This window comes from Eurosta solidaginis, chromosome 2 (genome assembly GCF_040869045.1).
Source record: "Eurosta solidaginis isolate ZX-2024a chromosome 2, ASM4086904v1, whole genome shotgun sequence".
Lineage (NCBI taxonomy): Eukaryota > Metazoa > Arthropoda > Insecta > Diptera > Tephritidae > Eurosta > Eurosta solidaginis.
The window spans coordinates 270,568,465-270,712,643 of NC_090320.1; the positions used below are offsets into that span (position 1 = coordinate 270,568,465).

At 38.8% G+C, this 144,179-nt stretch overlaps 5 protein-coding genes across 7 annotated transcripts in view; 3 read left to right on the forward strand and 2 right to left on the reverse strand.

Annotated features, from left to right (window-relative positions):
* The first annotated feature begins 1,483 nt into the window (after nt 1-1,483).
* Uro (Urate oxidase) lies at nt 1,484-10,896 on the forward strand. The gene is made up of 3 exons (XM_067767990.1): nt 1,484-1,875; nt 5,434-5,748; nt 10,271-10,896. The coding sequence occupies exons 1-3, from the start codon at nt 1,653-1,655 to the stop codon at nt 10,753-10,755; spliced, it is 1,023 nt and encodes a 340-aa protein (XP_067624091.1). The 5' UTR covers nt 1,484-1,652; the 3' UTR covers nt 10,756-10,896.
* Nucleotides 10,897-14,372: 3,476 nt separating this feature from the next.
* Nucleotides 14,373-70,681, reverse strand: fs(1)M3 (female sterile (1) M3). The gene is made up of 10 exons (XM_067767991.1): nt 70,573-70,681; nt 70,295-70,464; nt 69,879-70,208; nt 66,451-66,716; nt 66,070-66,202; nt 65,493-65,994; nt 27,049-27,432; nt 26,512-26,985; nt 24,759-25,012; nt 14,373-17,728 (listed from the first exon to the last, which is right to left on the reverse strand). Exons 2-10 carry the CDS (start codon nt 70,337-70,339, stop codon nt 14,519-14,521), a joined length of 5,598 nt encoding a protein of 1,865 aa, XP_067624092.1. The 5' UTR covers nt 70,340-70,464; nt 70,573-70,681; the 3' UTR covers nt 14,373-14,518.
* Nucleotides 70,682-78,662: 7,981 nt separating this feature from the next.
* LOC137242771 (uricase-like) lies at nt 78,663-105,276 on the reverse strand. Of its 2 annotated transcripts, none has more exons than XM_067770025.1 (3): nt 93,533-93,832; nt 79,377-79,664; nt 78,663-79,312 (listed from the first exon to the last, which is right to left on the reverse strand). In XM_067770025.1, the coding sequence occupies exons 1-3, from the start codon at nt 93,741-93,743 to the stop codon at nt 78,840-78,842; spliced, it is 972 nt and encodes a 323-aa protein (XP_067626126.1). In that variant the 5' UTR covers nt 93,744-93,832; the 3' UTR covers nt 78,663-78,839. The 2 variants fall into 2 exon arrangements, with proteins under 2 accessions (XP_067626126.1, XP_067626125.1); XM_067770024.1 differs by lacking the exons at nt 78,663-79,312; nt 93,533-93,832 and adding exons at nt 100,634-101,418; nt 104,906-105,276 and having other exon boundaries at nt 79,527-79,664.
* Nucleotides 105,277-122,536: 17,260 nt separating this feature from the next.
* Nucleotides 122,537-125,946, forward strand: Brd7-9 (Bromodomain containing 7/9). The gene is made up of 5 exons (XM_067770026.1): nt 122,537-122,730; nt 122,800-123,524; nt 123,675-124,761; nt 124,834-125,457; nt 125,517-125,946. The coding sequence occupies exons 1-5, from the start codon at nt 122,673-122,675 to the stop codon at nt 125,777-125,779; spliced, it is 2,757 nt and encodes a 918-aa protein (XP_067626127.1). The 5' UTR covers nt 122,537-122,672; the 3' UTR covers nt 125,780-125,946.
* A 17,712-nt stretch (nt 125,947-143,658) lies between these two features.
* Nucleotides 143,659-144,179, forward strand: part of LOC137240961 (H/ACA ribonucleoprotein complex non-core subunit NAF1) — a 3,180-nt gene continuing 2,659 nt past the window's right edge. The window contains exons 1-2 of one of the 2 annotated variants that reach the window (XM_067767992.1): nt 143,659-143,885; nt 143,943-144,179. The exon at nt 143,943-144,179 is cut by the window's right edge and continues 396 nt beyond it. In XM_067767992.1, coding sequence (XP_067624093.1) covers nt 143,798-143,885; nt 143,943-144,179 — 325 coding nt within the window. In that variant the 5' untranslated portion in view covers nt 143,659-143,797. The remainder of the gene's footprint in view (nt 143,886-143,942) is intronic. The other variant, XM_067767993.1, reaches the window with a different exon arrangement.

A 144,179-nucleotide genomic window follows, 5' to 3' on the forward strand; every position in this document is an offset into this window, starting at 1 on the left:
ATCATTGCTAATATGTATACCGCCTCTAGTTTTTCATATCTGCCCAATGACTGTCCCACGTCGACAACACGCCCCTTAACTTTTTGTGGTCTATCCTTACTGTTACAGCCACAACAACATGTTGAAGAATCTCAGTTTGATGGTATAGCACCAAGACGCTTGTCCACAGGCGTTAACTGAGCGGCGTAGTCTCTTTCGCACAACAAATTTAAGTTCGCTTACTTGCTTACTTGCTGTTTACGGATGGCTGATGTCAAACCCAAATGGTGTTAAAGGTTCAGGGTGATATTGAGGGTTAGGATACAGACAACCTAAAATAGTGGTGGATCTGTAAATCAGTGAGGTGGCTGTGAACATTCAGAGAGTGAAACGCTGAACCGTTGGCTGCTGGACGGTTAATGGTCAATGGTGGATGATTGGTCGGTGCGTGGTGGAACGAAGAGGTGGCAAAATTGACAACACTACCATCAAGAATTCAGTGTCGCCACTGCCGTTAATAAACTGGTGTCTGACACACAAACATCAGTGACTAATTAGCTCAAGTAACGCCACAACCTCCATACTGCCTAAAATTCGCTTGTGGTCATTGTGTTTACTCACGTTGTTGTTATCACTACAAAAAAATACGTCAACACCCTGGTTTACGCCGACCGGCAACAGCAAGGCAGATGAGACGCTGAGTAACTTTTCATGGCGGAAATACACTCCGAGTGCTTTCAAAACTATGGCCGATGGGCCATCCCGATTAGAAAAACTCATTTCTCACAGAACAACTTTTGGTGTTGCTTCTCCCGATACTCGAACCCAGGACCGTAGCTGTGGTAGGCCGCAGTGGTGATAGAAGTCAAAAACCGGAGAGGTATATAGAGGGAAGATGTATGATTTGTGGTACAGCCTTACTTTATCGAAACCGAAATGGGTATACTTTAATATAAGTTATGATTAAATATTTGAGAAGTTTAAGCGCTCGCGATAATCTGCTGAACGAAATGCATGCAAGGGATCACTTGTATTTTGCCCCCTTTCTTGTATTTCAGTAGTAGTGAGTGTAGTGGTTACTACTAGAGGTCTGTATAGTTACTTTTGAAAAGCGCATCACAGTTTTCTTCCCATTTCTACATACAAGGCTACTTTAGTAGACGTCACAAGACGCGATGCCCTGCGATAGACGATAGAAGGAAATATGTAGATTTGAACTTGCGGCTAGTGGTGGAAGATAATCTTAGCTACCAAAAACATTCGTGCTTTGCTTATTGAAAGCTGTGCGAGTATTGTTTCTTCGTTTTTTATCTCCGTGCATTTAACTACAGCCATTAGCTAATACCTAACTCTTCCCTTATCGCTATCAGATTAATACATCTAAAGAAACATACTCGTATATATGTAACTAGGTAATAATGAAGAATTATACATTTAAATTCCCTCTTCTATATCTCTTGAATACATAAAATGGCGAACTTATATAAACCAGCATGAAAAGCATCTATGAAACTAGTCAAAGTCAGACTATATACCAAACTGATTCCGTCAAAGAAGTCGCTTCCTAAACACCAATCAACTTATTTTGTTAACGCCAAAGCAAAAATTGATTGCACAAATCAAAAACTATACAAATCAAGATCTCAAGTGTGTCCCAATAAAGGCAATCAAAAATGTTTGCCCGACCATTACAAGGCGCCGTTGCGGAAACCCACGGAAAACACTCAGCAACACCGATCAACACATCATCTGGTCAATATGAAATCGCCGATTACGGTTATGGCAAAGATTGTGTTAAAATCTTACATGTAAAGAGGAATGGGCCAGTGCACTCGATAATCGAACTTGAAGTTGGTACACATTTGAAATTGTACAGTCAAAAGGATTATTATAAAGGTTAGTTTCGAGGCATGAGCTCGAGAGTGTGCACTAACGTAAGAAGTAAAGTGAAATAGAGTGAGAAATGTTTGAAAATATGGTGAATTGTAATGAGGATAACTTAAATTTACGAGATACTTTTTCTCATCAGCTGTCTGATCAGAATTTGTTTGTTGTTGCAGTCCTAATAGAAATGAATTAATCTGTGACCGTGGCTTCTCAGTGACAGCGATTTTTATCTGTGATTGTGACTGAAGTGTGATTGAGTAACAAAAATGTTGTTGATGTAGCGATAAGGACACTCCCCGAAGCCCTTGGGGAGTGTTATCGAGTTGATGGTCCTTTGCCGGATGCAGATCCGGTACGTTCCGGTACCAAGCCCGACCATCTCGGGAACGATTTGTTATGACCACATGCGACATTCTAGGCCATACCGCCCTCCCACCCCCTAAACCCATGAGGAGTTCGGGGTCGCCACAACCTCGGCTGTTAATGAAACAAGATTCGCCACGGATAGGTGAGGTTGACAATTGGGTTTGGAGAAGCTATATATTGCACTGGAAGCCTGAAAAGGTTGCGCTACACAACCCCTTGAATCTGGTATTTTAGTCGCCTCTTACGACAGGTATACCTACCGCGGGTATATTCTAACCACCTTAGTCGCTGGGGGTGAGTAACAAAGTGATCTCAATCATCGTAGAGAATCACAATCACAGCTATCCCCACAGCGGACATTTAGCTGCAACAATATGAATCATGAAATCGTGTTTTGTGATTTGTAACTTGACACATATCGCTTTGTAGCCGCCGTCGTCTATGTTATCAGACCTTTTAGGACTAAATGAAAAATAAATGTAAAGCGTGATAACCTCCGAAGAGATTTTAGGTCGAGCTTCTCTTCCAATTTGCGTCGTGCTCCTTTTTTAATTTTCCCTACGAATTGGTGGGATGGGACCTATTTGTTTTTATGCCGACTCCGAACGGCATCTGCAAGGCAGATGAGTTTTGACCGAGAAGCTTTTCATGGCAGAAATACACTCGGAGTTCTTGCCAAACACTGCCGAGGGGCGACCCCGCTTAGAAAATTTTCTTCTGATTGAAAAAACTTGTTTCTAAAATTTTGATGTTGCTTTGCCCGTGGCGTGAACCCAGGATCTTCGGTGTGGTAGGCGGAGCACGCTACCATCACACCACGGCGGCTGCCTTTTAGGACTGTGATTACCATTATTGAGTAATATAACATTTACACTTGCCTCAAATGCGTACTTCCAAATGAGTAATTTGAAAGCGTTTACATTGGCCCCGTTCGCATCTCGCTTAATATTCCCTACAAGACTCGAGCGAGAGGGCACCAATCCATAGCAAAAAAATATACTGAGATAACTGATTAAACAATATTGCGATAAAAAAAGAAAAAGTATCACAAATACAAAGCAGTTTTTGATAAAACTGTCATTTTGGCTTAAAAAAAAATAGCGTATCCTATTTCCGCTATTTATAACTCTGGTACAACACTAAGATCATGATAAGTTGTTTAACCATTCGCGTTTTTGTCGGGGTTCTTTTAGTAAACAAAATGTAAAAAGAGTGTGTGGATTGCTTTTGCAGGCCGAATGCGTTGAAATGCGTTCAAATGAGTCATTTCGAAAATGCGATTTGTATGAGAAAATGGGTCGCATTTGGAATTTTTCGCCCAAAATTACGCATTTCGTGCAGTGTGAGTGTCATATAAGTTTGACTGTGGACGAGACGTAGATACTGTCATAGTCAGTTAGTCCTTAGTTACCTTTTTTAAGCTGTCGCTGGGATTTATGTACTTCCTTTCAGTTGCTGTTGAAATATCACAATCGAGCAAAAAATATTCAAAAAGATGTATACCAATTTCAAAAATCAAGACTTGCTCGATATGCCTGCGATAAGGTTAAATCCGAGCTTTGGGCACATATATGATCTGCTATTTTTTAAATTTTCTGCTAAGTCAGGTGCATTTTTGCTGATAAGCTTTTCATGGCAGTAATATACTTATAGGGCCGACACATAAGACTTTCTATGCAGAATCGTGTGCTGACAGATAAGTAGATTGCATGTATTTGCATGGGAATCGACAAATAGTATATGCATGCTGCATCAAAAATCTTTTGTGTTCGGGCCTTCAGAAGGCTTGTCAAACAAATGCCGATGGCCTACTCGCTTAGAGTAACTTGTCTAATGTATTGTTTTATGTTACTTGTCCCGCGACTTCAACCTGGGCCCTTCGTTAGGGTAGGCCAGCACACTACCACTGCGCCACATCGGCTCTACCTATCACATTTTTTCTAACTTCCACTTTTATTACCCTGTCGTAAATTAAATCATCCCGTCAGCTCTTTCTTTTTCTCCCTTTCCTTTTCCCTATCCCTCAAAATCTACTTAAATCTCTTCATAACTATGTCACTATCTTCTTATCTCCTTTCACATTCTACCTCTTTCACGGGATTCTGAACATACGTTAAACTTCTCTATTCAAAGTTATTACTTGAAATCGCGGGGACATAGTTATAAATTTTCAATATGTCATCTTCATTTAAGCCTTTTTACACTTAAGGCAATACTACCCAATTTCACAAGGGTCAACAATATGTTCTACAAGCTAAATGAGCCTCAATATAGAGCTATGAATACGCAGCGAAGGTTTATTATTCGGCTACCACTTGAGCTGCAAACTGTAATTTAATTTTTCATAATAATGAGTGCTTGACATAGGAGCGAGTAAAGGAAGTAATTTCCACAGCTGAACTCATCGATTCTTCAGGGAAAATCATAAAAAAAGTTCAAGGGAATAAGCGAACAGTAGTCGTTGTCTATGCGTTGGAAAAACTAAACATAAGCTCCGATTTTTTAGTAATAAAAATTCTTCAATGTCTGTAAATTTCAACGAGAGTCAGACCTAAGTACCGAAAGCCAATCATGGTCATATACAGATATGAGATTATATGGCTACGGGAGAGCTAAACGGTATCAAACTTGACCTACAATCCACGACACCAATTATATAACGCAAGTTATTGATCTCCAGACTAGAAAAACACTCCCAGAAAGTTGTGAAGATATGAATCCGGTGCGCTTTGATATTAGGACCTTCTGGTACAAGCCCGACTGATCGGGAACAATTAAATGAGACTACACTGAAATGACAGCCCTTGGTAGAACCGGCCGCTATGGGAAGCGGGCCTCTTTGCTAAAACAACAGCATTAACATCGCGAACGAACGACTTTTTGGGCTCCGTCGAACCATCGAGTCGTTTCACTATGATTAGTTGTTGTTCCAAGTCAGCCATCGGCATGCACGTCACTAGCTTTTACAGTTCATAGAGCCTATTGGGGCACCTCAATTTCGTAAATGATTTTGGTTCATATAGGACGAGAGAATGGGTCCTCAGATATTAATTAAGGAATATCTGTTTGGACGGCATAACACCCACTAAGCGCAATGGTGTAGGAAATCTAATATATGTCTCCAATCTCATGAACGGCAATGTCTCAGATCAGTTAATGATTGACATTTACTTATATTTGCAATATAATACATATTTTTAGGTGATAACTCGGACATCGTCGCTACAGATTCCCAAAAGAACACCGTCTATTTGTTAGCAAAGAAACATGGTGTGGAAAATGCGGAAAAATTTGCTCTACTACTCGGTAATCACTTTCTCAATAAATACTCTCATGTTGCGGAAGCGCACATACACGTCGAAGAATATCCATGGCAACGTATTGCCCAAGAAGATAGCGGCACTTGTGATCAGCATTACACAGCAATTGATAGTCGTCATCGTCATCGTCATAATCATGCCTTCATTTTTACGCCTACTGCACTACGTTACTGTGATGTTGTGCTAAGACGAACTGGTGAGTACTTCACCGCACAATTTAAATCAGTGTTGTCACTCTACCACTATAGTGGTAGATCTACCACTATTTAGGCTAAAATCCGGATCTACCACTCCTACCACTTTTTTTAAAAATCTACCACTTTTTTATTTGCCTGCATTTGACTATGTTCTATGCTCACAATGACCTAAAATTAAAGTTTTTTAGTATGTTGAAAATTAAACGTAAAGCACACTCTGTATAAATTTTTCAAATTTTCACCAAAGAAATGTGTGATTTTTATAATACTTACTTACCTTCGAAAGAACTTATACAATTTTATGTAAAATTTAACTTTATTGATGGGAAATTCGTGCCGAAAACTTTGTAATAATATGATTTTTCGACTGCTGAGTGGAATATCGCCGTATCTCTGCCACCGTTTCGAAAATGCTCTATCCCAGAAAATTTTGGAATAACGGCCTACTTCAGAACTTGTTTCAAAAACGCTCTATCTCAGCTTAGATTTAATAAATTTGTGACGTAAACTGGGACGTTTATAAAAACATTTTGGGCGTTCTTCAATCGAGTTCTGAGATAGGTCGTTTTCAAAAGAAAAACTGAAATATGGTAGGTAGGTAGGTTGAACTGGCCGGTCCATGAGGACCTCACATAGACTGATTGAGTCCGTAGTGTTACCAGAAGTTTGTTTTAACGACCAAACTGAAAAACCTTATCAAAAACCAGGACCTATGTTATAAAATAACTCCGTCCTCTTGGCAAATACTAGAAGCTTCCTAGGACTTAAGCCACTTGCTGCTTCTAGATCTGACAGCTGTATCACTCCTAATAGCTGGAGTCTTAGCCTGGCAAGTGCAGGGCACGAGCACAGAACGTGCTCGATCGTTTCCTCCTCCAACTCGCACTTCCTACACCTGCTATCACTGACCAAGCCTAATTTAAAGGCATGTGACGCCAGAAGGCAGTGTCCAGTCAGAATACCCGTCATGAGTCTACAGTCCTCTCTTTTTAATGATAGAAGCAACTGTGTTAGTCTAAGGTTGTAAGACCTACACATAATCTTCGACACTTTACAGCCCCGCGCTTGAACCCACGCCTTTCCTGCTTGGTCGATCATGTGCACCTCTCGCCTTCGCTTAATCTCGCCCAATCTAATTGGGACGTCTACGGAGCAAGCTTCAAGGGATGCGCCCTTTTTAGCTAATTCGTCCGCTTTTTCATTCCCATCTATTCCCATATGCCCTGGGACCCAATATAGATGTATGCTTCTCCCTGTCCCGATTCTCTCCAGAGACTGCTTACACTCTAACACGCATTTAGATGCTGTGCTATGCGAGATTATTGCCTTAATTGCTGCTTGACTGTCAATATAAAAGTTAACACGGTTGCAGCTTAAGCTATTCTCTTCCAGGGTTTCTACTGCTTTGGTTACGGCTAATATTTCCGCTTGGAAAACGCTACAGTAATCCGGCAGCCTGTAGGATCTGCTTAATTCCGGATCAGCGCAGTATACCGCAGACCCAACTCCTTCCACTATTTTGGAACCATCGGTGTACACATGTATCGCCTCGTCCGCCATTTGCGCACCCTTGCGCCAACCGTCCACCTCTATTGTGGCCTTAAGATCTCCCTCAAAGTGCAGGTAGGGAATCATGTAGTCTGTTCGTCTTGTGACTGAGGACGCTATACTACTATGACCATATGGTCGGCGCTCAAGCTGCCCCAAAGCATCGAGCCTGGTTGCGGTCGTTAACGCTTTGTTCTTTGCTACCAGGTCTACAGGTGGAATGTGCAGAATGGCATACAGTGCAGCCGTCGGGGTTGTTTTCAGGGCTCCCGTAATGCAAAGCATCGATAGTCTGCATACCCCCTCTAATTTTTTGAGGTATGTTGTTTTTTGTGTGGCTTTCCACCAAACAAGAACTCCATAGTATAGAATAGGGCTTACAATCGCTGTAAAAACCCAATGAGAAAGAGAGGGCGATAGGCCACACGTACACCCCAGCATTCTTTTACATGCATAGAGTGCCGTTGAGGCCTTCTTGACCCTCTCCTCCACGTTGAGCTTCCATGACAGCTTACTGTCTAGGATGATTCCTAGATATTTTGTGCAAGGTTTCTCCTGTAAGATAACGCTCCTAACTTAGGCCTGGTCCAATTTGGGACCTTGTACCTCTTTGTAAACAAGACCATATCCGTCTTCTCCGCATTGACTTTCAGCCCGACATTAGATGCCCAGGTATGAATATCCCGAAGCGCCCGATCCATCAAAGAACTAATCGTTGGAAGGCATTTTCCACTTATGACAATTGCAACGTCATCTGCGTAGGCCGTAAGTTTTACGGGTCCCTCATCGAATTGCCTGAGCAGTTGGTTGATGACCAGTGTCCACAGCAGAGGTGATAGCACCCCTCCCTGCGGCGTGCCCCTGTCCACTGATTTCGTGGCCTCGTACAATCCCCATTGTGATGTAATCTTTCTGCAATTTAACATGCAGCCGATCCATCTGATTAAGGCAGGATGTACTTTAATGTAATTAAGACCATCCATAATCGCCCATTTTGCAACATTATTGAAAGCCCCGGCAATGTCCAAGAAGACTCCTAGAGCATACTCCTTATATTCCAGGGATTTCTCTATGCTTATTACCACCCTATGCAATGCGGTGTCTACCGACTTGCCTTTGGTGTACGCATGCTGTGTTGTGGAGAGCAGCTTTTCATCCACGTTGGACTTTATGTACACATCTATCAGCCTCTCAAAGGTTTTGAGCAGAAATGATGTTAAGCTAATGGGTCTATAGTCTTTGGGATACACGTGACCGATCTTCCCCGCCTTTGGTAGAAAAGCTACACGAACAGTTCTCCAAGAGTGCGGTACATGATTCAGTCTTATGCACCCATCGAATATTATTTTAAGCCATTCCACGACCGCCCTACTTGAGACTTGTAGCATGGCCGAGAATATACCATCTGGGCCCGGCGATTTAAACTTAGAAAACGTCTTCACTGCCCACTCGATCTTGGTATCGGTCACCAAGCCCGGCACCACTAGCTCCGTGATCGAAGTGTGAGTGATGTCTGCTGGTTCTTCTAAACCGTCTCCCGATGGGAAATGTGTATCGAGAAGCACCTCAAGGGATTCCTCACTATCACGTGACCATTCCCCGTTCTCTTTCTTTATTAGTCCCTGGACTATGTTTCCCTTTGCTAGGACTTTTTTCAACCGTGCTGTTTCACTGGAGCACTCTATGTCCGTGCAGAAACTTTTCCATGAGTTTCTCTTCGCCCTGGTAATTTCACGCTTGTAGATCCTCAGTAGATCCCTGTACTCGTCCCGACACGCTTCGCTTTCCGCGGTCTTTGCGAGTTTAAACATTTATTTTACCTGTCTTCTTAGAAGACTCAGCTCATTGCTCCACCATGGCGGCTTTGCTTTTCCTCTGAATCTTCTTAGAGGGCAAGCTTTATTATACGCAGTCATAAGCGTCCTTGTTAGGAATTCATTCGACTCCTCCAGTTCCTCTACATTAGCAACCTCTTTGGGTTGTCCCAGTTTCGTTTCTACATGTTTCTGGAATTTAGTCCAATTCGTTGCCCTAGGGTTTCTAAAGGTTCCTCCCTTCTCTACCCTCTTTAGTGGGATGCTGAAGCTTATATACGCATGGTCGGAGAAGGATGGTCTATCGAGAACCATCCAATCATACCTTGATATATCACGCTCGGAGCTCAATGTAATATCCAGAACATTGCTGGATGTTGGACCAATGTATGTAGGAACATTTCCCCTGTTGGCTATCTGCAAATTGGTTTGCAGGATGTAACAAAATAGAGATTCGCCTCTCTCGTTCGTATCTGCTCCTCCCCACGCATTGTGGTGCGCATTTGCATCTGCGCCTATGACCAACCGCCCTTTGCACCCTTCCTCCTGTACCAGCCTTTTATGGTGATTTGAAAAACATTCTCAGATAGGGCGTTCTCGAACTGGCAGCCGAGATACGAGCGATATTCCACTCAGCCGTCGATTGCAGTATCCGATGGATGCCTTCGTTCTTGGTCAGTAGTTCGCATTTGATTATCAATTTCAGCTGTTAAGGTTTTTGTAGTAAAAAAATTTTCAAACTTTTAAGACTAGTTCTTTGATACTTATTCAAATAGTTTATTAAAAAAACGCCTAAAAACTACCGACTACGAACTTCAGAATTAAAAACTAGGTGAGAGTCCCATTATTATTTAATTATATTTTTTTATTTGATATGATCTAAAGCCTAAACAGTATACACATAACCTTCATACAGATGTTTATATGTATGTTGTTAATGCACTTGAAGTTGTTATGTTCGTTTTAATGGTTGAAAAATAATAATTTGAAAAAAATTAGTTTTAATGTTTTTGAAAATTCTACCAATATTTTTAGGAGATCTACCACCCTTTTTTTGAAAATCTACCACTAAAAAGGTTTTAGAAGTGACAACACTGATTTAAATACTTGAAAAGATTCTCTCTCTCTGTCTCAATCTCTCTCCCCCTCTTCACTGTAGATCCTAAGCAAACTGTCATAAGCGGCATCAAAGGTCTGCGCGTACTCAAAACCACACAGTCTTCATTCGTTAATTTCGTCAAAGATGAATTTCGTTCTTTACCCGATCAGTACGATCGTCTCTTTAGCACTATTGTTGATTGTTCCTGGGAGTATTCCGACATTAATGGTGTGAAATTTTGTCAAACTTGGAATAAAGTAAAAAACATTATTATAAGAAATTTTGCTGGTGATCCAGATGTCGGCGTTTCTTCGGTGTCCGTACAAAATACGCTTTATCTCTCGGAGAAGGAAGTACTCGATGTTGTACCGCAAATTTCTGTGATATCAATGACTTTCCCGAACAAGCATTATTTCAATTTTGACACGAAGCCATTCCAAAGTGTTGCACCTGGAGATAATAATGAAGTGTTCATACCAGTCGATAAACCGCATGGCACAATCTATGCGAAATTGGCTAGAAAGGATTTAAAAAGTCATTTATGAAGTGGATGGTATACGAAAATGAAATTTGTTTTGAAATTAGCTAATCAAAATAGTAAAAATTACAAATTTACAAAAATTACAAGTTTTCTCTCGACTTAAAATAAAGAATTTTGAAATTCGATTTCAAATTAGTGGCTCGTTCGAATTGTTTCCATGATTATTTTCGCCGAGTTTTCTGTTTATTCAGAAAATTTAACACAGAATATCCCATACATAAATGACCCCGAAATAGTTTCGCGATGATCCTGAAAACAGTCCCGAAAAAATATGAAAATGAGCCCGAAGACATTCCGACTGACACGCAGATAGTCTCAGAACTGTCCCGAAGTAGTACTAAAATTAAGCTTAAAGGAATCCAAAAACAGTCTCGAAACGGCCCACAAATGATCTTCCAGAAAAACTTCCCGAACTAATTGCGAAATTATCCAAATATAATCCCTAAATGGTCACAGTCACGAAGTAGTCTAAAACTGATGCCGATCACAATTTCGAAATTATCTTGGAGGCTGTGGCGCCACCCGCCTTAAAAATAATTAGATCTCTATTTGTATAACTCATAAGAAGCAAGTAAGGAAGGCTAAGTTCGGGTGTAACCGAACATTACATACTCAGTTGAGAGCTATGGAGACAAAATAAGGAAAATCACCATGTAGGAAAATGAACCTAGGGTAACCCTGGAATGTGTTTGTATGACATGGGTATCAAATGAAAGGTGTTATTAAGTATTTTAAAAGGGACTGGGCCTTAGTTCTATGGGTGGACGCCTTTTCGAGATATCGTCATTAAGGTGGGCCAGGGGTGGTAATGAGTATTTTAAAACGGAATGGGCTTTAGTTCTATAGGTGAACGCCTTTTCGAGAAATCGCCATAAAGGTGGACCAGGGGTGACTCTAGAATATGTTTGTACGATATGGGTATCAAATGAAAGGTTAGTTAGTTAGGGGTCCTTAGTTTCATAGGTGGACGCCGTTTCGAGATTTCGCCATAAAGGTGGACCAAGGGCAACTCTAGAATGTTTGTACGATATGGATATCAAACGAAAGGTGTTACTGAGCATTTTAAGAGGGAGTGGGCATTTGGTCTATAGGTGGACGCCTTTTCGAGATATCGCCATTAGGGTGGGCCAGGGTGACTCTAGAATGTGTTTGTACGATATGGATATCAAATTAAAGGTATTAATGAGGGGTTTAAAAACGAGTGGCCCTTAGATGTATATGTGAAGGCGTTTTCGCGATATCGACCAAAATGTGGACCAGGGTGATCCAGAAAATCATCTGTCGGGTACTGATAATTTATTTATATATGCAATACCACGAACAGTATTCCTGCCAAGATTCCAAGGGCTGTTGATTGCGCCTTGTAGAACTTTTTCATTTTCTTCTACTTAATATGGTAGTTGTCACACCCATTTTACAAAGTTTTTTCTAAAGTTATATTTTGCGTCAGTAAACCAATCCAATTACCATGTTTAATCCCTTTTTTCGTATTTGGTATATAATTATGGCATTTTTTTCTTTTTTCGTAAATTTCGATATCGAAAAAGTGGGCGTGGTCATAGTCGGATTTCGGCCATTTTTTACACCAATACAAAGTGAGTTCAGATAAGTACGTGAAGTGAGTTTAGTAAAGATATATCGTTTTTGCTCAAGTTATCGTGTTAACGGCCGAGCGGAAGGACAGACGGTCGACTGTGTATAAACACTGGGCGTGGCTTCAACCGATTTCGCCCTTTTTCACAGAGAACAGTTATCGTCCTAGAAGCTAAGCCTCTACCAAATTTCACAAGGATTGATAAATTTTTGTTCGACTTATGGCATTAAAAGTATCCTAGACAAATTAAATTAAAAAGGGCGGAGCCACGCCCATTTTGAAATTTTATTTTATTTTTGTATTTTGTTGCACCATATCATTGCTGGAGTTGAATGTTGACATAATTTACTTATATACTGTAAAGATATTAACTTTTCTTTTAAAATTTGAATTTAAAAAAAAAATTTTTTTAAAAAGTGGGCGTGGTCGTTCTCCGATTTTGCCAATTTTTATTAAGCGGGCATATAGTAATAAGAGTAACGTTTCTGCCAAATTTCATCATGATATCTTCAACGACTGCCAAATTACAGCTTGCAAAACTTTTAAATTACCTTCTTGTACAAGTGGGCGGTGCCACGCCCATTGTCCAAAATCTTACTAATTTTCTATTTTGCGTCATAACTTCAACTCATCTGCCAAGTTTCATCGCTTTATCCGCCTTTGGCAATGAATTATCGCATTTTTTCGGTTTTTCGAAATTTTCGATATCGAAAAAGTGGGCGTGGTTATTGTCCGATATCGTTCTTTTTAAATAGCGATCTGATATGAGTGCTCAGGAAGCCATATACCACATTTCATTAAGATACCTCAAAATTTACTCAAGTTATCGTGTTAACGGGCAGACGGACGGACGGACGGACGGACGGACATGGCTCAATCAAATTGTCTTCGATACTGATGATTTTGATATATGGAAGTCTATATCTATCTCGATTCCTTTATACCTGTACAACCAACCGTTATCCAATCAAAGTTAATATACTCTGTGAGCTCTGCTCAACTGAGTATAAAAACACTTGGCGCGATTTACTTCCTAGGAGATTTAGGCCACGTTTCCCTACCAATTTGCGTTGTGCTCCTTTTTAATTTTTCCTACAAATTAGCGGAATGGGACCTACGAGTTGTATGCCGCCTCCGAACGGCAGCTGTAAGTCAGATGAAATTTCACTCAGAAGCTTTTCATGCCAACTACTGCCGTGGGCGGATAGAAAACTATTTTTTTCTTATGATTTATTTTTTCTAAATGTTTGTGTTGTTTTGTCCGGGACTTCAACCCAGGACCTTCGGTGTTGTAGGCGGAGCACTCTATCGCCACACCACTACGGCAGCACATACATATAACCCATAGATATACTTAAAATTAAAGGACGAGGTCAATATGATCATAACACTTATTTTTCTAAAAAAAAAACTTAGTAGAGCCAACGATCTTCATCCCTTAGCGCCGATGTACTACCAATTTATGTTACTTTGTGCGCAGTCGTGGACATTGGAATGAAAGTCAGATTAATAGAGGTGTATAGCCAAAATTATTCTCCTTTTGATTCCTAAGATAATATTGCAGAGAAGGCAGAACTAACTGAGGAAATGACCGCGCACAAAATTTGAATATCTGGAAAAAACACAGAAAGCATGTATCGAATACACTAACAATCTCACTCCGATAGCAGGAAAAAGTGAATAACCCTGTGGCATTCCTTGATGTTGTCAAAGAGCCTCAGTCAACGAACAGAGAAAGAAACTGTTGAGCTTTATTTAGCGGTACACCCTTGTTAAACAATTGAGCGGCAATCGACTTTTTTCAGCTCGATTTAATCGATTTTTTTTGAGAATCGAATCGAAAAAATCGATCCAGCTCTACTTAGTGACAGGAATTTTAATTACATAGTGATGTAATATATTCGATATTATTCGCCAACATACAATCGGCATTTTAGCACCATAATGTAGCTTTTCAAAACTAAAACTCTTATTGCATTATAAATTTAAAATTAAATTTATTTTTCAAGAAAAAATCCACGCCTGAATACGGTTTTCCACTCTGATATATTTACAAAATTTTAACAAATTTTTGCCAAATACACTTAACTAATGTTTTAAGATCTCCTTTTTCCCCTAATCTTACCAAATTTTAGATAGACAGAAAAAAAAACTATTTTGCATACATACTTATTCACCCTTGCGTATACGGACTCACCACACTGCAACGCTGCGTCTCAGCACCACCACCACACAGTAAAAGCAATAAATATTTACCATACGTTTGCATTAATTCCATATTTAACGGCACAGCCAAATCAATATTTGGAAAATAACCTACACTACTTTGCTTCCAACCCTCTACGTAGGCATAACGATACAAATAGAAATAGTCTTGCTGCTGTTCGCTCAAAACCAATAAAAATAATTCACCATCATGCATGGTAAAAGCATGTAATTTATCGATTAATGTTGGTAATTCAATAATTTGCAAAAGTTTATAAGAATTATGCGACGCATCAGTACTAAAATCATAAACATGTAAGTGGTGACATTTGTGACAGCTCAAAAGCAGCTGATAATGTTGTGGTGCTACAGCCACTAACTCCATAACATCATAAGCGCCATCAATCACTTGTGCAAGTTTAAATTGCTGCGTAGTCACATTGAAATGATAAATAGTGAGAGCTGGTTGATTGTTCACTACAGCATAACTTAAGAGAGCTGTCATATTATCGATTTTAAATAAATTCATTGTTTTGCCAAAGCCAAATTGTAACGTTTGCCATTCTCTTATATTATTATTCTCATCAATGATACGCATAACGCGTACTTCATTACGTTGACGCGCCTCATCTATGGCATGCAGTAATAGGAATGTGTAATTGCTAGCGGCTGTAAACAAAGTCAAACTTTCGATATATTTTTTCATGCCAAAAACTTTTGTAACTCTACGTCCATTAACAGTGATTTTACTTTTAACTTTTTTTTTGCCTTGCTCACCGCAAAAATTTTGTACTTTCACTGATAACACGCCAGCGCGTGCTGTGAGTAAATTCGTGGTAAGTTTTGTTATGAAAAGGCGTCTATTATTTTCAGCAGTTTGCAGTTGCAATACGCGTTTTTCACACATTGAAATTCGTTCAAGTTCATAGAGATAAGTGTCGCGCACACTTTCGTTGGCATATTGCATAAGAATTTCGATATTTAAATCATAATCTAAATATAGCAAATGCGGTGTGCTCCTATTTTCTGTGTTGAGTAAAGTTGACAGCTCTTCTATGGCAGCAGTTAGCTGTGCGCTGTATGTTGTGACGTTTGTTTCGTTTCTTATTTCGTCGTGCTTCTGTTCACCCATTGCACGTTCTTTCTCATCACCTTCACTCATACCAGTAACCAGCACTAAACCCCTTACAAATGTACCCTCATCTATGGTGAGATTATCGAAATGATAATTTTCGATAGTGAAAATACTTTGCTTGTACATCTCTTGCAAATTGTGGCCATTCAAATTTAGCACCGCAGCAGGACCATTGAATATGAGCTTACCATCAACTACTTTTTTCTCACCCACCATTTGAAGGTGTGTACACTTTTTTAATATCAAATTATCGATCGATATACCATTTATCGTTTGCAGTAAAGTGTCATTACCAAGCAACAAATTTTCGAACATCAAAAATCCTTGCACTACTTGCGGCTCGCCATCTAGACGTATCCGTTTTGTTAGTAGATCATTGAGACGCAATTCGTTAATATCCACGATGTGTAAATCCTTATTCACCACTAAGCTATGCATGGTAACCGGTGGCATTGGCGCTTTCGAGGTGAAATAAATCGGCGTTGTTGGCATGCCATTAACTGAACCTTGCACAAACATTTCTGCAATAAAGGGTGGTATTTTAAAACATAGCACACCCTCAATAGGTAGACCGCTTGAACGCCGATACAAAATTGCATGGAAGCGTTCCACATCGATTCCATTCAAAATTGTAATCTTTAAGGGGCCCTCCACCACAGCACGTCGCAAGCGCAGCGGTTTGTAAAATAATTTTCGAGCATTGATTATCTGCGCCTCTGTGCTGCTCTTCAGCAAACAATCGCGTGCTATAAAGCTCACGTCCACATCCGCCGGAAATTTAGTTCTTGTACGCATACGTTGAATTACCGGTTGCGTCATTTGTACATTACCCGTTATCACTTGATCTGCATTACGGCGTACAGCATGTTGATAGAGATATTGTAGTTGTTCGTATTGTTTTGTCTCACCTGCCGACGTCGCATTCCATGCAGCATTACTTAACACTACCAAGTTACGCCAGCGTTTTTGCTTGAGCTCATCTAGCTGCTCCCCCAGTTTCTCGAAACGAAAATCGCTCATAAAATTACCACTCAAATTACCAAGTATGGTTAACTTCGGTATGATGAAATCACCGCCTAAAGTTATTTCTTCACTGCGTGTATCGATAAATGTATTTGTATGTATATCGTTAATAATTTCAACGTCCAGATTTGTCAGACTCAAACTGCCGAAGGTGTAATTGCCTGTGATTTGTTGTGCTTTCGATTTTAACAATAAATTATCGAATACTTCATTTAGATTCGCATTATTCACCGCAGCTGTATTTAAGTCATTCGTGATCGTTAGACCCCGCAGAAAACTCACACAACCATCGATTAAAGCATTCTCATTTAAGCGCACCAAATTTTCTACATAATCATTCCACTTTATATCATTTATAGTATCAACTTGTAAATTATCTACGAATTCTACATTCCCTTTTACAAGCAGATCCTTATGTAATATGAGCTGTTCATTTTCTAACATTAATCTATCGAAAATGGTATTAATAGGTATACCATTAATTTTATTAATAACTATGTTATGTGCGCGAGTGTGATGGGGCAGTATTAGATTGCTGAAATGATGATCTTGCTTCGACTTCACGCGCTCACCATTCAAATAAGTTGTATTCAAACTTTTTTCGATATTTGCATTACCGATAACTATCAATTTATCAAAAGACTTTTCACCAAAGAAGCTAAACGCACTTTCGAGTTGCGTTTTACAAACTAACTCATTTGTATGTAAGTCATTTAGTTGGGCGCTCTTTAAATGTTCCACAGTTAAGAGAGCTTCGAAAGTTTTTGCACCCGTTATATTTGCTGTGTCTCCAAAACGCACTGCGTCCTTGGAAAACTTTTGCAATTTTGATTTGTAATCTCTACAAATAATATCACCATCTATTTTAGCCTGCATGAATATGAGTATCAATGGTTTGCCCATAGCTGTTTGACCTGTGGTGAGTAAGTGTTGCATGGTAGTGTGATTGTTTAAAAAGCTTGTCGTTAGTTGTGGTGCGGTGACTTTCGCCATGCCAAATTTTACTGGGTTCCGTATAATCTGTAAAAAAGAAAAAAAAATATACTATCAGTCACTTGCAGATCAGCCAAAACTCTCTTCAGTGGCTTTAGCATTGCGCTCATTTTAAAATTTCACCTCTTTCGTCGCATGGGGAAATAAAATAACAACAAATAAATTCCTAAAGTACCTGAAAAACGCAAACCACTTAGTGTAGGATTATTTCTTAAGCGTCTATTTCTCGCTATAGTTTTCTACAAAACATGCGCTTGCTAGCAAGCGTTAAAAACTGCAACCAGGAACGGTGTCTTGGGGCAGCTTGAGCGCCGACCATACGGTCATGGTAGTATAGCGTCATCAATCACAAGACGAACAGACTACCTGATTCCCTATCTGCGCTTCGAGAGCGATCTTAAGGCCACAATAGAAGTGGACGGTTGGCGCAAGGGTGCTCAAATAGCGGACGAGGCGATACATGTGTACACAGATGGTTCCAAAGTAGTGGAAGGAGTAAGGTCTGAGGTATACTGTGCTGATCCGGAAATAAACAGATCCTCCAGTCTGCTGGATTACTGTAGCGTTTTCCAAGCGTAGCCGTAACCAAAGCAGTAGAAACCCTGGAAGAGAATAGCTTAAGCTGCAACTGTGTTAACTTTTATATTGACAGTCAAGCAGCAATTAAGGCAATAATCTCGCATAGCACAGCATCTAAACGCGTGTTAGAGGGTAATCAGTCCCTGCGGAGAATTGGGTGCATTGATCATAAAAAAACTTTCGTTTACTTCGCCCTTGTTCTAGCATTAACTGCAGATGTCGAAAACGGCCCTTAGAGTACGCTTACACAGTCACCGATTTTGATCGCCCGATGCCGATCGTAATCGTCCGATAAAAATAAACACATGTATTTATATGAGCGTGTGTACATTTCAACCGATCGCCGAATTGTTGTCGGCGGTTGTGGTTTTTCACTACCGATAAATTCGCGCGTGTTCAATTTTATCGTCCGATAAATCGCGTGTATTTACTGTGAAAAATAAATGATTTGTGCGATGGACTGAAAAATTAATTAATTGACTGTAAAACAGGCGCCATTTATGGGATAAGCACATAAAAGCATAAACGCAAGCCTTGTTTTGCGAAAAAGTCTTCTAGTTAATTTCAAAAAAGTTGTCAAAACTTGCATGAGTTCCATCCTTTCATTTCGACCTTGAATTATAAAGATAGCTTGTAGTTCTGAAAGTGTACCTAAAATGTTAAATTTTTAAAAACATATGTAAAATTTTTTTACTTTCAGGTGTCTGCCATTCAACTCTTATTAGATGGAAACACAGCAAAAAACCTAGAGAGAATATTTTCAAGAGCACTGTGCATGCAATTTAATGCGGAAGGGTTAGGTGGAAAGAAAAGGCTTAGAAACTATAATAAAATATACAACGTTGTCTTAGGTAAGAATCGCAACTTTCTTTACAACTTTATTTAAGTATTATATTCACTGATATCCCAAACCTATTTCAAATAAAAATATTTCAATAAAAAATAATAAAACCCGTAGGGCCCAGTCTTGACGTATTTACTTTTTATGTCCGATTCGGTCAGCACTTCCAAAAAATGATGAACCATTTTTTTAATTTTATGTAAAATTGCATTAAAACCATAAGTCAAAAAAATACATACCGGTTGAATCGTGAGTTCTGAAAATTACAATTGAACATGAAGTGTAAATTTCTGAACATGAATTGTAATTTTCTGAATTTAAACTGAAAAAGGTGTAGTTGTTTGTATACTTTACTTATGACCTTTAACAAACTTGCTTGGTGTTCATGTTACTCGCAAATAAACAAACTTCAATTTGCTACCACCTAGCTAGCACCTTCAGTAAAAAAACAGAAAATCAAAGACAGTATCTGACCCGTTTTACCCTTAAAATTATAATAGGGTCAGTAACCAAGCCCTATCGTCGCATATGCTCACATATCGAAAACTATTTTAACCATTTATAGTAAATATGAAATTATAAGACGATTTATAAAACGCTTGAGGCATTCAGAAGCAAAGGAGTGTACGTGCCTTTTCCACCAAAAATTAGTTAAGTGCACAATTGTTGCAAAACAATTTCATTTGTTGGCAAAAATATAGACATTAATTCTTTGGTAAAAGGCTAGTTGAGGGGTCGACTGCTAATACGCTACCAAAACTATAGAGAGAGGTGTCAAAAGACGCGTATTAATCTCGAGAACAAGGCGGAAAAGAAAAATTGTATCTCTGTCCGGAGATATTTTCAGTTGAAGTTGGCGATTTTCATGTGGTTGTTGTTGTGTTCGTACCCACAAAAAAAATTGTGGGTTACCACACACCCGGACTTGGCATGGCGTAGCCCAGGGTTATTTTTTATAAGCGCGGTCAAAGGCCGCCAACGCAGAAAGCTATTCTGCGCAAAAATACTATGGATCCCACCCCCGGTTTCGGAGGTACCCGCGGGTCTTTTTTCGGTTTTTCGTTAATATCTTTTGAACGAGCTCAAATTTTTATTTTCCGCCTCGGATTATTAATACTGATGTCAAGACGCGTCGTTTGACACCTCTCGATATTTTTGGTAGCGTATTAGCAGTCGACCCCTCAACTAGACTATTACCAATTCTTTTCTTGTTGCAACAACTATTCACTGAAAGAATAATACTTAGCTTAAGTACTAAACAGACTTAAATACAGAAACTTTTAACCTATTTTGTCGAAATTGCAAAAACAGACACACCCGTTTGCAATTGACCGACTCAGTTACGGATTTCATGAGTACACATAGTCTCTGCCGATCCAACACCGTCTTCGGGAACCATGGTATTTCTAGGTGAGACACCCTTTTGTGTGCAAATTAAAGTGTCAAACTAAATCGCTGCCGAATATACACTGAATATTGACAAAAACACAAACCTATGAAGGTATCAGCTTTTGTCCATAATTTTTTGATCTACAAAATATTGCGAAGATATGCAAATATTCTTAATAACGAAGGATAGGTACAAAATTTTCATGCAAATGAAAACAATGTCAAAAAGTAATGATAACAAAGCGCGGCACTACGTTATTGCGCTAATGCTATTGGTAGTGCCAGTGGTGCTATGTAGGTCCCCCATACATGTTCAATATGTTTTGTATGGCAATTAGAAAAACTTCTTTCCACCTTGACTGGGCATCGAGCCCGCGGGATTCATGTTGCAATCCATATACTGTTATGCCATCACTGCGATTGTTTATAGGTCGTTTTCCTACATGTTTATATTTGTGTTTCTCGCCAGTTTTCGAGATTGCAATCTTGTATGTAATCTTCCACTCAGATGTCGGAATAGATATTGAACAAATAAACCGAATTTGCTAAATCTATAATTTATATATTAAAAATTTTTATATTTATTTCAGTTGCAGTTCGCCATCATTCTCCTAATGCAGAAAGGGAATTAAGGCTTGCAATTCAAGCAGCAAAAAACGGCACTTTAGACATGCTTGGAGCAACAAACAAAAAGTTAAGAATATAGATTTAAACGAATAAGCACTATATGTAAATATATGTATATAAAAATAGTTTTAAGTAAATGAAGTTATATTAAATTATCAAATGAATTGCGATACATATTTTTTGTTAACTTCGAAAATGAATTTATGTTTCTGATTTTCAATTTTGACGTTTAACCCAAAGAACAAAAATAAAAAAATGAAGAAAAAGAAATGAAATTTAAGGAATATAAATTTTTTGTGCATATATGTGTATAAAAATAGTTTTAAGTAAATGAAATAATAATAATTTATCAAATGAATTGTGATAGTTATTTTTTATTAACTTCCAAAATGCATTTATGTTTTTATCTTAAGTTTCGTCATTTTAAACAAAAAAAACCACAAAAATATATGAAATAAAGAAAAATTTTATTAAATTTAAGCGAAAATAAACTTTGTGTACATATATGTATAAAAATAGTTTTAAGTAAATGAAATTATAATAATTTATGAAATGAATTGTGATAGTTACTCTTATTAGCTTCGAAAAAGCGTTTATGTATTTTAAAGTTCGTCGTTTTACACAAAGAAAAAACAAAAAATATATATGAAATAAAGAAAAAATTAATTAAATTTTATCGAAAGAAACTTTTTGTGCATAAATGTTTAAAAATAGTTGTAAGCAAATGAATTTATATTAATTTATTAATTAATTATTATTATATCTTTTTATGAGTATGCCCCAAAAAGTATGCAAAAAGGAAGAATAAATGGAATTATATCTAACTCGATAGGATCTTTATATAAATATGTTTATAAAAACATAGTTTTAAGAAAATATAAGTTTAATGAACTTTCAAATGGTTGAACAATGAATATTATGTTTGAATATCTTTGTAAATGCATTTGGGTTTTATAATTCCATATTTAGGATTTTGACATAAAATATAAAGAGTCGCATAATTGTATGCAAAATAAAGGAAACAAATAAAAAAGCTAACATTTAAATGTAATATATGTCCATATGCAATAGAAAAAGCAAAAATAACATATTTATTTGTTTAATTGCCATTCTGAATGAGTTTGTGATATTGTTTTTAGTTTCAATAATTACAAGTCATGAGGAGAAAAACCTTAGCCAAATAAAAGTTATCAGTTAGTTATGTCGATAATAAATATTTGTTATTTACAATTTTAAATAACTGTATGACTGAATTTCTGATGTTAATTTTTAATTGAAGCATTTTATACAAATTACTTATAACAATATACACATACATGTAAATGAAGAGGGGCAATACAACTTTTATATTTTATACTACGAATATTCTTGTATTATTTAGCGTGAATAAAAAAACTAATATGATTTTTTTTTATAAATTTTATGTTTTATTTTGGGTGGCTTCTTCTCTAGCGATGGTTTTAAAAGTACTCTTCCATAACTACTCCCAAGTACTTTCTTAAACATCTCCTGTAGGTACTCCATTAAGTAATCCATTGAGGGTGGTTTAGCGAGTACTCTTTTGCTAGTATTCCAAGGAGTAATGTTTTGAGAGCAGTTTCGCAAGTAATCTTTTGTAGGTACTTCATGGAGTAATATTTCAGGAGCAGTTTAGAGAGTACTATTTCGCAGGTACTCCATAGAGTAGTTTTTCTGGAGTACTTTGGAATATGATCCTCTGTGGGTGCTCCATGGAGTACTACATTGAAAGTATTTTGGAATGTACTCTCACGTATATACTCTATGGAATACTCACAAACAAAGCGAGAGTGGGATCACCTACTCCTCTCCTAGGACATCGCAATGTTAATTGGAGCACATTTTTTGTATGAATACAGATTAGATTTGGAGCAGTCCTATACTCCCAAGGGAGTATTCCTTACATTATTTATAGAGTACTCGCGTTTTTTGAAGGGTAACCTTAGGATAAAGGGAAATTATGCGAAATCAATCCTTTCTCATCACACGTAGAGGGATTATGTAATGAGCTATCTGCAGAATTAAACCCGTTATAATTAAGCTTCTCTTCGTCATTGCTAACCGGGAAAATTTTTGTAACTTAAGAGAGCTTCAAACCGATGCGATTGTTATAGGCCGAAAACTCGATATTATTTCTTCAAAGCACTTAGGCATATTTGTCCAATGTAAATTCAGTCGCAGCGTCAATAGAAAATCAAAGGGAGAGGGGAAATGCATATTTATATTGGGGTGGAGATCACTTCTCCACAAATTTCAAAATTATATCATTATGTCATTTTATAAAAGTTGAAATTTCGTCAGAGCATACTTCCAACTGAAGCAGGATCGTTGGTCTATTATAAAACTTGAGTCATGGCGGCTTTAACAGATATCGTTCAAAAATTTTGCAGAAAATATACCTTTCTTTCGTAATTTTATAAAGACTGATTTTCATATATGGTCTTCGTCACGATATAAGAAGCCACTAGCCTCATTGCCAGACACTTTCCATCGTGGCTTTGTTTAGCCAGACACTTTTAATTCTTCTAAACTTCAAAGAACATCGAAGTAATTTTAAACTGAAATTCGAATACAGAATATTTAAAAAAAACTTTTGAAATTTTGTTTGCCGTAAAAAACTTTCAGCTTTCATTTCATGAAAAAGTACAGTTTTGCATTACAAAAAGTGTCTGGCTGGGCAAAGCCACTATGTAAAGTGTTTGGCAATAAGGCTAGTGGCTTCTTATATCGTGACGAAGACCATATATGAAAATCAGTCTTTATAAAATGACGAAAGAAAGGTCTATTTTCTGCAAAAATTTTTAACGATATCTGTTAAAGCCACCATGACTCAAGTTTTATAATAGACCAACGATCCTGCTTCAGTTGGAAGTATGCACTGACGAAATTTCAACTTTTATAAAATGACAAAGGTCTGGCCGTCACGGGCTCTTAGACTATTATTTGTTCTACGTGAGGACGAACATACTTCGTCCATTCCGAGCAACTTTTTCACCCCCCCCAAACAACACGTATGTATATTGATCGAAAGTTATCGAAATTCATATATGTACATAAATTAAAAACTAAAGTCTTATGGTATCTATATTTTGTAATGAACATCAAAAATTATTCGGATTTAAATAGGTTGGAAGTTATCATATGCAATATTTCAAACAAAACGGGAATTAAAATAGTTCTGATTTTGAAAAAAGTTTCAGTAAATAAAAGAATTAGAATTTTTCGAATAAATCGATATTGAAAAATACTAGAACTTGTAAGACCTATGAACTTTTAAGAATTTCGAAAATAATTCGAGCTTCAAACAAAAAGATTTCTAAAAAAGCAATTGATCTTTCAAAGAGTCTGATAATCCAAAAGATATTAAATTGTCAGACTCGTTCGAATACCGAAAATAATTCGAGCTTCCGAAAACCAATTTAAAAAAGTTTGCAAATTTTCTACTACTCTTTTGCGAAAAAAATTTAAACATTGATTTACGACATATAATTTCGAAATAAGACATATTCCAAAACGGCTATAGTTTCCAAAAAAAACTTTGTTTTTCAAATAGTGAAGACGCTAATTAACAAAAAAAAAACAAATATTTTATTACTTTTTTACCTGTGGGGTATTTTTCAATAGGTATTTCTCCTTCAACATTGACTCCGAAAATGGCAATCCACTAACGTTGACCGCAGTTCTCGAAATATTATCACGCTTCAACTTATTCACCGTCAAGGAACCGTTAATAATAACTTTGCCCGTATAAAATTGTTGAAATTGCGCATCCGACTCGTCTATATCACGCTTCACTTTTGGTTTGTAGTCCACTAATAGATCACCGGAAATACTCATGTGCTGAATTTCGACAGCACCTACAAAGAAATGATGAAAACATGCTTGGTTTAAGAACTTTATTTTCTTTATTTGCGCTCATTACATATAAGATTTTGGAACTTGTTCGAAAACAGTCAAATTTATTAAAAAAAAATCTATTTCGAAAATGTTGCAAGTTTTCTTCCTCTATTGTGAAACAAAAGTAAAATGGACATTTCCGAATAGTATACTCGTTTAAAATGTAGGGCTCAAATCAAAAACAATTATGAATTCGAAATTAATTTGTCCTCGGAAGATATCCCAAAACGATATATGATTTTGGAACGAAAATATTCGAACTTTAAAATAACTTTTTCGAAAATAAATTAAGCTCCCAAAACAGTTTTTCTTTCGAAAAAATTGGTAGCTACTCCTAAATATGTAGAACTTCAAAACGAATTGCATGGTTTGCGCCAATGTGATCAAAACGAAATTAAAAATGAAGATTTCCGAATTCGCAGCACTTTATTTTTAGCTTCAAAAATAGTTATTTCGATAAAAACTTTTATATTCAATAATACAATTTCAAAAATAAAAAGGGTATTGAAAATAATACCCCAAAAAATTTTGAAGTTTTGTATATTATCCCACATCTTGGTGAACAAAAGGAAAATTAAAATGTCAATTTTCGAATATTCGTACGACATATGTACACTTATAATTTCGAAAATAACATTTATACCAAAAATTATTCTACTTTAAAAAATGTCTCTCTCTGGCACATTTAATGCCAAAATGAGACAAAATTCAACAACGCCTTTTTTTAAATTAGTTCATTTTGAAATGATTCCACTTTCGAAATAAAACCGTGAAGGCTGGATTTTCGAAGATAATAACGGCAGCCGCCATGGTGTGGTGGTAGTGTGCTCCACCTTTCACACCGCAGATCCCTGGTACAAGTCCCGGGCAAAGCAACATCAAAAATTTAGAAACAGGTTTTTTCAATTAGAAAACAGTTTTTCTAATCGGGGCTTGGCAAACACTCCGAGTGTATTTCTCCCATGAAAAACTTCTCCGTGAAAACTCATTTGCGTTGCAGATGCCGTTCGGAGTCGTTGTAAAAACATGTAGATCCCGTCCGACCAAGTTGTAGGAAAAATTAAGAGCACGACGCAAATTGGAAGAGCAGCTCGACCTTCAATTTGTTCGCAGAATACCACGCTTTGTATTTATTAATTTTTTTTATAAACAATTTTAAAATTACTCGAATTTTGAGTCGTTGTGATCAAAACGACAGCGAAAATTTGAAGTTTGCAACTTTCAAAAAGATCAGTACAGATAAAAAATTCAAAATTTTGAATGTATTCGGGTTTCAAGAGTTTAGAACTTCGAAAAAAAATCGAATTTCGAAAAATTTGGTAGTTGCTTGCATGTAGATAAGAATTTAAAGAATTCAATACCTATTCGAATTTCGAAAATTGTTTCGAAATTTTTGGGAAAAACGAGAAATAAAGAAAATTGTATTTTAAATATTACAATTTCTTCAAAATAAACTCACCTTTAATGATATCATCTCTCCCACTAAAAGCTATATCCTCTGTGAAATTTAAACCATTCACCAAATCCGCTTGCATATCCTTCACGGTTACAGATGAAATCAATAACTTCGTATGCACCACTTGTGGTGTCTTCAAATTGAAAAGCTCTGTAACAACTAAATTGTTGAGTAGCGTTGTGTGAAGTTTATTCACTTTTATATCGCCTTGCATTATTAGTCGACCTTTGAGCTTACTATCACGATTACGTAAAAATAACGAATCCAAAAATGTCGATACGGAAACATTATTGATGAGCTCTACATTCAGATCACGCACCACAAACGAAGTGACGTTAGTTGTGTTCACGCTTTGTTCGGCGAGGAGACTAGAATGGCGAGTAAGAAGCTGGGGAGTACTTAAGACTTTTGTGCGTATTCTAGAGTGGACGGTGAGGATTGGTTCGTGAGAGCTAGAGGTGTTTTCGAAATGGAAACCTGTGGGTGGGAGAATGTGAAAAATGAGGCCAACGTCTATAAAAAATTCAAACTTTGAATTACCTCCGAGCAGTGTGCCATTGTATAAGAGGTTACCAACTTGCAAATGCTGGATTTTTGCAACGCGCGGCACAGTCAATATGAAACCTCTGGTCTGTCCAACCCTACGCGTTATACGTGCACTACGTTGCGGTGCACGCAATTCCCTTATACGTTCCATTAATTGTATTGGGCTTTGCAATACTCTACCGGAGATCCTTACAATACCAACATTTCCTGCATTTAAGCATATTGGATTTGTAGAGTTCAATTCGTGTATTTTAGGTCGCATGATGGCCGCCACGTTTCGGAAGGTATCCATAGCAGATCTGCGTTGAAGCAGCAAGCTTTTAAACTGACGTATGGTACTTTCGAAGAGGTGACGATGTTGTTGTAATGCACTCAAATCTAGTGAAATGTAAAAGAGGAAATAATAGTAATACGTAAATTAGGGTGGGTCAAATTTATTGTTGAAAAGGCACATCCAGTTTCTGAATCTATGGGTCATACTAAGTAATATTGCACATGTGACCACAGGTCTGAAATGAATTTCGAACCTCCCAAATTTTGTTACAAAATATTTTGTTTAGAAATTTTTATACTCAGTTGAGCAGAGCTCACAGAGTATATTAACTTTGATTGGATAACGGTTGGTTGTACAGGTATAAAGGAATCGAGATAGATATAGACTTCTATATATCAAAATCATCAGTATCGAAAAAAAATTTGATTGAGCCATGTCCGTCCGTCCGCCCGTCTGTCCGTTAACACGATAACTTGAGTCAATTTTGAGCTATCTTGATGAAATTTGGTAGGTAGATTCCTGGGCACTGATCTCAGATCGCTATTTAAAATGAACGATATCGGACTATAACCACGCCCACTTTTTCGATATCGAAAATTTCGAAACACCAAAAAAATGCGATAATTCATTGCCAAAGGCGGTTAAAGTGATGAAACTTGGTAGATGGGTTGACGTTATGACGCAGAATAGAAAATTAGTAAAATTTTTTACAAGAAGGTAATTTAAAAGTTTTGCAAGCTGTAATTTGGCAATCGTTGAAGATATCATGATGAAATTTGGCAGGAACGTTACTACTATTACTATATATGCGCTAAATAAAAATTAGCAAAATTGGATGAAGAACACGCCCACTTTTTAAAAAAAATTTTTTTTTAATTCAAATTTTAACAAAAAATTTAATATCTTTACTGTATATAAGTAAATTAAGTCCAAATTCAACTCCAGTAATGATATGATGCAACAAAATACAAAAATAAAAGAAAATTTCAAAATGGGCGTGGCTCCGCCCATTTTCATTTAGTTTGTCTAGAATACTTTTAATGCCATAAGTCGAACAAAAATGTACCAATCCTTCTCAAATTTGGTAGGGGCATAGATTCTATGACGGTAACTGTTCTCTGTGAAAATGGGCAAAATCGGTGGAAGCCACGCCCAGTTTTTATACACAGTCCACCGTCTGTCCTTCCGCTCGGCCGTTAACACAATAACTTGAGCAAAAACCGATATATCTTTACTAAACTTAGCCCACGTACTTATCTGAACTCACTTTATCTTGGTATAAAAAATGGCCGAAATCCGACCATAACCACGCCCACCTTATCGATATCGAAAATTACGAAAAATGAAAAAAATGCCATAATTCTATACCAAATACGAAAAAAGGGATGAAACATGGTAACTGGATTGGTTTATTGACGCAAAATATAACTTTGGAAAAAACTTTGTAAAACGGGTGTGACACCTACCATATTAAGTAGAAGAAAATGAAAAAGTTTTACAAGGCGAAATCAAGAGCCCTTGGAATCTTGGCAGGAATACTGTTAGTGGTATTGCATATATAAATAAATTAGCAGTACCAGACAGATGATTTTCTGGATCACCTGGTCCACATTTTGGTCGATATCGCGAGAACGCCTTCACATATACATCTAAGGGCCACTCGCTTTTAAAACCCTCATTAATACCTTTAATTTGATATCCATATCGTACAAACACATTCTAGAGTCACCCCTGGCCCACCCTAATGGCGATATCTCGAAAAGGCGTCCACCTATAGACCTAATGCCCACTCCCTCTTAAAATGCTCTGTAACACCTTTATTTTGATACCCATATCATACAAACATTCTAGAGTCACCCCTGGCCCACCCTAATGGCGATATCTCGAAAAGGCGTCCACCTATAGACCTAATGTCCACTTCCTCTTAAAATGCTCAGTAACACCTTTCGTTTGATGCCCATATCGTACAAACATTCTAGAGTCACCCCTGGCCCACCCTAATGGCGATATCTCGAAAAGGCGTCCACCTATAGACCTAATGCCCACTCCCTCTTAAAATTCTCAGTAACACCTTTCGTTTGATACCCATATCGTACAAACATTCTAGAGTCACCCCTGGCGCACCCTAATGGCGATCTCGAAAAGGCGTCCACCTATAGACCTAATGCCCACTCCCTCTTAAAATGCTCAGTAACACCTTTCGTTTGATACCCATATCGTACAAACATTCTAGAGTCACCCTTGGTCCACCTTTATGGCGATATCTCGAAAAGGCATCCACCTATAGAACTAAGGATTACTCCCTTTTAAAATACTCATTACCACCTTTCATTTGATACCCATATCGTACAAACACCATCTAGAGTCACCCTGGCCCACCCTAATGGCGATATCTCGAAAAGGCGTCGACCTATAGACCTAATGCCCACTCCCTCTTAAAATTCTCAGTAACATCTTTCGTTTGATACCCATATCGTACAAACATTCTAGAGTCACCCTTGGTCCACCTTTATGGCGATATCTCGAAAAGGTCTCCACCTATAGAACTAAGGATTACTCCCTTATAAAATACTCATTACCACCTTTCATTTGATAACCATATCGTACAAACACATTCTAGAGTCACCCCTGGCCCACCCTAATGGCGATATCTCGAAAAGGCGTCCACCTATAGACCTAATGCCCACTCCCTCTTAAAATGCTCAGTAACACCTTTCGTTTGATACCCATATCGTACAAACATTCTAGAGTCACCCCTGGCCCACCCTAATGGCGATATCTCGAAAAGGCGTCCACCTATAGACCTAATGCCCACTCCCTCTTAAAATGCTCAGTAACACCTTTCGTTTGATACCCATATCGTACAAACACATTCTAGAGTCACCCCTGGCCCACCCTAATGACGATATCTCGAAAAGGCGTCCACCTATAGACCTCATGCCCACTCCCTCTTAAAATGCTCAGTAACACCTTTCGTTTGATACCCATATCGTACAAACATTCTAGAGTCACCCTTGATCCACCTTTATGGCTATATCTCGAAAAGGCGTCCACCTATAGAACTAAGGATTACTCCCTTTTAAAATACTCATTACCATCTTTCATTTGATACCCATATCATACAAACACATTCTAGAGTCACCCCTGGCCCACCCTAATGGCGACATTTCGAAAAGGCGTCCACCTATAGACCTAATGCCCACTCCCTCTTAAAATGCTCAGTAACACTTTTCGTTTGATACCCATATCGTACAAACATTCTAGAGTCACCCCTGGCCCACCCTAATGGCGATATCTCGAAAAGGCGTCCACCTATAGACCTAATGCCCACTCCCTTTTAAAATGCTCAGTAACACCTTTCATTTGATTCCCATATCGTACAAACACATTCTAGAGACACCCCTGGTCCACCTTTATGGCGATATCTCGAAACGGCGTCCACCTATGGAACTAAGGATCACTCCTTTTCAAAATACTCATTAACAGCTTTCATTTGATACCCATATCGTACAAACATGTTCTAGAGTCACCCCTGGTCCACCTTTATGGCGATTTCTCGAAAAGGCGTTCACCTATAGAACTAAAGCCCATACCCTTTTAAAATACTCATTACCACCTTTCATTTGACACCCATATCGTACAAACACATTCTAGAGTCACCCCTGGTCTACCTTAATGGCGATATCTCGAAAAGGCGTCCACCGATTGACCTAACGCCCACTCCCTCTTAAAATGCTCAGTAACACCTTTCATTTGATACCCATATCGTACAAACAAATTCTAGAGTCAGCCCTGGTCCACCTTTATGGCGATATCCCTAAATGGCGTCCATCCATAGAACTATGGCCTACTCTCTCTTAAAATACTCTTTAATACCTTCCATTTGATACACATGTCATACAACCACATTCCAGGGTCACCCTAGATTCATTTTCCTACATGGTGATTTTCCTTATTTTGTCTCCATAGCTCTCAACTGAGTATGTAATGTTCGGTTACACCCGAACTTAGCCTTCCTTACTTGTTATTATTATTTTTGTTAGAAAATATTTTGGGCTATTTAAAAATTGAATTTGCAATATGGAAAAGTAAAATATTCGTCGATTTTTGAACAAATTCGTCGATTTGCCCCAAAAAGAAGCGATAAAATGCGAAAAATAGTAGGAAAGCGCCCTATAGCGACGAATATTTTACTTATCCATATAGTGAAAAATATGAATATGAAGTTCTGACTTTTCTCCTTGTATAACAGCTGGTATACTAAATTTCTCATAAAAAGAATTCAGCCCTTCAAATAAGGGAAAAGAGCGGACCACGACCACGTTTTTACTTTTTTAATTTGCTGAACGCGTTAGAAAAAAAATAAAATTTCGAAATGTAGAGTTTTGAATTTTGTGATGATACGTATGAATAAAATGATTTTACAACAAGTACGGATCACCTCGGACGAGGCCTTGTGCGTGGCGAAGCGTGCATGCTAGTATTAGCCAGGTCTAAGCTCGCCGGATTGGGGTGGTTCTTGCTTGCCACTAATGTACAAGCTTTTACCCATTTCACAAAAAAATTCATGCACATATGTATTAACTTGAACCAGAAAATCCAAAAAAAAAATCTTTAACCCCAAAAAAACTCCCCAGTATTAACGGGCAGACGGACATAAAGAAAGTTTGGAAATACACCAACCTAACCGCAGAAGCAATAAAAACGCTTCTCTTCTCTCCTCCTTCCCAACTATTGAGAGATAACTTGCAACAAGAAAAAAAAAAATCCCACAACCCAACAATAACCATAACGCACGAAAGATATTACCTCACATTCCTTTTTATAAATAACAAGTAAGGAAGGCTAAGTTCGGGTGTAACCGAACATAACATACTCAGTTGAGAGCTATGGAGGCAAAATAAGGAAAATCAATCTGGGGTAACCCTGGAATGTGGTTGTATAACATGTGTATCAAATGAAAGGTATTAAAGAGTATTTTAAGAGAGAGTAGGCCATAGTTCTATGGATGAACGCCATTTAGGGATATCGCCATAAAGGTGGACCAGGGCTGACTCTAGAATTTGTTTGTACGATATGGGTATCAAATGAAAGGTGTTACTGAGCATTTTAAGAGGGAGTGAGCCTTAGGTCTATCGGTGGACGCCTTTTCGAGATGTCCCTATTAAGGTGGACCAGGGGTGATTCTATAATGTGTTTGTACGATATGGGTATCAAATGAAAGGTGGTAATGAGCATTTTAAAAGGGAATGGGCTTTAGTTCTATATGTGAACGCCTTTTCGAGAAATCGCCATAAAGGTGGACCAGGGGTGACTCTAGAATATGTTTGTACGATATGGGTATCAAATGAAAGCTGTTAATGAGTATTTTGAAAAGGAGTGATCCTTAGTTCCATAGGTTGACGCCGTTTCGAGATAACGCCATAAAGGTGGACCAGGGGTGTCTCTAGAATGTGTTTGTACGATATGGGAATCAAATGAAAGGTGTTACTGAGCATTTTAAGAGGGAGTGGGCATTAGGTCTATAGGTGGACGCCTTTTCGAGATATCGCCATTAGGGTGGGCCAGGGGTGACTCTAGAATGTTTGTACGGTATGGGTATCAAACGAAAGGTGTTACTGAGCATTTTAAGAGGGAGTGGGCATGAGGTCTATAGGTGGACGCCTTTTCGAGATATCGTCATTAGGGTGGGCCAGGGGTGACTCTAGAATGTGTTTGTACGATATGTGCATCAAACGAAAGGTGTTACTGAGCATTTTAAGAGGGAGTGGGCATTAGGTCTATAGGTGGACGCCCTTTCGAGATATCGCCATTAGGGTGGGCCAGGGGTGACTCTAGAATGTTTGTACGATATGGGTATCAAACGAAAGGTGTTACTGAGCATTTTAAGAGGGAGTGGGCATTAGGTCTATAGGTGGACGCCTTTTCGAGATATCGCCATTAGGGTGGGCCAGGGGTGACTCTAGAATGTGTTTGTACGATATGGGTATCAAATGAAAGGTGGTAAGGAATATTTTAAAAGGGAGTAATCCTTAGTTCTATAGGTGGACGCCTTTTCGAGATATCGCCATAAAGGTGGACCAAGGGTAACTCTAGAATGTTTGTACGATATGGGTATCAAACGAAAGGTGTTACTGAGCATTTTAAGAGGGAGTGGGCATTAGGTCTATAGGTGGACGCCTTTTCGAGATATCGCCATTAGGGTGGGCCAGGGTGACTCTAGAATGTGTTTGTACGATATGGGTATCAAATGAAAGGTTGTAATGAGTATTTTAAAAGGGAGTAATCCTTAGTTCTATAGGTGGACGCCTTTTCGAGATATCGCCATAAAGGTGGACCAAGGGTAACTCTAGAATGTTTGTACGATATGGGTATCAAACGAAAGGTGTTACTTAGCATTTTAAGAGGGAGTGGGCATTAGGTCTATAGGTGGACGCCTTTTCGAGATATCGCCATTAGGGTGGGCCAGGGTGACTCTAGAATGTGTTTGTACGATATGGGTATCAAATGAAAGGTGGTAATGAGTATTTTAAAAGGGAGTAATCCTTAGTTCTATAGGTGGACGCCTTTTCGAGATATCGCCATTAGGGTGGGCCAGGTGTGACTCTAGAATGTTTGTACGATATGGGTATCAAACGAAAGGTGTTACTGAGCATTTTAAGAGGGAGTGGGCATTAGGTCTATAGGTGGACGCCTTTTTGAGATATCGCCATTAGGGTGGGACAGGGGTGACTCTAGAATGTTTGTACGATATGGGTATCAAACGAAAGGTGTTACTGAGCATTTTAAGAGGGAGTGGACATTAGGTCTATAGGTGGACGCCTTTTCGAGATATCGCCATTAGGGTGGGCCAGGGGTGACTCTAGAATGTTTGTACGATATGGGTATCAAACGAAAGGTGTTACTGAGCATTTTAAGAGGGAGTGGACATTAGGTCTATAGGTGGACGCCTTTTCGAGATATCGCCATTAGGGTGGGCCAGGGTGACTCTAGAATGTGTTTGTACGATATGGGTATCAAATGAAAGGTGGTAATGAGTATTTTAAAAGGGAGTAATCCTTAGTTCTATAGGTGGACGCCTTTTCGAAATATCGCCATTAGGGTGGGCCAGGTGTGACTCTAGAATGTTTGTACGATATGGGTATCAAACGAAAGGTGTTACTGAGCATTTTAAGAGGGAGTGGGCATTAGGTCTATAGGTGGACGCCTTTTCGAGATATCGCCATTAGGGTGGGCCAGGGGTGACTCCAGAATGTTTGTACGATATGGGTATCAAACGAAAGGTGTTACTGAGCATTTTAAGAGGGAGTGGACACTAGGTCTATAGGTGGACGCCTTTTCGAGATATCGCCATTAGGGTGGGCCAGGGGTGACTCTAGAATGTTTTTACGATATGGGTATCAAACGAAAGGTGTTACTGAGCATTTTAAGAGGGAGTGGGCATTAGGTCTATAGGTGGACGCCATTTCGAGATATCGCCATTATGGTGGGACAGGGGTGACTCTGGTATGTGTTTGTACGATATGGATATCAAATTAAAGGTATTAATGAGGGTTTTAAAAGCGAGTGGCCCTTAGATGTATATGTGAAGGCGTTCTCGCGATATCGACCAAAATGTGGACCAGGTGATCCAGAAAATCATCTGTCGGGTACTGCTAATTTATTTATATATGCAATACCACTAACAGTATTCCTGCCAAGATTCCAAGGGCTCTTGATTTCGCCTTGTAGAACTTTTTCATTTTCTTCTACTTAATATGGTAGGTGTCACACCCATTTTACAAAGTTTTTTCCAAAGTTATATTTTGCATCAATAAACCAATCCAGTTACCATGTTTCATCCCTTTTTTCGTATTTGGTATAGAATTATGGCATTTTTTTCATTTTTCGTAATTTTCGATATCGATAAAGTGGGCGTGGTTATGGTCAGATTTCGCCCATTTTTTGTACCAAGAAAAAGTGAGTTCAGGTAAGTGCGTGGGCTAAGTTTAGTAAAGATATATCGGATTTTGCTCAAGTTATTGTGTTAACGGCCGAGCGGAAGGACAGACGGTGGACTGTGTATAAAAACTGGGCGTGGCTTCCACCGATTTCGCCCATTTTCACAGAGGACAGTTACCGTCATAGAATCTATGCTCCTACCAAATTTGAGAAGGATTGGTAAATTTTTGTTCGACTTATGGCAATAAAAGTATTCTAGACAAACTAAATGAAAATGGGCGGAGCCATGCCCATTTTGAAATTTTCTTTTATTTTTGTATTTTATTGCATCATATCATTACTGGAGTTGAATTTTGATATAATTTACTTATATACTGTAAAGATATTAAATTTTTTGTTAAAATTTGAATTTTAAAAATTTTTTTTTTAAAAAGTGGGCGTGTTCTTCATCCAATTTTGCTAATTTTTATTTAGCACATATAGAGTAATAGTAGTAACGTTCCTGCCAAATTTCATCATGATATCTTCAACGACTGCCAAATTACAGCTTGCAAAACTTTTAAATTACCTTCTTGTAAAAGTGGGCGGTGCCACGCCCATTGTCCAAAATCTTACTAATTTTCTATTCTGCGTCATAGGGTCAACCCATCTACCAAGTTTCGTCGCTTTATCTGTCTTTTGTAATGAATTATCGCACTTTTCCGGTTTTTCGAAATTTTCGATATCGAAAAAGTGGGCGTGGTTAAAGTCCGATATCGTTCATTTTAAATAGCGATCTGAGATGAGTGCTCAGGAACCTACATACCAAATTTCATCAATATACCTCAAAATTTACTCAAGTTATCGTGTTAACGGACGGACGGACGGACGGACGGACGGACGGACGGACATGGCTCAATCAAATTTTTTTTCGATCCTGATTATTTTGATATATGGAAGTCTATATCTATCTCGATTCCTTTATATATATACAACCAACCGTTATCCAATCAAACTTAATATACTCTGTGAGCTCTGCTCAACTGAGTATAAAAATTTAGCACCGATTCATGATAAATCTATTACATGTTTATTCATTCATTAATATAGAGTTTAATCTTATTTTGCAAATAATTCATAAACTAGCTTTAAATTGCATAGCTTTAAATTTCAGTTTAATCTATATCATACAATTAAATTGCCTTTATTCACTTTATTGATTAGAAGATTAAAGAAGAAATTCGAAATAAAAAAAAAAACAAAACGTTCCAATTTTATCGCAAAATGAATATATAATTTGCGTTTAAGAACATCCCTAATGCTAAACATTCTACAAATTCAACAACCTTCTATTTATTTTCTAATTTGATTGATATGTACGAATTACCCGTAACATACATTTATAAGGGCAATGACGAGGTTAACACCCCGATTCTGAGCGTTTCCATTAAATTAGTACCCAGAACATTATGCAACCGAATATCGTTACCAGTTCTTTTATCCGCGGTTCTGGCCCAAGTGGTAACGCTGTCATCACCGAAAAACTCAACAGTGTCTGTGGAGAAATTCGAAAGGTAGTTTTCTTCGCTTTCACGGTTGCCACTTTGGTCCATTTGGACCAAAAGTGGTCCCTTCCAACCCCATTTGGTCCGCTGGTCCCTTTTCTTCAATTTTGGTCCTTTTTAGGCAGCAGCCACGATTGGTACTTTTCTTTCTTTTTCACTCAAGTAAAAATTCACAATATTGCCCAAAAATTCGCCACACTTTCGGTAGCCCCCATACAATTTTGAATTTACTTCAATGGAACTCTCACCATAAAAAATGTACCAGAACAATAACATTTCACCTAGGATATAATTTATGCCAGGCATTAAAAAGAAAAGTGTTGGCAAACACATTGTCGTTAATTGTTGATGAAATAACCGACTAATAAAAAAAAACTCTTGTTTTATAATAATATTAATAACGGCTAGATATTTCGATCGGTTGTACAACACTATGTAAAATATATGAAAATGAAAATTGCTTCTCGCCTAGCATAGCTTATAGCGAGCACTCTGCCGTGAGCCTAACACTTTCAAAACTTATACAAAGAAATTCTATGCACTACTTCTCGTTTGGCACTTTCATATTTAAATCTTTCTCACCCAGCTCAATGAGTTCAAGGAATTCTAGGAATATTGTGGTGTAAAGCCACGCAAGGTAATTGAAAACTAAGTATCTTGGCACAAGAAATATTTTAACTCGAAGACAGAATGAAGCAAATGCAAAAGAGATTTGATTTCGGAAAAAATGTTTTGTATAAAATTATTCCCGTAGGTGCTAGCAGAACCCCTGAGGCCTAGGATCAAAACTCACACTTACTGAATCGAGGCTCTGATATGAAGTTTAAACGTTAAGGGAAAAACTAAGCATCTATAAAAATAGCACTAACAAAATTGCCTAGTTTCATTTATGATTTACTGAGTTTTCCACATACATACATAGTTCGGCAACACTAGAACGCAAATTTTGAACCGTTTCTTACTAAAACCTAACTGCACTATACATTTTATTCCATTGCAATCAACAACATAATGCTAGAACCAAGAGCTTTGTGACCAAAACTAGGTTCACAACGTTTGGTTGGTGGAAGACAAGGACTTATCCTATGTCAAAATATAGGACCATTTTTGGTTGCATGCATATATATTTGTTTGTTCAGCTTGAATTAAAGGAAAGTCTTCACTATGTTTAGTAAAATTTTATATGGAAACATCCTACAATTTTGTATTTTATACTAATAAAATAAAACAAAAATTTGGTCCTTTTTTTCGATGAATTATGGTCCCAAATGAAAACATGGTGTGGCAACCGTGTTCGCTTTACCGAAAATGTCTCACTTGTAGATACGAGGTTAACGAATAAACGGGACCATGTGTATATGCATATTATGCATGATAAGTTTCTACATATGTATGTAGGTATATTGTAATTTATTCTGTGAAAGTACATAATATAAACAAATATGTATAGCAAGAGGCAACCCTTTTTCACTATTATATTTACTTATTTGCGCTTAAAACTCTTTATTTTTCAGTTTTGCCTTTTTCTAAACAACAACTTTTGTGTGGTTATTTCGATGTAACCACCTACTTTTGTGGGTAAACAATTATCCGGCTACTTTCGCGGGTAGAATACCAAAAGGGTTTAAAAGTTGCCACATGATTTCGTTACCGTGGTGAAGAATGTTACCACACTAGAATCGGGGAGTATAAGGACAAATTCAAACAAAAGGATTCTAATTAGAATCTAAGCATTTTAATAAGGTTAATTAAAATTTTACAGTGGCAACCACAATAACTCTCAAGTAAAGCATAAATATGAAAATTATGTAAACCTGAAAGAGAGTAACAGCTCCGACACATAAGCAGTTTTTCATATAGATGAGTTTAACAGATGCTTATGCATTATGAGTAGATTGCAGTATTTTTATGGAGAATGGTATAATGAGCGACACCAGCGCCATCTGATATTGAAAAGTAGCCAACTCCCCATATTTTTCCAAGCAAATCATAAGAAGAAGAATTTGACATTTGCTTTGGCTAAGGGTGTTGGCACACTCTGCAAGTGAAATTATTTTTCCCACTGGTTGGTAAATTTTCTAACATTTTTCACAATTAAAAACTGCAATATAACAATCGAATATGACACAAAATATGTTAGCAAGTATTTTTGTTGTATAGGGAGAATGTTTACAACAGTGCTTCGCGAAATTTTGTATGTGAATTGGCAAGGCGTAATAAACTTCAATTGCCAAGTCTGAAGTTCCTTCATATTTACAAACGCAACATCTTGGTTGATTGTGGCGATGTTATTGGAATGCATAAGCTTGTGTTAAACGCATCTATATGAAAAATGTGATTGTGTCACCGCCTTAACATGATCACTCCAAAAATGTGCGCAAATATGCATTCCGTTTACACGTTACTTTCCTTCTCACTAAGAAATTGCATAACATACATATATGTATATTAGGCGGGTCGATTTAAAAATCGCTCATTGATCTGTGAAAATCGTATTCTAGGGATCAAAATAAGAAACTTTGCCGAAGGAACCATACCTCTAAAACGAATTCTGATGTCCCCCAATTTGGGTCGAACTTTTGGGTAGGGGCATATTTTGAAAAATCCCACTTTGACCCATTTAGAGTGCTCCAATCGAGTCCAAATGTATGACCGACCTCCACTAACTTTGGAGGCCCGACCCACCGATGCCAGTGGCACACCCCCTGGAACCCCTCTGGTGGTTCACCATACAAACATTTCAAAAAATCGCCGGTTTTGCACTTTACATGAAAAAATCAGCTAAATGGCTCTGTGGTAATAAGGCCAATTGACCTTATGGCCGTTGACCTTATGTCACCACACCATCACATTAATGCATTGTCATCGAGCCTTGACAGGTGTGCAAAGTTGCAAATCAAACTTATCGCCATTCAAAGTGGTGATAAGGCCAATTAACCTTATGACCGTTGACCTTATGTCACCACACCATCACATTAATGCATTGTCATCGGTCCTTGATACGTATGCAAAGTTTCAAATTAATCAGACTTCTAGAAACCGGTGAAAATTAAGCTCAAAGATTCCGTTACATACAGGCCAAGCTAATAAAAGCGTGCTAAAAATGAATTTAACTTAGTAATAGAAAAGAAATTTAAAAAAATTATTAGAAATTAGCGTTTTTACAACCCTTTTAAAACCAAGGCATCACTGTGATGCATTTGCATGTCGTAAACATAGTTCTGTGGGTTTTTATTCTACCGTTTTAAAAAATGAAGGTATCACTGTGACACAATTGCAGATCGTAAAATTGCTTGTGTTGTTTTTTTAAGCCACCACAAGACACAGCAGGTAGAATTGAAATTACCATTTCATTCTTATTACCTCGTCTCGTAGACCATATATAACGCAACAGTTACGTGAATGCATTAAGTCGTTGTGAAGAACTCAAAGTGTGAAGTGCTAATTTCAAATAAAAAAATATTTCAAAAAATTATAAAAAGTGAAGTGACCATTCCAAATCAAAAAGTTTACAATGAATCCGCCATCCTCTACACCGCAAGATGAAGCAACTACATCAACAACTATCGAAAACCCAATGAGTCATATACCCAAGCATGATGTTACTGTTTTTGGTGTGTCTACTGATTTAACTGATCTTAATTTACCAACCCATCTGGATATCTGGAGATATTATTTTTACTTAAGCGAACGTGCTAAAACAGAACAAAAAAAGTTTTCCCATAAATCATTCACTATTCAAGTACAAGATAAGTTGATTGGAACTTGGGAAAAACTTGGTATGGAAATAATGCTGAAAAAAAGTGTATTTAATAAATTGAATAAATTGCTTGACAAGTATCAAGAGCAAATCAAGAGAAGAAACGATAGACAAAATTGATGAGAAGTATCATACTAGGATGGTAAAAGAACCTCATCCTGTTATTTTGAGAGAACCCAATTCTGAATTGATTGATTATGTAAGACTGGAACATCATGCTTGGGTATATGACTCATTGGGTTTTCGATAGTTGTTGATGTAGTTGCTTCATCTTGCGATGTAGAGGATGGCGGATTCATTGTAAACTTTTTGATTTGGAATGGTCACTTCACTTATTATTTTTTTTAAAATATTTTTTTATTTGAAATTAGCACTTCACACTTTGAGTTCTTCACAACGACTTAATGCATTCACAAAAACTGTTGCGTTATATATGGTCTACGAGACGAGGTAATAAGAATGAAATGGTAATTTCAATTCTACCTGCTGTGTCTTGTGGTGGCTTAAAAAAAACAACACAAGCAATTTTACGATCTGCAATTGTGTCACAGTGATACCTTCATTTTTTAAAACGGTAGAATAAAAAACCCACACAACTATGTTACGACATGCAAATGCATCACAGTAATGCATTGGTTTTAAAAGGGTTGTAAAAACGCTAATTTCTAATATTTTTTTTTTAATTTCTTTTCTATTACTAAGTTAAATTACTTTTTACACGCTTTTATTAGCTTGATCTGTATGTAACGGAATCTTTGAGCTTAATTTTCACCGGTTTCTAGAAGTCTGATTAATTTGAAACTTTTCATACGTATCAAGGACCGATGACAATGCATTAATGTGACATAAGGTCAACGGCCATAAGGTCAATTGGCCTTATCACCACTTTGAATGGCGATAAGTTTGATTGCAACTTTGCACACCTATCAAGGCTCGATGACAATGCATTAATGTGATGGTGTGGTGACATAAGGTTAACGGCCATAAGGTCAATTGGCCTTAATACCACATAGCCATTTAGCTGATTTTTTCATGTAAAGTGCAAAACCGGCGATTTTTTGAAATGTTTGTATGGTGAACCCCCAGGGGGGTTCCAGGGGGTGTGCCACTGGCATCGGTGGGTCTGGCCTCCAAAGTTAGTGGGGGTCAGTCATACATTTGGACTCGATTGGAGCACTCTAAATGGGTCAAAGTGGAATTTTTCAAAATTTGCCTCTACCCAAAAGTTCGACCCGAATTGGGGGACATTATAATTCGTTTTAGAGGTATGGTTCCTTTGGCAAAGTTTCTTATTTTGATCTCTAGAATATGATTTTCACAGAGCAATGGGCGATTTTTTTGCCTCCCCACAAATAGACCCGGCCTAATGTATATATATGTATATACATATACGTTCTGAGGTTATAAATTATAAAAGAAACAATTTTAGAGCACTTACATATATCCTAAGCTGTAGACATTGGTGCTTTATCGGTAACCGTATCGGTAACCTTATAACAGCTGATTCGACCAACATTGTGGGAATCAATGCAATCGATTATTGGTGCCGCTAAGATCGTAACCGTATCGTAGCCAACCAATTGGTTTTTGGTTTACCGTCGTAACGATAAACAGCTGATTACGTTAGTGATACGACTATAGCGATACGACATACGGCACCAATGAATCCCGCTTTACTCCAACGTTGTCAGCAGGCGCCCGTGAGTTGAGTTGGTAGCTGAAAATTTAAGTAATTTTTCCCCCTCTCTCTCTCTCTCTCTACATTACGATCCTAATTGGAATCTCAGTTCCGTGTTGGTATACTATGTATATATGTATAGGAAGTTGCATCCCTGCAAAAATTATTGGATTACGTGTTCCATTTTCTTCATCTTGGAGTACTCTAATAATACTCCTTTGCAATGCATTTGCGGACCACCATCAGCCGATCATTGCTCGCTTTTTAGCGACCGTGATCATGACACGATAACGATCGAACAGAGTTGCCAAAAGTAAAATATTGCATACAAATAACTGATAATAAAAATTTACTATATCAACTGATAAAATGCAACCGCGCACTGGTTTTATGTATATATACTATAGTATAGAGAAATATTAGTTTCTTTATTTCAGGCATGCTTAACCAACGAAACGATATCATTTCGTTACGATAATCAACGTTAATAAACGAAACGAAGTCATTTCGTTTCGTTTATTAACGTTAAGATCGTCAAATTAACGAAGTGATTTCGTTTCGTTTTCTGCCATATCAAAACGAAATCAAATCGTTTATGTTGATTATTAATTTCAAACTATGCTGGCAAAGCTGATTGATGGCGGAGTCATTAAAGGTGAAAGCATTAGCCAGGCTGATCGCAACTTTTCTCATGAATTTTGACAGTACGAACATTTCTCAGAGTATTTTTGACATTACCACCAACGAATTACACAAACAAATTACATGGAGTTTGTGTGTGTATGTGCGCTCGTTGTTGCCACCTTACGGCTTCACCATGGCTATAGCATTGCCAGCACAATTCAAACATAAAGTATCACGTTTTTGTTAACATTTTTAACGTTAACGAAAGCTTTTCGTTTCGGTTAAAAACGAGATACAATTTATCTTGATAATTTCTTTATCGATAATATTTCGAAGTGTTTCAACGGAAACGGTGGAAATTTTTTGATAAACGATTAGCTTAACGTTAAGGTGCATCCCTGCTTTATTTACGCAAATGCTAAACAAGTAAGGAAGGTTAAGTTCGGGTGTAACCGAACATTACATACTCAGTTGAGAGCTATGGTAACAACATAAAGGAAAATAACCATGTAGGAAAATGAACCGAGGGAAACCCTGGAATGTGTTTGTATGACATGTGTATCAAATGAAAGGCATCAAAAAGTATTTTATGAGGGAGTGGGCCATAGTTCTATAGGTGGACGCCATTTAGGGATATAGCCATAAAGGTGGATCAGGGTTGACTCTAGAATGCGTTTGTACGATATGGGTATCAAATGAAAGGTGTTAATGAGTATTTTAAAATGGAGTAATCATTAGTTCCATAGGTGGACGCCGTTTCGAGATATCGCCACAAAGGTGGACCAGGGGTGACCCTAGAATTTGTTTGTACAATATGGGCATCAAACGAATGGTGTAAATGAGTATTTTAAAAGGGAGTGGGCCTTAGTTCTATAGGTGGTTGCCGTTTCGAAATATCCCCATAAAGGTGGACCAGGGGTGACTCTAGAATGTGTTTGTACGATATGGGTATCAAATTAAAGGTATTAATGAGGGTTTTAACAGGAAGTGGTGGTTGTTTTATAGGTGGTCGCCTTTTCGAGATATCGCCATAAAGGTGGACCAGGGGTGACTCTAGAATGCATTTGTACGATATGGGTATCAAATGAAAGGTGTTAATGAGTATTTTAAAAGGGAGTAATCATTAGTTCCATAGGCGGACGCCGTTTAGAGATATCGCCATAAAGGTGGACCAGGGGTGACCCTAGAATTTTTTTGTACAATATGGGTATCAAAATGAGGTGCTAATGAGTATTTTAAAAGGGAGTAATCCTTAGTTCCATAGGTGGACGCCGTTTTGGGATATCGCCATAAAGGTGGACCAGGGATGACCCTAGAATTTGTTTGTACAATATGGGCATCAAACGAAAGGTGTTAATGAGTATTTTAAAAGGGAGTGGGCCTTAGTTCTATAGGTGGACGCCGTTTCGAAATATCGCCATAAAGGTGGACCAGGGGTGACTCTAGAATGTGTTTGTACGATATGGGTATCAAATTAAAGGTATTAATGAGGGTTTTCAAAGATAGTGGTGGTTGTTGTATAGGTGGTCGCATTTTCGAGATATCGCCATAAAGCTGGACCAGGGGTGACCCTAGAATTTGTTTGTACAATATGGGTATCAAAAGAAAGGTGTTAATGAGTATTTTAAAAGGGAGTAATCCTTAGTTCCATAGGTGGACCCCCTTTCGAGATATCGCCATAAAGGTGGAGCAGGGGTGACCCTAGAATTTGTTTGTACAATATGGGTATCAAAAGAAAGGTGTTAATGAGTTTTTTAAAAGGGAGTAATCCTTAGTTCCATAGGTGGACGCCGTTTCGAGATATCGCCATAAAGGTTGGCCAGGGGTGACTCTAGAATTCGTTTGTGCAATATGGGTATCAAACGAAAGGAGTTAATGAGTATTTTAAAAGGGAGTGGGCCTTAGTTCTATAGGTGGACGGCTTTTCGAGGTATCGCAATAAAGGTGGACCAGTGGTGACTCTAGAATTTGTTTATACGATATGGGTATCAAATGAAAGGTGTTAATGAGTATTTTTAATAGGGAGTGAGCCTTCGTTCTATAGGTGTTCGCCTTTTCGAGATATCGCCATAAAGGTGGACCAGTGGTGACTTTAGAATATGTTTGTACGATATGGGTATCAAATGAAAGGTGTTAATGAGTATTTTAAAAGGTCGCGGGGCTTAGTTCCATAGGTGGACGCCTTTTCGAGATATCGCCATAAAGGTGGACCAGGGGTGACTCTAGAATGAGTTTGTACGATATGGGTATCAAATTAAAGGTATTAATGAGAGTTTTAAAATGTGAAGGCGTTTTCCAGATATCGACCAAAATGTGGACAATGGTGACCCAGAACATCATCTGTTGGATACCGCTAATTTATTTATATATGTAATACCTGCCAAGATTTTAAAGGTTTTTTATTTCGCCCTGCAGAACTTTTTCATTTTCTTCTACTTAATATGGTAGGTTTCACAACCATTTTATAAAATTTTTTCTAAAGTTATATTTCGCGTCAATAAAACAATCCAATTACCTTACCATGTTTCATCCCTTTTTTCGTATTTGGTATAGAATTATGGCATTTTTTTCATTTTTCGTAATTTTCGATATCGAAAAAGTGGGCGTGGTCATAGTCGGATTTCGTTCATTTTTTATACCAAGATAAAGTGAGTTCAAGTAAGCACGTGAACTAAGTTCATTAAAGATACATATGTCAATTTTTGCTCAAATTATCGTGTTAACGGCCATGCGGAAGGACAGACGGACGACTGTGTATAAAAACTGGGCGTGGCATCAACCGATTTCGCCCATTTTCACAGAAAACAGTTAACGTCATAAAATCTATGCCCCTACCAAATTTCAAAAGGATTGGTTAATTTTTGTTCGACTTATGGCGTTAAAAGTATCCTAGACAAATTAAATGAAAAAGGGCGGAGCCACGCCCATTTTGAAATTTTCTTTTATTTTTGTATTTTGTTGCACCATATCATTACTGGAGTTGAATGTTGACATAATTTACTTATATACTGTAAAGATATTAAATTTTTTGTTAAAATTTTACTTAAAAAAAATTTTTTTTTTAAAAGTGGGCGTGGTCCTTCTCAGATTTTGCTAATTTTTATTAAGCGTACATATAGTAACAGGAGTAACGTTCCTGCCTAATTTCACCATGATATCTTCAACGACTGCCAAATTACAGCTTGCAAAAGTTTTAAATTACCTTCTTTTAAAAGTGAGCGTTGCCACGCCCATTGTCCAAAATTTTACAAATTTTCTATTCTGCGTCATAAGTTCAACTCATCTACCAAGTTTCGTCGCTTTATCTGTCTTTTGAAATGAATTATCGCACTTTTTCGGTTTTTAGAAATTTTCGGTAGCGAAAAAGTGGGCGTGGTTATAGTCCGATATCGTTCATTTTAAATAGTGATCTGAGATGAGTGCTCAGGAACCTACATACCAAATTTCATCAAGATACCTCAAAATTTACTCAAGTTATCGTGTTAACGGACGGACGGACGGACGGACGGACGGACGGACGGACATGGCTAAATCAAATTTTTTTTCGATCCTGATTATTTTGATATATGCAAGTCTATATCTATCTCGATTCCTTTATATATGTACAACCAACCGTTATCCAATCAAACTTAATATACTCTGTGAGCTCTGCTCAACTGAGTATAATAACATAAGAATTGTCGTAGTATAAAATATAAAAGTCGAACACATAATTATTTCGACTACATAGTAAAATAAATTTAAGATAAATATTGTTAGAATATAGTACAAACATAAATAAATTAAAAAAAAAAAAAATTAAAAATATGGGTAAATTCATTCATAAATTGAACTTTTAACTAAATAGAAACAGAGCATAAGCTAGATATTTCACTCTTCTTTATACCATACATACGTTTTGAGGTATTCGTTGAAATTGCGCAACCTGGGTACTTTTATTTGATCGCTTATAACTTACGTAGTTTTACATCGATTTTCTTCGATGATAGCTTATCTTTTTTCTAATTAAACAGAGCTTTACGTAAATAAAAAACATTTGGAAAAAAAGTTGTGGTTTTGGAATGCTGCCCTCGCAAAAAGTAATTTTTTTCATATTTTTTCATAAAAAAAAAACAAAGATATGAAATGATAAGCTAATATCTCGAAAACTATCTCGTTGAGCAAAAAACAATGTATGATACATTTATAGCAAATTTTATCGTCTTTCCGATTCTGTAAACTTGTTTGCAATTGCTTGACCCTTTCGTGCGATATACGTAATGAAATGGAGCCATGTTTTGGTTTTTTCGAATAACGGTAAATTGCAAATATCTCAAAAATGATACCATAGAATCAAAAATGAACTCGATTTTCGAAGTCAGGGGGTGGTTTTACATACGAATTTCATAACGGCGTTTCTGGTAAAGAGAAAAAGTTGAAATTCGTGGTCCAGTGTTATTGGTGCCGCTAAGGTCGTAACCGTATCGTAGCCAACCCATTGGTTTTTGGTTTACCGTCATAACGATAAACAGCTGATTACGTTAGGGATACGACTATAGCGATACGACATACGGCACCAATGACTCCGGCTTTAAGCTGGAGACATTGGTGCTTTATCGGTAACCGTATCGGTAACCTTATAACAGCTGATTTGACCAACCTTATGAGAATCAATGCAATCGATTATTGGTGCCGCTAAGGTCGTAACCGTATCGTAGCCAACCAAATGGGTTTTGGTTTACCGTCGTAACGATAAACAGCTGATTACGTTAGGGATACGGATACAGCGATACGACATACGGCACCAATGACTCCGGCTTTACTCCAACGTTGTCAGCAGGCGCCCGTGAGTTGAGTTGGTAACTGAAAATTTAAGTAATTTTTCCCTCTCTCTCTCTCTCTACATTACGATTCTAATTGGAATCTCAGTTCCGTGTTGGTATACTATGTATATATGTTTAGGAAGTTGCATCCCTGCAAAAATTATTGGATTACGTGTTCCATTTTCTTCATGTTGGAGTACTCTAATAATACTCCTTTGCAATGCATTTGCGGACCACCATCAGCCGATCATTGCTCGCTTTTTAACGACCGTGATCATGACACGATAACGATCGAACAGAGTTGCCAAAAGTAAAATATTGCATACAAATAACTGATAATAAAACTTTATTATATCAACTGATAAAATGCAACCGCGCACTGGTTTTATGTATACATACTATAGTATAGAGAAATATTAGTTTCTTTATTCACGCAAATGATAAATAACATAAGAATTGTCGTAGTATAAAATATAAAAGTTGTATTGCCCCTCTTCATTTACTTTCATTTTAAATTAAATTCATAATTCTTTCCGACACAATTCCTCTTTAGTACTTTGGCATATGATCCTCTGTGGGTGCTCCATGGAGTACTACAGTGAAAGTACTTTCGAAAGTACTCTCACGTATGTACTCTATAGAATACTCACAAACAAAGCGAGAGTGGGATCACCTACTCCTCTCCTAGGAGATCGCAATGTTAATTGGAGCACATTTTTTTATGAATACAGATTAGTTTTGGAACACTCCTATACTCCTAAAGGAGTATTCCTTAAACTATTTATGGAGTACTCGCGTTTTTGAAGGGATATTATAAGGAAATAAGAGGCAATTTGTCCAATTTAACCCTTGGGAAAAAACATTTTTTTTCTGAAATTTTAATTTGCTTTTAAATCAAAAATCTTCTTGAGGTTATTTAAATAAAATTGAAACCAATGCAACTTTACTTTTTCTTAGCTGAACTGAATTGTGAGCTGGCATTTTATTTTACTAGCAGATCATAATAATCTTTATATATCATTTTCAAATTATTTATCTTTCGCTTAGTATTCCTTCTTCTATAGTAAAATAATTTCTTCTCTCTAGTTTTAACTTAGTTTTGTAGTCGCGACTTCTCTTTTCAAACGTTTTTATTTGAATGAACTAATGACGCGTTTCTTAACTAGTGTCGACATAGGCTTATCGAAATTCCGATACTTTGCGATACTTTTACATTAGGGCTAGTACACAAGGTTAAGGGTCAGATACACTATGCGACATGGCAATATAATCATACACGGTTAGTCTACTGTACATAAGACGTAACTGTGTTCTGTAATATACTACAGTTTATAATTGCTTTACATATGTAAGTAATACATTAAAATTTACATACAACGTATGTATGTACAATACACATTAGCCTGTAGAAAAATATTTGCAATTCATTTTCTTCTAAAATAACTTGAATGCAATTTTAAAAGTTTTAATTGATTATAAGTAGGTTCGCTTAAACTTTAAGTAATTTGAATATGTATATATAGCTGGCTTTAGGTCCGTGTTTTATAATTTAAAAATTAAAAAATACCCTTTGATTCTTCTTTTAAATCGATATATTTCGATTGCTCAACGGCAATCATCTTCAGGATTGTAGCAACTAACAAAAATAATAAAAATAACAATAAACAAATTTTGCATTTTACATTTCACATAAATACATACTTTTATTAACACGTCTGCTTTGTCCGACGTGGAGTATGGTACTGTTTTTTAGTGAGCAGGTGTTTGTAGATATGTGCGCTGTGATCTACGTCGCTCTTATAGTTCAGTCGTGTGTTAGTCGGAATATTAATAATGTGTAACATTTCTAGTGTGAAGCGTTTGTTATAGTGTTGTTCCTGTTGCAGTATTTTAGTCTCATCAAAGTTTGGTGTGTGGCCGCTGTCTGCACAGTGGGCCATGAGTGCTGTTTTTTGATTATTAACTTGATGGCAAAATTTAAAATCAGACTTATGCTGTGAAATTCTCGTTTTGAGTTTGGACTTTGTAGTACCTATATATATATTATTGCACGTTTCATCGCTATTGCCTTTACATGGTATCTTGTAAACTACATCATTTTTTTCCATTATTGGTATTTTCGATTTTGTTTTGTTAAATATGTTTTTTAAAGTGTTCGTAGGTTTATGCGCAATTTTTGTAGTTTCTTTATCATAGCAGTCAGATTTTGCTAAACGTTCTGATAGCTGCGGTACATAAGCCACCGACTTGAAAATAATGGGTTTATCGGGACGAATTATAAACTTTAATTCAAAACATCCGAAAACAATGATTATGAATACAGCAAAGGGCTGTATACGGAAAATGTTGCAGACTTCAGATGAAGTATACCACAAAGAAGTTAAAAAAGAAATTTTCACATTACTAAGAAACAATGATTTTCCGAAAAAAACCATAAAAACTTTATTAAGAAAAACCAAAAATTTAAATAGACCAAAAACTCCCGATAAACCCATTATTTTCAAGTCGGTGGCTTATGTACCGCAGCTATCAGAACGTTTAGCAAAATCTGACTGCTATGATAAAGAAACTACAAAAATTGCGCATAAACCTACGAACAATTTAAAAAACATATTTAACAAAACAAAATCGAAAATACCAATAATGGAAAAAATAATGTAGTTTACAAGATACCATGTAAAGGCAATAGCGATGAAACGTGCAATAATATATATATAGGTACTACAAAGTCCAAACTCAAAACGAGAATTTCACAGCATAAGTCTGATTTTAAATTTTGCCATCAAGTTAATAATCAAAAAACAGCACTCATGGCCCACTGTGCAGACAGCGGCCACACACCAAACTTTGATGAGACTAAAATACTGCAACAGGAACAACACTATAACAAACGCTTCACACTAGAAATGTTACACATTATTAATATTCCGACTAACACACGACTGAACTATAAGAGCGACGTACATAGATCACAGCGCACATATCTACAAACACCTGCTCACTAAAAAACAGTACCATACTCCACGTCGGACAAAGCAGACGTGTTAGTAAAAGTATGTATTTATGTGAAATGTAAAATGCAAAATTTGTTTATTGTTATTTTTATTATTTTTGTTAGTTGCTACAATCCTGAAGATGATTGCCGTTGAGCAATCGAAATATATCGATTTAAAAGAAGAATCAAAGGGTATTTTTTAATTTTTAAATTATAAAACACGGACCTAAAGCCAGCTATATATACATATTTAAAGATAAAAGGTCGCCAAAAAATTCATAATTTAAGTAATTTGATTTTTCTTTGTAATGCAATTATATTTATGACAATCTAGTTCGGAAAACTATTTTTAATAAATTGCAAAGTATTTCTATTTTTATGTTTCATAGAATTCACATTAAAATAGAATTGTAATTCCCTCACAAAACTTTCTTTATTATTTCGGTATAGTTTTCCTTCTTTGCCTTTAGTAAACTCATCTTCCTACAGTTTTAAGTTAGTTTATAATTGTTGCAGGTATGTAAGCAATACATTAAAATTTACATACAAACGTATGTATGTACCTTACACATTAACATGTGGATATATTCAACAAAAAAATATTTGTAATTCCATTTTCTTTTCTATCACTTAAAGGCAATTTTAAAACAGTTTCACTAGATTACAAGTAGCCTTCCATAAAATTTAATTAATTTTATATGGTTTTAATCCAAATAAATTTTTTTTTCTTTGGAGTTTTCGTTTCGTAGATTTCCCTCATTCTAGGGAATTTTAGTTTAGCTTTAAGTGACTAGGGTTTAAAACTAATTTCTCCCTATCTATAATTAACTTTAAAAAAATTTCACGTAGCCACATGGCTTTGGCTGCCTGTGCTGAAACTGATAATTAAAGGAATCTGCTGGTCCTTCTGCTGTGGGTCCCCAAACTCATCCGGATCCGCCGGTCTTGCTTTTCTTATGCACGCAGGATGGATTTATGATAACTTACTTACTTAATTGGCGCTTAACCGTCTAAACGGTTATGGCCGTCCAACAAGGCGCGCCAGTCGCTCCTTCGCTCCGCCAACCGGCGCCAATTGGTCACACCAAGGGAGTTTAAATCGTTTTCCACCTGGTCCTTCCAACGGAGTGGGGGCCGCCCTCTACCTCTGCTTCCATAGTCGGGTTCCGATGGAACACTTTCTTGGCCGGAGCATCATCTTTGATTCGCATAACATGGCCTAGCCAGCGCAGCGGCCGCGTTTTAATTCGCTGGACTATGTTGATGTCTGCGTATAGCTCGTACAGCTCATCATTAAATCTTCTTCGGTACTCGCCATCGCCAACGCGTAGAGGTCCATACATCTTTCGAAGAACTTTTCTCTCGAACACTCCCAAAGCCGATTCATCTGCTGTTGTCATGGTCCATGCTTCTGCCCCATATAGCAGGACGGGTACGATAAGTGACTTGTAGAGGATGATTTTCGTTCGCCGAGAGGACTTTACTTTTCAATTGCCTACCTAGTCCAAAGTAGCATTTATTGGCAAGATTGATTCTTCGCTGGATTTCAGTGCTGATGTTGTTGCTAGTGTGGATGCTGGTTCCCAAATAAACGAAGTTGTTGCCAAGGCGCATATGCGCTGACTCTTTGCTCGATGACAGCAGGTACTTCGTTTTGTCCTCATTCACCATCAAACCCATCTTTACCGCTTCTTTTTCCAGTTTGGAGTAAGCAGAACTAACAGCGCGGGTGTCTAGGCCGATGATATCAATGGCGTCAGCATATGCCAGTAATTGCACGCTTTTATAGTATATTGTTCCAGTGCGGTTAAGTTCTGCAGCTAGTATAATTTTCTCCAGCATCAAATTAAAGAAATCGCAAGAGGGGGGGTCACCCTGTCTGAAACCTCGTTTAGTTTCGAACCGCTCGGAGAGGTTCTTCCCAATTCTGACTGAGCTGATATTGTTACTCAACTTCATTTTGCACAGCCACATAAGTTTTGCGGGGAAACCACATTCAGACATAGCGGCATATAGGCAGCTCCTTTTCGTGCTGTCGAAGGCGGCTTTAAAGTCGCCGAAAAGGTGATGTGTGTCGATTCTTTTTTCACGGGTTTTTTCCAAGATTTGGCGCATTGTGAAAATCTGGTCGATGGTAGATTCACCAGGTCTGAAGCCGCACTGATAAAGTCCAATCAGCCGGTTCACGGTGGGCTTCAATCTTTCGCACAATACACTTGAAAGGCCCTTATATGCGATATTAAGAAGGCTGATTCCACGATAGTTGGTGCATTTTGCAGTATCCCCCTTCTTGTGGACTGGGCAAAGAACACTTAGATTCCAACCGTCGGGCTTGCACTCTTCAGCCCATATTTTGCTAAGAAGCTGCTGCATGCGCCTTACCAACTCCTCGCCGCCGTACTTGAATAGCTCCGCAGGCAATCCATCAGCGCCCACGTCCTTGTTGTTTTTCAATATGGTTATTGCTATTCTAACTTCGTCATAATCGGGCGGGGGGACATATATTCCATCATCATCGATTGCGGGATCGGGTTCTTCCTCTCTGCACGGTGAATTGCTGTCTCCATTTAGGAGAACAGAGAAGTGTTCCCTCCATAATCTAAGAACTCTCTGAACATCAGTTACAAGGTCGCCGTTTTCTTTCCTACAGGAGTTTGCCCCGGTCTTAAAACCTTCCATCTATCGCCGTATTTTTTGGTAAAATTTTCGGGCGTTATTCCTGGTGGCTAGCAGCTCAAGCTCCTCGCACTCACGCCTTTCTGCTTCTGCTTTTTTCTTCGTGAAAAGGCGTCTCGCTTCCCTTTTCAACTCACGATAGCGTTCACACACTCCTCTTGTCGCACTCGTTTTTAACGTAGCCCTGTAGGCAGCGTCTTTTCTTTCAGTTGCAACGCGGCATTCTTCATCGTACCAGTTATGTTTTCGTGGTCGCCGGTAATCAATTTTTTCCTCGGCGGCAGTACGAAGTGCTTTGGAAATATGCTTCCACTGCTCCTGTATTCCCTCAGGATGAGTTATGCTCTCAGAGAGCAGGTGTGAGAGTAGAGTTGCGAAATCATTGACAGTCTGTTGTGATTGAAGCTTTTCGACGTCTAGCTTTCCTTGTGTTTTTTGTTCCTTGGTATTTTTGCTGCAACGAGATAATGGTCCGAGTCGATGTTGGGTCCTCGGATCGTGCGCATATCTAAAACACTGGAGGCATGTCGCCCGTCTATCACAACGTGATCGATCTATTTACGAGTATTTCGATCAGGAGACAGCTATGTAGCTTGATGTATGTTTTTATGCATCAACCTCGTGCTGGATATGACCATGTTTCGAGCACCGGCAAAGTCAATCAGCCTCAGTCCGTTAGGAGACGTTTCATTGTGTAGGTTGAACTTTCCGACTGTAGGGCCAAAAACACCTTCTTTGCCCACCCTGGCGTTAAAGTCACCAAGCACGACTTTTATATCGTGACGGGGGCATCGCTCGTATGTGCATTCTAATTGTTCATAAAAAGTGTCTTTCACCTCATCGTCTTTCTCCTCTGTCGGCGCATGGGCGCAGATGAATGATATATTAAAAAAGTTTGCTTTTATTCGGATAGCGGCGAGTGGTTCGTCCACAGGTGTGAACGCCAGAACTTGGCGACAAAATCTCTCTCCCACCACGAAACCGACGCCGAAACTGCGCTTATTCGTATGGCCACTCCAATAGATATCACAATTTTTGATCTTCTTTCTTCCTTGCTTCGTCCAACGCATTTTTTTGATGGCGGTGATGTCAGATTTTGCTTTGACGAGGACATCAACCAGCCGGGCATCTGCACCAATCCCATTCAGGAAGCGGACGTTCCGGGTCCATGCCCTCAATTCATTATCCTTCAAATGTTTTCCATGGTCGCCATCAATAGAGAGTGTATTTATCCGAGGTTTGTTGTTATATTTCGTTGGAGTATGGTTTTACGTGACCGCTCCTAAGCCCAGCGCACAACCCGCTCGGCGGGGGTGAACATATTACTTGGCACGTTTATATTGCGAGCCGCTTACTCCAAGACAGACGCCCGCTTGTAGCCGCACCTAGAGGCGTACAGACGCTGCCGATGAGATCTCCCCCGGCTAACCCTTAAACCGATTATGTCAGAGTGGCCTAGCCAGGTTGTCGCCTTCTCACATTAGCTCACCCAGAGGTGAGCTAAACATCCGTTTAGCGGCTACCCACAGGATACTTGGCCGCAAGCGACCGGCAGTAGTGAGCTGCTTGAACCGCATGCAAAAGGTTTATGATTATTAATTTTAAATATTATTATTTATTATTGATCGCGGTTATATTTATTGATATAACTTGAACCGCATTTTTTTATATCGGTGACCATGCCCCACTTTAAAACGATTTAAAAGCACACCTTTACTCTTGAAAATCTCCAGCCAGAAAGAAAGAGCAAATTTCAGCGGAAATCGATCTTTACCTCCTCTTTCTCTATTCTCATTTTCGTAAGCCCATCGTGCCCGCAGTTAGACCAATTGCCACAGGTGTTGCCACTGAGATAATTTCTTTTAATTTTAACCCTAGTAGGAATTTGTGAAACCAAATGTTACCAAATGTTGCCAATTGTTGTCCTCAAAGAAATTAACTACCAGGCCATTCTATGTGAGCACAACTTACTACTATTACGATCAACAGACTTTAGGAATCAAAGACGCGCTCACAATTTCGAGGCGATATCCATTTTTTGGAGGCTAACTTAGGAAAACGGAGATAGTACTTTTTATACTTAAGCCTCAATCTCCTCAAAAAAGTTAGTTTGGTGCAATACCTAGAAAAAAAGTTGATTTTGTCGCATAGTGTAATAATAATAATAATCAGGGACGTAAGTGTTATATGCGAAATGAATAAAAGAGCTTATGTAACCATTTATAATGATGTAATGAGATATTGGTTGCGAAAATCAGTTATAAAGAGAACTATTTCATTAAGGTCACGATCACCAATAAATATGACTTAAAACCTATTTTGGTTACAAACAACCATTATAACCACCAAATTTTGATTGGGGCTGTGTATGCTGTTTTTAGAAATTTATTAGTTCTTTTTAGCTTTTTTCAAAATTTTAGAAAATCTAGATAAACAGTTTAATGTAGATTCAATTTTAAGAGCATGGAATGAATTTGGAATAGATTTAAAAAAAAACAAAAATTTCGACTTCCGGTTACCTACTGTAACAAAAAAAAAAAACTTTTATTTACTATAATGGTCATAATGAATTTCGGTTGTTGTAATGGTCATTTTGAACCAAACAAAAACTTTTCTTACGAAAAAAAATAGTCACGGTGCCGGTGAACTTTTGGTTAAGGTGACGGTTGTAGTTAAAGGGCCAATTAAGGTTCCTTAACTCTAACGCCATAGTCGTAACCATACCCATATCCATAAACATCTCCATTGTAATCGATTAATGGTGCCATAACCTTAAACAGCTGGCATTTTCATAAAAAGGAGGAAAACGCAAAAAATTACAAACATATTCCACAAAAAATAAGTCTCTTAGTCAAAACGTATCCAAAACAATAAATAAAATATACAAAAAGTTAATAAATTCACCAACTCAAACATTTTTTGGTCATGGATATGGCAAAAACCAAAAACCAATTGGTTGGCTATAGTATGGTTACAACTTTAGCGTTATGGTATGGCACCATTAATCGATTACATTGATTTCCATAACGTTGGTTCCATCAGCTGTTTTATTTTGTCATGGATAATTCACCATTAATTGGCCTTAAGGGTGCATTACGACTACGGTGGAAATCATAGTAATGGGAAACGTAACGCTAACTCTTACAGGTGCCATTAGTTTTGCGTCTCTGACAAATATAATAAAAAAGTCACGGTACCGGTGATGCTTATGGTTAAGGTGACGGTTATAGTTATGGCTGCATTACTGCTATGGTAGGAATTATAGTAATGGGAAACGTAACGCTAACTGTTAAGGGTGCCATTAAGTTTTCAGTTAATATCTACTCTTGGGTATAGTAATAAATATAGCTTAAAAAACTAAAATAACGCCGTATCACAGAGGTTCGTGTCTCCGATATTAAGCACAACTTGTTTAGTTGCGAGTTATTTAACCACAACCGCGAATCTTCAATAATTGCCGCTAGATGGGTCTAACTCTCCTTTGCGTGCACGGTTCCCACACCATGTTTTCATTTGGAACCAAAATTGATCAAAAAAAGGACCAATTCTAAAAGAAATGGACCAATTTTTGTATTCTTTAATTGGCTTCGGTAATTCTGAAACAAAGTGTTTCTATCGGAACCCGCCTAGGGTATAGGGCGGCCCCCACTCCGTTGGAAGGACCAGGTGGAAAACGATTTAAACTCCCTTGGTGTGACCGGTTGGCAGAGATAAGGAGCGACTGGCGCGCCTTGTTGGATGGGCATAATCGTTAAGCGCCAATTAGGTAAGTAAGTAATTCACAAATGTGTCGAATTCGTTGTAAAATCTTTAATTTCAAGTTGTGGTAAATATCACACAATGTCCCACACACTTTCATTTTAACAAAAAGCCTTATATAAATATATGTTTTAACGAAAAGCTTTAGTGGAAAACCCGTGCCACAAGCCAAAGTAGTTCTGTTTTATTTACATAAAAATCTTATTTTTAAACTAAATTTCTCCAAAGCTCGGTTGTTTAATTATACTCAGTTGAGCAGAGCTCACAGAGTATATTAAGTTTGATTGGATAACCGTTGGTTGTACAGGTATAAAGGAATCGAGATAGATATAGACTTCCATATATCAAAATCATCAGGATCGAAAAAAAATTTGATTGAGCCATGTCCGTCCGTCCGTCCGTCCGTCTGTCTGTCCGTTAACACGATAACTTGAGTAAATTTTGAGGTATCTTGATGAAATTTGGTATGTAGGTTCCTGAACACTCATCTCAGATCGCTATTTAAAATGAACTATATCGGAATATAACAACGCCCACTTTTTCGATATCGAAAATTTCGAAAAACCGAAAAAGTGCAATAATTCATTACCAAAGAGAGATAAAGCGATGAGACTTGGTAGGTGAGTTGAACTTATGACGAAGAATAGAAAATTAGTAAAATTTTTGACAATGGGCGTGGCACCGCCCACTTTTAAAAGAAGCTAATTTAAAAATTTTGCAAGATGTAATTTGGCAGTCCTTGAACATATCATAATGAAATTTGGCAGGAACGTTACTCCTATTACTATATGTACGCTTAATAAAAATTAGCAAAATCGGAGAAGGATCACGTCCACTTTTAAAAAAAAAATTTTTTTAAAGTAAAATTTTAACAAAAAATTCAATATCTTTACAGTATATAAGTAAATTATGTCAACATTCAACTCTAGTAATGATATGGTGCAACAAAATACAAAAAATAAAGAAAATTTCAAAATGGGCGTAGCTCCGCCCTTTTTCATTTAGTTTGTCTAGGATACTTTTAATGCCATAAGTCGAACAAACTTTTCCCAATCCTTTTGAAATTTGGTAGGGGCATAGATTTTATGACGTTAACTGTTTCCTGTGAAAATGGACGAAATCGGTTGAAGCCCCGCCCAGTTTTTATACACAGTCGACCGTCTGTCCTTCCGCATGGCCGTTAACACGATAACTTGAGCAAAAATCGACATATCTTTACTGAACTTAGTTCACGTACTTATCTGAACTCACTTTATCTTGGTATAAAAAATGAACTAAATCCGACTATGACCACGCCCACTTTTTCGGTATCGAAAATTACGAAAAATGAAAAAAATTTCATAATTCTATACCAAATACGAAAAAAGGGATGAAACATGGTAATTGGATTGGTTTATTGACGCGAAATATAACTTCAGAAAAAACTTTGTAAAATGGTTGTGACACCTACCATATTGAGTAGAAGAAAATGAAAAAGTTCTGCAGGGCGAAATAAAACACCCTTGAAATCTTGGCAGGTATTACATATATAAATAAATTAGCGGTATCCAACAGATGATGTTCTGGGTCACCCTGGTCCACATTTTGGTCGATATCTGGAAAACGAATTCACATATACAACTACCAGCACTCCCTTTTAAAACTCTCATTAATACCTTTAATTTGATACCAATATCGTACAAACACATTCTAGAGTGACCCCTGGTCCCCCTCTATGCGATATCTCGAAAAGGCGTCCACCTATAGAAATAAGCCCCACACCCTTTTAAAATACTCATTAACACCTTTCATTTGATACCCATATCGTACAAACATATTCTAGAGTCACCCCTGTTCCACCTTTATGGCGATATCTCGAAAAGGCGACCACCTATAGAACGAAGGCCCACTCCCTTTTAAAAATACTCATTAACACCTTTCATTTGATACCCATATCGTACAAACAAAGTCTAGAGTCACCCCTGGTCCACCTTTATGGCGATATCTCGAAAAGGCGACCACCTATACAACTACCACCACTCCCTTTTAAAACCCTCATTAATACCTTTAATTTGATACCCATATCGTACAAACACATTCTAGAGTTACCCCTGGTCCACTTTATGGCGATATTTCGAAACGGCGTCCACCAATAGAACTAAGGCCCACTCCCTTTTAAAATACTCATTAACACCTTTCATTTGATACCCATATTGTACAAACGCATTCTACAACTACCACCACTCCCTTTTAAAACCCTCATTAATACCTTTAGTTTGATACCCATATCGTACAAAGAAATTCTAGGGTCACCCCTGGTCCACCTTTATGGCGATATCTCGAAACGGCGTCCACCTATGGAACTAAGGATCACTCCCTTTTAAAATACTCATTAACACCTTTCTTTTGATACCCATATTGTACAAACAAATTCTAGGGTCACCCCTGGTCCACCTTTATGGCGATATCTCGAAACGGCGTCCACCTATGGAACTAAGGATTACGCCCTTTTAAAATACTCATTAACACCTTTCATTTGATACCCATATCGTACAAACGCATTCTAGAGTCAACCCTGATCCACCTTTATGGCGATATCCCTAAATGGCGTCCACCTATAGAACTATGGCCCACTCCCTCATAAAATACTCTTTAATGCCTTTCATTTGATACACATGTCATACAAACACATTCCAGGGTTTCCCTCGGTTGATTTTCCTACATGGTTATTTTCCCTTAAACGACCCATACATGACACAAAAGCCATGCGCAAATAGTATAAAACGACGGAATTTGTACAAATGAAAATTTTGACATACACGGCTCAAAAACACTGCGCAATATTCATTTTTAATGTAGCGCAACAAATGAAAGATGTGTTTTAATTGTGTAAAAAAGGCACTAATTTTATAAAAAAAAATACTATTTTTTTTTCCACAGTGCTGGTAATTTACAGTATAAGTCGAAAAACTTGCACCAGAAGCGTTTATTTTCCATTGTATTAATAATATTGTAACGAATGTTAGTAGCACTGAGCAATGCTATCGTCTCTAAGCCGATGCTAACCAGCGACGTGAATGCACATCAATAATTCAATCATTATGTATCTACATAAACGAATAAATAATTGCGTCTACACATATGTACGTATACGAACATCGGAGCGGCAATGCACAAATACATGCATATATCTTATCTGAGTTGTCACAAGAGAGAGCAATAATTTGTGCACGTAGTTGTGGCTGGCGATTTTGTAGCCGAAACTAACTAGTAACTTCTGGAAATAGAAAAGCCTAGATGTATGCAGCGTAAACTATAAAAGTGGCGCAAGCGAGTAAGAAGTAATTCAGTTTGATTTGAGTTGTCAAGCAGTTCGATTAGGAGGATATCTAGCGAGCAATAGCAGTATTATTTTGAAAGTCAGTTTCATTTAAGATATCAGTTTGGTTATTAAGCCAGCTAATTGCAAAGTATAAGTGTTATTGTGAAGTACTTTAATAAAGGCCATTTTTCCATTATTCAATATTGGAGTTATTTATTCAACAGTTTAGTGATACGAACTTAGCAGAGGATTGCAAATAAGAGGATTTGCAGCAACTTCGTTACAATTGGTGTCAGAAGAGGAATTGTTGAATAAATTCCAAAGGACAACAAGGACATGGCAAAGTTCAGTGAATTAAAGATCCAGCAACTAAAGAAGGAGTTGGAGACCCGTGGATTGAATACAAGCGGCGTTAAACTTGAACTTCAGGCACGGCTACGAGAGGCAATGGAAGCAGAAGGAATTGATGTGGAAGAGCATGTCTTTCATCTTGATGGCGAGGAGACAACAAAAATTGAAGAGAAAAACGAAACATCGCAAACGGTTACCAGCACAGACTTGAACGTGATATTGGCTCCAATATCTGCACAAACGTCGACAGTAACATCGAAAATTGAAGCACAAGAAACGCGAATGTCAGAAATGTCGACACAGATTACATCCAAGATGGAAACGCAATTGGAAGAACAGAAGACATATATGGCATCCCAACTGGAATCGCAGGAGACACGCATAACATCAAAGATGGAAGAACAGAAGACATATATGGCATCCCAACTGGAATCGCAGGAGACACGCATAACATCAAAGATGGAAGAACAAGAAGAGCGCTTATCATTACAGGTGGCACAAATGTCTTCACAGTTAGAAGCACAGGAAGCAAGGGTAACATCAAAGCTGGAAGCGCAGGATGCAATAATCGCTCAATTTCAGGCAGAAGTCGATGATTTGAAGGGTCGTATGGAGCAGTTACAATTAAATCGTCCAGCAGTTTCAGCGAGTAATCCAAAGGTAAAAACACCATCCTTTGACGGTTCTGTTCCTTTCCAGGTCTTTAAGCTACAGTTTGAGAAGACCGCAGCAGTGAACAACTGGAATGTGGAAGATAAAGTTGCCGCGCTCTTCGTAGCATTGAAAGGACCAGCTGCCGAAATCTTATAGACTATTCCAGAGTACGAACGGAACAGTTATGACGCATTGATGGCTGCTGTAGAACGGCGATACGGAAGCGAACACAGGAAACAGATATTCCAAATAGAATTGCAAAACCGCTACCAAAAAGCTAACGAGACTTTGCAGGAGTTTGCTTCTGACATTGAAAGATTGGCTCATCTTGCAAATGCGGATGCACCCGTGGAATACACGGAAAGAGTGAAGATTCAGAGCTTTATAAATGGCATACGGGACGTCGAAACGAAGCGAGCCACATACGCGAACCCAAAGCAAACATTTTCTGAAACGGTATCCCATGCATTGACTCAGGAAACGGCGTCATTATTGAGTAAACCAGCATACAAAGCTCATCGTGTAGAAGTAGAAAGGCCAGAGTGGGTAGACACAATTTTGGAAGCACTGAAGGGATCTCAACAGAAGGATGCCAGAGTTATTAAATGTTTTAAGTGCGGCAACCCAGGTCACATTGCACGTCATTGCGATCTTGGTCCTAATAGTTCCAACAATGTGGGTGGCCGTAAACGCAAAGCTGGCGGAAATGAGCAAGAGCGTGTCGAATGTAAAGAACGAAAACTTGCCCCGGCTATTGAATGTCCCGTGATATCTGTGTCGCAAATGGGAAGGAAATCAAGCAGTCTTACCGTCAGAGGGAATGTGGATGGTAAAGAACGTGTACTGACTGTAGATACGGGCGCATCTCATTCCTTGATCCGATCTGACTTGGTCAACAGGAGAGTAAAACCGTTACCTGGAGCAAAGTTGCGTACAGTCACTGGCGAGTATAACCAAGTTCAGGGAGAAGTGATATGTGAAGTATTGATTGGGAAGGTCATGGTTCTACACAAATTTGTTGTGGCGGAGATTGTTGATGAAGTTATATTGGGAGTGGATTTCTTGGTTGACCATGACATCAAGATCGATATGCAGAGAAGGGTGATGCGTTATGAGAACCAAGATGTGCCACTTAACTTTAGTTTGGAAAAAGGGTTCAGCAGTAATCGGGTACTGGTGGAGAAGACTCGACGAAGGTCACGAAATTCAAAGGTAAAGGTTGATGGAACAAATGGGCCAAACAAAGCAAAGCCGAAGGTACCTGTGAGCGAAACACTGGCATTGAAAAGCCCTAACGGACGTACTAAAACGAAGAAAGAATGCAAGGGTGGTTTCAAGCCAAGGCACACTACTGTTGTGAAGCGTCGGAACGATACTGATTATGCAAAGCAAATCCGTCCAGCGCAAGCTCTGCGAAGTAGTTCTTCATTGGCCGAGCAACAGAGTGCGAGGGAACGATCCAGAATAATGAGTAGTAAGATGAAACACAGGTACGACAAGGAAAATAATTCGCAAGGTTTCCGGGAGGGAAATTTGGTACTGTTATACAACCCTCACCGGCGGAAAGGTGTTCCATCCAAATTTCGGTGCAGTTGGGAAGGCCCGTACAAGGTTGTGAAGAAGATAAGTGATATCATCTACCGCATACAAGCAATTGGGAAATCACGAAATAGAAGAGTGGTACATTTGGCGATGCTAGCAGCGTTTAGATTGAGAGATTTGTCTGATCGGGACGATCAGACTTAGGTGGAGGGCAGTGTAACGAACGTTAGTAGCACTGAGCAATGCTATCGTCTCTAAGCCGATGCTAACCAGCGACGTGAATGCACATCAATAATTCAATCATTATGTATCTACATAAACGAATAAATAATTGCGTCTACACATATGTACGTATACGAACATCGGAGCGGCAATGCACAAATACATGCATATATCTTATCTGAGTTGTCACAAGAGAGAGCAATAATTTGTGCACGTAGTTGTGGCTGGCGATTTGTAGCCGAAACTAACTAGTAACTTCTGGAAAAAGAAAAGCCTAGATGTATGCAGCGTAAACTATAAAAGTGGCGCAAGCGAGTAAGAAGTAATTCAGTTTGATTTGAGTTGTCAAGCAGTTCGATTAGGACGATATCTAGCGAGCAATAGCAGTATTATTTTGAAAGTCAGTTTCATTTAAGATATCAGTTTGGTTATTAAGCCAGCTAATTGCAAAGTATAAGTGTTAATGTGAAGTACTTTAATAAAGGCCATTTTTCCATTATTCAATATTGGAGTTATTTATTCAACAGTTTAGTGATACGAACTTAGCAGAGGATTGCAAATAAGAGGATTTGCAACAACTTCGTTACAATATATATTTTTTAGTTGCAAGACCAGCTCAACTCATTGCAGCACTGCGCAAAATTCATTTTTCCACTAGCGTAACAAATGAAACATGTGTTCTAATTGTATAAAAAATTATTATGTATTATTGAATTTATGTGAATTCCTGTTACAAGCTAGAGATGGTCCTTACGCCTTCGATATTAACATTTTTAAGCAACAATTACTGATGTTATATTATCAGAAGCCACAGGTAAACTGTATAACATTCACCACACACGAAGAAAAAAGCATGTGCAATATTTGCAGACATGCGTAAATATCAAAATCGTTTTGATTTTAGCGCAGTTTTCTGCGCAAATAGCGCAACCAGTGCACACACCGGGCAAATCCTTGTGCAAATTGGTAATTGGCACAAGGATACTTGAGCCGTGTAATTGGCGTATTATATTGTCACCATAGCTCTCAACTGAGTATGTAATGTTCGGTTACACACAAACTTACCTTCCTTACTTGTTTTATCATATAATCAGTCCTAAATGTAAACAAAAAAGATTGTTTCCAATAGCTGAGTGTTCCAATTTTTTTTTAATTCTTTAGTCTTCCGTTGCCAATGTATCCTCACCCTTGAATTTTCCCATCTATGGCCTAGATTCAGTAAGTGCGAGTTTTAAAGTTTTCCATATAATTTGTGTTCGAGCAAAATGTACATTTCCCACGTATATTGAATCTAGCCACAGTTCTCAGATTAGCCATTGAGAAGTCTTAAAAGTGTCAACTGTGTAGTATTGGAATTTTTATCACATTTGCCTAGGTACGAGAAATTAGTTAACAATGTTTTTATAAGGTTTCTGTGGTTCTGCTCTCCAACGCGAATAATTTGGTACTAAGCGTTTATATCAGGTCTACGTTGAGCATTTGTTAAGTTATAGCTTTCAAAAATTATTTCTGCCTGACTTCCAATAAAAATATTCCTTGGGTTAATATGCTTAGTATTCTAAGTTATGTACACTGAAATTTTTTAAATATCCAATATTTTGATATTATCATTGTACCTAAAATTACTCAAAATGTGATTTATATTGGTATAATATCGACAGACAAACTTTGTCTGATTGAACTCTTTAGCGCAGGCCGGAAATATATATAAACTTTTAATGCTGTGACTGATATTGAATATCAGAACCGCTATTAACTTCCAGACACAAAGATAGAAAATATAATATATATCTACCCACCAAAACAAGATTTTCTGGTTGGCCGCTTCTTTCATCAACAATTAACGAAAATTGGTTTGCTTCAAGATCCAACACTTTTCTAAACTATCTGCTAGGTGAATTGTCATTTTTGACATTTTAATGACAGCAGTTTTTTCGTAAAATATCCATTGAGGAAAATTCAAAATTATGTAAAGGTTAATGAAGATGTTGAATATTGTTTATGCAATTTTTACCTCGGTGTAAAAATAGTACCAAAATCTTGATTGGCTGTAAAAGGACCAAAATTGAAAAAAATGAACCAGCGGACCAAATAGGGTTGGAAAGGACCAAAGTGGCAACCGTGTTTGAGTGCCTAGCCTAGAGAATTACAAACAAATACATACAAGTGAAGCTAATATAAGCGTGTTAAAAACACCAAACGACAACTGATCAAACGAACATAACTGTTTGCGAAAATAGCGTTCATATCGCCAGCGGATAGACACACTTCGGCATCCCATTAATTTTAATACAAATCAACCAACGAAAACTGACCTTCTATTCCAGTATCATTCAATGCCAAAGGTGCTGCCATTGCCAACTTCTGCCCATCCATAGTTTCTATTTCGATTATACGCAATAAAGTTTGAAATGTACGCCGATAATTGAGTAGCACAAATGACTCGCCATGTTGGCTCACATGCGCTATTATCTCTTTAACATCATTTTCATTGGCAGTAAAGCTAGCATAACAATCCATTCGTCCATTTGGATAAACGTACACCGACCTTTGATATGCGCCAACCAAAAAGTATCCGCCTGCAATGAAACGGTCAAAGGTTAATTCCTTAGCGTTGAATTGTCGATAGACCGAAAATTGTGCTTCGTCGCGTTTCATTAGATACGAATTGCATTTTTGTTGTTGTGATGTACAGCCCAGCAAATAGTTGCGCCCGCGATATGTGAATGCGTGTATGGTGCGTACAGGTATTGTAAAGGTTTGACGATTTCTTAGATGTAAATCGTTGGCATCTACTTCGAAAACGGTGATGATGGTCTAAGTGAGGAATGCAGGAAGTTATCGAATTTTGATTCGTATTTCTTTTTCCAGATTTTTTTTTGATGTACTTACCCTGCTCTGATGTTTTATCAAACGTCCACTTAACAAATATTTCGGTTTCGTACCAATGACATCCAAAAAATGTATAGCCGGTATTGTAAGATCTTCGACTGAGTCGAAAAATGTATTGGCCCACTCATAAGTACTGAAGTTTAATTAAAAAATTTAAAATTTTATTATTTTTTTTATTATTTATTGTCCTTCCGGTGTTGCCAACGGGAACAAATGCATGCAGCAAATGCTGGGTAATGTCGAAGACACCCAACAAAGCATTTCTATCCACATCCAAATTTCGTAGCGGAGGAAGGTGAGAGCTCCACTGAGTTGGATATGTCATGGTGTTCCTGATTGGCATCAGTTATCGCTGCTACAGCAACAACATCTTCAACTTACCGTAATTTCGATTGTAATTTTGTATAATTCTCTGCCGTTATAAGTATTACGCGATCTTCAGCAGAATTGCACAGGAATAGTTTATGAAATCTGCCATATATTGTTAATTGCTGTATTGGTTCGAACTTAGTTATGGTATCCAAGGTAACACGTCCTAAGCTTGCTGATTCAGCATTTTGTGCCAATACAATTGTTGGCAATTGATAAATTTCTAAAAAATCTTCCAAGGCAATGACTAAAAGCATATAATTACGCCAGGATATAACCTTAAATGAATGAAGAAATTTATTTAAGAAAAATATATATGTATGTATACTAGGGTGGGTCGATTTATTAACCGATATCGCGCCATCGATTTATCGATAGGATTTGAGCTCAGGAAAAAAATTTCCACTACGCATACCCAAAAAAATAATTGCGAGCCTGCGAAATTTAATTTTTTTTTTACCTTTTTTTGACTTTGATTTTTAAGGTTCTTTTCATGACCTACTAAAAAATTTTTTATATATATACCCTCTCCTATCCAAAAATGTCCCCTAAAACGTTATCGATAACATTTTTTGAAAAAAAAATATTTTACAAGGTTTAGCGGTATCAACCCGAGTTGTCGTGATACTGAGAGTGCCGACTCTAGAGTAATTTAAATAACTGAAAAATAACGTTGGTAAAACTATTTAACATCTTCGTGTCTCGCTCTCTGAATATGGAGCTCCAAATCAAAACGCAAGAATTACAATCGAACAGGTTCGAGAAAAAGTGAGAGGATATAATCAAAAAATTTAATGTTCTTGGCTAGACCAATTATTTGTATACTTTTTAGTTGCTATCTTGAAGATATTGGAAGGGAGAACATGACATTATCAAAATCCGAAAAAAAATTATGCGCACTTATTGCGTTTTGATATAGAACTCCTTATATCGACTGCTGAGTATAATAGCACACCCTATATCGTCTAGCGTTTCCATAACGACCTATCCTAGCAAACTCTCGAGAACAACAGTATATCGTAACTTGTTTGACGAACGTCCAACCTAAGAGATTGTTTCCAAATAGCTTTACCCCACCATAAATTCAATTCATTTTATTCTGTGATAGGGTGTTTTTGAATCCAATTTCAAGATAAGCGTTTACAGGAAAGTCCAAGATAGATCGTAAAAAAATTATATAGTATGATCTGTATTTGAAAGAATACAAAAAAAATTTTAAATATACCTATCCATTTAATATACAGCAGCGCACAGAAAAATAACAGTGATAATTTTTGAAAAATTTTGTCAAAACAAAATCTATCTTAAAATCAAATTTATCTTAAAATCAGTAGGCCGATATAACAACAAAAATTGCAAAATCTATTTGTTTTTGTATAGTTTCGGGAAAACTTCCCCGATATGTGCAACTTAAACTATGCCAACCAATATTTAAAACGTTTTTGAACAAATTCTAAAAAGTATAACGAAGTTCGTACTTTTATTTATTTTATTTCAAATTTTTTTTTTTTGGGAATGCAGTTTTTTGCCTCCGAGGGGAACTCGGCCGAGCTTTCTTTCAATTTGCGTCGTGCTTTAGTTTTTTACATATATCTGAGACACCCTTCGAAAAAAAAATTTGTCAAAACTCAATGCGGATTTTTAAGAGACCAATAAGTTGTTATTTTGTTAAGCGCCGTAATCACATCATAAGAAAACGCTCAAGGAAAATTTTGTATTGGTAGCAGCCAGATAATTTTGACACATCCTTAATATCTCTTTCTCTGGTTGTCAGATGCCGAAACACACAATTTGTTAAAGTCAGCATATTAGAATGGAGAAAGCACTTAATTAAAGAGTATACATCTAACAACTAACACTACTTACTAGTAAAGTGTTAATACAATTAAAAATTACTCACTGATTCTCGTTGGGGAACTCTCTGAGAACCTATAAAAGCAATTGGTCGCTTAATGCATAGCCGACCCGAAACTAGGGCTCCCCTGTGCATGTTTGCTAAAATATCTTTAGAAAAAGATAGCAGAAAGTGAATGAGTTTTCTTGAGAGGTGGATACTACTTAACAAAATAAATTATTCTTGATCATTTTTGAGCGATTTTTTTTTATGGAATTTTTCATTTCTTGCGTTGTGGATACGACGCTTTACATGCCAACCTAATAAAACCGCACTGCGTTTTTTTAGCGCACGCAAACAACAGGCATTTTTTGCCCGAACCGAAATAAGTATGCGTTGCGATAATGTAAAGCATGTATGCAAACATCAAATCTAATAGCGTTTTCTTTACTGAAATAAATTGTTGCCTAAGTAAATGGTAAAGCCTTAATAGAGTTACTCCTACCCCAGAAAATTTTGAACATTTATAGTGCATGCAACGAACATAAATGGCTACACCGTGTATTAGCTGATTTTCACAAACGCGCTGTCAATGATAACACAAATTTATTACCAATTATTTCCTTCATTTCAATTTTCTTTCCTAAAAATTTGTGAAGTTACGAAAATAAATTGTCACGATCAACTAGTTTAGCAGAGTTGCACTGCCACACCGCCATTCTTTGTAGCATAAAAGTGAAACGCTTTTGCGTTGCGAGCAGGCAACTATTTCCACAAAAGAATGAAATAACCCGTAAGGGCGTTACCTGCTTTTTAGAATAGAACAAAATATATTTACAACCATTGCGCGGGGTACAAAAAGCGTAACGTTTTTGCCAGAAAAGAAAACGCTTTAAATGTCACGCAAAACAAAAATTGGAAATCGAGTTAGGTTTTCACGCAGCAAATTGAATTTTGGTTGCTCTCAAACAAATTGTATGTGCATGAGACATTTTTGAGAGAAAATGACTTGCGTGCGTTTATATTAGGTAATTCTTTACTTTAGCTCACAACTGCTAAAACTCGACCAAAAATATCGGGAGAGGTGTCAAAAGACGCGTTTTGATCCCAGGACCACGAATTCGAAAGCGGAAATTCAAAATTTTATTTCTGTCAAAAGATATTTCCAAAAACCGAAAAATGGCCCAGAGCGCTCCGAAACCGGGGGTGGGATCCATAGTATTTCTGCGAAAAAATATTATGGATCCCACCCCCGGTTTCGGAGCACTCCGGGGTCATTTTTCGGTTTTTTGGAAATATTTTTTGACAGAAACACAATTTTTAATTTCCGCTTTCGGATTCGTGGTCCTGGGATCAAAACTCGTTTTTTTTGACGAGTTTTAGCAGTTGTGAGCTAAAGTAAAGAATTACCTATTTGATAATTAAATTTATTGGGCTACAAAACTGCATACTCAAAAAAATCAGAAAAACGTTTGCATAGTTTTAGTCACAAACTTCATGGACATGTTTTTCTTAAACTGACGAATTAACGAAATTTGATAAAAATCGACGCTGCTACTTTTCGGTTCACTGCTGTATATTTACTTTTTTGTTCGTATTTTTTTACCTTTGCCGCTATAGCATCCTGTTGCTTTACACTTCCCGCCAGCACGCCAATCAACGACAATCGTTTCTCTTCCCCGCTCACTATCAATTCATACAATTCATCGCCATGTAATATAAAAATTTGTTGTTTTACTATTTCTTGCATTATATGTAAATTTCGTTCAATTTTTATATTCATATCCATAAATGGTAGACGAAATTGCAAAACATTTGATTGTGGTTTTGTGGGAACAGAAGTTAAATTGGATTTATTACATTTGGATGGTGTGGGTGGATTTGCGGGTGCAAAGGGTATTATGTCAGCAGCATTGAACCGCACTTCACCGGAGCACTAATGATAAAAATGGATAATATAATATGCATTTTTATACCATATTCGATTTTTAAGTGCACGATATGATATTTATATTTACTTACCACTTGAAATAAGATCACAAATATAAAGATTAAGTAAAATTTCATTTCTTTGTATTCTCTTAATATTTAGTTAATATTTAATGTTTTTTTTTTTTTTCTTAAATTTTTCATTTAATCTTTATGAAAGTTTCTTTGTTAACGAATGTGGGATGCGTGGAATTTCTGAAGAGCTAACGGACAACGCAAAAACCAAAATATGCAGGACGAGGACAAAATAGGAATTAAGAGGCAAAATAGGAAGAGAAATGAAATGGAGATATAACAGAAATTAATAAAACCTTATGAACGAATAAGTGGATTGCCTCAATTTAAATTAAATTATTTCAAAATCCCAAAAAACTATTTTTGAAAGTATGTTTATTAAAATGTATGCACAGATAACTCAAGTATAATAAATAGTAATAGCAAATAAAAAAGTATACATAAAGGGCTTGGCAACCTTGCCATATCCATATCCATATAAAACAGCTGATCCAACTAACCTCATGGAAATCAACAGGGTCGGATTAACAAGTAGGGAAAATAGGCAGTTGTCTGGGGCCCCCGATTTTAGGGGGCTCCCGAAAAATGAAAGACTTCTAAAATTTTCTTACAAACATAAAATTCTAGAGAGTGAAAGGAAATTATAATCAGAACCGAAAATAATTTTTACTCAAATAAATAAAACTCAATTGACCGCATTCAAAAGGCGACGACCGACGAACTAGACAAGGTACCTAAAGAGAACATTTCAGACTAATTTGACAAACTGTATTAGCGTATTAGCGTGCAAAGAAGTGTATCGAAGTAAAAGGAGAGTATATTTGAATAATAAAGAAGAATTATCTCAAAATGTACACTGGTTGTTTTTTATTTGGAAAAATGTTGGTTATTTTTCGAACAGAGAAGCCTTCAACTCTATTTTGACTGCTATGCGTTCAGTGAGTAAGTCATTGCAAAGTGAAAAAGCAGATTTGCAAACGTGTGCTTTCTTGTACGGATCGTTAGAAGAGAGGTTACTTTCGCACCGTGAAAAGTTCAATGATTTCAAGGAAAAAAACAAAACAAGTAAGGAAGGTTAAGTTCGGGTGTAACCGAACATTACATACTCAGTTGAGAGCTATGGTGACAACATAAGGGAAAATAACCATGTAGGAAAATGAACCGATAGTTCTATAGGTGGACGCCATTTAGGGATATAGCCATAAAGGTGGATCAGGGTTGACTCTAGAATGCGTTTGTACGATATGGGTATCAAATTAAAGGTATTAATGGGGGTTTTAAAAGGGAGTGGTGGTTGTTGTATTAATGAGGGTTTTAAAAGGGAGTGGTGGTTGTTGTATACGTGGTCGCCTTTTCGAGATATCGCCATAAAGGTGGACCAGGGGTGACTCTAGAATGCGAAAGGTGTTAATGAGTATTTTAAAAGGGAGTAATTCTTAGTTCCATAGGTGGACGCCGTTTCGAGATATCGCCATAAAGGTGGACCAGGGGTGACCCTAGAATTTGTTTGTTCAATATGGATATCAAAAGAAAGGTGTTAATAAGTATTTTAAAAGGGAGTAATCCTTAGTCCCATAGGTGGACGCCGTTTCGAGATATCGCCATAAAGGTGGACCAGGGGTGACCCTAGAACTTGTTTGTACAATATGGGCATCAAACGAAAGGTGTTAATGAGTATTTTAAAAGAGAGTGGGCCTTAGTTCTATAGGTGGACGCCGTTTTGAAATATCGCTATAAAGGTGGACCAGGGGTGACTCTAGAATGTGTTTGTACGATATGGGTATCAAATTAAAGGTATTAATGAGGGTTTTAAAAGGGAGTGGTGGTTGTTGTATAGGTGGTCGCATTTTCGAAATATCGCCATAAAGGTGGACCAGGGTGACTCTAGAATTTGTTTGTACAATATGGGTATCAAAAGAAAGGTGTTAATGGGTATTTTAAAAGGGAGTAATCCTTAGTTCCCTAGGTGGACGCCGTTTCGAGATATCGCTATAAAGGTGGGCCAGGAGTGACTCTAGAATTCGTTTGTGCAATATGGGTATCAAAAGAAAGGTGTTAATGAGTATTTTAAAAGGGAGTGGGCCTTAGTTTCATAGGTGGACGCCTTTTCGAGATATCGCCATAAAGGTGGACCAGGGGTGACTCTAGAATGAGTTTGTACGATATGGGTATCAAGAGAAAGGTATTAATGTGAGTTTTAAAAGGGAGTGGTGGCAGTTGTATATGTGAAGGCATTTTCCAGATATCGACCAAAATGTGGACCTGGGTGACCCAGAACATCATCTGTTGGATACCGCTAATTTATTTATATATGTAATACCCTCCCAGATTTTAAGGGTTTTTTATTTCGCCCTGTAGAACTTTTTCATTTTCTTCTACTTAATATGGTAGGTGTCACAACCATTTTATAAAATTTTTTCTAAAGTTATATTTCGCTTCAATAAAACAATCCAATTACCATACCATGTTTCATCCCTTTTTTCGTATTTGGTATAGAATTATGGCATTTTTTTCATTTTTCGTTATTTTCGATATCGAAAAAGTGGGCGTGGTCATAGTCGGATTTCGTTCATTTTTCATACCAAGATAAAGTGAGTTAAAGTAAGCACGTGAACTAAGTTCATTAAAGATATGTCGATTTTTGCTCAAGTTATCGTGTTAACGGCCATGACGGACGACTGTGTATAAAAACTGGGCGTGGCATCAACCGATTTCGCCCATTTTCACAGAAAAGAGTTATCGTCATAAAATCTATGCCCCTACCAAATTTCAAAAGGATTGGTTAATTTTTGTTCGACTTATGGCGTTAAAAGTATCCTAGGCAAATTAAAAATTAAATGAAAAAGGGCGGAGCCACACCCATTTTGAAATTTTCTTTTATTTCTGTATTTTGTTGCACTATATCATTACTGGAGTTGAATGTTGACATAATTTACTTATATATTGTAAAGATATTACATTTTTTGTTAAAATTTTACTTTAAAAAAAAATTTTTTTTTAAGTGGGCGTGGTCCTTCTCCGATTTTGCTAATTTTTATTAAGCGTACATATAGTAATAGGAGTAACGTTCCTGCCAAATTTCATCATGATATCTTCAACGACTGCCAAATTACAACTTGCAAAATTTTATATTACCTTATTTTAAAAGTGGGTGGTGCCACGCCCATTGTCCAAAATTTTACTAATTTTCTATTCTGCGTCATAAGTTCAACTCATCTACCAAGTTTCTTCGCTTTATCTCTCTCTTGTAATGAATTATCGCAATTTTTAATTTTTCGGTTTTTCGAAATTTTCGAAATCGAAAAAGTGGGCGTGGTTATAGTCCGATATCGTTCATTTTAAATAGCGATCTGAGATGAGTGCTCAGGAACCTACGTACCAAATTTCATCAAGATACCTCAAAATTTACTCAAGTTATCGTGTTAACGGACGGACGGACGGACGGACATGGCTCAATCAAATTCTTTTTCGATCCTGATTATTTTGATATATGGAAGTCTATATCTATCTCGATTCCTTTATATATGTACAACCAACCGTTATCCAATCAAACGTAATATACTCTGTGAGCTCTGCTCAACTGAGTATAACAATTATTAACTTGTATAGGTTATACAGAAATCGTAAAATAATCTCGTCGTAGAAAAAGACAACCTAATGACGGAAATGCTCCAGAAGTATAATTTTCGCTTCGCGATGTTTTTAGGACAATAGGTTTCCGCGAAATCATCGACAATCTTCACAGTGAAAGTATATGCAAGTTCAGAGAGAATTGCATTTCTCATCAACTTTTCTCCAAGTGATGGAGACCTCCACGAAGCTATAAATAACTTAGTTAGTTTTTTATTCTAGATATTTGTAAGAATTTTTCATTGGAATGAAACAATTTCAAAGTTACGTGAACTCCAGATACACTGATGCAAAAAAAACTCATAGTCATTTGTATAAGATTCTAATGGAAGACCAATTAACCGATGAATTTCCTAACACAGAAATAGCTCTTCGGATTTTTTTAACATTAATGATCACAAATTGTTCTGCCGAACGGTCCTTCTCGCAATTAAAAAGAATCAAAACTGCTGAAAGAGCTACAACGCGACAAGAGCGACTCGAGATGTTATATATACTTTACATTGAGTCAGATTTATTGAACAAAATCGATATAGATGAATTTGCCGAAAACAAATGTAGAAAACGACATGTTTAAAATGTAGGTATATTATTTTTATTGATATTATTACATTGTGACAATAAAATTTTTAATCGAAAAAAGAAAGGGAACGTGAAAAAAGGGCCCCAAATTGACGGTTGCCTAGGACCCCGTTGAGGGTTAATCCGGCCATGGAAATCAATATAATTGGTCAATGGTGCTATACCCAAACGCCCTATCCATTACCATACCAAGTCCAATCAATTAGTTTTTGGTTATTCATCTTAATATATATAAATTTCGTGTCACGTTGTTTGTCCGCGATGGACTCCTAAGCTACTTAACCGATTTCAATCAAATTTGCAGTGTGCAATGCACACCGTATGCAGTTTGATCCAACTTGGAGATAGGATAGTAGCGTTCCTGTGAAGCTTTTTTCCGCGAAGTGGACCAGGGACCGATCTATCCGAACAAATTCTATTCACGGTTCGAATTGCCTAAAACTTGGTATATAAGTAGCCCTTTGTCTAGATTAGTATTTACGATATTTTTTTGCGGGAAGAGGACTAGGGACCGATCTTTTCGAACAAATTATATTCTTGGTTCGGGCATATATGTAGCACTTTGCCTAAATTAGTATTTATGACACATTTTTATTAGCCCCGGGCTCGAGGTTTCTGAGGGGCGCGCGATTTAGAGGTACTATGATATTTTTTTTAATTCAGGAGAGTCTTTAGTTGTTCCATGTGCAATTTTTAAACCGAATTTCAAAAGCAACGAATATCTGCATTTCGTTTTAATATTATAGTGAAGTGTGAAAAATAAAAATCTATATATATAAAAAGAAAAGCTAAAATGTGTGTTAGGTGGTCGCCGGTGTTTGAAGAGATGCGTCGGTCGATTTTTTTTTAAACTTTCACATAAGTTGCGTAAACCTCACGCGGTGGTTACTACATAGGTTTGGTTGCGATCGACTTACAGGGTCTCGAGATATAGGCCGAAACGTGGGCCAGTGAATGCCTAGACAGTGTTTATACAATATGGATATCAAATGAAAGCTGTTGATGAGTGCTTTAGTACAGAGTACTTTATTATCCAGAGACGGACTGGGACTGGGATTAGGACTAGGATTGGGACTGAGACTCGGAGTGGGACTGTGACTGGAATAAAATACACACACCCTCTGGGACAAGCAATAAGGGATGCAGAAGAATGAGAAGAAATTGAGAGAAGAGAAAAGAGAGAAGGAGATTGAGAAAGAGATAGAATGAGACGAAGATGGAGATAGATGAAGCGAAAAAGACGGAGGGAGGAGTGAATAAAAGGATTAGGAAAAAGTGAAGATGGGGAAGGGCAGAGTTAGACGGATAAAGCAGAAATGTATGCAGATAGACCAAATTTAGGGCAGAACAACGTCTGCCAGGTCTTCTAGTAATATATAAATATTTGTGTTGGAAAAATTTAATAATTTTGTTGTTATATCGGCCTACTGATTTGTAAGATCGCGGGTTCGAATCGAGCTCAAGGCCTAACAATAATTTTTTATCATTATTATTGTTATGATAAATTTTTTCTTAATTGAAAAAATTTTTAAATTAGAATAGAAGAAAGAAAAAATTTGGACAACTGCCAAAACCGCTGTGATGGCTTAATGGTTATAGCAGCGGCGCCTAAACGTTGCCGATGAAGGAATTTAGCAGTTCCCGAAATGGATCTATACAACGAGCTTTGGCAGTTGTCAAAATTTTTTCTTTCTTCTATTCTAATTTAAAAAAATTTTCCATTAAGAAAAAATTTATCATAACAATAATAATGATAAAAAATTGTTGTTAGGCCTTGAGCGCGATTCGAACCCGCGATCTTTAATAATTTTGTTTGTCATATTTTACTTTTGTTCCGGAATTTTTTTTTTCACGGGGGCCGGCGTGGTGTGGTGCTAACGTGCTCCGCCTACCATACCGAAGATCCTGGGTTCAATCCCCAAGCAAAGCAATTTCGAACAAAGAAAAAAAAAATAATTTTTCTAAGCGGGGTCGGCAGTGATTTCGCAAGAAGTCCGAATGTATTTTTGACTAGAAAGGCTTCTCAGTGACAATTCCTCTGTCTTGCACATGCCGTTCGGAGTCGGCATAAAGCATGTAGGTCCCGTCCCGCCAATTTAAAAAAAATTAAGATGAGCACGACGCAAATTGGAAGAGAAGACCGGCCTAAAACCTCTCCGAAGGCTATCGCGCCTTGATTTTATTTATTTTTACTACTAATATTCTGCATTTTTATATTTTTTATGAAAATATCACATTTTTTAAGTTAAGGCACCAATAACTGATGCCAATTTTATATGGGTAAGTAAAAATATGGTTATGACTATGTCAACTTTAACTCGGGCTTTATGTATGGGGTATTCCATCCCATTTCGACCAATTTTGAACCCGACCCCTTTAGAATTGGCTGAAAGTTTTTCTTCTTTTTCTAGCTTACGAAAGACGTTTTTCAGAATTTTTTCATCCAACTCAAAAAAAGTTATGAATTTTTAAAGAAACACCGTTTTTGTTTTCAAAACGCTATAACTTTTTCAAAAATTGACCGTTTGGGATCTTTTTTTTTGTAAATTTGTTTTTAAATGTACTTTTCGGAAAAAATACAAAAAGATTTCTAAAGTTTTTTTTTAATTTTTCAGTTTTTCGAGATTTTTCGAATTTCGCCATTTTTTTTTTCTCATAAAAAACTCCAATCAATTCTGCAATCATCCCACTAATCCCGGAGTGGGCCGATTTTTTTTTAATATTAATTTTATTTATATAACAAAAAAATGTAAGAAAATGATTTTTAATAAATAAATAAAGAAAATAAATTCATAATTTGTTACATTATTTTTAGAAAACTTACATGTTTACTGTGTCAGTCATTAATCCTGGTTATTTTAATCGTAGATTACCATAATATATAAAGAAAAGAATACTTAAAAATCATTTTCTTACATTTTTTGTTATATAAATAAAATTGATAAAAAAAATTTTTATTTTTGATTTATTTATTTTTTTTCAATTAAATAAAAAAAAATATGAAAAAAAATCGGCCCACTCCGGGATTAGTGGGGATGATTGCAGAATTGATTGAAGTTTTTTATGAGAAAAAAAAAAATGGCGAAATTCGAAAAATCTCGAAAAACTGAAAAATTAAAAAAAAAACTTAAAAATTTTTTTGGATTTTTTCCGAAAAGTACATTTAAAAAATAAAATTTAAAAAAAAAAGATCCCAAACGGTCAATTTTTGAAAAAGTTATAGCATTTTGAAAACAAAAACGGTGTTTTTTTAAAAATTCATAACTTTTTTTGAGTTGGATGAAAAAATTAGAAAAAAATCTGAAAAACGTATTTCGTAAGCTAGAAAAAGAAGAAAAACTTTCAGCCAATTCTAAAGCGGTCGGGTTCAAAAATGGTCAAAATGGGATGGAATACCCCGTATATATGCGGCTTTTTACTTCAAGTATTCACACTAGAAAAAATAGATGTCTCAAAACCTCCAAAGTTGGCGTAGCATTTTTTCAGAACTTTTCAAAAACTATAAACAAACAAAGATTGATCGTCTTGCATTAGTTCCTTGCAATATTTGCAGGCAGAAATCCATGCAATTGAAGTTTGCGGTAGAAACATGAAGGTAATGAACATAGTATCAGCGAAACTCATTGATCTAAGCGAAGACAGCCTACGGCACACCGCAATCTACGCTATCCCCTAAGTTTGTATCCGATAACCAGATCTCTCACTTCAGTGAGCTGGAGGATGAAACGCCGGCTCACATCCCTTGCGAATGTACCTCTCTAGCAGGGCAGAGACCCTTCCATCTAGGTGGCGTGACACTTAATCCCTTTTTGTGATATAGAGTAAAAAGCCTAAAGGTACTTAAATCCATTAATGGCCTCCACATGCAGAAAGACTCTTAAAGATGAAGGTCGAGCTGCACCGAGGCCTAATAATAATAATAATAATCATGGTAGCGTGCTCCGCCTATAATGGCAATAATTTTGAAACAAGTTTTTTTAATTAGAAACAAGTTTTTCTTATCGGGCTCGCTCCTCGAAAGTGATTCGGCAAACACTCCCAGTGTATTTCTTCTCAGTGAAAATTGATATGACTTACAGATGCCGTTCGGAGTCTGCATAAAACATGGATCCTGGCGGGACATTTGTAGAGAAAATTAAAAGGAGCACGACGCAAATTGGAAGATGAACTCGCCTTTAATCGCCTCGGGCGCCAAGTATTTATTTTTTTGAAATAATAATAAATTAAATTTTGTGTTTTCTAAGTACATTTGCCCTTTTCTCAAATTCATAGTGGGGGAAGTAGTAAATATTGGGAATCGTTTATTTCTCCTCTTTCACCACGTAATAATTCCTTCACGAACTCATTGCATTTATTTCGCCAAACGATCCAATTGTGCATATCCAATACCCAATGGTACATCCGATGGATTAGCAATAATAACATTAGCCTTTGGCTCAATCGGTGGAAAACGTGAAAAATCATATGGAAAATGTCTATAATTGGGAAAACTTATAGCTACACTACAAATCTCCGGTAATGCATCGAGCACAGCGCGCTCTGCCGTATAGGCCGCACACTGTACACTCGTAGTAGTAACACCATCCTTGGGATCTCCGCCAAAAGAGGCTAATATGAAGTCGCGCACCTTCAGCCAATGTGTCGTAAAGTCAATACAATCAACTTTAGCATACTGCCAACGCGCTTGTACGTCCGTACATAAGATGCGATCTGGCATATCACCTTCAGTAAATAAACTACCCTTAACATAACCAACAAATGGAGCACGTGCCGTCTTAACAATGCGCAATCCGGAGAAAGTACCAATTAACAGTGGTGGAGCATCTAATGGAATAAAAAAAAAATTTAATAAGTCAAAAGTCAAAAGTCACTTTGAAAATGAACTGACCTCTCCGTCTCACCACCTCACAGGTATGTGTTCCATTTGTATTTCGCATGAATGCATGATTATGTCGTTTGCCTGCATAGTGAGAACCCTCACGCTCTTGCTCTCCAAAACGATCCCATGCCAACATCTCTACAATAACATTTGATTCGTCAACTATATCGTATTTTTCTAAAAAATGTTCGGTTAGTGTGAGCGCGAATTCCTCTGGCGTACGCAAACCATATTTCTGAGCATGCACATAGATGGTAGTCTCTTGTACGTCACTACCGATTATGTCCGAGTTGTCGGCTTGCAAAGAAAAAAATAAATAAAATTATGTAAAATAGTTCAAGTTGAGAAGTCTTGATGATTTGTCTGTGGTGCGATCCCAGGAGCTGTGAGGGGCAGGGTGTTCTTAATACAAGGCGTGATAACCTCCGAAGAGATTTTAGGCTGAGCTTCTATTCTAATGTGCGTTTTTTTCTTACAAATTGACGGAACGGGAACTACTTCTTGTACGCCGACTCCGAACGGCATCTACAAGGGAGATGAGTTTTCACTGAGAAGCTTTTCGTGACAGAAATACACTCGGAGTTTTTTCCATATCACTGCCGAGGGGCGGCCCCGGTTGGAAAAACTTTTTCTAGTTGGAAAAACTTGTTTCTAAATTGTTGATGCTGATTTGCCTGGGAATTGAACCAGGGATCTTCGACGTGCTAGGCGGAGCACGCTACCACCACACCACGGTGGCCGCAGGGTGTTATTAGACTCTAGAAATAGGGTAGACCGTATTCTGCTCATAATTAGCGACTCTTATATTAAAATAAAAACGAACTATAATAATCGAGTATCCGTTCAAGTTGGAAACCGACGAACACTGTCTTAGACATATATGCTATCAGAAAGTATTGGAAAGTTGGTGAACTCGAATTTAGGGAATTTTAATTTCACTCAGGTAGGCAATGGTTCCAAATGACTTCTTTATTATTATTATTACTATATTAAACGAGCCGGACTCGTGCGCATCTTGCGCAACCAATATAAAAGTCTCTTATCAAATATCAACAGAAATCAGATGTTCTATCAATCAATTAAAACATACAGCTTGCGCTGCCATCTGGCGTATGGGAGCAACTACCGGTAATGCAGGGCAAATATTCACAATATTGCCACAGTACAAATACATGTCTTTGTGTGCTCACAATCGTTTATTTTTAACAAATTATTTTTATAAAATACTAGCAGACCCGTCAGACGTTGTTCAGTCCTAAATTTGGTCTATCTGCATACATTTTAATAAGCTTTTTCTCTCTAACTCTGCCCTCCACTCCTCACTTCTTCCTAATCATTTTATACTCCTCCCTCCGTCTTTTTCGCTTCATCTATCTCTATTTTCGTCTCACTATATCTCATTCTCAGTCTCCTTATCCTTCCCTCTTTTCTCTTCTCTCAAGCTTTTCCCATTCTTCTTCATCCCTTATTGCCAGTCCCAGAGGGTGGTACGTATTTTGTTCCAGTCCCATTCCGAGTTCCAGTCCCACTCCGAGTCTCAGTCCTAATCTCATTCCCAGCCGGTCTCTGGTATACTTCCCCGAAAAAAGGATCGTAAATACTAATATAGGCGAATTTATATACCAAATTTCAGGCAAATCGAATAGAACGTATGTAAATACATAGGTATGTGGGTATGATCAATTCATGCTTTTTTCGGCTTCGCAGGCATATTTATCAGTTTTGCCAGGTTGATGCGACTTAATCGAATATCACAATGAAAATTACTTAAAAGCTCTCAGCAACAGCTTTCATTTGATATCCAAAATACACACACATTCTAGGGGTATCCGGGTCCACGTTTTGGCCTATATCTCGAGACCCTAGTCACCCAGTGGTATAAATTACTCTGTACTAAAGCACACATCAACAGCCATAATGTAAAAACACATCCTAGTGTTACCCTGGTCCCCGTTTTGGCCTATATCTCGAGATCCTAGTCACCTATAGGTATGAAAACTACCCTGCACTAAAGCACTCATCAACAGCTTCAATTTGATGCCCATAATGTAAAAACACATCCTAGTGTTACCCTGATCCACGTTTTGGCTATATCTCAAAACCCTAGTCACAAACAGATATGAAAATTACCCTGTACTAAAGCACTCATCAACAGCTTTCATTTGTTATCCTTCTTGTATAAACACTTTCTAGGGGTATCCGGATCCACGTTTTGGTCTCAATCTCGAGACCCTAGTCACCAATAGGTATGAATATCACCCTGTACTAAAGCACTCATCAACAGCTTTCATTTGTTATCAATATTCAATAAACACATTCTACGGGTACCCGGGCCCACATTTTGGCCTATATCTCGAGACCCTAGTCACCCACGGGTACGAAAAATACCCCGTATCAAGTAATCGTAAACAGCTTCCATATGATGCCCACATTGTACAAACATATCCCAGGATTACCCAGGTCCACGTTGTGATCTCAAGACCCTATCCAGTACGGGATAAAAAGTATCCTATGTCTGTCTCCTGGTTCTAAGCTACCCCTCCACCAATTTTCAGCCAAATCTGTTCATCCGTTCTTGAGTTATAAATAGTGTAACTAACACCACTTTCTTTTATATATATACATACATATATATGTATGTACATCACATTAGAAACTTAAAAAATAACAGTATTTCTCCACTATTTAATGGATGTTATTATACAATCTACAAACTTCAATCACTCTATCTTTAAAAAAAAAAGCGCATGAAAATCCGTTTCGTAGTTTTAAAGGTTTAAGCATTCAAAGGGACATGGGTCAGAAAAAGCGACTTTGTTTTATATATATACATCACATTAGAAACTTTAAAGATAACAGCATTTCACCACTATTTAATGGACGTTATTAAACATATAAACCTTCCTCTTCAATCACTCTATCTACTAAAAAAAAGCGCATCAAAATCCGTTGCGTAGTTTTAACGGTTTGAGCATTCAAAGGGACATAGGGACAGAAAAAGCGACTCTGTTTTATATTACGTAGTGATAGTGATACATGCAAAAATACCAAAAAATAAAACTTTTTTGAGGAATTTTAAGGAAATGTTTAATATTTTTAACGAAAGATTATTTTTCAATAGATGTATGCATTCTTAACCATTTATGTTGCATAAACAATTAACAATTTATGTTGCATGAATATGTGTGTACATACATACCTATGTCAATCTGATATGAAAATACATACATATGTACATTCATACATGCCTATAAACCTACGCCCGAAGTTAAATAACGCCGCGAATGCTATATGTACGTATGTGTCGCATCATGCCTCACACAAATGCAATTAGCGCGCACAGTTAACACCGAACAATCACACACACGAATTTTTTGGTAAAAATGTCACTTTTGTTTAAACAATTTGGCTGATATAAGAAAGGAATCAATTATTTTTTGATGCAGAACGAAGGTAAATATTTCAAAGTTTTACTGAAAAGTAGAATTTTTCAAATCCATCCTTCCGTTTATGAGTTAAAGCTGTGTAAACAAAAATTTTATGATTTTTTACTACATTTTGGCAATTTGCCACGCCCCTATAATATATACCTTCAAATGATCTTAACTGTACCATCTCACGTAGGTAAGCTTTCAAATGTAAAAAACCGTTTGAAAATCTGAGCATTCTGTGTGAAGTTATGTGCATACATGGTATTTAGTGACTTTATTTTATAAGATTTATAGATAGATATATAGATAGCTAAACAAAAGCGCTACGACCAAAATTGCCCACATCTCGCTAATAGCCCGAATCTCCATCTTTACAACCAAAACTTTATTTATATACTAGCCTTTACCCGCGGCCCCGTCCGCGAGGAGAAAATAAAATATATGTGCTATTCACGTTAGCCTGCTGATCAAGTTATATGTTTAAAAATTATTTTTGTCTAATGTATTTTATTTTTGTAATTTAATAAACAAAAAAAAGAACTAAATGAGAAGATAAGCTGAAAGGCACGCTTTCATGAATAGTACAATACAGTTTTTTCGAATTAAAAAATATATTTTGTTTTTAAATTAAATTAACTGATATGAAAGGGGTGAAAGAATTACTACTCATAGAATAAAGATGTGAAACTACAATTAGCTAAAACTAAAGAGAATTTTTTAGATGAAAATAGTGTTGCTTTTTCGAGTTTTAGTTGATTAAAATATTACAAAAAGTGTAATTATAGTTATAACAGTTCCTTACACTATTATAGAACGAAAAAGCTGTGTTAGATTGAAGATAAAACATACCGAATTTTAATTACGAATATTTAGCAGCAAATCCACGGCCATAAAAGCTCATAATTTAAAAAGGCAAATGTGCTGAACTACCGGTTGCGAAGAGACCTAAATTGATTCCCGAAGGATTCCAAGATGATACTAAAATTCCAGGACAGATCCCGAAAATCATCCAGAAATTAACCAGGAGGGGTCCCAAAATGATTGAGAAATAGTCCCGAAAAAGTCAAGAAATGGCCCCGACGGGATCCCGGATGGATCCCAAAAACCATACTGAAATGATGTCGGAAAATACTCCAAATGATCCCGAAATAGCCCCGAAAAAGTCCCGAAATGATCCCGACGGGATCCCGGACGGATCCCGAAAACTATCCAGAAATGATGCCGGAAAGGTCCTCAAAAGAACCCCCAATATTCCCGAAATGACCCTGACAGGATCCCGGACGGATACCGCAGACTATCCAGAAATGATGCCGAAAGGGTCCCCATTTGAGCCCGTATCAGTCGAGAAAAAGTCCCGAAGTGACCCCGACGGGATCCCGAAAACAATCTAGAGATGACGCCGGAAGGTACCCCAAAATGATCCCGAAATAGTACCGAAATGACCCCTACGGGATCCCGAACGGATCGCGAAAACTATCCAGAAATGATGCCGAAAAGGTCCCCAAATGATCCCCTAATATTCCCGAAATTACCCTGCTGGGATCCCGAACGGATCCGGAAAACCATTCAGAAATGATGCCGAAAGGGTCTCGAAATGATCCCGAATTAGTTGAGAAAAAGTCCCGAAATGACCCCGACGTGATCCCGGACGCATCCCGAAAACCATGTAGAAATGATGCCGAAAAATACCCCAAATGATGCCGAAAAAGTCCCGAAATGACCCCGACGGGATCCCGAAAACCATCCAGAAATGATGCCGGAAGGTACCTCAAATGATCCGGAAAAAGTCCAAAAATGACACCGACGGGTCCCGGACGAATCCCGAAAACCATCCAGAAATGATGCCGGAAGGGGCCCCAAATGATACCGAAAAAGTCGCGAAATTACCCCGACGGTATCCCCAAAACCACCCAGAAATGATGTCGGAAGGGACCCCAAAAAATCCCCCGAAAAAATGACCCCGACGGGATCCTGGACGGATCCCGAAACCATGCAGAAATGATGCCGGTAGGTACCACAAATGATCCCGAAAAAGTCCCAAAATGACCCCGACGGGATCCCGATCGAATCCCGAAAACCATCCAGAAATGATGCCGGAAGGGAACCCAAATGATCTCGAAGAAGTCCTGAAATTACCCCGACGGTATCCCCAAAACCACCCAGAAATGATGCCGGAAGGGACCCCAAAAAATCCCGAAATTACCCCGTCGGGATCCCGAGCGGATCCCCAAAACTATCCAGAAATGATGCCGGAAAGGTCTTCAAATGATCCCCTAATAGTCTCGAAATCACCCTGACGGAATCCCGGACGGTTCCCGCAAACCATCCAGAAATGATGCCGAAAGGGTCCCCAAATTATCTCGTGTTAGCCGAGAAAATGTCCCGAAATCACCCCGACGGGATCCCGGACGAATCCCTAAAACAATCCAGAAATAATGCCGAAAGGATCCCAAATGATCCCGTATTAGTCGAGAAAAAGTCGCGAAATGACCCCGACGGGATCCCGGACGAATACCGAAAACCATCCAGATAGGATGCCGAAAAGGTCCTCAAATGATCCCCTAATAGTCCCGAAATTACCCTCACGGGATCCCGACGGCTCCCGAAAACCATCCAGAAATGATGCCGGAAGGGACCCCAAATGATCCCGAAAAAGTCCCGAAATGATCGCGACGGGATCCCGGACGGATACCAAAAACCATCCAGATGTGCTCCCGGTAGGTACCCCAAATGATCCGAAAATAGTCCCGAATTTACCCCGTCGAGAGCCCCGACGGATCCAGGAAACTATGCAGAAATGATGCCGGAGAGGTCCACAAATGAACCCCCAAGAGTCCCGAAATGATCCCTCGCGGTTCCCGGACGGATCCCGAAAACCATCCAGTAACGATGCCGAAAGGGTCCCCAAATAATCCCGTATTAGTAGAGAAAAAGTCCCGAAATGACCAAAACGGGATCCCCGACGTATACCGAAACCCATCCAGAAATGATGCTGAAAGGGACCCCAAATGATCCCGTATTAATCGAGAAAAAGTCCCGAAATGACCCCGATGGTATCTCGGACGAACCCCGGAAACTATGCAGAAATGATACCGAAATAGTCCCGAAATGACCCCGTCGAGATCCCCGACGGATCTCAGAGACTATGAAGAAATGATGCCGGAAAGGTCTTCAAATGATCTACTAATAGTCCCGAAATGATCCCCGACGAATCCCGGAAGCTATGCAGAAATGATGCGAAAGGTCTTCAAATGATCCCCTAATAGTTCCGAAATGAACCCGTACGCATCCCAAAAACCATCCAGAAATGATGGCGGAAGGGACCCAAAATTACCCCGAAAAAGTCCCGTAATGATCCCGGAAACCATCAAGAATTTATCTCTCAAAGGTACGCAAATGATCCCAAAAATACCCCGACTGGATGCCGAACGGATCCCGAAACCCATCCAGAAATGTTGCAGGAAAGGTCCCTAAATGTTCGCGAAAAAATCCCGAAATGATCTCGGAATAGTCCCGAAAATATCCCAAAATAACCCGACGGGATCCCGGACGGATCCCGAAAACTATACAGAAATGATCCCGGAAGGGTCCCAAAATGATCCCGAAATAGTACCGAAAAAGTCCCGAAATGACCCCGTCGGGATCCCGGACGGATCCCGAAAACCATCCAAAAATGATCCCGGAAGGGGCTCGATATGACCCCAACGGGATTACAAATAAGGCGAAGCTAATTGTAGAACCATTTTAATAAGGTAGCAGGCGTGTTGGAGCCAATGAAGAGTTGCAAAGAAACATACAGGTAAAGCTAATAAAAGCGTGCTAATAAAAGCAATTGATGGAGGGCGGATGGCGGGAGGAGAAGTACCGCTGCTCGTTTTTCCAAAATTGTTTAGATCTCGATCATTATGTGCCAGATACCAAAAACTATTGATTTAGGAGAAAATTTATATTGAGTTATAACAATTTATAGATTTTACACCAGAGGGGTAGAAAGGGGGTGGGAAGGGAGCGGGTGTCACGGCTCAGTTTGTAAGCCCTCGACTTATTTGACGCATTGAGTCTGTGATATTGGTGAAGGCCAGTATACGTAAAGTTATAATGTGTAAAATAATTAAAAAGTAATTGCTCGAAGAGGTGTTGGGACCCCCACCCCTCTTTCCATGTTCGAAAAAAATTTCGCTAGTAGACTACTGTCTGTGTCCCAAATTTCATCAAAATCCGTGTAGCCGTTCTGGCGTGATTCAGCCGCAAAGACTAAAAAATATAATAATTAAATTATAACTGTTCGTAGGGGGCGGGGACCTCCCCCTTTTGAAAAATATATAGCTAGTATATCCTTCTAGACTATTGGCTATATGTGTGCCAAATTCCATCCAAATCCGTCCAGACGTTCTTGCGTGATTGAGTCACAAAGACAAACGTCTGGACAAACATCCAAACATCCAAACATCTAAACATCCAAACTTTGCAATTTATAATATATACTAGCCTTTACCCGCGGCCCCGTCCGCAAGGAGAAAATGAAATATGTGGGCTATTCACGTTAGCCTGCTTATAAAGTTATCTGTTTAAAATTTTTTTTCTGTCTAATGCATTTTATTTTTGTAATTGAGTAAAAAAAAGAACTTTATGAGCTGATAACCTGATAGGATCCCAATATGATAACGAAATTATCCAGAAAAAGCCACGAAATGACCCCGACGCTATCGCGGACGGATCCCGAAAACCATCCAGAAACGCCCCGGAAGTGTTTCCAAAAGTTCCCGAAGTAGTCCCAAAAAACCCGAAATGATAACGACACGATTCTAGACTTATCCAGATAACCACACAGAAATGATGCCTGAAGGGTACCAAATTGATCCCGAAATAGTCCCGAAAAAGTTCCGAAATTACCCTGACGGGCTCCCGGACGGATCTCAGAAACCATCCAGAAAATATCCAGGAAGGGTCCCTAAATTATCCCGACTAACTCCAGAAAAAGTTCCGAAATGGCTCCGAGGGGATCCACGATGGATCGCGAAAACCATCCAGAAATGATCCCGATATATTCCCGAAGAAGTCCCGAAATGACCCTGACGGGATCCCGGATAGATCCCGAAATCCATCCAGAAATGATCTTGGGAGGGACCCCAAATGATCCCGAAAAAGTCCCGCAATGATTCCGAGGGGATCCTGATCGGATACCGATAACCATCCAGAAGTGATGCCGGAAAGGTCCTCAAATGATCACCTAATACCAAAATGACCCTGACGGCATCCCGGACTGATCCCAAAATCCATCCAGAAATGATCTTGGGAAGGTCCCAAAAGTATCCCGAAATAGTCTCGGAAAAGTTCAGAAATTACCCTGACGGGTTCCCGGACGAATCCTGAAAGCCATCTCTAAATGATCCCGAAAAAGTCCCGAAATGACCCTGACTGGACCCCGAAAGGATCCCGAAAACTATCCAGAAATGATGCCGGAAATGTCCTCAAATGATCACCTAATAGTTCCGAAAAGACCCTGACGGGATCCCGAACGGATCCCGACAACTATCTAGAAATGATGCCGAAAGGGCCCGCAAATGATCCCGTATTAGTCGAGAAAAAGTCCCGAAATGAACCCGACGGTATGCCGGACGAATCCCAAAAACCAGCCAGAAATGATGCCGGAAGGGACACCAAATGATCCCGAAAAAGTCCCGCAATAATTCCGACGGGATCCTGAGCGGATACCGAAAACCATCCAGAAGTGATGCCGAAAAGGTCCTCAAATGATCACCTAATAGTCCCAAAATGACCCTGACGGCATCCCGGACAGATCCCGAAATCCATCCAGAAATGATCTTGGGAGGGTCCCAAAATTATCCCGAAATAGTCTGGGAAAAGTCCAGAAATTACCCTGACGAATACCGGACGAATCCTGAAAACCAATCTTAAATGATGCCGAAAAAGTCCCGAAATGACCCTGATGGGACCCGGAAAGGATCCCGAAAACTAACCAGAAATGATGCCGGAAAGGTCCTCAAATGATCTCCCAATAGTTCCGAAAAGACCCTGACGGGATCCCGAACGGATCCCGACAACTATCCAGAAATGATACCGAAAGGGCCCGCATATGATCCCGTATTAGTCGAGAAAAAGTCCCGATATGACCCCGACGGGATGCCGGACGAATCCCAAAAACCATCCAGAAATGATTTTGGAAGGGACCCCAATGATCCCGAAAAAGTCCCGCAATTATTCCGACGGGAATCTGAACGGATACCGAAAACCATCCAGAAGTGATGCCGGAACGGTCCTCAAATGCTCACCTAATAGTCCCAAAATGACCCTGAGGGCATCCCGGACAAATCCCGAAATCCATCCAGAAATGATCTTGGGAAGGTCCCAAAATGATCCCGAAATAGTCTCGGAAAAGTCCAGAAATTACCCTGACGGGTTTCCGGACGAATCCTGAAAGCCATCCTTAAATGATCCCGAAAAAGCCCCGAAATGACCCTGACGGGATCCCGAAAGGATTCCAAAAACTATCCAGAAATGATGCCGGAAAGGTCATCAAATGATCCCCTAATAGTTCTGAAATGACCGTGACGGGATCCCGAACGGATCCCGACAACTATCCAGAAATTATGCTGAAAGGGTCCGCAAATGATCCCGTATTAGTCGAGAAAAAGTCCCGAAATGACCCCGACGGGATCCCGGACGAATCCCAAAAACCATCCAGAAATGATGCCGGTAGGTATCCCAAATGATCCCGAAATAATCCCGAAATGACCTCGTCGGCATCCCGGACGGATACCGAAAATTATCCAGAAATGATGCCGGAAAGGTCCACAAATGATCCCCTAATAGTCCCGAAATTACCCTGATGGGATCCCGGACGGATCCCGAAAACCATCCAGAAATGATGCCGGAAGAGCCCCCAAATGATCCCGGAAAAGCCCCAAATGACCCCGACGATATCCCGGACGGATCCCGAAAACCATCCAGATATGATGCCGGAAGAGCCCCCAAATGATCCCGAAAAAGTCCCCAAATGACCCCGACGAGATCCCGCACGGATCCCGAAAACCATCCAGAAATGATGCCGGAAGAGCCCCAAATGATCCCGAAAAAGTCCCCAAATGACCCCGACATACTCCAGAAAAGGTTCCGAAATGACTCCGAGGGAATCAACGACGGATCGCGAAAACCATACAGAAATGATTCCGGAAGGATCCCAAAATGATCCCGAAATAGTCCGGAAATGACCCAGATGGGATCCCGCACAGATCCAGAAATGATCCCGGAAGGGTCCAAAAACTATCCCGGAAAAGTAACAAAAAATCCCGAAATGGCTCCTACGGCATCCCGGACGGATCCAGAAATGATCTCGGAAGGGTCCCCAAATGATCCCGAAATAAAACAGAAAAAGTCACGAAACGACCCCTAGAGGATCCCCAAATGATCCCGTATTAGCCCCAAAAAAGTCCCAAAATGACCCTGACGGGATCCCGAAAGGATTCCGAAAACAATACAGAAATGATGCCGGAAAGGTCCTCAAATGATCGCCTAATAGTCCCGAAATGACCGTGACGGGATCCCGACAACTATCCAGAAATGATGCCGAAAGGGTCCGCAAATGATCCCGTATTAGTCGAAAAAAAGTCCCGAAAGGACCACGACGGGATCCCGGACGAATCCCAAAAACCATCCAGAAATGATGCCGGTAGGTATCCCAAATGATCCCGAAATAGTCCCGAAATGACCTCGTCGGCATCCCGGACGTATTCCGAAAATTATCCAGAAATGATGCCGGAAAGGTTCCCAAATGATCCCCTAATAGTCCCGAAATTACCCTAATGGGATCCCGGGCGGATCCCGAAAACCATCCAGAAATGATGCCGAAAGGGTTCCCAAATGATCCCGTATTAGTCGCGAAAAAGTCCCGAAATTACCCCGACGGGATCCCGGACGGATCCCGAAAACCATCCAGAAATGATGCCGAAAGGGTTCCCAAATTATCCCGCATTAGTCGCGAAAAAGTCCCGAAATGACCCCGACGGGATCCCGGACGGATCCCGAAAACCATCCAGAAATGATGCCGGATGAGCCCCAAAATGATCCCGAAAAAGTCCCCAAATGACCGCGACGAGATCCCGGACGGATCCCGAAAACCATCCAGAAATGATGCCGGAAGAGCCCCCAAATGATCCCGAAAAAGTCCCCAAATGACCCCGACGATATCCCGGACGGATCCCGAAAACCATCCAGAAATGATGCCGGAAGGGTCCCCAAATGATCGCGAAATAGTCCCGAAATGATTCCGGAATAGTCCCGAAAATGTTCCAAAATAACCCCGACGGGATCCCGGACGGATCCCGTAAACTATAGAGAAATGATCCCGGAAGGGTCCCAAAATGATCCCGAAATAGTCCCGAAAAAGTCCCGAAATTACCCCGGCGTAATCCCGGACCGATCCCGAAAACCATCCAGAAATGATCCCGGAAGGGTCTCGATATGACCCTTACGGGATTACAAATAAGGTGAAGCTAATTATAAAACCATGTTAATAACGCAGCAGGCGCATTGGAGCGAATAAAAAGTTAGATAGAAACATACAGGTAAAGCTAATAAAAGCGTGCTAATAAAAACAATTGATGGAGGGCGGATGGCGGGAGTAGAGGAGAGGACCACTGATCGTTCCTCCAAAATTGTCTAGATCTCGTTCTGTATGTACCAGATACCAAAAACTATTGATTTAGGAGAAAATTTAGATTGAGTTATAACAATTTATGGATTTTACACCAGAGGGGGAGATAAAGGGGGGCGGGCGGAGGGTGTCACTGCTTACTTTGTAAGCCCTCGACTTATTTGACGCCTTGAGTCTGTGATATTGGTGAAGGCCAGTATACGTAAAGTTATAATGTGTAAAAATTATGAAAAATAATTTCTCGAAGGGTCGTGGGACCCCACCCCTCTTTCCATGTTCGAAAAAAATGTCGCTAGTAGACTACTGTCTGTGTCCCAAATGTCATCAAAATCCGTGTAGCCATTCTGGCGTGATTCAGGCGCAAAGACGAAAAAATATAATAATTAAATTATAACTGTTCCTAGGGGGCGGGGACCACGCCCATTTTGAAAGATATATAGCTAGTAGATCCTTCTAGACTATTGGCTATATGTGTGCAAAATTTCAACCAAATCGGTCCAGCCGTTCTTGCGTTATTGAGTCACAAAGACAAACGTCTGGACAAACATCCAAACATCCAAACATCCAAACATCCAAACATCCAAACATCTAAACATCCAAACATCCAAACATCTTAACATCCAAACTTTCCCATTTATAATATATATTAGATTAGATTAGATTTGGATTCCAAATAAGAGCGAAAAAGGGATCCGTACATAAAAACAACAATTAGAAATAATATATACGAGCCGGACCCGTGCGCAACTTGCGCAACCAAAAATATCAACAGACATCAGCTGTTCTAATTAAAACATACAACTGTCGCTGCCATCTGGCGTATGGAAGCAACTACCGGTAATGCAGTGAAAATATTCACAATAGTGCCATAGTACAAAGAGATGTCTTTGTGTGCTCACAATCGTTTATTTTTAACAAATTATTTTAATAAAATATATCTAAACAAAAGCACTACGACCAAAATTGCCCAAAGCTCGCTAATAGCCCGAATCTCCATCTTTACAACCAAAACTTTATTTATATATTTGGATTCCAAATAAGAGCGAAAAAGGGATCCGTACATAAAAACAACAATTAGAAATAATATATACGAGCCGGACCCGTGCGCATCTTGCGCAACCAATATAAAAGTGTGTTATCAAATATCAACAGAAATCAGCTGTTCTATCAATCAATTAAAACACACCTTGCGCTGCTATCTGGCATATGGAAACAACTACCGGTAATGCAGTGAAAATATTCACAATAGTGCCATAGTACAAATAGATTTCTTTGTGTGCTCACAATCGCTTATTTTTAACAAATTATTTTAATAAAATATAGCTAAACAAAAGCACTATGACCAAAATCCCGAATCTCCCATAGATTTGGATTACAAATAAGAGTGAAAAATGGACCCGTACATAAAAACAACAATTAGAAATAATATATAGATGATTATTAGCGTACCAGGGCATCACTGGAAATTGTCACACTGATCTTTTGGCCTAGCGGACATTTTGCAATTGCACGCGGCTGTCAATATAGATTTTAGGTCTCTGGTGGCCACTTGCACCTTGTTTCTATGAACATGGCTTCTAGTTAAGACCTTGGTGCTCATCTAACATATTTCCCTCTACTTCTAAACAGGTTGGTCTATAGTCGGCTAGGCAAGCGAATCCAGATTTGTTTTTCGTTTTTATTTGAGCAGAACAAAAATGGATTCAGATTTTTGTGTAGTCAATACATTTCCGAATATTAGTTATTTATTTACGCGTACCATGGTTGAATCCTGGTCAACTATATGCATAACTAAATCATAGCCCGTTAGAGGGAGAAAGCTTTATCTTGCGGACAGCGTGAACGCCTTTTACTTTCTTTCTCGTTTATCGACTTACGTCCAAATTAGATATTAAACCTGACTGATCTTCTGATCTACGAATGCCGACATTTCTTCAAAAGAAGTTATGTAGAAAGCTCCTGATCTTTCAGAAATGCACACATGACTTAATTTAACTTTGTATAATGTCGCCTCGGGTTCATGGGCTCATCTTTCTCCACTGGCATTCATACATACATACCTTCATAGTATTCCTTTAGCGTACGTAATCTCAAATGGGAGCTCACGATATATTCGGTCACACTGTGCACCGGCCCATCTTTCTTCAGTTGAAACACACGCACCCCTCGTTTGCCATAACTGTAATCGCCAAGTCGATAATTGGGCGCTGCAGGATCAAGTATTTTTGCCGCTTTACTGAGATCAGCATCTAATAGTTTACGTGTGAACATCTCGCTAGTTTTTACTTAGTAAAAGCCGCAACGCCACTTCATATTTTTCTTCATACCTTCTAAGTCTTATATTATACTAATCTGGCTGTCTTATCTAACTGCGATTGTTTGACTTACTAATCATTTATATACATACATACATTTATGTAGAGCAGTATTTCAAAGAAGCTTGGAGATAAGAACTTAACTCGACGCCAGGTTGTTTGTGCATGTTAATTAACGCTCTTCATATCCCATGAACCACAGAGGGTTCTGAAAATTTACCATGGGTTAAAACTGATTGTTTTTGCAGCAGCAGTTTTCACCCTACTTGTTCTCTAAGGCCATCCATCACCATGTCATCAAAATCTGAATATCCAGGGTAACAGGCAAGCTGCTCTCTTGGCTCAAGCGGGTACTTTCAAACTTATAGTGGCTGCGATTGGAGATTGCAATATTCCACTTGCCAGTTGCCCTATACTTTTGGATAGATGGCCATCGAACCAGCTAAGCTATCGTTATACTTTTGGACCGTTGTCGGCGAAACTGCAAGATACTAAAGATCACCTATGTATGTGGTGTTCATGCGGATAACCTCAGCCGTGTGAGCTGTATGTAGGATGGCGAGTTGGAATCATCTTACCACGTTTTACTCAGCACTGTGCCAAAATGATGCACGTCCTCCCAGTTAGGTTGCGTTCTTCTTCCGCTATAGGTGTATGAACCTTCAAACGGCTGAATATCAAGATCAGAGATGTCTCAAAACGCGTCTTGGAGGTGGGTGCATGTCCAACAATTATCTTTTGTGGTGTAAATCTTATTGATCGAGGTCATTCAATTCTATCACCGCAGAAACCGCAGAAAAATTAGAAACTCAGTATAAGCATGAGCGACATCGTAATCAAATCCTCACCTATGAAGGACCCGAGACTGGAATTCTTTAGCTTAGTTCTGGTCCGCCGTCATCATATTCAATGCAGACGCTGCAAGGTTTTGGCAGTATATAAGACACACAGCTTGCATCTCCTCAATCAGTATTGGTAGATGAGCCTGGGTGAATCCAATAATTTCATAATACCCCCTGTCATCTTCTTTGGGAGGCAAACAAAAACAAATTTCCAATGAGTTAGCAAATGAAATTTGAGTGTCAATGTTTTCATTTTTTGGGCAATTTAATTGGAATAAAGCCGAGCTTGATAAGGATGCCCGAAGTCCAAAAGCTCATAGCCCACATCACAATCTTTGGCCGCAGCCACTTTGTCCTAAATATCCACCGGGTGTATCTTATTTCGTGAGTTAAAAATCAACACGGTGTAGCCCAAATACCTCATGGCGTCAATCAGAGGGATCTTTGTCCGTGACTACAGACCTATCAAGGCGCTACACGTCACGGTTATTTGGGGATATTGAAAGGGGCAATTCCGCACTCAGTAGTGTAATTTCAGAACTTTTAGGAATGCGCTTCTCCAGGATTTTTGGTTGCGTTAACAAAAGTGATAGCTCAGTGTTTAAACGGCTAACGAGGCAATAACTCCATTTATTTTAACAAGAACAGTGTCATATGTACTAGTTCAGTTAACAACCTTCAAATATTTGTCTACTATTTAGCGACAAAAGCTGATCTCAGATTAACGAATATCGAATAAAAAAATTGATAACAATTGGTATCAATTCGCCAGTATGGAGATAACGAATATCACTAAAAAAGTGGGTAAGTTTCACTTCAGTAAAAGATTTTTTCATTTCGATTGTCGAGATTTCAACCAAAAATTTTTCGCTTACGGAATTCATTAAAGCGCCAAATACACGACACGAACATTTCCGCGAACATTCCCGTTATGTCATGTTTCTGCGACCTTTTCTGTCGTGTATGGTGGTGTTTGCCAGTTCGCGCAAATGTTCGCCAAAAATCAAAATATTTTAATTTTTGGCGAACATTTGCGCGAACTGTTCGTGCGTGTATGGCGAAATAGCTCATAATCGTAGTAATTTCTGAACGGAACAGACATGCGCGGAAAAGTAAAATGGACAATAAAAAATTTCTGAGTGAATTTATTGAAATCTTCTCTCTTTTTTTACGCTTAATTGCCACAGCGAGCAATATTGCTGCAGCACAATTGTTGTCCGTATACATCGCTGTCTGAAAGAGAACTAATGTTCGGCCAAAAGTTCGTATGGTGTATGGCCAAAGCTGCGAACAAGATTGCGGAATGTTCGCGGAAATGTTCGTGTCGTGTATTTGGCGCTTAACTGTTTGAAAGATTTTCTTGATCGATATAGTAGCGAAACGATAAGCATAACGATTTTGGCTTTAAACAAGCCAATCGTTTAATTAAATTCAGCTCATTATTGTATCGTTATCGTTGTAAGAAATCGCATCATTAAGGCCCGATTTTCAGTAGTTGGTTAAACTAAGTTTGCTTAAACTCTAGTCAAATTTAAACTCCAGTTAAACTACTGGGCAGTTTAAGGCCGCCTTTGGGGTAAGCTTTTTTGTACGGCAACATTGATTTTTAATTATACGGTTTTATTTAGCTTGACTTAGGCTGGCTATTGAAATTTGAGTAACTTCCCGATAAGCTACAAACTTGAAACTTGGTATTTAGTTCAGAACCCGATGGCAATGCAATACGAAAAAAAACTCCGATAGGTGCCGCATGGATCGAAATATTTCAAAAAATCGTATTTATGATCCGATTTGGCTCATATTTGGAACACATAATACATACAAGAATAGAAAGCGACCTATAAAAAAAAATTGCCGCTGGGTGGCGCAAGGATCGAGATATTCACAAAAATCGTATTTGTGGTCCGATTTGGCTCAAATTTGGAACACATAATACATACAAGAATAGAAAGCGACCTATGAAAAAAAATTGCCGCTAGGTGGCACAAGGATCGAGATATTTACAAAAATCGTATTTGTGGTCCGATTTGGCTCATGCTCATATTTGGAACAAATATTACATACAGTCCGGTAGAATTTACATCAAAATATTTTGCAGTTGGAGGAGGGACAAGCATACGTGGCGCAGAGTCGAGTAAAGTCTTTGGAAGGATTATGTATTGAGGACTTAGATTGTACCAAATTGTCAGGAAAGAGTCCATGTAATAATGAGTTACTAAATGAACTAAATAGAATGAGAAATAATACGCAATTAAATAAAGACTAAAAACTTGAAAATAAAATGTAAAAAAATGTTTAAGTTAAACGGTTTTATTGAAAACAATACTTACATGAAGTAATAACAATACTAAAAGCTAGAAAATAATTACGCACTTTCCAGGCTGTAGTTCCAGCCAAATGGAACCGAGGGAGTATACAGGGGTAATACCCTCCCTCCGGTTAATAAATGAACTTATAACGGAAAAAAGATAGAATGGGATATCAACAGTTTTTCCCCATACAAATCCCCAGGGCCGGATGGCATTTTCCCAGCGATGCTACAAAAAACTAGCTGTCTGGTGATTCCCTGGATGAAACGCATCTTTAAATCCTGCATTCGACTTAATCATGTGTCCCTGAATTGGAGAGAGACCAAGGTGGTCTTCATCCCAAAGGTCAATAAGAGGGGACATGAAAAGCCTAAGGATTTCAGACCCATCAGTCTTTCGTCGTTTGTCCTAAAAACATTTGAAAGACTACTGGACGTCCACATTCGCGGTTGGTTGAATACCTCGGGGCTGTCAACAGCCCAACACGCCTATCTCAGGGGCCGCTCAACAGAGACCGCTTTACATGAAGTGGTCCACAAGGTAGAGTCGTCCTTCGAAAACAAACAATTTACCCTGACTGCATTCTTGAACATAGAGGGAGCTTTCAATAATGTCCGGCTGGAAGCAATAGAAGGCGCCCTTCATGTACTCGGAATAGAGGACCCTATCGTAAACTGGATAGGGACGGCTCTGAGGTCCAGAATGATAAGCGCTAAACTGGGGGCTAGTGAGGTCACAGCATATCCGTGGAAGGGGACCACTCGGCGGGGTCTTGTCACCACAGCTCTGGCTTTGTGTTATAGACAACATACTTCGTCATCTCAACAAGGATGGGGTTAAAGTGGTGGCCTACGCGGATGACGTAGTAATACTGGTATCTGGTCTGTGTCCCAATGTGATTAGTGGGATCATGCAGGGATCACTGAGGAAGCTGAGCAGTTGGGCGGAGACCGCCGAACTAAGCGTTAACCCCTCAAAGAAGGAACTAGTGCTCTTCACCACTAGGACGAAAATCCCAAGTTTTAACCTTCCCACTCTTGATGGCCAGGAGTTAAGTCTTTCTGATAGGGCCAAATATCTAGGAGTCTTTTTAACACCAAAGCTGAACTGGAGGCTTAACACAGAACACAGAGTCAAACGAGCCGACGGGGCTATGTATGCCTGCAAAGGAATGCTAGGTAAAAAGTGGGGTCTGAGGCCAGACCTCATGGCCGGGATGTATAAGGCAGTTATTCGACCAATTCTGACATATGGGGCACTCGTATGGAGGAAGGCGGTAGAGGTGAACTACATAACTAACATGCTAGGGAAAGTTCAACGATCTGCCTGCGGAGCGATCACGGGGGCAATTACGTCGTGTCCCTCGGAAGCTTTAAACGTGATTTGTAATGTTCCACCGTTAGATCTATTTATCACGGAAACGGCATCTCAAGGGGCCCTAAGGCTTCGGGAGTTGGGCCTTTGGAGGGAGCGTACATACGGGCACGGCCGTATCATGAACAATATTAACAACTCCCGAATTTTGTCAAAAACGGACTACATATGTCCAAAGAAAGTCTTCGACACAAACTACACAATTCTCTTCCCCACAAGGAAAGATTGGAAGATGGGGGGATCATTCATAGATTCGACATATCGGTTTTCACGGACAGATCCAAAATGGCTTGCGGAGTGGGAGCGGGAGTGTTGGCGACTGTCCCGCCCACGTCCTTATGTATGAGGCTTCCCGACTTGGCAAGTGTGTTTCAAGCTGAGATTTTCGCTATCCGAGAGGCGTACAAAGCGTTAATGGATATCAAAGGTAACGGTAATAGGGTAGCCATTTTCTCCGATAGCCAGGTGGCTCTTGGGGCACTCGGGTCAGAGACGATATCATCAGACCTGGTTGGGAAGTGTAGGGAGAGCGCCATGATTCTGGCGAGCAGGCAGATCGTTACCCTGATATGGGTGCCGGGGCATCGAAACATACAGGGTAACGAGATGGCGGATGAGCTGGCACGGCGTGGAGCGGCTCTTGATGTCTCAGGAGCGAAGGAGGTTCTTGCACCCCTAGGACTCATCAATGGTCGCATCTCCCAGCACTGGTTGGGTGAGGCCAACTATAGGTGGAATCGGTTGCGGACCTGTAGAGTTTCCAAGAGCATGTGGCCACTATATAACGAAAAACGATCGGTAGCTGTCATTAAGATGAACAGAAGGGATATATCCAGAGTAGTTGTGGTGCTCACGGGGCAATTGGGGTTCATGCGGCATGGATGGGACTGGAACACAATACCTCCTGTCGCAGCTGCAAGCGTCCGGAGGCGGAGGAAACGGTTGATCATCTGCTGTGCGAATGCCCAGCACACTGTCGAAGCATAACAAAGTTTCTTGGAAAGCTCTTTTTCGAAAGCCTCCCAGAACTCAAGGATGTTAGGGCGGGAGAGCTTCAAAAATTCATAAACTCCACGGGATGAACATAGGGGAACGGGTTTTTCCTTGGGGCGCGTGAAAATGTTCATTAGTATTCTTACAACACCCTTTCATTGGTTAACTCACGAGTTTGTGGTATCAAAACGGCGCATGAGCGCTAATTGGAGTCAATTGGGACTCGCCACTCCAACCGAGCAACCAACCAACCTAGAAAATAATTAGGTAGGTCCTAGGTACTAGTCATCACACTCCTCATCAATCTAGGCCGTTGAACAGACAATTAAATAAAAGCGTTGCACGCGTCAAATTTCTATTGATAGTCATATATAAGACCAACCGAACCTTAATCAGGTTATGCTACGCCTCACATTTTTAGAAATGTGACGCGCCTAACGCTTTTATTTAATTTTCTGATCAACGCCCTAGATTGATGAGGAGTATGATGACTAGTACCTAGGACCTACCTAATAATTTTCTAGCTTTTAGTATTATTATTACTTCATGTAAGTATTGTTTTCATTAAAACCGTTTAACTTTAAAATTTTTTTAAATTATTTAATTCAACTAAAGTATTATTATTTTAATAAAAAAAAAAACATTTTTTGCTGAGAACGCTATAATTCTCAAGTTGAGTCACTGTTTCGAAACAATTTTTGAAATTTGAAAATTATGCCTTGTTATCACCATGAGACTAATGTTACTCAAGCCCAAATGCTTGTTGGGTATATTCGATGCCAATGCCAACGAACCGAAATAACTGATAGGTTAACTAGAGGTTAACCCTGCCAGATCGGACGCTCAAGCTCAGCTTAAACTTCAGTTAAAATAGACTGAACACTGCAGAATAAGTTTTAGCGTAGTTTAACTGACATACTAAGTTCAACTTGTACTGAAAAACCGGTCCTAAGAGTAAGTGAATTCCACTACAGTTTTATCATCAAATGTCGATAAATGGTTTTTGAATATCGAAATCGCTATAGTTTTTGTCTCGCTAATATAGCGATAGCGATTACTGTTAAAAACGCTAGTCAGTTCTACTACAGTTTCAATACAAAAATCTAAAGATAGTACAATAGAAACAGTACTCATATATATTTATTGCACTTTAAAGTCTACTATATTTTTGCAACTGCTCTAAAAAGCTGAAATTGTTTTTCCACGTTACTTACTTTTATGAGCTTTACGTATTACATATACAAAGAGAAACTTCCGATCTCATTACGTTTGCGGTATTTCAAAATGTTCAAACGTCGGGCGATTATATTGATTTTACTATTACTCACCATTTAGTGTGCATCATTCACCTCTACTTCCTTTTTACTTCGAGAAACACTGGTCGGTCTGAGGTTTGTATTATTTTTATTTTGCACTGGACTGTTTTGTCTTGGACCGTTTTGTACTGCACTACTACTAGCCGATTTCAATTTTTTATTTATCGATTTTGTTGTCGATATCGCTGATTTGTCCTTCGTAACCTTTAAAATCGAGTGAGATGCAGGCAATTTAGGTGCTGTTGCGAGTGGAGGCTTTCTCGTAAACGAACCCCTCCACTGTTGTGATCCAATGTTTGGTTTGGCTAAAACTTCACTGCAGGCAATGGGTTTCGTTGTTAGCCGCTTGAAAGATAAATCCAACTTATGCCGTATATCGTTTAAATGTTCTCTCATCAATTGTATTTCGATTGCTATAGATTGTCGATCACGTTGTAAACGTTGATGCTGCTTCAGCATGTCTTCTAAGATTTGTTTCTGTTGCCTAACCTCGATGATACGTTTCTGATGTAATGGATCCTCATAATTTTGAATTTGTGGTATAATACGGCGCATGCTTTGTAATTGTTTACTAGCACGATTTGCTTTGATTTGTGGTATGGAAACTCTTTTCAGTGATCGTGACGCTGGTGGCTTTTGAATATTCGCCTTTGCTCTAGTTTTAACCACATTGGCTTCATGGGATTTGGAATTGTCGATCTGATTTGGCAAGGTTTTAGGGCTCTCAAGCTCGGTCTGTTGGTCTCTGAGTTCTTCTGGAGCGGATTTGGCTTCATCGAGATTTCGTGCTTTTAAATCTGCAAAAAAGGAAGGGAAAAAATGTAGTTCTCAAGTTGCACGGAGAATATGCAATGAAATAAAACTATTAGCAATAGTTTCGAAAATGTACGTCAATTTTTAGTGCCCGAACATTGTGAATAAAAGGTTTTTTGACCCAAAGTTTTCTTTTTTACAAAATCTGAGCAGTGCGACGATGATAGTGTGACGAATATTACCGTCTCTAAGGTTATTAAATAAAGGCACAACAACATTTAAGCAAGCTACATAAACACATTAATCATCATTTACACACATACATACAAGCAGCAGAGAGATACTCACAAACGCATGTCCTCATCAGCGAAGTAGTACTCACATATACACTTGCATATGGTTACACACTACAAATAAACGCGCGTATGGCTGGTGACGAGGTAGAGGATTCTAGAAGAAGAAGCATCTAGACATTTGGGCAGAGAGTATAAAAGCAGCACAAGCTGAGTAGTCCGTAATCAGTTTGATTTAAGCACGCTGTTGGTTGCGAAGTATAAGTGTTATTGTGCAGTACTATCAAAGTACTCTAATAAAGATCATTTCGCATTATTGAATATTGGAGTTATTTATTCAACAATTTAGCGATGCGAACGTTAGTAGAAGGTGTAAAATAAGCGGAATTTCCCTAAATTCGTAACAATAGTTTACAAGCCTTAATTTTTTTAAGTGGAAGATTCTCTAGCAGCTAGACTTTTCGAGTGTAAAGCCCCGATTTTCAGTGCGAGTTGGAACTCCAGTTAAATTTGACTAGAGTTTAATTCTGCCACTTTGTTCGATAACATAAGATTTTGCTGCTCATATCAGCTTAAGTGGCCAAAGGGGCAGGGCTAAAATCTTGTCAGCTTTAAGACTAGACCCTCTGCGTTCTTTGAAGGGTTACACAGTGCTCAGTAAATATTACCGCATCTGAAACCGCATTTCACATTACTTCAGCTACGGAGATGCGCTAAACTTGTTGCCATATTAAAATGCAAAGCACCCATTTTATCGTTTTGGGAGTAGTATATTTATTGTATATCGACTCATCATATCCCATTTGTCACTTTCGCATGCCTTCTTATACTAAATACGATTGCACGGGGCTAGATCACCAACTTTCATCATCCGTAGATCGAAGCCATCGCAGTCAAAGAAATACATCGCATAGGCCGCAACAAGAAAACCAGAGTGGATTATCGAACCTGCCCTTCCTTTGGAAATACTCGCCCGAAGTAGAAAGATATCACTATTTGGCCGCTTTAGGCTTGAATTCCGCTAGGAAATTGATTCTACTTCAGAGCGAAGGTAGTACTTCTTTGCGGTGCTCAATATTTATGATGGGAGAATCTAGAACTCAGTTTTTCGCCAGCTGAATATAGTAATCGATCAATCCCTCATATAACCCCACCTAATTAAGGAATTCCCTAAGTTCTAATGATGTGATTTGTTGAAAAATGTAGCTACACAGCTAATGCCGTAATAAAATTAAAAAAATCGAATGAAAATGATTGAAATTCTCTTGGTGTTACCAATTAACGCCAGTTAGCACAACGAAGAAGCGACTCGTGCACCTTGTTGAATGGCTATAATTGTTTAAATGGTTAAGCGGCAATTAAATAAAGAAATAATATCTGATGATAGTTAAGCGTAGCATATCGAAAAAATTTTTATTAAAAATAGAAACCCTTGAATTTATCGATTCGTTATATAGTTATATTGCATGTCATTACAAAATTTTGAGAATTCCTCTTCTGATTAAGATGTGCCACAACTTCGTAATGTCACGGTGACAGGCCATAACACCCGAGCAATAATGCCAAGCAAGACCTCATGTCGAGGAATCAGCGATTATCGGTCGCTAAATAAGAAAGAAAATGTCACCACTGAACTGGTTTCAAAATGCAATCGGTTTCGTTATAAAAGCCAAATTTTTCTACACCTTTTCCAGTTACTAATGAGAATATATAACTTTGTATTGAGAAATATAAGTTCATATTGAGAAAACGCAAATGGATAATGGAAATTCCAACTTTATAATGAGAAAATAAAAATTGATAATGAGAAGCGTATCTTCTTATTGAGAAAATATAAATTGATAGTGAGAAATGTTGCTTCATATTGAGAATACATAAATTAATAATGAGAAATATGAATTGATAATGATAAAAGATAATTTAATAATGATAAAATATAAAATTTTAAGAATGCAACGTTGCAATTAAGCTGATCTGGAGTCGGTGAGCTAATGCTGCAACAGTATGCTTATGCAATTAAAATATAGCGTTGTTTAAAGAACTCGGAAGCATTTTAAAAGCGTGAGGTCAAATAAGGAAATTATATTGTCCGGATTTTTTGGGTGGCGGTGTTACTGGAATGCATAATATTGCGTTGAACGCATCTATATGACAAACTTCACTGTGTATTCAAGTCTCTACTTGCATATCAACTAAAACGAGACATCTGTTTGGAATGTAGGTATCTGCGGTATTGCTCTCACATTCCATCTCGTTAAAACATTTTCTGGTGCATCACTGCTCTTTCATTGCTCGCTTACTTAAGTAAAATCTTTTAAATTTTAACCACTACTGCCGATTTCGCCATCCACAACAAACATTTTTAAGCTATGAATGCCTTTCAATACAGGTCCACTTAAGTAAAAACAGGTACAAATAAAACCTAAACATTATTATTTCTCATTATGAACTAACATTTTCTCATTACCACCTTATTTTTTCTCAATATGAAGTACTGTTTCTCATTATCAATTTATATTTTTGCAATATGAAGTTACATTTCTCATTATCAATTTATATATTCTCATTATAAAATTACATTTTTCATTATCAATTTGTATTTTCTCAATATAAACTCATATTTCTCATTACCAATTTATATTTTCTCAATATAGACTTGCATTTTCTCATTATAAACTTGAAAAGGTGGTAGTAATTTTTTTTTTAGAACAACTGATCCAACCAAGTTATGAAACCCAACCATAACGCCTTGGTTATAACCATACCATAGCCAATGAATTGGTTTTTGGTTTTCCGTTATATCCATATATAATTTATTCACTTATTGGAAACTTTCTTTTTCGTTTACGATGTATTTTCACAGGTAATTGAAAATGTTATATTACTCCGTAGCTTTTTTTGCTATTGCTCCGGCTCTGATCTTAAACAGAGCTTGGAGTAGAGCCGTAGCGTAAAAAAGTGATAGCATTTCTTATGCTCTGCTACGAGCCACATCGCGTTTCAGAGCGGAGCAAATATCAGAACAAAACATCCAAACGAAATGCTATTTGTAGTGGAGCAAAAGCAAAAACAAAATTGTTTGCTATTTACTATATTGGGAGTTATTATGCAGAACTTTGTCTTTTCTCGGGATACTACTTGTCAACGACAACTTGCAACACAAATGCAATGTCGAAATAAAAAGCTACTCTGCTGGTATGATTCAACTTTTGGTAAACATCAATATATTTTCACTCACATACTTGCTGCGTGCTCCTTAATTTGTTATGCACTGATGCTATAATATTATTGAAGGATGTGCTTATTTCTGCGCGTTTAGACTCCCTCTCTTCAAGGGGTTTGCGTTTACCAGTTATGACAAGCGGATTGAAGTATGTTTCGGAAATAGGTTGCATATTCACATTTATCTGCCGATTAACCATGTTTGGAAAATTCAAACGATTCGTGTTGGTTTGTAATGCCATTTCATTAGGTTTTCATTTAATTTTAGAGAACTTTATATACTTTGTAATTTTGCAATTTTTTGCTTTGTTTCTTTTTTCTGGACCAAAAGATTTATATTTCACTTAGAATTTAGAAGATTTAAAAGAAAGATTTAGAATCAATAAAAGAAAGTTAGTTTATATATTTATTTATTTTAATTTTAATTACAGAAATTTCTTGAAAACAAAATCATGGTGGCTCATTTGTAATTTTATTTTTGTAATCTATTTAAAAGTTGTATTTTTTGGTATTATAGTTTGATCAATATTTTCAAAATACTTTTAGATCAAAATCGAACATACTTCTTATGCCTATATGCCACTACTTTATTTTGTTTTGGATTCCAAGCTAGAAAAACTGAATTCAAAATGGAACAAGTAAACGTGTCTAAGATGGGGTGTAACCGAAAATTATATACTCAGCGTGAGCTACAATTGTACATTTCATTTCAGATAAATTACGTTTCTACATAACACGTGGCACCGCCCGTTTAAAAAAACATGTCTCCACATTTCCACTTACAATAAAACTTGATAAGTGAAATATCATTGATTCAAAACTATTTTTTGCTAAGTTATAGCTTATTATTCTAGTATACGACCCTTTTAACCGATACCGTCCATTTTTACTATAAATATTTTCTGCTATAAGAAAAATATGTGTACAGAATTTCATTACGATATGTTAATTTTTCTTCGAGTTATGGCTCCCGAAACATAGAAAATTGCTTAGTCATAAAAGGGGCGGGTGCCACATCCATTTTCAAAAATGTTAGTGTTTTCCAATTTAATGTTATAATTCAATTTAGAAAGTAAAATTCTATTGATACAAAGCTTTTTTTCGCTAAGATATAGCTTATTATTTTCGTCTACGACCCTTTCAAAAATCTTTTATATAATAGTGGGTGTGGTCTTTAATCGATGTCGTCAATTCTTTCTAGAAATATTTCTTGCGATAGGGAAAATTTGTGTACCAAATTTTATTACGACCCGTTAATTTTTCTTCGAGTTATGGCTCACGAAACATAGAAAATTTCTTAGTCATAAAAGAGGCGGTGCCACGCCCTTTTTTTTAAATTTGAAGTTTTTCCCATTTATTGTTATAAACACACTTGGAAAATTAAATGCCATTGATATAAAGCTCTTTTTTGCAAAGATATAGCTTATTTTATTCGTCCACGACCCTTTTAAAAATCTTTTATATAAGAGTGGGCGGGGTCCTTAACCGATTTCGTTAATTTTTCTTCAAAGCTTTCCTCATAGTAAAGGCAACCGATCTGCCGAATTTTGTTACGATAAGTTTAACGATTTTTGATTTATGATTAATAATATTTGTAAAATTGATTTTATCACAAGTGGGCGGTGTCACGCCCATTTTAAACAAATTTTTTAAACTTTTATCAAGAGTCTCAATATCAGTCCACACGTCAAATTTCAACATTCTAGGTGTATTATTTACTAAATAATCAGGTTTTTTGTGTTTTACAAAATGTTATATATTTAAAAAAAAGTGGGCGGGGATATCATCCGATTTCGCTCATTTTCAATACCAATCTATGCTGGGTCCAGATAAGCTCGTGTACCAAATTTGGTGAAGTTATCTCAATATTTACTCAAGTTATCGTGTTAACGGACAAACGGACGGACCGACGAACATGGCTCAATCAAATTCGATACTAATGATTTTGATATATGGGAGTCTATATCTATTTCGATTCCTTTATACCTGTACAACCAACCGTTATCCAATCAAAGTTAATATACTCTATGTGCAAAGCACGCTGAGTATAAAAACAATTTCTACCATGACAGGTTAGGTTAGGTTGAACTGGCCGGTCCATGAGGACCTCACATAGACTGATTCACAAGCCAACATAATCAAAGAGTATATATTTGTCAAGAGGCGTCACTCGATACTTTTGCTGTTGCCAAAGCAAATTACTCGATGTTTTCTCAAGGTAGTCGTTGGTTTTTTTTATCAGATGTATTTATAAAAACGCCTTCTATATATTTTCGTGGGGTATTTGTGTTTATTTTATTGATTGTATTAAATTAATTAATTAATTCTCTTTCCAAAAATCGTAATTATGCAAAGTCACTTTACCGCGTAACTATATAGGATTCAATTAAAAAAAACTAAACAAAACTTCCTTGAGAATCACACTCGACATGACAGGGTTGCTTTGGCAACAACAAAGTATCGAGTGACGCCTCTTAACAAATATATACTCTTTGACATAATATAAACGCACGCAAGTCATTTTCTGTCAAAAATGTCTGATGCACATACAACTTGTATGAGAGCAACCCAAATTGAATTTGCTGCGTGAAAACCTAACGCGATTTCCAATTTTTGTTCTGCGTGACATTTAGATTTGACGTTTGCACCATTGTTTACTATATAGTTTGGCAGCTTAAATAGAGGTTTTGTTGCGAATAGAGTGGAAGGCAGTGGACTAGGCAGTCGAATGTCATATAATGAACGAATGGTGTTCGGAATTTTTTCAAAGTTAAAAAAAAATAATTATAAAGCTTTAATATAAATAAAACTATTGTTTTAATAACAATAAAAACGCCTTATATATTCCATATACATAAATTCGTAAGGATTATCTCACTTTAAAATTTGAGTTAAATAATCTAAAGTTTTTGTTTGAAACTGCGTCGAGAACTGTGCGTGTGAATGTGCGAATTTTCACCGACCAGCTGTTAGTTGCGCTACTTGTTAAAATTTACAATGGTTTGCACACATGCTTTACATTGTCGCAACGCATGCTTATTTGGGTTAGAGCAAAAAACGCCGGTTGTTTGCGTGCGCTAAAAAATCGCAGTGCGGTTTTATTAGGTTGGCTTGTCAGTCCGTAGTGTTACCAGAAGTTTGTTTTAACGACCAAGCTGAAAAACCCTATCAAAAACCAAGACCAATCAGAGTATATTAACCTCTGTGTGCAAAGCACGCTGAGTATAAAAACAATTTCTACCATGACAACTTTTCCCCAAAAATTTAGTGAGTTTGACATGTTTTTGTTTATGTTTTAAATTTTATTTTTACATTAACATTTTTAACAATAACAACAATTCAATTAATACAAGAAAATTATTTCGGTCTCTGATGGTTCACTTCTTTCACAAGAAAGTTGATTTTAGTTGTGTTGTATACACAAATTTTTAAAACTAAAAACAACATTTGCATTTGTCAGGAAAAATAATGAAAAAACGGCCGAATGTAAAAAAAAGCCTCTCGCAATGCAAACTGCGGGCCAATTCATGTTCTGTGAAGTGATAAAATGAAAACGTATTTTCATACAATTGAAAAAAATATTTGTTTGCATTTTTTTTCTTTTTTCACTTCACAGAACGTGAAATGGTCCCCGGGTCGTTTGTTTTTAAGAAACAAGTTGTATTTTCCTTGTATTTCGTTAGTTTTTTGAAATATATTTTACAAACTTACACCAGTACTGAAACCGTATAAGGAGGGAGGGCGACAAAAAATATAAGAGAAAATACAAGAAAAATACGGAGAATATAAAGTAGTGTCATATATGTATTTCAAGCCATAAATTAATTTAAATACCTTCTTATATGATGTACTCCCAAGGATGAAACGTTGTTGCCATTCCATGACGGTTTGTCAGGATTAACCCCCAGCAGGTTATAGGGAATATACCCGCGGCAGGTATTCCAGTCGAAAGATGCAACTAAAATACCCAATGGATTCAAGGGATTTTGTAGCGCAACCCTTTCAAGGGGATGCCAGCCCACTTAATAGCTTCTCCAACCAAATTGTTAGCTTCACCTACCGGTGACGAATCTTGGCTCTTTAACAGTCAAGGCTCTGGTGACCCCAAGTTCCTCATGGGGGTGGGGGGCGGTATGGCCCAGAAAATTCAATGTGATCATATTATATCGTTTCCGAGATGGTCGGGATTATACCTAAATGTTGTTTGTTACCGGAACGTACAAGACCTACATGTATCCGTCAAAGAACCATCAACATCGATAATAAACTGATAGAAAAAGGCTGGTAAAATAAACCGAAATACGGGTCAATTCAACCGAAATATCTGGCAATGTTTTTTCATCGCAACAAGATGTTGAATCAACTGCGCATAAATCGTTGATTCGTAATTGACCGTTTTAGTAGTCAAATGAACAAAAAAAAGTTGTTGCGACAGCTTTGTACGAAAGTACCTATGTTGCGGCATTTGCAAGGCAGATGAGTTTTCACTGAGATCTTTTCATCGCAGAAATACACTCGGAGTGCTTACCGAACAGTGCCGAGGGGCGATCCCGCTTAGGAAAATTGTCTTCTAATTGAAAAACCTTATTTCTAAAATTTGTATGTTGCTTTGCACGGGGTGTAAACCCAGGGTCTTCGGTGTGGTAGGCGGAGCAAGCTACCATCACACCATGGCGGTCGCCATATACATACGTAAATATGTGCATACATATAGTACACAGCATACATAAGTACAAAGTAGAGAGCGCAGTGAGCGTAAAATTCTCTTTGAAATTTGCTCATGTATTGACTGTTGATCGCTGTTGAAATGACCAGTGAGATCAGTTATGTTAACAAAAAAATCAGTTAGATTGATTAGGAATCTGTCAATTTTACAGAATTTTGTTAACTTAAGAGCGACAATTTCTCTACTGTTCAAATGACTAAACTAATTTGTTAACCATAATTCGATCAATTTCACCGAATGTCCGTTAAGTCAAGAACAACAGATCCGATATGTTGATTTTACTAGCACCATTTCTTTCAGTGTACTCAAGGCTACTATTGTTGTTGTAGAAGTAGCGACGTTTCTACGAATTTAATATATAGATAATGTAAAACCTCTCAGAGGTAAGGCCCAAAATAGCATTTTTTTATTTAAGATAGGTTTCACTAACTTCATTAACGACTTTCGCAATCGCTATATTTGCGAATCGTTAAATACATATAACGACACTGCCATTTTTCATCGATGGTAGTTTATGTATTACCAGCTGTTGTCGCTTATTAATGATAGCAGAATATTTAAAACTTGTTTATAGAGTTATCTTTCAAGTCAGTTTTCTTTCTGTTCATCTAAATATAATTATCATCTCCTTTGCGTTGCTGAAACTAATACCTATATGACACTACTTTACTTTCTTGTACTTTTTCCTGTATTTTCCCTCAATTTTTTGTCCCTAATAACTGGAGTCTAGACCTCGCGCGTGCAGGACGCGAACACAGAACGTGCTCAATCGTTTCTTCCTGCACCTGTTGTTTCTGACGAGACCCACCTTATAAGCATGTGACGCCAGAAGGCAGTGTCTTGTTAGTATGCCCATCGTGAGCCTTAAGTCTTCTCTCTTCAGAGATGTGAGCCACTTTGTGAGTCTAATTTCGTAGGCTTTGCACGAGATCTTAGAAATTGTGTACGCCTGCGCTTCTGTCAACACCTTTCCTGCTTAATGGATCATATGCAGCTCCTCTATTCTTTTAATTTTATTCCAAGCGGTATGGAACGTCCATTGCCGCTTCAGGGAGTTTTGCACCCTCCTTTGCCAACTCATCGGCTTTTTGTGGTTGTTGTTGTAGCAATGCTCGCCCCACCTAATAGCCGCTATCGATCACAAACTGTCATCAGTATCCTCTAACGGGAGTCCAAGGAAACTTGCCGTTTCAACAGGGGTGGACCATAAGGAAAGGGGTGTTAGAGGCGTTGGTTCCACATTACAATTAAAGAGATGGTTGGTGTCATGTGGTGACACATTGCAAGCGGGGCATACATTTTGTATGTCAGGGTTGATTCTGGATAGGTAAGAGTTTAATCTGTAACAGTATCCAGAACGAAGTTGAGCAAGAGTGACACGCGTTTCCCTGGGGAGTATGCGTTCCTCTTCCGAGAGCTTTGGATACTTTTCTTTAAGTACTGGATTCACCGGGCAATTCCCGGCATAAAACGCCTGTTTATGGAGTTCGCCAAGGACCTGCTTTTGTTTTTTCGCTTCATACGGCTGGGTTTTCAGGTGCCGTATTTCCTCAAAATGCTTACGGAGATGACTCCTTAAACCCCTAGGCGGTGCTGGTTCATCAATCAGATGTCTGTTGGGATGCCTAGGTTTCTGGGTATTCAACAGAAACTGTTTGGTCAGCATCTCATTTCTCTCCCTGATGGGGAGTATTCTCGCCTCATTATGCAGATGGTGTTCTGGGGACATAAGAAGACAGCCCGTGGCGATTCTGAGAGCAGTATTTTGGCAGGCCTGTAGTTTCTTCCAGTGGGTAATTTTTAGGCTAGGCGACCATATGGGTGACGCGTAGCACGTAATCGGCTGGCTAATTGCTTTGTATGTAGTCATGAGCGTTTCTTTATCTTTTCCCCAGGTACTGCCAGCGAGGGATTTGAGGATTTTGTTACGGCTCTGATTTCTCGGAACAATTGCGGCTGCGTGCTCACCAAAATGTAGATCCTGATCAAACGTCACACCCAAGATTTTGGGGTGTAGGACAGTCGGTAGCGTAGTGCCATCGACGTGGATGTTCAAAATGGTCGACATTTGGGACGTCCATGTTGTAAATAAGGTCGCGGAAGATTTAGTCGGTGATAATGCCAGGTTTCGCGAGGCGAAAAAAGTGGAGAGATCAGGGAGGTAGCCGTTTATTTTATTGCATAGCGCATCGATCTTTGGGCCTGGGCCTGTGGCCATTATTTTGCAGTCATCGGCGTAGGAAACGATTGTGACTCCTTCCGGTGGTGAAGGTAGCTTAGATATGTAGAAATTAAACAAAAGTGGGGATAGGGCACCAACCTGTGGCACCCCTTGTTTAATTCTCCTTGGTTTTGATGTTTCGTTTCTAAATTGCACCGATGCCTGCCGACCACCCAGATAATTTGCGGTCCACCTTTTAAGACATGGGGAAGGGTAGACCCTTCCAGGTCTTGCAGTAACGAGCCATGGTTGACCGTATCAAAAGCGTTTGATAGGTCTAGCGCTACGAGTGCTATGGAGTTTTCTGAAGCCATGCTGATGAGGGGCTAGCTGCAAATTTGCTTGGAAATAAGGGAGCAAAATGGCTTCAAGCGTCTTTGCCACTCGCGATAGGAGAGATATCGGATGATACGACTCACCTATGTTAGCTGGTTTCCCAGGCTTTAGTATCGAGACCACCTTGGCCATTTTCCATTTCTCGGGTATGACAAAGGTGGAAAGAGACAGGTTGAAGACATGCGCTAAATATTTGAAACCCTCTTTCTCTAGGCTTTTAAGCATCGGCATGGCTATGCCGTCTGGGCCCACTGCTTTGGATGGTTTAGCGCGACCAATGGCGTCCTCAACCTCTTTAGCGTTGATGGTGATTGGTGACGCGCTGAATTTGTGTTTATGTGCGTGTCTATTGGCTCTCCGTCTATCTTTGTCGACCGTAGGATGCATTATATATTGTCGGCAGAAAGCGCTCGCGCATTTTTTCGCATCCGACAGCACTTTGTCGCCAAAGGCGATGGAAACTTTGTCTTTGTGCTTAGTCGGATTCGATAGGGACTTTACGGTGGACCAAAGTTTACCCACGCCGGTAGAGAGGTTACAACCTCTTAGGTGCTCCTCCCATTTCGCCCGCTTGTGTTCGTCCACAAGCAATCTGATGCGTTGGTTTATATCCCTTATTTGGGGGTCACCTGGATCAAGCTGTCTTATAAGGTGACGTTCTCTCGCTAAGTTTGCGGCCTCCGCCGGGAAGTGGGGCCGGATTTCGGGAATTCTACCGGCGGGAATGAAACGTGCCGAGGCGGATTCAATGACCTTACTGAAGGCACGCTCCCCTTGGCGGGCATCAGTCGGGATAGGGAGGGCAGCAAAGCCGTTGTCTGTAAAAGATTTATATTCTTCCCACTTTCCTTTTTTGAAGTTTATGAAAGTGCGTTTTTCGGTGACGATGAAGTCGGCGGTACGCTCGAGCGAAATAAGTATGGGCAGGTGGTCGGATGCCAATGTTACCATCGGCTGCCAGTTGACGCAGTTTACGAGTTCTGCGCTCACGATTGAGACATCTGGCGAGCTGTGACAGCTTCCTACCATACGGGTGTGGGCGTCTCCATTTATTGTGCAGAACGTCGTTTCTTCTATTTAATCCGCCAACATCTCACCCCTACTGTCCGCCCGCAAGTTTGAATGCCATAGATCATGATGGCATTGAAATCGCCTAAGATAATGCGATTGTTGCCAGTGAGTAAGGCTCTGATATTAGGGCGGTATCCGCTGGGGCAACAGGTGGCAGGAGGGGTGTAGATGTTGATGATTTCTAGGTTTGCATCGCCTGACCGGACAGATAGGCCTTGACGTTCTAAGACATTGTCCCTGCGGTCGATGCCAGGATCAAATATATAATATTGCACAGAGTGGTGTATGATAAACGCGAGGCCGCCTCCATTTCCGCTCTCGCGGTCTTTCCTGTGGACATTATACCCGGAGCAGGTCTGCAATGCAGATCTTGCTGTGAGTTTAGTCTCTTAGGCGTAGACTAAAGGACGCTCTTGGGCGTGAACAGCAAGAAGCCACAAAAGATTTATAAAAGTTAAGTGTACGTCGGGTTTTGGGATCAAGCCCAGAACAACCTGTCCGATGCAACCATCCCTTGCACGAGGCACACTGAACAGAGTATGACCGTCCTAAAAAGATTCTTTTCCGGCAGATGCAGCAAAACCATTTCTCAGGACCGGGGTCAGCAGACGGACCCGGATTGGATTCGATGCCTTCCCGAAGTAAGAGAGTATGGAGCAGTCCTGCTGCAAGGAGCTGGTGGGAGGATGACAATTTGTGGGAGGGACGCAACAAATTAAATGGGGTCACACTGAAATGACAGTCCTTGGTCGGGAAAAATCCCGAGTCGCTCCGGTACATAGAACCGACTGCCTTGGGAATCAGCTTTTTTGTTACCTTCTATCCCTTTATGACAGGGAACCCAGTAAGATGTATGGTTAAGCCTGGGCGAAGTTTTTCCAATACTTATTAGCATTCCAAAACACTTCTTGATGAAGTACTATGTGAGATTATTGCCTTAATCGCCGCCTGACTATCAACGAGACGAGACTGCAGCTTAAGCACGTTTCCTCCAGCAATTCTGCTGCTTTCCTCACGGATATAATTTCCGCCTGAAAAACGCTGCAGTAATCTGGCAGCCTTTATGAACTACTTATTTCTGCATCGACGCAGTAAACAGCAGACCCGACCCCTTCCATTAATTTGTAACCATCCGTATACACATGTATAATATTTTCTGATAATTCTGCACCACAAGATCTCTTTCGAAGCTCAGGAATGAGACCATATATTCCGTTTGTCCGATATTTGATGGCGCTATACTGCTATGCACATGTGGCCTGCACTCAAATTCCCTGGGGTCTTAAGCGTTATTGCAGTTGCTAACGCGATGTTTTTGACCATTAGGTCTGCAGGCGGGATGTATAGAATGACGTGCAGCATTTGATGTCGGGGTAGTTTTTAGGGTTCCTAATTATTGATTCTCTGCATACCCTCTCAAGCTTCTTGGTAGACGTACTATTTTGTGTGGCTGTCCACCAAACCATAACTCAATAGCAAAGTATGGGTTTAACAAATGCCGTAAATACCCAATGACAGAGTTTAGGTGATAGGCCCCACGTGCATCCTAGCATCGTTCTGCATGCATACAGTGGCGCGCAGACTTTCTTCGCTCTCTATTCCACATGAAGTTTCCACGACAACTTACAATTTAGTATACCTCCTAGATACTTTGTGCTATATTTTTCTTGTAGGGTTACCCCTCGGAGCTTAGGCTTAGTAAATAATACTAGATAGGTTTTCCGCGTTGGCGGATAACCCGACTCCAGATGCATGCCGAAGTATCTGATCCATTAGAGAGCTGATTGCTTTTAGGCATCTGAAACGTCATCTGCATACGTATGTTTGACAGGTCCTCCGTCGAACCGCCTTAGCAGTTCGTTTATTACCAGCGTCCACAGCATTGGTGATAGAACCCAAAATCTGCGACGTTCCTCTGTTTACAGATTTTGCTTCCTCCCATATACCCCATTGCGATGTGATCATTCTGCAGTTTAACATTGGGCCGATCCAGTTTGTTAAAGCTGGATGAACTTCAATCGAATTGTCCATGATTTTTTTTTTTTCAAGACATTTTTGAAAGCCCAGGCTATGTCCAGAAAAACATCTAGGGCATATTAATGGTGTTCCAGGGCTTTCTCTATTTTCATGACCACCCTATGCAATGCAATACAATATTGAATGACTTGCCTTTGGCGTAAGCATGTTGCTCTGAAGAGAATAAGTCCTCGTTTACTTTTTATTTTATGTACACATCTATTAATCTCTATACGGTTTTGAGTATAAAAGGTATCAAACTAATAGGTCTATAGACTTTCGAATGCAGATGACTGGCTCTTCTTCCCGCTTTCTGTATGAAGACTACTCGAGCCGTTCTCTAAGATTGCGGGACGTGGTTTAGTTTTATGCAACCCTCGAAGATTATACTTAGCCGTTCTATTATCGTTCCAGCGGCCATCTGTAGCATAGCAGGGAATATCCCATCTGGACGCGGTGATTTGAACTTGGCAAAAGTTTTTACTGCCCATTCAATTTTGGTATTTGTCACCAATCCTGTACCTCTCACTCCGTATTAGGATTGAAGACGTGGTTACATATCTCTTCCGCATCATCTCCTTGTGGGAAGTGTGGCTAAGTAGTGCCTCAAGGGACTCTTCACTACTGTGTGACCATTCCCTTAGTTCTTTATTAGCAGTCCCTTGACTGTATCTCCCTTAGATAGGGCTTTCCTCAGTCTCGCAGTTTCGCTTTGACCTGTTGATTTCATGTATGTAGATCTAACAGATCTCTGTATTCGTTACAGCATTTCTCGCTTTCCGCAACTTTTGCTAGCTTGAATATATCTTATAAGACTCAGCTCCTTTCTTCACCATGGTGGCTTTGCTTTTCCCTTGAATCTTCTCAGAGGACAAGCTTTGTTGCCTTTGATAAAAAGTTGTTGCACTTCCCAAACTTCTTTACGGTGGTAACCTCTTTAGCCCCGTCACATAAGCAGTTTTTCATATATATAGATTCGTTTAACTGTTAAACTTTTACACAAGCTTATGCATAATGAGTAGATTGCTCGTATTTTTCTGGAGAATGGTAGATTCAGCGACACTAGCGCCATCTGACATGAAATAGTAGCCAACTTGGAACTTTTGTTGCAAGCAAAGCATAAGAAGAAGAATTTGACATTTGATTTGGCTAAGGGCGCTTTCACACTTTGCAAGTGAAATTATTTTTCCCACTTGTTGGTAAATTTTCTAGAATTTTACGCCATTAAAAACTGCAATATAACAAATGAACACGACACAAAATAAGTTAGCAAGAATTTGTGTTGTATAAGGAGAATGTTTATAACATTGGGCAAGGAAAAATAAACTTCTATTTCCAAGCCTGCAGAAGTTCCTTCATATTTATGTACGCAACGGTTGATTGTTGCGATTTTAAGCTCGCGGCACAATGAAATTTTTCACATTCATATGTATGTATGTGATGCACACAAGCGTATGCATGACAGTAACATTGCCAAATCAAACAAGATCTTGCGTTTGTAAATATAAAGGAACATCAAACTTAGCAATTGAAGTTTATTTCACCTTGCCCATTCACATACAATGTTTCGCGAAGCACTATTACAAACATTCTCACTATATAGGAAAAATACTTGCTAGCATATTTTGTGTTCCGTTCGTTTGTTAAATTGCAGTTTTTAACTGTGAAAAATTTTAGAAAAGCACCAACAAGTGGGAAAATTAATTTCACTTGCAAAGTGTGAAAGCGCCCTAAGCCAAATCAAATATCAAATTCTTCTTCTTATGCTTTGCTTGCAACAAAAGTTGGAAGAATGCTACTTGTCCATGCCAGATGGCACTAGTGTGGCTCGATCTGCCGTTCTCCATAAAAATACGTGCAATCTACTCATTTTGCATACGATTTTGTTGAACGCATCTATATGAAAAACTGCTTATGTGACGGGACTTTTACTGGAATGCATAAGCTTGTGCTAAACACATCTATATGAAAAATTTTATTGTGTCGCGGCCTTTACTCGCATACATAACATTGATTTGAACACATCTAAAGCCGTGTTTTACATGCGTATACGTTTACGTCTGCGCGTAAAAAAAACGCTTATCTTCGCTTGGATAATGCTTAGGAAACCCATTTTACGGCAGTGGTTAAATAACTAGTTACAGCACATGGTGTACCGAAAAGCGGAGACACAACCCTCTGATGGCCACAAGGGCCGTTCCATTGGTTTATCGAGCTCTGGCTCTGGCTCAAATCTCATTGGAACGATCTAGATCAACTTTATGAGAGCTGGCAGCACTAATATAAAACATCTGTTTTGTAGAAAATAAGAAGAAACGTACACAAAATTTTAAGATACTGATAGAATTATTACCATTTAAATAGTTTCGCACGTAAGCAAACTGTTTATTTTCCTTACATCATCTTCAAGTTGTTTACTCTTTCAGTGTTCTTGCTTTTAAATATGGCGAGACATAGTGTACCTATACCAAGTGTGTTCACTAAGCGATAAACGTCAAAACTACAAACAGCCACGCTCACCTGATGGAAATCTCAGGTCTAGAGTCGCATTTTTGGTCTCAACGACAACATTTTTGACTACCAATCGTATCGACTTTTTCAATTTTTCAATCATTCGGCGCACTCGGTAATGGTATCCATTTTGAATTCGCTGTCATTCCGAATCCAGCGAGTGCCTGTCAGAATGCTTGACAGATAAGTCAACACACTTGTACTTGTACACTATGATGGCGAGATCTTTTATGTATACACAAATGTACACGTATTTAGTTCAGTGCTACAATGGCTCAACTATATGGTTGGCTCATCTCACCAGCTGATTTTATTTTTTTCATTTCACTGGAGTAGGGATTGTCAGAAGGAGATGGCAAACTTAAAAAGAAACCAACGAATTTACAACATTTTCTTACTACTTACAAATGCTGCTAAGTTTTATGTTTTCATTCCATTCCATTCGTCTAACACCATCACGCTAATTTTGGCAATGTGAACAAAGGTATGTTATTGCTGTAGAGATGAGCCAACCATATAGTTGAGCCATGAGTGCTACCAACTCAAAAGTGGTTAGCTGTCAAAAAATCTACTACAGAAAACGAAACGAACAGAACTGCTATACGGATCAGAAATTGAACCAGATAAATATCAGGATCACAACGTTGTTGTTGCATTTGCATGTTAAATTTCTATCCGTATCTCGCTCAAGTCTCAATGGAACGTAACTATAGTGTATAACATATAGCTGAATCAGTTGCGATGAATTGTGGACACGCACCATTTTAAGAGGTGTTACATAGAATTAGTGTAAAGGTGAAACATAGACACATATTTCAGTTGAATCTGAGTATAATGCGTATTGAAATTTAGTAGTACTAATTTTATGCGCGGTAATTTCAGAAGAGTAGATAAAGTTTGACGCTTAGCAATCCATATAAAATTTAAGCGTAAACGTCTATAGATGTAAAAAAAACACAGCTTATATTAAAAACATCATTGTGGCTCGGCCATTAAGATATGTGGCGATCCCCTTCCAAGCATGATAAAACTATATTCGCTCTTCACGGCGACCGTTATGGTTTTTTAAATTTTAAACAAAATGTTAAAGCACTCTCTTAAACTTTGTGGAAATGCCAACCCAAAGGAAACACAATCAAAATATATGTTGGTTTGTCATTTTTCACTTTTTTAAATGCCAAATAAATAAAAATGTATGATATTAATGGAAAATTGTAAAGAATTGTTTTAAAATCGATTTTTGTGTTTCGCGATAACTGACGCACATTGAGAGCAACAAGGAGATCAAGTCTTCCTCTGCCTGGTAACCTCAACTCAGAGATAATCTCCCATAAATTGCCCACGTCAGCAAAGACGTTGTAGCTCCTTACAGCTTATGCAAGGTGCACACGAGGCTACGCGTCATAGACGCTTATTAGACGCTGCAGGCGAAATCTGTACGCTTTGATGTCGAACACATGTATTTGAATGGAGAGCTGCACACGAGTCTTAAGCAGCATGAAAGCGACAAAGCATGACAGCTTCATGTAGCTAAGCGTACAGCAATGTTGGTCGCTGAGCGTACGTACGCTTGAAAAACAGGTAGAACAAGATGTTTGTTTAAATTTTTTTTTATGCAAATTTGTGTAATTAGTTAGAAAATGTTATTTTAGTTAATAAAAGTTCGTGAAAGGTATATTACCAAAGCGAAAAAGAGTAGTCAACACCACAAAAGCTTGGTTAGACATTGTTGAAGCGATTAAAAGGCTAAAAAGTGCTGGAAACTAGAAAACACTTTTTTCTCTGCCCGCGGTAGTGGAAAGTTGCCTTTCATAATTTACAAAGGCACGGGGATGCAAGCAACTTTTTCTTTTGGTTTCGGGGACGGATATACCTGAAGATATTTAATTTATTATTTCAATAATTATTTGCTTTTTGTAGCGACGCTCGAAAGTAGCTTCGTGTGCAGATCTTGGGGCGTAGAGAAATTGTATCTACATGAAATATCTTGTACGCGTCTATGACGCGTAGCCTCGTGTGCACCTTGCCTTAGCTGAACATCATCGTCCACTTGAAGTATGTGAGTTCGTTGAGGCTGACATCACCAGATGTACGGCCAAATCCCGTCGCATTGGTATAGAAGAAGTGTGCTGGCACATCCCTCAAAAATGGGATCGATTGCCGTCCGCATTGCCTTGGCATCTTTTGATCGTCCGCCTTAGCAAATTAAGTTTTGGGTGGCCATAAAACATGTATTTAGGTCCGCCAATTTGTAGATAAATGAATACTCCAAATTGGAAGGAAAGTTTGGCCTTGATCTCTTCCGAGATATAAAATTCTAAAGAATTTGTTGAAGAAAATCCATCAGAAGAGGACCGTGGCAAGATGTGGGAAATAAGAATATAACGCGTGAGCTGGAAAGTCTGGAGTGCGGCTGCCTGATTGATTCCTTGCCCACCAAAAAAACTTTCCTCTAACGACTGATAATTCTGGTCTGCATAAAATTGCAAAATTTTTATGTAACAAAATATCTCTTTAATTTTTTTATTCTCTCTAATTTCAGCAATGCTGACGTAACCACGGTCTGCCTCGATCGAGGAAGTAATGAAATGTGAAAGACTCATCTCTAGTGTTGGTATCCGAGCTTCCCCAGATGGTATAATGGGCATTAGCATCGGCACCGATAATCACGCCAACACCTCGGGGGTTACTGTCGGCTTCACAGCATGCATACTGCAAGGGCAGATCGACGGAGACGGCTCTCCATTCGATTGTAAAGCAAATAGAGGGGTCCCTAGAACACAAAGAGTATGCTCTGGGTGCCTTCCTAGACATCGAGGGGGCTTTTAACAGTGTCTTACCGGGGGCAATCGAAAGAGCTCTGGTGGATTTAGGAGTCGAGGCAGCTCTGGTTGAATTTATTAGCAATCTTCTATGCGGCAGAATTGTCGCAGGGCCATAATTAAGAGGAAGGTGTGCAGGGGTACGCCACAGGGGGGTGTCCTCTCTCCTCTCCTCTGGGTTGTGGTAGTCAACGAGCTTCTTGTGGAACTGGAAGCCAATGGTTGTCGGGTGGTTGCCTATGCGGATGACCTCGATATCCTAGTCAGGTGGGCTGAATCATGTGGATTGGCGATCAACCCGGGAAAAACGGAATTGGTTCTTTTTACAAGGAGATATAAGATGCCCGATTTCAGAACTCCCTCGATTGGAGGGGTACCGTTGGTACTTTCTGATAGGGTTAAATATTTGGGGATTGTTTTGAACAAGTCCTGGAGACCCAATGTGGAAGATCGGGCCAGGAAGGCCGCCATTGCCTTATACTGCTGCAGAGGGGCTATCGGAAAGAGATGGGGACTCTCGCCAGGAGTAGTACACTGGCTTTATGGGGTGCTGGTCTGGTGGAAAGCACTGGACACAGCGAGCACCTCCAAAATGTCAGTGTCAGTGCAACGGATGATGCTGATCGGTATCAGTAGCGCTCTCAGAACAACACCTACCTTGGCAGTGAACGTCATGCTGAACATGTACCCAGTAGCTATTGCGGGAAAGGCGGCCGCGGCAAGGTCGTTGGTCAGGGTTCGAAAGTCCATAACTTTCTGAACGCGGACACTCTAGCCTTCTTACCAGTTTCGACTTCATCCCGGACAGAACGGACTACTGTATGCCGATAACTGCTCCCTATACAACCTTCACCCCAGTTATTCCAGAGAGAGAGGAGTGGGGAAGAGGAATTATCTGGGGCATGGGACCGGTTAACTTGTTCACGAATGGGTCGAAGCTGAATGAAAAGGTTGGGGGGGGGGGGGGGGGGTCTTTTGTCAAGAGCTAAATTTAAACAGCAAGTTTAAGTTGGCTGATCACTGCAGTGTATTCCAAGCGGAAATTGCTGCGATTAAGGATGCGGTGGATGGAATGCTATCCAGTGCTACTACGGTTAGGGAATTTAACATCTACTCTGATAGCCAAGCGGCTATCAAGGCCTTGAGCTCAACTACAGTGCGATCGAGGGCGGTCTGGGAGTGCCTGACCTAGCTTGCGATTGCATCGAATTATTTTACATTTAAGATTATCTAGGTCCAGGGCCATAGTGATATCCCGGGTAACTGTCAAGCCACCTGTGGATTGCTCCTCCATAGCTGGGCCTCGAATCAGCTCAGCAAACGTTGGGCGGATACCACGTCTTGCAGGTAGCATGATCTTTCTGGCCAAAAGTGGATGACAGGAGGTCTGTTATCACCTATCAATGGTCATTGGGCTTTCGACTGTTTGACTGTCCTATGGGTATCCATGCGGTACGTCTCAATATACTGGAAACATCATCCTGCTGCAGCTGTATGGAGGATGATGATATGGAATCACCAAATCACTTTATGCATGATTGTCCAGCTTTTGCCAGAACTAGGCGAAAGTACTTCGGTCGCGACTCACTTGGATCTCCCGAGGATATATCCAAAGTTGAGATAGGTATCATTCGGAGCTTTATCGTTGCTACCCAACGATTCTCTAAGTAGCTAGATCTAAGTCACCGTTATTTTTGGTGTATGTGGTATCACAACGGACCTTCGTGTTGTCCAAGTGAGCTATTCTTATTAGGGCAGCTACCACGTAACCTATCCTATCCTATCCTACTTCTCATCGGTTTCACCTTGAAACATTTTTATCATGCTTTCAAGCACATGCAATCAACTCATCTGTCAGTACACGATGCTGAATCAAAAATTGTATGTGTTCGAGCCTTAAAAATGAAAAAAACAAAGCATGCTAGGAAAAAATGGAGACAACTGTCAAAAAATTTACAACAAACGTGCGGAAAGCGTCCTAATTTGCTTTATTTAAATGGTGTAATTTAATTTAAAAAGAATTTTTTCATTATTTTTTGACGGATTATAATAGTAAATTCTTAATTTGCCCTCAAGGAATATGGGTTCCTCCAAAAAACATAAGAAACACAAATCTGAACGACGCGAAAAATATGAAGGTAGTGTTTGGCTATTTGGACGAATTATTTTTACATTGATACAATTTTTTTATAATTTTATTTAAACAGAATATAGCAATAATATGGATCCAGCACAATTGCAACGTGGGCTGAAATTGATTTTAAAAGTTGGTTCCAATTCTACACCGGAATATAGCGGTGATTCGACGCTTGCCGGTCCCCCCACCGCTGCCGAAGCAATGATGGCTGCAGCGCCAAGTAGCCCAATGGCAGAAGATGAACCGCAACCACGTCATGAAGATTATCATCATACTGAGAAGCATAAGAAATCTAAGAAGAAGAAGAAAAAGAAGGATCGTGAAAAGAAGCATAAGCATCACAAGGAGAAGCGACATCGTAGTGAACGCCATGAATATAATATGAATAGTAGTAGTACTTGTGATGGACGTCAACCTGTACCGCCAGAATTAATGCATGATGAAAACAGAAAAGAAATACATCAAACTTTTGTGACTGGCGCGGCATCTTCTGCAGCTGCTCACCGCAGTCCCAGATACATTGCGCAACCACCACCTCAACATATGGAAGGTGACTCAAGTCAAGATGGTTTTAGTTTCATGGATGATAATGATTCGCAGCCATTACCGGAGAACATTCTTTTATACGCTGGTATAACAACGGAAAATTCACCATCTTGCCGACCTGTGTCAAAACCTATTGTGCCACTTAAAGATGATGTGCTCATAGACTCACCTGCTTCGTCATCAATGCAGTCTTCCTCACTAGGTGCAAACATTGTTGGAGCGATAAGTCCAACAAAACCGCTACCAGATGTGAGTAACAATGCAAAAGGTCTTATATTCATTGTTTGTGCTATATTAAGCAATTTTATATATGGGTACTACAATACTTAACGGCATGAAATTCGACACTCTAAATTTCTATAAATGTTATATTCCATTATGTTTTATTATCATTCACAGCTCTTAATTCCATCCCCTTCTGCTTCAACCGCAGCATCAACGCCAGGCGGAGCCAGCTCTTTGGCTGCACTAACGCCAAAGCAATTGGAGGCTCCTAAAACACCAAGTTCATCAAGCGAGTCTGGACGTGAGCCGCGTACTTGTGTACTAAAACTTAAACAACAAAAATCTCCTTTGAACAAATTATTAGATCATTTGTTACGCTTCCTCGAAAAGAGGGATCCGCATCAGTTTTTTGCCTGGCCAGTAACCGACGATATTGCACCAGGTTATTCATCGATTATTACCAAACCGATGGACTTCTCAACCATACGTCAAAAGATCGATGACAGCGAATATGTTACTCTAACAGAATTTACTGATGATTTCAAATTGATGTGTGAGAATGCCATACGTTATAATCATGTGGATACTGTGTATCATAAAGCCGCGAAACGCCTTCTACAAGTGGGCTCTAAACATCTATTACCCGAAAATCTTATGCGTAGTCTTAAACCGTTATCCGGTTATATGCGTGATCTCACAGCAAAAGAACTCGGTTTCGATTTACATGGCGATTTTGGTAACTACGATCATCATGCCACTGTAGACTCCGCAGATGAGGGTGCTTCAACAGGTGCAGAAGAACAAACACCCGCACAATTAGAAGAGGAAGAGAAACGACGTGCTTTACGCTTACAAAATCAACCTAAAACTCGGTTTGAACCATACGTTGATGATTTAACATCAGAAGAAATATTAGCACAAGTGCAAGGTGCCGCGCGCGCTGCTAAAAAGCGGCTTTCTGCTAAAGAGAAAGCGCACAAAATGGGTTTCTTGCGCCAAAACAAAGATGGTACTACTTCGCTGAATTTGCTTATTAAAGATGAGAACGAGGGCCCCGAAAGGGTGGTAAGTCTTGGTGAGCTGGTGGGAAAGTTACAATCGGGTACCGGACAATTACAAGGTGCGTGTGAAGATAAAAGAAATGACGCAAAAGTTGTGAAACCACTAAACTATGGTGCATTTGCATCATTTGCGCCCAGCTTTGATTCACGTTTCTCCAACTTGAGTAGGGAAGAAACACAATTGGTAATGCGCACATATGGTGAGTAGGTTAACAGTGCATATAGTGTAGCGTTAACTAATGATTTCATATCTTCCTATCACATCCGCCTAGGGGATGCTACAAGCACTGAATATGCGGAAAGTATTTTACAATTCACCAAAGACTCAAATTATGCTTCAATGCTGGCTAATGGTCTTTTAGATATGCTCACCAATGGTGAACACAGCAAAGCAATGTCCGATCTTTATGATATGCAAGTACAAAATCATGAACATAATGAGGTATTCAAATGTTTCAGTGCAGCTGGTGGTTTTGGTGGCCTTCAATTGAATGTGAATATCGCCTCCGAAACAAGAGAACAAATTGAAGAAGAATATGAAAAGTACAAAAATACACGCATAGATTTTACGCGTTTACGTACACTAAAAGATCTTGGCATTGATGTAGAATTTTTAGATAATATTGAGGCAGAAATGAAAAATTTTGAACTGACACGACGTCTTCAAGAACATTTAAGTAATAATTTAAATTTAATTGAAAAACTACGAGCCACACAACATGAACGATTGTCACAGCCATTACCGCAGCATTTAGCATATGTACCGCAAGCAGGCGCCGAAGAATTGCATTTGGCGCATCAAATTACACAACAATTGAGTGATGTCGCAAAGAAATTGCCGCCATCGGCTGTAGTAGATCCTTATAGTTTGCGCAAAGCAATGGGCATGTCAAATGGTTAGTTATTTGTAACACTTTTTTAAATACGTATCTAATTATTTTTGTTTTTGTTACAGTTGGCCTAGAACCACCGCCGCTCCAAACAGCCAATCAACGTGTACATCTGCCAGAAGTACTTCAACAACCAGTCACAATGCCACCGCAACTGCAATTAACAGGACAAAGTTCTGCTATAAATATTTCAGATGAGGATGCAGCTACTGTTTCGAATGTAACTATGCCGATGGAAATAGATGATGAAGAGTTACGTGAAATTTTAGAGAGCGGTGCGACCGATTTGCATGCCGTTACCAGCGCGGATGAAACGCCCTGGATGTAGGCGCGAAAGGAGAAGTCAGTTTCATTGAATAATCTAAAATTTTTGTCAATATATACTACATTTTTAATGAGTTGTATTTCCATTAATCTTACATATTTACTTATTCTAACTTAAATGAAGGCGAAATCTTTTCGTTCTTATTGAAATAAAGGTTTTTGAGAATGATAGTCACTTGTAACTATGTTCCTTTAAAGGTTAAAAAAAAAAAAAAATAAATGTAAGGCTCGATAACCTCCGAAGAGATCTAAGGCCGAGCTTCTCTTCCAATTTGCGTCGTGCTCCTCTTGATTTTTCCCTACAAATTGGCCGGACGGGACCTACATGTTTTATGCCGACTCCGAACGGCATCTGCAAGGCAGATGAGTTTTCACTGAGCTTTTCATGGTAGAAATACAATCGGAGCGCTTGCCAGACTGCCGAGGGGCGACCCCGCTTAGAAAAATTTTCTTCTAATTGAAAAATCTAATTTCTAAAATTTTGATGTTGCTTTGCCCGGGAGTTGAACCCAGGGCATACGGTGTGATAGGCGGAGCACGCTACCATCACACCACGGTGGCCTTTAAAGGCATTGTAAACTTTACCAAGTAGCGCAACTAACAGCTGATCGCTCAAAATTTGCACACACACACAAACATCACTAATGGCCATATTACGGGAATCTTAGGGAAATTGAAGTTAAATTTTTAAACAGACATAAAATGTTATAATTTTGGAATATATAGCATCTAGGACACCTTAATTGCAGTAAGTGACAGAAAATGTTTGCTTATACTCAAGTATTTAATTATTTTTTCTAAATTGATCTTTAATATTGATGCAATGATTGATTCAATGCAACTCTGGTCTTCCTACTGTTCTTCATTCCACTCCATTCGAGTGCCTATTTTCACGGCCTGCGAGTGCCTTCCACTCTGTTCGCAACATAACCTCGAATTAAGCTGCCAAACTATATAGTGAACAATGTTTAAAGGTTACTAAATAGTAAACAATGGTTACTAATGAAACACTTTTGTCGTATGGATAAAAACAATATCCGTCATTACATTTAAACGTTCATTTAAGTCCATTGTTTACTATATAGTTTGGCAGCTTAAATAGAGGTTATGTTGCGAATAGAGTGGAAGGCAGTGGACTAGGCAGTCGATTGTCATATAATGAAGGAATGGTGTTCGGAGTTGGGGAATATTTTGAATAAGGTGCCACGATTTTCAAACTTTTGTTGATTTGTAAGGGTAAAGGGGTCCTAAAAATCACAGAATTATCATCCGCAGCTCTAGGAAACTCTTAGTTTATGAAATATAAGCTTTTTAATTTCCAAATTTAGTAAAATTTCAACTTAATCCTGCACTTAAAATTCGGGTCGCACATGTCGATAGCGGTATCAAAAGACGCGTTATTGCGTCAAGATTCAGAATCCGAAAGCAGAAACTATATTTCTTATCTCGTTTAAAAGTTATTCGCGGAAAACACGTCGGTACTATTGTCGCTCTTTTCGTTGTTGCAATTAAACAAATGAAGGTGGTGAATAGTGTTGCTATCTTTTTATCTTGGTAGAACATTATAAGGTGGTGGCACGTCGACATAAGTGCAAACAAACATACACTATTAATATATTTTGTTTTGTAATTCTCTGAATAATTTAAAATTAATGTATTTAATTGGAACAAGTGCAGAATACATACATTTGTCAAAAAATAAAAAATCGGACTTTATAGTGATTTTTATGCTGATTCTAACGGTAATTCTGCGTAGAACACTTTTCTGCATAGGCGGCCTTCGGCCGCGCTTATAAAAAATAACCCTGGGCTACGCCATGCTAAGTCCGGGTGTGTGGTATAACCGTGGCTACCTCCACGGTGATGTCCTTCTGCGTAGTACACGCTTCTGCGCAGCACCCCAAATAATATTAGACTACAAATTATTAAAAGTGTTTTACAAAAACAAAATACATTGATAGTGTATGTTTGTTTGCATTTATGACGACGTGCACCACCTTATAATGTTCTACCAAGATAAAAAAATATTGTTGCGGAGCTGGCAACACTATTCACCACCTTCATTTGTTTTCGTTTGTTTAATTGCAGCAACGAAAAACGCGACAATAGTACCGACGTGTTTTCCGCGAATAACTTTTAAACTAGATAAAAAAAATATAGTTTCTGCTTTCGGATTCTGAATCTTGACGCAAATACGCGTCTTTTGATACCGCTATCGACATGTGCGACCCGAATTTAGAGAAAACAATAATTTTAGATTACCTCTTTTTAAATCAGAAGTGGACAAGCAAAATATATTTTATAAGGGCCTGAAATATTTCAATGAACTTCCTAATCACATAAAAAGTAGTAATAGCTTCAATACTTTTAAAAAAAGTTTATTAGAGCATTGTAAAACCCTTCCAATAAGATAACGTTTTTTTTTTTTCTTTTATTTTTTTTTTACATGATATACCGATACTGGAGCGCGAAAAGGGAATGGTAATATTGGTAGCAGCAAAATACAATGCACCCGGCCCTAAGGAAAAGAAAATCAGTCGCCACCTGTAACTCCAGACAGTTCTAACAACTAATTTCGCTGGAATTCGGTATTTTCAGCCTATATTTACTGTTGCTGATCGGAATCACTCGCATTCCGACAGCATTAATATAGCAATAAAATTATATGATGTGTAACCAAAATAAGGTCAAACAAAAGTTGGAGCGGGGGGGATTGGAAACACGTCCTTTTCAACCTCCCATTATATTTTGAGCTGTGCTGATCGGAATCTTCATGCATTCCGTTAGCGTCTTTACTAAACAAAGTTGAGGGGTGATTGGGTACACGATATTTTCAATTTCCAACATCCAAAGACGTGTTTAGCTGTGTTGATCGGAGAACAATACATTCCGATAGCTTAAAATACAAATATAAATGAAAAATATAAGTTCCAAATTTTGTTGCCTTAAGCTGGGAGCACTGGAGGATTGGAAACGCGTCCTTTCCAACCTTCGTTAAATGACTGGCTCCCAGACTCGTCCGTTTGTCACGCCAGTAAATATGCTGATCGGAATCACATGGCATTCCAACAGCATATTCAATAGATATAAATGATATAATAATGAATTGTACTTAGTAGTTTAAGTTTTAGGCCTAAGCAGCCGTAATAATAAATAAATTAAATCAAATTAAAAAAAAAAATGTAATTAAAAAATTGAATTAAAATTTTAAGTGCAGGACTTAAGTTGAAATTTTACTAAATTTGGAAATTAAAAAGCTTATATTTCATAAACTAAGAGTTTCCTAGAGCTGCGGATGATAATTTTATGATTTTTAGGACCCCTTCTACCCCTACAAATCAACATAAGTTTGAAAATCGTGGCACCTTATATAAAATCTAACCCGAAAACTGTGCGAGTGAATGTGCGAATTTTCACCGATCAGCTGTTAGTAGCGCTACTTGGTAAAATTTACAATGTTTAAGTCATTGTGAATCAAACTAAGTGTGCTATATCGTTAGCTTAATGTGAAAATGTGCTAAGTCACTTGTTTTTGAAAAATTGTATTTAATGCAGTTTTAAAACTCAACTAAACCTACAACGATCACAAAAAAAATATATTTTAATTTTTACGTGCTGTGGGCAATGATGTGTAAATGTGCTAAGTCGTCCGCTGTTCAAAACAAATGTGCTAAGTCAACCAGTCAATAATATCAATCTGAATTAGTAGTCATTTCTTTATGCGCGCATTTTATTTACTTATTTAATTCATTCAGTCTAAAAGTACATGCTTTGTTGTTGTTGTATTAACGATAAAAAGACACTCACCGAAGGCTTTGGGCCGATGTCGATGGTCCTTTGCCGGATATAGATCCGGTACGTTCCGGTAACAAAGCACTATTAAGGTACTAGCCCTACCATCTCGGGAACGATTTATATGACCACATTAAACCTTCCAGGCCATCCCGCCCTCCCCACCCCCTAGCTCCATGAGGAACTTGTGGTCGCCAGAGCCTCGGCTGTCAATGAAACATGTTTTGCCACGGGTAGGTGAGGTTGACAATTGGGTTGGAGAAGCTATATATTGCACTGACAACCCCTTGAGAGGGTTGCGAACACAACCCCATGAACTTGGATTCACCCAATTGAGACATGCATTTGGTGTTTCATAAATGCCTCTCGCTGACTTTTATGTACTTAAATTTTTACATGTAGATATCTACATGCTTTCTTAGAGACTAGTTAAAAATAGAAAACAATTCACGTTTAAACTTATATAAGCTGTTATTAAAATTAATATAGTCCTAGTTATAGGTTCATTCATTGCATAATTCGTTTTATGAGTTATTTCGATAAATAACACAGGCCGACAAAATTCAACCATTATTCAGACAGACTATATATTTCCGAAGGTTTATGATGCGCTCAATCCAAATCTGGCCTTGCTCTATCAGCTCTGGTTTTTGAAATATCCTAACCTAAAAGTGCAAAAAGCAGCGTTTTTGCCCATATTTGAGGTTATATAGCCTTGCAGATGTTTTCTTTCACCAAAATTAAGGGATGGCATCTTTAAGTACAAGTCTTATTCTTTCAAATGCCGTTGAGTTTGCTCAAATATCGTTTTCTTTAGCTGAGATATCGCATTTTGAAATTTTCATGTTTCTAAATTTCCCTACACCTGAAAAGCGATTGAGATAACATAGACATGATATAGTCGATTACTAATTTTCTTGAATTGAGTCTTATTTTAAAATTTTGTCTCACACCATAACTTTGCTAACTGACCACACCCCTACATTATCTAACCCTCGGGTACCAAGTCACACACAGCCCTAACCCCTAGAAACAACCCCTATCATACCGCAAGCAGGCTAATCCACTTCACCATGGGGCAGCGTTTACTCGCATATTTTTCCTAAAATAAGTCTTATTTATCTAGATATCTCACACCACAAGTGGGCTAACCAAATTAACTGTTAACCCATCAACTTCAACTTCCCCAAACCTCTAGAAACCACTCCTACCACACCACAAAATTTCAAAATACGATATCTCAGCGAAAAAAAATAATATTTGAGCAAACTCAACGCCATTTGAAAGAATAAGACTTGTATTGAAAGATGCCGTCCTTTAATTTTGGTGAAAGAAACATCTGCAAGGCTGATAACCTCAAATATGGGCAAAAACGGTGTGTTTTGCACTTTTAGGTTAGGATATCTCGAAAACCAGAGCTGATAGAACAATTTGAGGCCAGATTTCGATTCATCGTATCAAAATCCTTTGAAAATATTTAGTCCGGTTCCTGACAATGAAGTCAATGTGACTTGAAAAAGAGAATTTGGAGTCAAAAACCACACACAGGTCTTTACTCTCTTGGCAACGTTTAAGAGATTTAGCATTTAGTTTGTAGACAAATGTGGCAGTTTTGTTGTTTTTTTTTTTTTGGAGTAAGACACAACACAGCATTTGTTTGAATTTAAAAATAAATTATTGTCTGCGCATCATCCCCCAAAACAGTCCAGATCTGACCCCTTAGAAATAGTTTGACAAATAAATAGTATTTTTTGTCAAATATATAGTTTTAGTGTTATATTTCAATCATTAAATGGGAGGAGTGATGGGAAAACATATTGAGTAAAAAGTGCTAAGTCAAGAGAAAAAATTTGTTTTGAGTGCGGAAATTGTGCTAAGTCATAAACTAGCTGCTGGGTTGGTATATATGATTTTTATTTATCTTTTTCAAAGCTTCTACACTTGGGCGAAGCAAATGTTGCCGGAGTTCAGACCGGACTGGGTCGAGAGCGATGAAGCCTCGAAGCGCCAGCGGTCTATGGATGAATCCAACCCTACGGCGCCGAAAAGGGCCAAGGTGCAGGGAGGCTGGACTCGGTCTTTCGCCGAAATAGCCAAGGATCGGCAGATCATTGGTGTTATGGACGAGAGCAGCGAAGATGGCAGGATCCCGAAACAGCAGTGGAAGTGGATTGAGGTAGCGCTCGCTACTGTGGCCGTTAAGGTCAAAAAAGATAACCCTGGCCCGCCGCCTTCTTATACCGATGCGGGGTGGTTCCAAGGCAATATAAAACTAATTGCGTGTGACGACGCCAGGTCGGCGAAACTTTATAATGCCGCCGTTTCGCTGATAGGGGAGGTGTATCCGGGCGCGCGCCTCAAGGTAGTGGCGGCGTGTGATATCCCCTCACGACCAAGGGCGAGAGCCTGGGTTCCAGTGACGCCAACGGACCCCGCTGATATCCTGGAACTGCTCCAGGAGTACAACCCGGGTCTACCGACCCAAAAATATAAGCCTTAAGGTTTATAAGGCTGATGTCGAAGCCTTGGTAAACCTTGCATCTCGTACGGAGGTGGCTGAACTCCCCCCCAGTGAAGACCAGATGGAGGTAGACGAGGGCGAAGAAGCTGGTGGCTATGCTTCGTCAGGTTCGAGCGGAAGCTTGGCTCTCAGAGGGTTGTACTCTGAGGGTCAGCTTCTGGAGGATGGCGATTCCGAAGCGACGCTCACGGAGGAGAGCACAAACAAGCAGTGATCCGGGTCCTCCAAATAAACCTGCATCACTGCAAAGCAGCATCAGCTGCACTCCTACTGCACCTGTCTTCAGGTGCGGTAGACATCGTTCTAGTCCAGGAGCCGTGGATAACTGGCAATAGGATCTGTGGCCTGCGGACACCAGCGTATAAGCTTTATAGCGCTCAGGAGAAGGGTAAGCCTCGCACATGTATATTGGCTAAGTCTACTCTTAATGTTTTTCTTCTACCCAATTATAGCGATGGGGATTTGACAGGGGTCAGCGTCGAGGTGCTAGGGAGGAGCTTTAAACTTGCCTCCTTCTACCTAGCGCACGATCACAAAGGCTCATTACCACCGGATAATTTCAAGGAGTTCGTGAGACCGGCAAATCCACGAAACGATTTTATCCTGCTCGGAGGCGACGCCAATGCTCATCACGCCCAGTGGGGCAACAGAGATACAAATGACCGAGGTGAGTATCTATTCAACTATCTGTTAGGCACTAATCTGAGTATATGTAATAGGGGAAATGATCCCACTTTCATTACGAGGAACCGCAAAGAGGTCCTTGACATAACACTGGTCACAGACTCTTTCAGTGACCTGATCGTTTCATGGAGTGTTCTAAAGGAGCACTCTTTTTCTGGCCATAGATATATAAGTTTTTCTATATCGCAGGCGCACGCAAGTCCTAAGTATATACAAAATATTAGAAGAACTAACTGGGGCTACTATAAGAAGATTATAGGTAAAAATCTATCTGAGGAGGTACGAGTCCCAGAAAGCGAGGAGGAGCTGGACGTATTTGTAAATAATTTCAGTCAAAATTGCAGGAATGCTTAAGATAGGGCTTGCCCTGCTAAAAAGGTTTTGGAAACTCACAAACCACCATGGTGGCCGTCTGATCTTGATAAACTTAGAAAGTCATGTAGGGCGGCCTTCAATAAAGCAAAGCATGATGGACATGAATCCTCATGGGATGCTTATAAAGCGAAGACAAATATATATAAAAAAGCAATCCGGAATGGGAAGCGATCCTCCTGGAGGGATTTCTGCGGCAGGATTGAATCCGAATCCGCGGCCTCCCGGTTAAGGAAGATGCTATCGAAATCTCCAACTCAGCTAAGTTACGTCCAAAAGCCGGATGGGCACTGGACGGACTCCAGCGCTGAAACCATAAACTTGCTAATGGATACGCACTTCCCAGCAAGAACGGGCGTGTCTTCAAGTATTGTCAGCGGAGGGTCACCTAATGATCAGCTGATAAGCGAAATCACAGATGATAAAAGGATAGATTGGGCTTTACAGACCTTCAAGCCCTATAAATCGCCGGGGTCGGATGTAATTTTTCCGGCTCAGCTCCAGTATACTGCCGAACTTAAAAGGCCCTGGATTAAAGGGATGTTTATAGGTTGTCTTAGGCTCAATTACGTACCAGTATCGTGGAGGGAAGTCAACGTGGTCTTTATCCCCAAGGCAGGAAAACCCTCCCACTCTAAACAAAATGATTATAGGCCTATCAGCTTATCTTCTTTTCTGCTTAAAGCGCTTGAAAGGCTTCTAGAGGACCACATCAGGAGGAGGATTGAGCCGTCGCTTCTTTCGCAAGCACAGCATGCCTATACTAAGGGCAGGTCAACTGAAACGGCCTTGCACTCACTGGTATCCGCTATCGAAAGGTCACTAGACCTCAAGGAATATACATTGGTGGCATTTCTAGATATAGCGGGTGCCTTCAACAACGTTCTCCCGGAGGCCATCTCCTCGGCGCTGACCGATCTGGGGGTGGACGCGTGCCTGGTGAAGTTTATATACAATCTGCTTACGCGTAGGCAGATTAAAACTGAGCTAGGTGGATGCGTGATCCGCAGACCGGTCGGCAGAGGCACTCCGCAGGGAGGTGTTCTCTCTCCGCTACTTTGGGTGGTTACCGTCAACCAACTACTCCGCCTCATGGAATTGGAAGGTCACCAAGTGATCGCGTATGCAGATGACATCTGCGTCACCATGCGGGGGAAATTTCCGCAAACTCTTTGCAACCTAATGGAAGGGGCACTATCCAAAATCTCGCACTGGGCCACAGCCACAGGCTTGGAAGTCAACCCGGATAAAACCGAGCTTGTCCTCTTCACGAGGACGTATAAGGTACCAAATCTAACACCGCCAAGAATTGGGGGTACGTTTTTAGCGTTTAGCGATCGAGTCAAGGATTTGGGAATAATTCTGGATAGGAAGCTATTATGGAGTGACCATATAGTGGAGCGATTCAAGAAGGCAGCAGCAGCGCTGTTCACCTGCAAGAGGGCAATTGGCACCTCCTGGGGATTCTCCCCCAAGGTGACATACTGAATTTATACAGCCATTGTGCGCCCGATTCTTCTTTATGGTGCCTTGGTCTGGTGGCCTGCACTAGCTAAAACTACCTATCTTAAGACGCTTCAAAAGGTGCAACGGAGTTCGGATCACTGCATCACCGGGGCTCTCGGCTCCACTCCATCTGAAGCACTCAACACAATGCTGTACCTTCCACCTCTTCACCTGGTGGCGAAGGAAATAGCGGTCATCGCCGCTCTACGCATAAGGGAAACAGGTCTCTGGTCAAATGGATCTAGTGGACACGCGACAATCCTAGGCACGAGCGCCGCGGTCCCAATACCGGTGCGCACTGACTACTGCACGCCAAATAACGTCTTCGTTAAAAATTATAGTATATATATACCATCGCGACAGGACTGGAATACCAGACAACATACGGTGCCGGATGCCATCAACATATTCACGGATGGTTCTAAGCTTGACGGGAAGGTGGGAGCAGGCCTTTTTTCGCCGGATCTGGGTCTAGAGGTATCTTTTCGCCTACCAGATCACTGTAGTGTTTACCAAGCGGAAATGCTGGCAATACACAGGGCTGTGAACCATCTCGGGTCTATGCCTAAGGTTGGTAAACGGGTATTTATTTTCTCAGACAGCCAGGCCGCATTAAAGGCCCTGGACTCATTCGTCGACAACGCAAAGTCGGTCACTGAATGCCGCAGATCTCTTAACGAGATGGCTCAGCACTTCAGTACCAGCCTTATATGGGTACCTGGGCACAGGGATATTGAGGGCAATTGCAGAGCAGACGAGCTGGCCAGAAGAGACACCACCGACCATATCCTTCCGGGAAATGATTCGGTAGGCATACCCATAGCCACTTTCAGGCTTCGTGTGAACACAAGTACTATAAGAATCGCAAATGGACTATGGTCAGCCATATCATCGTGTGATACATCCAGGCAAACCTGGCCCTCATATGACAAGGGACGCACAGTGATAAGGGTTCTAACAGGACATTGCTTAATAGGCACGCACGGTGCTAGAATGGGGGTAACGACCTTCGACTATTGTTGCAGCTGCAGATGTACAGAAGAGGAAGAGAGCGTCCAGCACCTTCTCTTTCACTGTCCAGCGCTTAGTAGGCGTAGGATGGCTATCCTCGGTAAACCTTTTCTACATGACCTCGCTGAGGTCTCTTGCTATGAAGTAAAAGCTCTGGCAAAATTTATAATTTCCACGAGGTGGTTTGACCCGCTTTAGGCAGGGTAGGGGTTCTCTTTTGAGACCGTATAGGGTATTACAATGGGCCCATTGGTGGCCTAAGTAGTGAGCTGTTACCATAGTGTTCAGCTCAGCCCTTGCAACCTAACCTAACCTACACTCAAACGCATTGCAATTAAGGTATCCTCATTCACAGTTTTGAAAATAGAAGGATATTTCAAAAATTATTCAGTTTTTTTCGTCTCCTGTAAAATTCGTAAAAGTTGACTTAGCACATTTTCACATTAAGCTGACGATATTCTGCATAGACGTCAAAATTCCAAAGTGATTGGAACACCTGATTTGTAATTGACTATCGCTGTCTCATTCTGTATCTCTTTCTATCACCCGCTAAAGATTGCCGGCCCATGATGGAATTATAGAAGGTGGCACATTGCGCATGTAAACATTCGCTCAGCTGTATTTTATAGGCAATTTTTACCTCATTTTCCTTGAGCTCTTGTTTTTTCTCTCTTTTTTTCATTCGCTGAAGCAGTCAAGTATGACGTATATGCGCAGAACGAAGCTATTTTAAACTCGTGAATGCACAATCTTCTGGGAGTGATTTGTGTAGCCGGCCCTATGCGCCGCCATATTGAGCACTCTGTCAAAACGCTAAAAAGTAGCCATATTGAACATCCTGTCAGGCAGTTGACAGATAAGATATTGTAACGATTTTACTTGCAAATCCTCTTATTTGCAATCTTCTGCTAACGTTCGAATCACTGAACTGTTGAATAAATAACTCCAATATTGAATAATGGAAAAATAGGCTTTATTAAAGTACTTCACAATAACACTTATACTTTGCAACTAGCTTGCTTAATAACCAATGCCAGTGTTTCTCTTGCAGGTACTTTTGATTTCGCTTTATTTGGCCCATTCGATCCATCAACCTTTACCTTTGACTTTCGTGGCCTTTGTCGAGTCTTCTCCACCAGTACTCGATTACTGCTGAACCCTTTCTCCAAACTGAAGTTAAGTGGTATATCCTAGTTCTCGTAACGCATCATCCTTCTCTGCATATCAATCTTGATGTCATGGTCAACCAAGATATCCACTCCCAACTTCATCAACAATCTCCGCCACAACGAATTTGTGTAAAACCATGACCTTCCCAATTAAGATTTCACAGATCACTTCTCACCGGACTTGGTTATACTCGCCAGTGACCGTACGCAACCTAGCTCCAGGTAATGACTTTACTCTCCTGTAGACCAAATCAGATCGAATCAAGGAATGAGATGCACCCGTATCTACAGTCAGTACACGCTCCTTGCCATCGACATTCCCTCTGACGGTAAGACTGCTTGATTTCCTTCCAATTTGCGACACTGATATCAAAGGACATTAAATAGCTGGAGATAGCTCTCGATCTCTACATCTTACTCGCTCTTGCTCATCCCCTCCAGCTTTGTTATTAAAACCACTCATGCTGTTGCAACCACTAGAATCAAGATCGCAATGACGTGCAATGTGACCGGGCTACCCGCATTTGAAGCATTTTATAACTCTCTCACTCCGCTTTCGCGATCCTTTCAGCGCCTCCAATATTGCGTCTACCCACTCTGGCCTTTCTACTTCCACACGGCGTGCTTTGAAAACTGGCTTACACAGAAGCGACGCTGTTTCCTGAATCAGAGCATGTGATACCGTTTCTGCGAATGTTGGCTTTGGGTTTGTGTATGTAGCTCGCTTTGTTCCGACGTCCCGTATGCCATTTATAAAGCTGTGAAGCTTTACCCTTTCAGTGTATTCCACGGGTGCGTCCGCATTCTCTAAATGTGCCAGCCTTTCAACATCCGACGCAAACTCTTGCAATGTCTCACCAGGCTTCTGGAAGCGGTTCAGTAACTCCATTTGGTATATCTGTCTCCTATACTCAGTTCCGTATCGTCTCTCTAGAGCGCACATCAATGCTTCTTAACAGTTCCGTTCGGCCTCTGGAATGGTTTGTAAAATATCAGCTGCAGGCCCTTTCAATGCCGTGAACAGTGCAGCGACTTTCTCTTCAGCACTCCAGTTGTTCACTGTTGCGGCCTTCTCAAACTGAAGCTTAAACACCTGGAAAGGAACAGACCCGTCAAAGGATGGTGTTTTTACCTTCGGATCACTCGCGGAAATAGCTGGGCGATTTAGTTGTAACTGCTCCATACGACCCTTCAAATCATCGACTTCTGCCTGAAATTGATCGATTTTTTTCCAGTTTTGATGATACCCTTGCTTCCTGTTCTGACAGTTGCGAGGATATGCAAGTTTCTTGTGCTTTCAACTGCTCAGCCATATATGTCTCCTGTTCTTCTAACTGTGTTTCCATCTTTGACGTAATCTGTGTCGACATTTCTGAAATACGCGTTTCTTGTGCTTCAATCTTGATGTTATGCGTGTCTCCTGCGATTCCAGTTGAGATGCCATATATGTTTTCTGTTCTTCCAGTTGAGTTTCCAACTTGGATGTCACTGTCGACGTTTATGCAGATATTGCAGCTAATGTCACGTTCAAGTCTGTGCTCGTAATTGTCTGCGATGTTTCGTTTTTCTCTTCAATTTTTGTTGTTGTCTCGTCGACATCGAAATGAAAGACATACTCTTCCACGTTAATTCCTTCTGCTTCCATTGCCTCTCGTAGCCGTGCCTGAAGTTTGAGTTTAACGCCGCTTGTATTCAATCCACGGCTCTCCAACTCCTTCCTTAGTTGCTGGATCTTCAATTCACTTAACTTTGCCATGTCCTTGTTGTATTCGAAATCTTCGGAATTTATTCAACAATTCCTCTTCTGACACCAATTGTAACGATTTTACTTGCAAATCCTCTTATTTGCAATCTTCTGCTAACGTTCGAATCACTGAACTGTTGAATAAATAACTCCAATATTGAATAATGGAAAAATGGCCTTTATTAAAGTACTTCACAATAACACTTATACTTTCCAACTAACTTGCTTAATAACCAAACTGACTGATAGCTTAAATGAAGCTGATCTATTGCCCGACAGATAGCGTGCTTAACTGAAACTGCCCATAGCGCCTCTACCGCTGATGCTTTTATACTCTGTGATTTCCTCGTGGTATCTTCTAGGCGCTTTCAGAATTTACTTAGTTAGTTATAAATTTCTCAGCTACAACTACAGATGTATAAATTTTATAACTTCTCTCATACCCCGTGCGCTTGTATGTGTGAACGACACTTTTGCCGTCTTTCAGTGAGTTTTACAGCTCCGGCTCACGCTCAATTCTCACGGGAATGCTCTGGATCATTAAGAGACTTGAGAAGCAGATGTCGTGAAATTTTCGCACACGTGAAATGTGATAGGCAGATGTCGCCGCTGTTTTTCATTTAACTCATACGGCGAAAAGCTAAGCAGCGACATCTACTTTTGAAAAAGTAGGTATATTAAAGGCCGCGTTGCCAACCTAAAAAGAAGTAATTAACAAATTATCTGGCTCACAAATTGAACCAGACTTCTATCTGGATTTATGTGGCTCAAATCTTTGTTGTTGCATTTACATGCAAAATTATTTATCTGGCTCAGGATTTTGCCACCGGATGATAGCTTTTCACAATCACAATTGCATACCTTTAAGCATGGTTCAACTATATACAGGTTGGCTCATCTGTAAAGCAACAAAATATGTCTGTTCAAATTGTCAAAATCTGTGTATTGGTGTTGGTGCGAATGGTATGGAATGGAAACATAAAACTTAGAAGTTTTTGTATGTGTAAGTAAAATGTTGCCAATGTGTTGGTTTCATTTTGAGTTTGCCATCTCCTTTTGACAATCGCTTCGACCATGCAATGACATAAATAAAATCAGCTGATGAGATGAGCCAACCTGTACATAATTGAACCATGCCTTTAAGCTGGAGACATTGGTGCTTTATCGGTAACCGTATCGGTAACCTTTTAACAGCTGATTCGACCAACCTTATGAGAATCAATGCAATCGATTATTGGTGCCGCTAAGGTCGTAACCGTATCGTAGCCAACCAATTGGTTTTTGGTTTATCGTCGTAACGATAAACAGCTGATTACGTTAGGGATACGACATACGGCACCAATGACTCCAGCTTTAGGAGCATTTCAGATAATATATCTGCATGTGCTTGTGCGTTGCTCTTAGCTGCGTGTACCTACATATGTGTAGACATAATGATTGATTCGTTTATGTAGATACATAATGCTTGATCTATGGATGTGCATACAAGGCGCTGCTTAGCATCGGCTTAGAGATGGCAGCATTGTTTACTATATAGTTTGGCAGCTTAAATTAAGGTTATGTTACGAATAGAATGAAACCCTTCAAAAAACGCGTGTACTCCATAAATAATGTAAGCAATATTCCTTTGGGAGTATAGGAATGTTCCAAAACTAATCTGTATTCATACAAAAAATGTGCTTCAATTAACATTGCGATGTCCTTGGAGAGGAGTAGGTGATCCCACTCTCGCTTTGTTTGTGAGTATTCCATAGAGTACATACGTAAGAGTACTTTCCAAAGTACTTTCACTGTAGTACTCCATGGAGCACCCACAGAGGATCATATGCCAAAGTACTAAAGAGGAATTGTGTCGGAAAGAATTATCGGAGAGAATTTAATTTAAAATGAAGGTAAATGAAGAGGGGCAATACAACTTTTATATTTTTTACTACGAATATTCTTATGTTATTTAGCATTTGCGTGAATAAAGAAATTAATATTTCTCTATACTATAGTATGTATACATAAAACCAGTGCGCGGTTGCATTTTATCAGAGTTGCCATAGTAAAATTTAATTATCAGTTATTTGTATGCGATATTTTACTTTTGGCAACTCTGTTCGATCGTCATCGTGTCGTGATCACGGTCGTTAAAAAACGAGCAATGACCGGCTGATGGTGGTTTGGAGGGATCTCTTTCGTTTGCAGATTTCAATGGCTGTTTAGAAAGCTTTTTGGAGCTACCAAAATATTTTCTTTTATAAATAGCGTTTGTTTCTTAATCTCTGATGAAAAAATCATTCTCTAAATAATCTCCAAAGCATAAAATTATAACTTTCAAAAAGGCAATTCGACACCTAATTTGGTATCGAACAGTTTGTATCGAAGGTTCGATGCAACGCGTTGACAATTTGTGTTACGGAAAGCGAAATCGATTATTGTATACCCGTTCTTATGGAACTTGTGGGGAGGGAGGGGATAGCTTGAAGGTTTAATGTGGCCACATAAATCGTTCCCGAGATGGTCGGGCTAGCACCTTAATGGTGCTGTGGTACCGGAGCGTACCGGATCTGTATCCGGCAAAGGACCATCACATCGATTACAAACATGTTTCTTGTGCCCAGTTTTTCAGTGCGAGTGTAATGGGCCAATTAATGGTGACTTATAACAGTAAAACCATAACCAGATAAAACAGCTGATCGAACCTACCTTATGGAAATCATTGTAATCGATTGTTTTTTTTTTTGTTTCTCGCCGTATCCATAACCTAAAAATATTTAAGTTTGTGAATTTAATAACTTTTTGTAGATTTTATTTATTGTTTTCGATACGCTATGACCAAGAGACTTATTTTTTGTTGAATATGATTGTATTTTTTTGCGTTTTTTTCATTTTTATGAAATTTTCACGATTTTTAGGTTAAGGCACCATTGATCGATCACATTGGAGATGGGTATGGATATGGGTATGGTTACGACTATGGCGTTAGGGTTAAGGAAGTTTAATTAGCCCTTAAACTCTTTTTGTTTTAATATAATTTAACTGGATTTTAAACTCGCACTGAAAACCGGAACCTCAAAAAAATTTATATTCATAAAGGTTAAGGCTCCATTACTGATACTTAGCATAGACTTGACTTGACTTGGCGTAAACTTGGCAACTTAGCCACGATTATACTCCACTTGGCGCATAAAATCTGGCATCATAATCAGCGTTGAAATTTATTTTTAAATAAATGTCAATTTGTATGACAAAATGTCAAAATGAAATGGAAACAAACAAATGGCATCTCAAAATGTAAACGTCACTTAGAACTTACATAGAAAATCAAAATTCAACAGACTTCTAAGTCAAGTTAAGTTTTGAGTAATCAGTAACATGCAATGTTAATTTAACAGAACTGTAAGTGACAGTTCGCAAGCCAAGTCAAGTCTATGCTAAGTATCAGTAATGGAGCCTTTACTCCATTGTTTACTATATAGTTTGGCAACTTAAATAGAGGTTATGTTGCGAATAGAGTGGAAGGCAGTGGACTAGGCAGTCGAATGTCATAAAATGAAGGAATGGTGTTCGGAGGTTTTTCAATGTTAAAAAAGAAAAATGATAAAAGCTTTAATAAAAATAAAACTATTTTTTTAATAACAACAAAAACGCCTTATATATTCTATATACATAAATTCGTAAGGATTATCTCACTTTAAAATTTGAGTTAAATAATCCAAAGTTTTGTTTTGAAACTGAGTCGAGAACTGTTCGTGTGAATGTGCGAATTTTCACCGATCAGCTGTTAGTTGCGCTACTTGGTAAAATTTACAATGCTTTACTCTGTGCCAGACCTGCTTACAATCCATAATTTTTGCCGTATTGACCATTGTTTACTATATAGTTTGGCAGCTTAAGTAGAGGTTATGTTGCGAAAAGAGTGGAAGGCAGTGGACTAGGCAGTCGAATGTCATATAATGAAGGAATGGTGTTCGGAGTTTTTTCAAAGTTAAAAAAAAAAATGATAAAAGCTTTAATATAAATAAAACTATTGTTTTAATAACAACAAAAACGCCTTATATATTCTATATACAAAAATTCCTAATGATTATCTCACTTAAAAATTTGAGTTAAATAATCTAAAATTTTTTTTTGAAACTGAGTCGAGAACTGTGCGTGTGAATGTACGAATTTTCACCGATCAGCTGTTAGTTGCGCTACTTGGTACAATTTACAATGGTATTGACCATTGTACAGGTCTACAAGTAGGATATGTAGCAGCACGCACATACACAGCCACGCTCACCTGATAAAATGCTTGTTCTTGTTCGTTTTTTTTGTGGATGCTATTTGGCACTGTTGTACTTCTTAGGACCAAACAAAGTTTAGTAGCTGCTATCGAAAACTGTTTAAAATTTGTTTTTCTTATATTACAAAGAAATATACTTATTTACTTTCAAACGAGCACTTAATTACATCTCTCTTTAATAACCATATATTTTGGACAATTTTAATTAACAAATTGTGATACTTTTTTACGGGGACGATTACTAAAACACGACCAAAACCGTCGGGGGAGGTATTAATAGACGCGTTTTTGCCTCGCTTCCAATAATTCGAATACTTTTTCTCTTCGGACTATTGACAACAAGACAAAACGCGTCTATTCATTTTTCTTTCCGCTTTTTTGGACGGGTTATTGCAGTCGACCTCGGTTTCAAACTGTTTTCGCGGAGAACTTTTGAACGGGTAGAAAAACTTAACTCCCGTATTTGTATTCTTAATACTGAAATAACTACGCGTCCTCAGATACCCCAATTGAAGACTTTTTTATAATTTTCTGAAGAACCCACATGGGTGCACTTAAAATTTCCTACTAAATTCGTTAAAAGAAATTTACCATCACAGCAACCCATATCTGATATTCCGATCCCTTTTTTGCTTCCCTGTGTCGCTTTCGACGAAGCAACCCCGGTAATTTTGACACTTCGTTCAGTGTCAAAACTCATGTTCCACGCAGGTTCCACTGGGTTCCACGCTAGTTTGACACTGACCGAAGTGTCAAACTGCCGTGTGTTAGAAAGGGAAAGAAATTGTTTCCCTCTCATACATATCATACTTGTAAACCTGTACAATGGTATTGACTGTCATCCTTACCTGAGGGAGCACGTTTTGTTTTGCAGCTTAAATTAAATTAAAATCTAACGAAATCCAGTTTAAAAAGTACAATATCTAGCCACAATCAATAACATTATCCTAATGGACAAAGAGATTGATAACAGCAAGTCATCCGCTGACGTTAGTGAAGTAAATTTGCATGGAGAAAATGAGAAGCACAATGAAAAAGGTAAAGAATAATGAAGTCGAAAAATTAGCATTTCTAATTGTTTAAATCAAAATAAAGTGAATACAAATGAGTTGAAAACTGTGTCAGAAAGGGGTGAAAATACAGAGGAAAAGTGTATAAAAAAAGATGCAACGGAGGGAGTTAATGAATTATCTGGGACTATGCCCGCGGTACAAGCGCTACAAGAAACAATTGAATGTCCATCAGTTCCTACCAAACAACCTGAAAATGCTACGCAGACAAAAATACTTGAAATTCACAATGCTACAATGAAAAATGAGGACATTACGAACG

Excerpts from the sequence above, each read along its gene's own strand:
- Uro (XM_067767990.1), top strand. The coding sequence starts at position 1,653 with ATGTTTGCCCGACCATTACAAGGCGCCGTTGCGGAAACCCACGGAAAA. Across the intron at positions 1,876-5,433 it reads TCAAAAGGATTATTATAAAG|GTGATAACTCGGACATCGTC; the intron begins GTTAGTTTCGAG and ends ACATATTTTTAG. Across the intron at positions 5,749-10,270 it reads TGTTGTGCTAAGACGAACTG|ATCCTAAGCAAACTGTCATA; the intron begins GTGAGTACTTCA and ends TCTTCACTGTAG.
- LOC137242771 (XM_067770024.1), bottom strand. The coding sequence starts at position 105,131 with ATGGCATTACAAACCAACACGAATCGTTTGAATTTTCCAAACATGGTT. Across the intron at positions 101,419-104,905 it reads AAGGAGCACGCAGCAAGTAT|ATTTAAAAGCACGAAATCTC; the intron begins GTGAGTGAAAAT and ends CCTTTTTTGCAG.
- Brd7-9 (XM_067770026.1), top strand. The coding sequence starts at position 122,673 with ATGGGTTCCTCCAAAAAACATAAGAAACACAAATCTGAACGACGCGAA. Across the intron at positions 124,762-124,833 it reads ATTGGTAATGCGCACATATG|GGGATGCTACAAGCACTGAA; the intron begins GTGAGTAGGTTA and ends ACATCCGCCTAG. Across the intron at positions 125,458-125,516 it reads AGCAATGGGCATGTCAAATG|TTGGCCTAGAACCACCGCCG; the intron begins GTTAGTTATTTG and ends TTTTTGTTACAG.